Here is a 127,058-nt window from a genome sequence, read left to right on the forward strand (position 1 = left end):
GAAAATACCTTCTTTACGAGCAGACCAATAACAATATTTACCACATCGATCAAAATCTCTCCAAGTCCTATATATATCGAAAGAGATACTAACGAGTTTATGATTCGAATCGTACCATCCCATGTAACACCAAAATAGTGTTGATCGCCAGATATTATTTCTAAAGCGCCAAGTGAACCCTCTATTGTATTTAAGATATTGAACACCAAGATCATCATCTTTGGATTTGCAATGAAGGGTCAATGTGGTTGATGGATCTATACTATTATCTACATAAACATGAATGACCCTCCAGTTTGGTCTGAGACCATTTATATCATGATGGTGGTCATTTGTTGTTGATGAGATTGATTGTTCTAGCGATAATGATGATGAAGTTTCTTTCATGGAGAGTATGAGGGTTAGGGCAAAAAGAAGAAATGTGAAGCTCCAACCAAGGGTGCTAATCTTGGTTGAATTATAATTACACATTTTAATCTCAAAATGTATATGTTGAAATTTGATGTTTTAGTGATGCTATACTTGGCAAGTTGTTACTCTTATATATAGTTTTATACCCTGGGGTTGCTACAAAATCCAGTCGTTTAACAAGAATCGCTCCGATCATAGTCAAACTTTCGTTGTTATAGATTTTTTGTACTTAGAGGGTTGAATTAATGGGTTGTTTAACAGTTTGGGAGAAAAAATATGTGGGATATTGGAATCCCTTTCTAAATAAGCTATAAGATTTAGCTTGATATCTTAGAGAAGATTTAGTTCACTTTACTTTCTCTAGATTGAGTCCAGTCTTTTAATAAAAGTTTTTAAATTGAAGGGATTTCTTATTAGATGTTTCTTATTGAAAAGTCTTTTAATAAAAGTTTTTAAATTGAAGGGATTTTTTATTAGAGGTTGCTTATTGAAAAGGAAGACATGGTTTCAATAGATTACCAAGAATCTCAATATTGGGGATTGAATACTACTGTAACATGTGGACAACCAGTGACAGATCCAGAATTTTCACTTAGAGGGTGTGATTTATATATCTAAATAAATTTTTTTTTGCAAACACAGCAATTAACAAAATACTTATATTCATTAATTATATTAAGACATCAATAATTACAAACGCAATTAGACCATTGTACTCTCTTTGCATGTTACTAGCTTCGTCGTATCCTTGGCCTCGCAAGCGAGATATACATAAGTCATAGGACTTAGGGTAGATGAATTGAATTTTATTGAGTTTATGGTAGATGAATTGAAATTCGTAAGGATTTATGGTGGATGAATTGAAGTTTATAGGGTTTAGGGTAGATGAATTGAATTTTATTAGATTTATGAGAGATAAATTGAAGTTTGTAGGGGTTTATGGTAGATGAGTTGAAGTTTGTAGGGAATTAGGATAGATGAATTTTTTTTTTTTTTTTTTGAGCTTTAGGATAGATGAATTGATATGAGATTCGACCACAGAACCACGCGCGCACACGTATATATGTATAAATACTTTAAGAGAGACCTGAACTCATGACCTCGTACTCATAGTATTAAATCCAACCTTGGCCTTGACCACTAAACCAAAGCCTTTTGTGATATTCTTTATACATCATTAGCTATATGTATATATGAGTTATGAGTTTTTTCTTTTTGCCACCTACTATGTGACCAGCTTCCTTTTTGACTTTTCTGTTTTTCGTAAAATCAAAATCGGCCTCATTTTATTAACTCCGTCAGCTGATTTTAGTGATTAGCATTTCTTATAAATAATCGTATAAATTCAAAAATGACCTCCTATCAGATATCGTCTCATTCCTAAGTAATTTCAACTTTGTTAGAATCAATTTGGGGGTCAAACTGAAAATATATCTTAAAATTTTTATAGACACCGCCTCATCTCTCTCTCTCTCTCTCTCTCTCTCTCTCTCTCTCTCTCTCTCCCTCCCTCCTCCATTTCATCACTTCCAATTCATTTCTCTCGTCACCTCATCGTCTTCTTAGTGCAAATGCAATTGGACTTGTATGAACAAAAAATGTAGTCTTTCTAGATACAGACAAACCCGTTTGAAATGAAAAACAAGTTTGTATTCGAACATCATTAAAACAACAAATGTAGTATGAGGAAAAAAATGAATTGGACAAACCAAACATGAAGGACAGGACAAAGTATCTAAGGTTTTTCGAGTTTACCCTCTCGCCACCAATTGGTAATTGAGTTTACCCCCCTCAGTGATGGGTAATTGAGTTTACCCCTCGGTGATGGGTAATTGAGCTTACCCCCTTAGACTTACTGATGGAGACCATCAAGATGGGCCTCACGGCCGAACTTGTTAGAGGGCCTCATGGCCGAGCCCATTAGGGTTAGAGTTTAGGAGTTTCCATGTTTTAGTATTTCCTACTAAGTCTAGGTTTAGAAGTTTTTATGTTTGAGTATCTTTGATATTTAGGAATCCTAATTTGAGTTTATCTAGAAGTTTCTAAGTTCCTATAAAAGGAAGTCAGGTCTGTCCTTGTTATTTAGATCGGAGAATATTATCAATCGAGTTTATTATTAATCAGGTTTATCGTTTTGTTCTTTACTTTATCAGTTTATTTACGTATTTTATCAGTTTATTTACGTATTTTATCATTGTTATAATGGTGGATTCCATTACTTTTACGTTTCCGCAACAATCTACATCAGCTGGTATTCAGAGCTTGAAGAATCTGGGAACGAAAGATGAATTTTTTTCATGGATACATCTCTCCTTGAATGCTGGAATTTTTTTCCACGTTTAGGTTGGGATCCCTTTCGAGATTCAAAATAACTTTATGTTGATCGAAAATATGAAGAAAAAATTAATACCGTTTCTAAAATTCCTCTATTTGACGGTCAATATCATATAAATTTTTGGATTCAACATATGGAAGATTGGTTCATAAACCAAGATATCCATGATGAAGATAAGGTTTTTCTCATTGAACAACATATGTCCGAAAGAATCTATGAACAATTCAATGCAATGCAATGGAGACTCATTAATCAAGGGAAAAAATTCGTCGACGATTGGACTACATTGAAGATGTTTTTCTTCCTTTAGATGAATATTTTTCATATGTGGAGACAAAGATTGAATCCAGTAGGCAGTTCTCGAATGTTATTTCGGTCACCGTGTTCGATGGTATTGAAGAAGAAGTTCTTGACAAAAAGAATAAAATTTTCTCAATGACGGAGGAAAAAGAAGAACAAAGTGAATTATCCTCTTTTAGCTTGAAAAGGTCAGTTCATTCTAGTTTAGATTTGATTAAGCCATATTCGAGTTTGGTTTATAAGCAACACGAAGATGAACGTGGGAAGATCGTTCAAGTGAAGAAATTCAAGGTTGATTTTTCCATAAAGTATTATGTGGTGTTTGTGGTCTTCTTCATCAAATTAAAAGATGACGGGAGATGTTGCAATTTGTTGGAAGTTTCTTTCCTACATTTATTTTTGCAAGATTCTTTGCACTATGAGATTGAAGCTAGTGATTTCGTCCAAGTGGGTGTCCTTCAACCCCAATGTACTGTTCGCTCGAAGTGGGAATTAAGGATTGCATTGTTGAGTCTCACTTGAGGGCAAGTTCGTTCTCGGTCGGGGAGTATGATGGAGACCATCAAGATGGGCCTCACGGCCGAACTAGTTAGAGGGCCTCATGGCCGAGCCCATTAGGGTTAGAGTTTAGGAGTTTCCATGTTTTAGTATTTCCTACTAAGTCTAGGTTTAGAAGTTTTTATGTTTGAGTATCTTTGATATTTAGGAATCCTAATTTGAGTTTATCTAGAAGTTTCTAAGTTCCTATAAAAGGAAGTCAGGTATGTCCTTGTTATTCAGATCGGAGAATATTATCAATCGAGTTTATTATTAATCAGGTTTATCGTTTTGTTCTTTACTTTATCAGTTTATTTACGTATTTTATCAGTTTATTTACGTATTTTATCATTGTTATAATGGTGGATTCCATTACTTTTACGCTTCCGCAACAATCTACATCACTTACTATTATCGACGAAAACAAAAAGGTTGTGTTTGACGTACGTGAAATCATTGTGACTATCAAGAGCAATTATTCTTTAATATGATTCATCGTAGAGATTCCACCTTACTTTATTGTTTAATTTGGTCGGAAATATGATTAGTAAAGATTGATTTTAATTATATGTTATTTAATCTATGATTTTATTATCACATGCCAAACATGTCCTTAGTAGTTTTGACAAAAAATATAAATTTAAGGAGAATAAGATCAATTACCAATTACTGAAGGAGGTAAACTCAATTACCAATTAGTTTTGAGCGGATAAGCTCAAAAAACCGAAGTATCGATAACAATTTATAAGGTAACCAATACATGGACAATTTTTTTTGGGTTAATTCCGTTTTAGCCCCCGATTTGTGACCAACTGGCCGTTTTGGCCCATAATTGTGTCCGGCAGTTCGTTTTGGCCCCAAAAAATTCCTAAATGGCCCCAAAATTTTTCAACCTCCCAATTCTACCCCCATGACATTTCTGTAATTATTATATTTTTTTCTTTTTCTTTGTCCACCTCATCTAACAATTGACACATCACTCTGTCCACCTCACCCTTCTTCTCCGGCGAAAGGTTGCCGGCCGGAATAAAAAATTCCGGCCGGCCACCTTTACCAAAATATTTTTTTTTTTCATTTCTCTCTCTTCTTCATCTCCTTCTTTCTCTCTCTTCTTCATTTCTCTCTCTTCTTCATCTCTTCTTCTTCTTTCTTTACCTCTCTCTCTCTAACCCTTCTCTCTCTCACCCCTCTCTCTCTAACCCTTCTCTCTCTCACCCCTCTCTCTCTCTAACCCTTCTCTCTCTCTATAATCCGGCGAAGGGGTCCGCCCCTTCGCCGGAAACCAGACCTTCAAGGTCTGGTCAGAAACCAGACCTTCAAGGTCTGGTCGGAAACCAGACTCGGTCTGGTTTGAAACCAGACCGAGATATGGTTTGAAACCAGACCGAGATCTGGTTTCTACAACCAGATCCCGATCTGGTTTCAAACCAGACCGGGATCTGGTTGTAGAAACCAGATCTCGGTCTGGTTTCCGACCAGAGAAAGAGAGGTAAAGAAAGAAGAAGAAGAGATGAAGAAGAGATGAAGAAGAGAGAGAAATGAAAAAAAAAATATATTTTGGTAAAGGTTGCCGGCCGGAATTTATTCCGGCCGGCAACCTTTCGCCGGAGAAGAAGGGTGAGGTGGACAGAGTGATGTGTCAATTGTTAGATGAGGTGGACAAAGAAAAAGAAAAAAAAATAATTACAGAAATGCCATGGGGGTAAAATTGGGAGGTTGAAAAAATTTGGGGCCATTTAGGAATTTTTTGGGGCCAAAACGAACTGCCGGACACAATTAGGGGCCAAAACGGCCAGTTGGTCACAAATCGGGGGCTAAAACGGAATTAACCCTTTTTTTTTATATGGAAAACTATTTTCGGGTCCGGTGCGAGTCAATTATGTTTGACTTAGTTGACTTTGATTTAATAAGGGGACAACTCCATAAAGTCTTAAATACTAACAGTTACTAACTTGTGGACCATTAACAAAATAATAGTTAAAAATTGAAAACCTAAGTTGTCTTCTTCATCATCTTCTTCTTCATCTTCTTCTTCTTCCTTCTTCTTAGTCTTATTCTTATTCTTGTACCTACTAAAAGTAAACTATAGTTTCTACCACTTCCTTTTGTTTTTTTATCAAACCCTAGATGAATGAAGAAGTAAAACTCATCAATTTTCACTTCCCTTATTTTTTTAGTAAACTATAGTTTCTACCTATTCTCTTTGTTTTTTAGTGAACTATAGTTTCTACTACTTCCCTTTGTTTTTTATCAATCCCTAAATGGGTTTTAATCAAACCCTATATTGATGAGGTAAAACTCTAACTTTTTTAATTTTATTTTGTATTTTCGTTTGGGTAGTTTGAAAGAATACAAAACGATTTCAAGGCAAAAGATCGAAGTGAAGAAGAATTTCCAGAATTTCGTGGGAAATCTACGAAAATATGTTAGAATTTCGTGGCAAGTTTTCTTCTGTCTTGCCAAATTTTCGTAGGAAATCTACGAAATTGGCAAGTCGGATTTTTTTTTTTTGTACAAAAACTCAGAAATTAAGATCTCTCGTGTTTTGTCGATCTTCCACGAAGCACGAGCAACTCTACTTGTTTGTAAAAAAAACTAGGGTTTTGAAATTTTTGATTTTTAGATTTTAAAAGTTTAACGGGTTTTAGGGTTTTTAGATCTGATCTTTCTGGTTAGGAATATCCTTCAACAATTCTCTTCCCTTTGTTTGATGTCATAATCTTCTCCAAAAAAATTCTCTCTCTAGAATTTTGAGTTGATGATGAAGATGAAGTAGTAGAAGAAGACCAAACTTACTTAGGATTTATGAGAAAAGAGGGAGTTGTTAAAATAATACATCTAATTCTAAGAGGACTTGAGTGAAAATAATAGAGAGTTGTCCCCTTAGAAACTGTTGTCCATATAAAAAAATTAATTATTTTGGTTGTCCACATAAGATAGTTGTTCATATAAGAAAAATGGTTGTCCACGTATTGGCCACCATTTATAATGGGAGATTTTACAGGCAATCTCTAGTTTGGTTAAAAGCAATGTGTCATTTGGAGACAATCTCTAAATTAGAGTTTGACTTAACGGCGTCAAATCACAGGCCAGCCACCTCCCTCCGACCACCTGCATTCAAGAAATTTTTATCAACTTGCAGGTAAGGGAAGATAAGAACTTAGATATGTGAGGTTTACAGTACAACGCTGGTAAAAGTGATCTGAAAGTCATGAGTAGATTTAAGAGTTCTCTTAAAAATCAAACCAAAAGTGGGTTATCTACGTCTTCCTCATCCTCCTCCCCAGAGAGGTGGTGGATAAGTGAGCTATCTTCAACTATCAGTCCATTGATTCAACTAATGAGCTAAATACTAGAGTCTTAGCTTCTTCACAAAAGGATCCACTTTCTAAATCTGGATAGAGAAACTCTAAATTAATTATCTATATATAACTGGAGAGTGTTAGGATTTTAGAACACCAAAATTTAACAAACTCTTTGAATTCCAGACCAACAATTTTTACACGGATTATATGAGACTTGGTCCACTTGTTTTGACCAAGTCGTGGAGACAAATTACATGGCCTTTAACAACTTTACACATTGCCTATAAAATCTCCCATTTTAAGAAAAAATAACATTTAGTAGAAAATGTTCTTTTCTAAAATCTAACTCCATTTACTAGAAATGATGAATTTGATAATTAGAGTATAGGTTCTCTTCAGAAATAGTTGGAAAGATTGAAGTTCTTCAGATTTCCTTTGGGTGGAAATAGAAAATGACTTCAACGTTTCTCCCAGGGTGGAAATCAAAATAACCAAAGACAGAGGATGGTAGTAACGGCCAAAGAACCGAAATAATGTTATCACATAGAACCGAAATAATTAGTATTTTATGATTTTTTATAATAAATTGCAATGAAGTTCTATCTCGTCGTCCAAATTATGGACTTAAAGGCTCGCTCATATAATTCCACCGTTAGGAAGCCTAGATGGATACTACAACAATTTTTCCTAATAACTAATTTAAGAGAAAAGAAACAAAAAAAAAAATAATAACTAATAAAAATATATCTCTCAATAAAATATAACAATAAATTTCGTAACATTTAATTGATACAAGTGTCCGTGTCCTAGGGCACGGGATATATCTAATGAAATCTAATTCAACTAGAGGTTTTTAGCCTTTCAACAAAAAAAAAAACTAAAGGTTTTTAAAAGAGACACACCTAACATTAGTAGTAGATTCTGTTTGAGGTGGAAATGGAGGATGGGCTAGAAAGCATGAATCAATATACTCTTACCTTCACTAGACACCCATTTTCCAATTTTGAAACTCTGACAAACAAAGGTGAGAGAAAACATAAACACAAAATAGACGTGCTATTTGGCCCGAAAATGGGGTCAACTATAGCCCCAAAGTGGATGCCGACAGCTCCCGTTGGTCCGGGCGTCTTTCTTTCCTCATGCCCCGGCCCGAGGGAGCCCCATTTTCGGGCACAATAGCATTTCTGAAAGCAAAATAACTTCGCAAATTAGTGAGAGAGCAAGCTAAACATTTATAACAAATAATATATAGTTTGAGTACACATGCTCAGCTTCATCTTCTTTTTATATAAATTTCTTTCTTGTATGGGGTAAATAGCTCATCTGCTGCAAGAAGATGATATCTCTCTCTCTCTCTCTCTCTCTCTTTCTCTCTCCAATTTAAGTGAAAGATTTCTCAAAGTTCTGCTGAGCAAGATCAAAACTGAACCCTATTATCCTTTTTTTTCATTAATTGTTGTCTCTCCCCATGTAAACTAACTAACCGGCCGGGTCCTGCTTCTAAGTCCAATATCTGCGTCAGCGGGTCAGCCTTCACTTTTATATACACACAAGCAGGCAGCAGAGCATTAGTTGATATCGCCTTTTTCATACCTTCATACCCTTGAAGGTCAACAGACAAGGCGATAGACCACTTCGCATTGTGAGCTATACTGAAGCTTGACATTGTCACCACAATTAGATTCTACTTTTGGGTGCATTCTCACAAAATTTAGAGATGCATATCTTTTGATATCATCAACCCTCAGGTGAAATCTTTCCTTTTCTTGCCCTGCCTTAGATTCTCTGTTGAATGACTTGTACCTGAAACTGGTGGAGTCTTCTGGTATAAGATGGTAGTATCGAGTGTGTATATTCGAAGAGCTAAAGATGAAATTGTCGAGGTTTTTGCTGCAGCTGAGAGTGACGACCAGTACCACCATTCATTCCGCAAGTGATCCGTCTTTATCATGTCCTCAAATACTATCGTTGCTTGAATCATCTGAAGAGAACAAAAGAAACTTCATATGCAGCTTCACAAATGGTAACAAACATTTATCTGAAAATAGCTTAATGATAGTGCCTCTTGAAACTGGAATTTTTCAAAAATAGGTTAAAAAGACGAATCGAGCTTACCTCAAATATTGATTCTGCAGATTTAACAAATGCGCGCCAAGCAGACCTTTTTGAAGGATGAGATCTAGATGGTCTAAGTGCTTCTTCCGGAAGAGCAGCATCCATATCGAGCAAGTTAATCTTGAGTCTCTTTAGAATTTCAGAAACATTGCCCACCAGAGGCCTGAGTGAAGGTTCAGGGACTACACAAATTCGACTAGCCTCCAGTTCTAATGTTTTCTTGTTCATGGAAACTGGATCTTCGTTGCCAGAACATTGTGAAATCTGTACTTTGCCTTGTTTTTCCTTATCGGCAGCACCGTTAGAATATGTTCCAGATGAATCTTTTGGGTTATCAAGACCCACATTGACTTCCATCCTCTTTTGCTGTAGGGACTCAGCCTCCTCAGATGTTAGACTAATACCTATTTCAGATTCATTAATTTGAGCAGGGTCTAAAATTAGTGTTGAATCATGGATATAAGGAGACGAGAACGGGATAAGAGTCGGAATTCCATTTGAACCAATAAGTCCTATTTCCTGAACCAATTCTTTGTTCGAACTTTTTATGATGAACTTTTTGCTAATCTCCTCAAAGTTATATGGGCAAGCCATTTCCTTCTTCTGAAATTTAATCACTCTGGAGCTCATGTCTGCTTTTCCACCCTTCGACCCATTAGCCATGTTCATTTCATCAGTAGACTCCTCCTTTGAGGCTTCAGATCTTACCTTCCCCTTACCTTTTGAAAGATCCTCTGTTTCCTTGCTTTCATCATGAGATGGTATCAATGAGTTACATTTTCCTTCATTATGCCCCTCAAGCTCGGAAATGGTGCAAAACGTTTGGTGGCAAGATATACAATGGTGTCTGGAAGGCCAAACGGGTTCGAGGCATTCACACCTGTACATTTTCTCCTCCTGCACGACTTTGGACTTCTTCCCTCGCTTCTTTGAAATGACATCAGTGCCTTCTGACCCAAGGCAAAGACCATACTTCTTTTCCAGTAGAGTATAAGCTTTTGTAACAAGAGACCCAGGAGATTCACCTTTTTCCGCATTGAATAGCCTAGATGTAGCGACATGGCAATCATCGGTATCATGGTTTCCAGATAGTTGAGAGATTTGATACCTAAGTCTCTGAATCTGCCAAATGGACTCCCGTAACTCCCTTTCTTCTGGCTCATTCAGCCATCCGACAAGCTCTTGAATTTCAACATCAGAATTGTATGAAACCCATGAAGAAAATCCTAGAGAGATATCACGAGAGCCATACCCGTAACCACTGGAATACACACTCTGTGACCTTGCAGGTCTCAAATATGTCGAAGCTGAACCATCTGGTCCATCCACTTCTTTGGCTCCACTACCCTTTACTAGCTCTGGAATACTCCCATCAACTACCAACCAAGGACATTTTCCGGGCCTGCTTAAAGCCCAGTAAAGTCTGCCAGCAGCGTCTCTCCCCAAGAAATCTCTCCGATTGGACAATGTCAGAAGCTGTGATTCTAGACCAGTAATTGTTTCTTGCATCCGGGAAATCTCATTTTTGCATGAATCCATCTCAAGGCTGTAGGCTTCTTGTCCATTGGGAACTTCCAAAGTGGGCTGCACAAAGTCATTTGTTTCCATGTCATCTGTAGTTGAGAGAGCATCTCTTTCTTGCTCTTCGGTATCTAAAAGCTTCACATGTTGGCTTCTATTACCATTACAACGCTCCTCTGAAATGTTGCTTTTCATAATATTTAGACAGTTGAATTCATTTCCATCTGGAACGTCACCGAAGTGAACAAGGTTATCAGAGGGGGATGTGTAGTGGTTGTATTTATTATTCATAATCTGTCTTTGCCCGGTCCGCCTTCCATGGTTAACAATCGTAGTGGATATCCCTTCTCTTCCAGCTTCTCCAACGCCATTAAATATGCTTTCCTTAGCCAGGTGTTCTTCTTTGAACTTTAGGTTTCTCAATTCAACTGAAAGAGAACGTAACTTCTGCTGCAAATCAACCGACGTTTCGGCACATTGATCAAGATGTTCACGAATAACAGATGAGTTCAACACCTCGTCAGTAAGGAACTTCAGCAAGAAGAGTCTCTGCATGAAAGTTGAAACAGAATCAATAATAGCAAAACTTTCAAGAGACAGATCCTTATCGTGTATCTTCGTGTGTGTTTGTGAGTAGGTGGGGGGGGACGGGGGCCGCGCTTTTAACCAAGAATTTTTCATGTCTTAAGAATTATGAAACCATCCTACCAATACAAGCAGAAAACTTAATACTGATTGAAGTGGCTTACAGGCAAAAGTTATAAATTACTCGGAACTTCATTATATAACCTCTTGAATAATACATTACTGAACATACCTCCTCCAGACTGCAGTCCCAATAATCTTTTTCTTCCATGGTAGTTGCTAATTGGGTAAGTGCCTCCGAGAAAACACGAGTTCGTTCTCCCTGGAATCTCTTTCGACGTTTGTGGCTGATAACATGTCTACGTTTTGATGCATCTTGGGTCTTACCTTGCCCAGAGGTAACACACGAAGGACAATACCAGTTTCCTTCAGGAATTCTAGCAAGTGGAGGATTTAAACAGTAAGTATGATATTCAGAATCACAAGTATCACATAAAAGCACACTTTCGTCATCTTTGTCAATGCCACACAGTTTGCAGACACCATCATCCCAAGGAGCTTTAGGAATATCTTTCCCTGAAACAAACTCGTCTAATGCCTTTTTCACTGCGCTACTTAATTTTTGGGGATCAGTATGCTCCTTAACTTTCTGTATTAGAGCGAACACCTAACAATATGAAAATGATCGAAGTTAACCTACAACCCGAGTGTAGAAGGACGTTCGAGATCAAAGAGTAATTAAGCAACGGAAGAACTAACCTCCTCTTGATACAGCGATTCAAAATTCTCAGATAATTTATCAGCTGCATTTATCAGGTCAGGACGATCGCCATAAGCAATGTGTATGTTATGCCAAACCTGATAAAAGTATGCGTAAGTAAGATTGAGCAATTATAAGCATGGATTGATTTAAAAAGACAAGCACACAAATAGATAGGAACGTTATTATAGTTGGATTAGGGAATAGAAACCCCAGTGACATAGAAATGGAATGATATCCTACTAAAAGCTGAGCAGATAAAGGATCCTTGGTTCATGATATCTGTACTCGTCTACTATCTATGATACTTTACAACTTCGCTATAAAATACAGGACTTCGTGCCAGTACCTTTTATTTTGTTCCGGGCATAAAATTTTCTTACATGAATACCATGATCACCACTTCTATCTGCCAGGTTTTGTTTATAGGTCAAATTGCAAAACAAGGAAAAGCACAATGGTATGTCATTTGATTTAAGGTCGCATTTCAAGATCCGTGCTAGTTGGATAGAAAAATAATTTGAATAATAACGTGTCAATTAAAAACTGAACGGCATATAAGAAAGTTTCCTCTTTTTCTCATGCACGGAGATGATACCGTACGTAGATACGAAAGATGCATACCTCGCGAACATCTTCAAGGAAGGCTTCATGAGATCCACCATATGCTCCAACAGATAATCTCAAATCAATGGTCCTAAAATCCAATGGACGAGATACCATTGCAGGAGACCCAAGATTACCTTCATCCTCATTATGATTAGCGTTTAAAGATGTAGTCCCCAACAAATTGCAGAAAACTTTTGCTTCATCTGCAATTATAGCACGACGCAACACATAACGGCATTGCTTCATAATCACATCGGATATAGTTTTTACACTGTTTCCCTTTTTTGCCTTGTTAGGTTTCTGTTCTGAGGCTTCAGTGCGCACACGTGACAGCAAAGCAATAACAGCTTTCTGCATCCAGCAAACGTAATCAACTTCAGTTGCAGAAAGATTGCAAATAGAAATTAATCAATCATAAGAAATAAAATTTATGGCCCAAAAAATAGAAGAGCGGTCTAACTCAACCAGTTTAATACAATAAAATAGAATCAATAGCATTGCTTCAAGAATATTCTATAATATAACATGCAGAATAGATAAGATAAAATCAAATAAGGCAATTCAATTGCAGATAAAGAGAAAATTCAAAAATAAATTAAATTGGTGAGCGAGAACAGAAATGAATACTATTGGTCAACAAGAAGAGAAGTAATAACAAATCGCAATAACACCGTAAACCTGCATAACAATTTTGAATGCATGAGGTGTTGGACAGGAAGAGTAGAAAAGGCAAAAACGTGATTAGTCGTACAAAAATAGGTTTAGCTATTAGGTCATTTATTTCGCTTCCAATCTTTTACTTTTGGCTCAACCTATGCGCAAAAGACGCTAACCTAGAGCTGTATTATAAGCTAACATGACTAAACGCATGTGCAAGTTCACATAAAATGTGTACACTTTTAGTGAAGTGAGAGCGACTCTCCAACAAAGTATCCGGCGTCCAAGTCGTGGGAAAAAATCTGTATAGTTTTCATTCAACATAGAAAACCATCGCGGAAAAGGAAAATATTATTAGAAACAAAGAGTTGTCAACTCAAAAAAGGAAAGAGGTGTTTCCATAATATATGTCAATGGATCAGTTAAGAGAAGGTTATCGTACAATTCCCGCTATAGAATCCAAATTCACAAAGTATATTATCGGAACACGCATTCATGATATTTTTACCCACATCTCTGACCTTTTGCATTCTCTCCTTGTATGATGCAAATCTAAGGGGCTTCCTTAAAACTTTATAACTCGAAGTTTGCCAATTTAATATAGGTAGAATATATGCCTCAACGTTGATATTTTCTAATATGCATAGTTGAATAGAGGTAGCATGGTGCCCTAAACTTTTAAAAGATTCTTGTAATCTACACCCCCCGCAAGCCTTTTATAAACAAATACTTCTTTGTTTTCACTTTTTGTGTATGTGTGAGAGCACAAATTACAGTTAACTCAAGAGAAACATGGTAAACAGAATCTACAGTTACCGGAATGGATATGCACCATTGGCAGTTTAGAAGAAAACTCCCAAATGTTAACTTAAATGAAAAGAACAGCACCTTCGTAGGCCCAGATGCATTCCCCTTGTATACTTCCTTACTGATGGAATGTAACAAGATTTTCTTTGCCCATTCTGGTGGACCTTTATCCAAAGCATCATAGACACATTTTCTAATCCTGGTCCCTACATTTGTAGGTAGTTTTTTTACAGGTCCCAGAACTTGGGCCCACTCTGGAAGAATGTCACCATCCGTTGTGATTGTTTCCGAAGCACCAACTGCATCAGAGCCTTCATATTCCATCGACCAAACTTCATTTTCTCTATTCAAAGAACCAAATATTTGCTTTGTAGCCTCTGCAAGCAGCTGAGAATCAGACAAATTAGTGCACCTCTAGATGTTACATTTCAAGATATTACTAGATATAACAATTGATTCTCTGAAATGAGACTAGATTTCTAGAAATGGATAACTAATGAGTGGAGCAGGATAAAAGTTGTGATCTAATCTTACCAAGGCATCTGCTTCCATTCCACCCACTCCAGTTAGTGAGCCACAAAGCATCCCACCATCACCTTGTAAGCAGCGAAACACTTTTATACCCTCACGACATGTACCCTCTGAAGAATCAAGGCAACCATCCATACACAAGCAAGCTAAAATATATCTACGGGCTAACTCAGGCCATGTTAATTCATTAACCGGGAGCATGCCAATCTCCAATTTTTTAATGGGGATGGAGTTATCTGCTTCTTTCTTTCTTCCGCGCCTCGATTTTGACTCTCCTCCGTCAAAATTAGGATCTAAAAGAGCTGCAACTTTACCCCTTAGCTCACCTACTAGTACTTTAAGTAGAGAGCTATGTGCCTTGGTCAAAGCCACCCCTGTGCACCGATAGTAAGTACGGGAAGCTAGTTTAGCTTGAGCAGCTTCTTTAGCAGCAAATGTTTCTACTTCAATGAATTTGGGTATACTTTCCTCTAACACTGTCAAATCTGGTTCACCACTTGCAGACAAGTTATTGTCCGTTGCACCCTGGCCTCTTTGCAAAGCTAGGTCTCTGTCTTCCTGAATATTCTTTTCAAAATTTGTCGGCGATTTTGTACCATAAAACCAGGGATTCATAAGTTCCCCTTCAATCTCCTTAAATAATAAAGGCTCCTTCAAACCCAATATGTCATTGAAACGGCAAAATAGCTCCCACACCTAAATATGTAAAACAAAAAGGAAAGAAGAAAAAGTATAGACAATTGAACTTAGCGAAAAGGATTTCCCATATCAACGCTATAGATGAAGGCAACTAGATATCTTTTATAATTGCATGTGCATACCTGAAGAATGTCACCGATCAGCTCTGCTGGAAGATTTAAGCTCAAAGGCTTGCCTGGAGGACAACGACCTTTAATTTGAGAATTCTGAAGTGTATCCTGCTTCTTTCTCCTTTTATATCTATTAAACAACCCACCTAAAGCTTCCATTTGTCCTTCCTTACCTTTCTCTCCACTCTTTCTTTTAGCATGAAGCCGCCCATTTCCAATGGTTTCAGAAGTTGAGTAATCACTTCTCTTGGTCAAGAATTCATATTCTGAACAAGAAAGGCATCCAGGAAGCTGTTCGATGATTTCCTGCACAAATTCGATATCTAGTCCAAACCTATCCTGATTCAACCATCCCTCTAGCTCTTTACATGACATCTCAAGTTCATTATAACTACGAATCACACTAGGGATGTGCCTGGGGCCAGACGAAGTGCAAAATTTGCCCAATGAACTGACACTATTTTTGTTCTTGACATCAGCAGCATCCGAGTCTAACTTGTGGGTGCAACAGAACTTGAGACTACCGAATTGCTTGTAGGCTTCGCGGCAAGCATCAATAAGCATCTCTGAAACTTTCCGCCAGACCAAAGATGATGACCTCCCTTCAGCAAAAAACTCGCCAATAACATCCTTCAACTCTAAATTACTAGATAAGATTTCATCAGATCTTTTATTGATACGATTGCCTTGAGATGTTAAAAGATCACTAGTTTGAAGCTCAGATACTCCACTAGGTCGGCTACCCCCAAGACATGATAAAAGATCTTGTTCTGGCGGCGAGGGATCCGAAAGTAGCACCTGGATATTACTGTCCTCCGAATAATCCATGTCAGCAACAAAGGTAGCTTTACTTTCTACTTTGTCCTCAACATCAGACAGTCTAATGGATTGTCGTAATAGAACAGTTGCCGCATTAGGGATGACCGATGTGAAGCAAGGACATCTTTTGACCTTGAAGATTGGTCCAGAACTCCCTCCATCCAGTACATCACACAGAAAAAGAGATCCAGTAACCTTATCATGCCATGTAGATTTGTAACCAACAGGCCATATCTGACTGTTATTGTGGTAAGATGGTCGAGAATCAATCTTCCCCAAACAGAGAAGAAAAAGATCTTCATACTGAACAGGTAGTCCATCCTGCAATGATAACAAAAAACAAGCATGGAAGCTGAAGTAACTATATACATGCATAATGAACTCAACAACCACAATAACATCAGAAATACTAGTAAATTGACTAAAACGTATAATTACTCAACCGCCACTATAACGATAGACATTGGCATATATCAGGGGATAGAAAGAGAATGTATCTCACATTATGTTGCTGCGACTCGTAACCACCATTTCCTTCTTCAGCTGCTTCAATAACTCTGTCATTGTTCTGGAAAGTGCTGGCATAACGCTCCATAAGTTCAACATCTGAGGAGATATCTCCTCTAAGACCATTTCTTAAAGCTTCTCGGTTCTCAGTGAAATTATTGACCCCTGCACGTCTTGCAAGCTCCTTTTTTCTGAGAGACATTTGAGTACTCCTATATTTTCTTGCTCCAGAGGAACTCAAGTCTGCCTCCTCAGAACTCCTATTCATTAGAGCACGATCCACTGTCCTTTCAGGGCCTAATATGACAGGATGCGACACCGGTTCTCTTTGTACATCAAATCCAGTCCCCGGATACCACAGTGCCGGATACGTCATTGAAGCGCTAAACGGAAAGCCACTAAAATAAGTTTCACTGCAAGAGTGCATTCTACAAGTCCAAGAAGGAAAATGTAACTACTAAGCTACTTGAGCAACATACCAACAATATAATTGCAACAGTGTGTTAAAGAATGCAACAAAATAATTTGAAGGGGGTGTCTCTACAGGGGCTGACCACAGTTAATGTGAAAGTGAAACAAATCTAGCAACCTATTTCCAGCTTTATCATCAGTGTTATGTACCCCAGTGCCACTTCATTGCCATTAGAGGTTCATCAACTCTTACATTCATATATATACATATATATATATATATATATACATATATATATATATATAACTCGTTCACCATCCGGAAAGGGGAAAAGACCCGCGAGGCATTATTTCATAGAGACCTGGAATTCAATCAATTCATCTTCATTTTTCAATTGTGTATCTTCTTTAATTGGTGAAGTATAAACTTAAACTACAGACCAGTTTCATGGTTTTATACCAACCATAAATATTTCCCTTGTTGGGTATCCTCATTGTATATAGTCTAAGTTATCGCTGCGCACATTTCAATTCTACTCTCCAGTGAGCAAGTAAAACCTCATTATACAACTTTAAAAGTTGACGAAGTAAACATAATTTGAGGTACGTCTCCTAATAGTGTTCTAGAATTATTTTAGTAGACAATATATGGGCTTAGGTTTATGTTTAGGCCCTTTAGGGGATTAAAATCAATTATTCGAGGTGAGACAGGGAATGAGACAGAATCTCTTCAGGGTGAGGAATGCAGGATGTATTTTTACATCAATAACTAAGTTAAAATAAATCAAAATTAAAATGACCTCCAAGGAAGTTACAAATATAAGGTGTTTTGGGTAATGGTTGTAGCACCTGAACCCTAAATAAGCAATTTTCATATGAGGTTTCACATTTTTATATCCCATCCAACTTCTCTGACAACTCTAGAGTGAGGGAAATGAGTAGAAACTAGAAAACAAAGCAGAAAGCACAGAGACATTGAACTATATGAGTTTGAGCAAGTAGTCTAGAAACTTGGTTTCCCTAAGATGACGCAATGAGATGCCATTAGGAAAGTGATTCCTCAAAGTTTGATTTCAGGAACACCAAAGTGGGGTGCCTTGTGCCGGAAAACCGTTTTCTTAAACAGTATTCGCAGTCCTTATTGAAACCCACGAAGCCGTCTACTTGTTCACACTTTAGTATTTCACACACTATATGGTATGAATTTGCTTCAAATTAAGCGCTCAGTAGAGTGTGATCTTGTCTGCTAGTGAATATGAGTTCAGTCCTACCTAGACCCCCAGGCAGACATTAACCAATAAGTTGCCACCCCTTCTCCAAGAGATTGAGCTTTTAGGGCCAAGTAGTTTTTGCCATGATTAAATCCAAAGGGAAGGTTGGTTGGTTGTTTATCGGCATGATCCACAAGATTCAATTATGATTTATGAACACTTCTCTCTAATCGTTTGAGATTTTGGAGCAAGTGATTTGTTAACATAGCTAGAATACATTTTGCATGTAACATGCAAGTGAGATTTTTCATCAATTTTCACACCCTAATGAAACCTAATACACAAAAGAAGAAGAAGAACTAGAAAATTAGGTGAATTCATGCTTCTAAACTACATTTCCATCTTCACTGTTGATAAAGATTGTATTTAAAACATTTTAATTCAAAGGGAATCACGAATAAGCTTCAAAGCGTAATTCCACTACTAAAAAACCTATCTTTCATACGAAAACTTCGAAAAAAAACTAAAAAGGTTCGAACTTTGACTTGATAAACTGATCATTTGGGCAATTTTTGATTGTATAAACAGAAAGGAAGTTCAAAACACGAAAGCGTACCTAGAATGTTGCTGTATCTCTTCATTTTCATCACCATCAATATCACTTGGAGGTGAAGCATTGATATCCAAAAACCTAACTCCGGTTCGTTTAGGACCAGCCGAAACAAACCCTAATGCCCTTTTCTTATTCCTAACTCCATTTCCTAAACACCCAACACAAGTCCAATCTTCCAAAACAACAGCCTGACGAGACCTCAAACCAGCACAACTCAAATGAAACCATCTCTCACACCCATCACAAACCACAACCCCTCCTCTAGCTTCAACTCTACCACAAACACAAGGAACTCCATGAACATCATGGGGCAAGTCAACTTGAGCTCTAAAAGGACGACGAGTATCACCATAAATGTTCCTTACAAGTTGAAAAGAATCAAAAACAAGAGAAGGGGAAACAAGGGTTTCACTACCAGATGTTGGGGAAGAAGGGATCTCATTAAGATCAATCCCAAACAAAACTTTGGGTTCTTTCTTAGCTTCGCTTAAACTTTGGGTACTTGAAGAATCCATTAGAGAAATGAAATCAACTTCGATTTCTCTTCTTCTTTTGTTTTTCTATCTGTTCTTCTACCTCCTCGCATTTTATTTCTCTCTGATTATTTCTTCGTCGTCGGCGCTTACAAAGATTTGTTGCCAAATGTTAAAAACTAGCTTCGTAGATTAATGGGTTTTGATTAAAAAGACAAAATTTGGTTCAACCAACTCTGTAAATCAGTGACAGATTGCTAAGAGAAAGAAAGTAAAGATTGAAACTTTAGACAAGGAATAGAAAGAAGAGAGAGAAACAAGAGAAACGCCCAAAAATCAAAACCGAAACAACAAAGCTTTCTAGAGAGAGAAAGAGATATAGAGAGAGAGAGAAAGCGAAGCTGAGTTCGAATGAATCGGACTGAACAAAAACCCAACTCTTCTATTGTAGATTAGATAACCAGACTTCAACAAAAAAAAAAGATTAGATAACCAGACCCTACTTTTGAGAAATTTATGTTGCTTTTTTACCTAAACTACCCTTGGTCTTAATCAACTTTCGATTAGGTTTAATTGTAATAAATTTGGTGAGTTAGGGGTATTTGTATAATCTAGTTAAAGAAGGGTCGTGTTTTTGGTGGGGAAGCTAGGGAGCACGCTTCCTTTTCTTTTCTTGGATTATTATGATTTTTAGTATGAACCGGAACGAGTCGAATCGGTGACTCAGTTGAATCGGAGTGTTGGAAGACCTAGAAACTCTCTATCTACCTATCTCTCAAGATTCGAATTAAAGATTCCTTTTGGGTGAAACCTTATTAGACTCAAAGTTTTATAAACTTCTTCATCTCAAGAACAAGGTGAAGATTGTTGTCTAACCTAATACCTAAAGTGAATAACACATTATAAGAACCATAAGCAATTAAAAAAAAATGCATGTAGATATTAATAGTTCAAGAATATGATATTTCTTTTCGAAGTTTGATTAGTTTCGTATTTGATTAGTAAATCAATTATGTGTACGGTGTGTTAAATGATATTAATCTTGTCATTGATTGGATACAATAAGAACAATAGCGAAAATGAAAATAATCGTGTACGATAACAGGTGCGATGAGTACTTTCACCGACCGAAATGTAGATTCACAGAGTTGTACTGATTTTTCTAGATCTAGTAGTGAGTAACTTAATGGATCATCTACGGATTACGTAATGATTAAAAGAAAACTAAGATTGTAAATCGTCAATTATATATGCGAAAAATCTCAAAAGATTGAAAAGAAAAACAGAAGAACTTGAAATATTTAAGTTCGAAGAAGAAAAATACCAACCTTAAAGATCTTTCGTCTATGTAAGAATCGGATGTCCATTGTGACTGATCCCGTGAGCAGATAGAACATATACTGGTAAAAAAGATCAATGGCTCTATATATCCAGTGTTTTGAAGAAGACCTAATTCATATAAAGAATGACCTCATGAGAAAGGAATCGATGAAGAACGATTGTGGCATTAAGGGAAATTTCATCAATAGGTGATTATTTCTATAAATGAAAGTTGTTTCTCTTTGTTGAATATTACGAAGTTATTGAAACGCGTGTCTCGACAATTTCTGCGCCTAGACTAATGGTTGAGAAACGACTGCATGAAACGATATGTCAGAACTTCTACTCAATGTTTTCCTGTTTTGCTATATCTTTAATTCTCGCCTTTTTCTTTTGTTGTTGAAGATCTTTAATTCTCCCCTGGCATGCCAAAATTTTCATCCACATTTCTTTAAATTAATGATACTTCTTAATAAAATAAATAAATCCTTTAAATTTACTCTTCTAAACGAGCAATTTAAAGTTGATTGTGGATCCTCTTAAAATTTTGTTGAAATAGGATCCATTTAAGTTAAGCATACAATAATTGGAAATTAAGACATTATTTGCTTAAGGAACCTAAAATGATTACTATCCGTGTGTACGGAAAATGTAAGACTCGGGCTCACGAGTTTGAGTGATAGGTACCAAATAATACATTTTTGTTTGTTGAAAGAGGAAATAAAACTTAACAAGTAATAAAATCTTGGGAGATTTTAAAAGGCCTCCCCGTTTTTGTTAAAAGGTCTCCCCATGGTTTCGTTGACTTAGTAGAAGACCTTTGACTTAGCTTGGTTAAAGGGCCCCCTTTTTGAATGGGTCAAAAAAACCCCCCTTTAAAGGTGTATTTCACCCACATTTTCTCTCCTCCATCTCATTTTCTCTCTCTGTCACATCATTTGACCACGCCACATCATCATTTTCTCCGGCAGGGTCGCCGGCCGGCCAAATTTCCGGTCGGCGACCTTCAAATTTTTTTTTTTAATTCTCTCTCTCTCTAAAAACAAATTTTTTTTTTTAACTTTCTCTCTCTACAGATCTAGAGAGAAAGAGAGAGAGCAGATCTATGTCTGTTCACATACCTCCAATGGATCTGTTCGCAGACTTTCAATGGATCTGCTCTCTCTCTCTCTCTCTCTAGATCTGTAGAGAGAGAGAGAGTTTTAAAAAAAAAATTGAAGGTCGCCGGCCGGAAATTTGGCCGGCCGGCGACCCTGCCGGAGAAGATGATGATGTGGCATGGTCAACATCACCGGTCTTGGGTTAAGTTTGACCTAACGGCGTTAACTTTGCCGTTAGGTCAAATATTGATGAAGGAGGTGCTCTTTTGTAGAGGGGGGGCCCTATAACCAAATGGGTTATAATGAGTGGCGCTTTTAGCGGGGAGGCCTTTTAACAAAAACGGGGGGCCTTTTAAAATTTCCCTAAAACCTTTCCTTTCATCCAAAAAAAAAAGTAATAAAACCTTTCCAGATGAATATGGTGCCTTTATCAAAAGAGGATGTTTGTGCCCTAGGGTTTGGGCTTGGAGGGGAAAGGGGGCAATACAATTAAGGGAAATCTTACATGAAAATTGATATTCCCACATAGTTTCTTTTACTATAGATCATATACACACACCACTTCGTTCCCTAGTTTTGGCCACAACCGCACCTCGTGGAAATAACACGTCTGAAACCTCTCTCTATTGTATATGGAGAACATTGGTAGTGGAGGTTGAGGTGGTGGTGAAGGAGAGAGAGAGAGTGAGAGGTAGAGAGAGCAATGGTGTTGGTGGTGGAGCGAGGACTCTATGATTCCAACGACCCTCAAGATTCCGAGCAAAATTGGTGAAAGTGTGTGTATTCCTTGACTTGGTCATAGTAAACTGACCAAGTTAAATGAAAAATGTGTGTATAATGCTTTTGATGCGTGTATTTAATATTTGTAGACTTAAGTATGGTATGAAAGCTTTCAACAAAAAAAAAAGTATGGTAATGAAAGTCAATAGTGTTTGGCCTCCAAGGGTGCCAGAATGTGATAATCCTCATAAAAGGGAAACAATATTGGTATTGATGGAACTGGATGGTCAAACCAAACCCTCTAGGTTCTAATTTCCTACTGTCACATGAAAAGTTTGATTATAAGTTTTTGTTGCAAAAGTTTGATTATAAGTTGTTCACTATATCTCTCTCTCCACTCCAAATTTCATAGTGCCATATGACCATCTCAAAAAACACACCCCCATTTGAATTTTCTTTAAAGGGAGGGAGATACATACGTTTTTCGATAAAAACTTAGAGACCAAATAGCTTTATGAAGAAAACTTTCTTTTCAGTGATGGAGCTCCCAAAAATTAATTGTTCAATACTTTGTTTTTTGTTTTGGAATTGAATTGTAATGTTTATGATTACTAGATTTATTTGTTCGATTTGTTAAATGTTATCAATTTTGTAATTGACTGATAAAACAATAATAACAATAACAAAAATTAAAATAATTGTGTATGATAACAGTGACAATGAGTACTTTGTTGACTGGAGATGTATTCACAGAGTTTTATTGATTTTGTAGATGTTGAAGTAAGTGACTTAATGATTCAGTAGAGGATTATTGAGCGATACTCAAAAGTAAACTCAGATTATAAATCGTCGATACAAGCAACAAAAAAATCACGAAAGATTGAAAAAGAAAACAGAAATCCCTAAAAATATTCAAGTTCATAAAAGAAAATATACTAACCTTGTAGATCTTCCTTATATACAAGAATGGGAGGTCCATAGTGACTAATCCTCTTAGTAGATAGAACATATATGATTCAAAGAGATGAATGTGTGATTCGCTTGACTTGTATCCAATGTCTCGAAAAAGACCTAGGTCGAATAAAGAATGAACTCTGTAGAGGAATCGCCGGCAAACAATTGAGGGAAATTTCATCTATAGGTGATTCTTTCTGTAGATGAACGTTGTTTCTCTTTTTGAATACTACGAAGTTAATGAAACGCGTGTCTCGCTAATTATTACGCCCAGACTAGTGGTTGAGAAACGAATGAACGAAACAATGTCAAAAATTTTACCCAATGTTTTTTCTTTTAGCTTTATTATCAACTCCGTCCAGTATTTCAAAATTTCCGCCCAAAATCTGCTCAAGTTCTAAACTGGCACAACTTAGATTTGACTTTGGTCCATTTAATTCGTGCAAAAAACAACTAGAATCAGACTCGCGGGTTTGCTACCTAATTTAGGCGTAACCTCTTATAAAGCTCATTAGTATGGTTCTTCAACTGAGAGGTCAAGTTCAAATGTAATAGTACCACATCCTTTCGAAGAGTGTCAGGTGTATGAGCCATAGGTACAAGGTTAAACTTAGTAAGTGACAAAGGCCTTCCCGGTTGAACGTGATGGTGTTATCCTAAACAAAACTTTGTGCCCAAGGACTTGGGCGGAAAAAGGGCCAATATTATTAACTAGAAAGGCTTTGAGTCAAATTCGATGTCAATTCGCCTCTAATGGTGCTAGAATGTGGCAAAGGCTAGTACAAATTCAACATCTTGGCTATCCACACGGATCACACTATCTGCGAATCCCTTATAACTTAACCAATATATGGCACCATTAACATAAACAGATTTGCTACAAGCCTTATAATTTTAAAGTTGTCAGCTGCAATCTATCGTTGGTGAACCTTCAAGATCAAGATTTTTTACTGTATGGCATATTCGAACAACTTTGTGTTTTTTGTTAAGAAGATCGAATCCAAACTCTAACGATGAATACTTTAGATTCTCAATATTAAAACCACTGTCTATCCATTGTGTTTCTTCTTTGGTGCTAAGGTTGTAGATGAGAATTGGTTTGTCGAAATTGTCCACAAACACATCAAACCATTGACAGGTTTCATCATCATGTTGCACCGTTCAGGAGTACTTAGTGCAGTAGTAGCAGTAACACCATTACCATCTTCAAGAAAGCCAGCCACCCAAAAAGAGCAAGTGCCTATTTTTTTTCATGTGCACTACATTTAAAAACCAACACGAATGAGGATAGTTCTAGGTGTCCAAAAGCTTTCCGACTTCTATGTTTCAATCTTATAGAGAACAAGAAAATTATTGACTCCTCTTCTAACTTTGCCTGCAAAAGGTCGTCTGCCTCTCATTTTCATCTGTCTCCCCTTCGCCGAACCCTCCCCTTTGTCGGGACCCTCCATTTGCTTTTTCCAGACAGAGCAACGTTTGGTTTTCCAACTGACCTTCGTCTAGAAAACCAGAAGTTCCGCTAAAGATGCCCTCCCCATTGTCAGGACACAACTAAAAGAAGAGGAAAAAGAGTGGCGGTGGCAGCCAGAGCTAGAGGTGGTGGTGGCGACCGGAAGAGGGGTGGAAATTGAAAAAAAAGGTCGCAAGTGATCTTGGCCACCTTTGGTTGGTCCTACAGCCTTTCTGGCATCATGGTATGATTCATAGTACACTGTATGTTTCTAGTGGTAGTCGTAGCCGTGTACTTATTGCTAGTTTTGAATAATTTGAAATGACTATTATGCTCAAAGGTCGAACGAGGATAATACTCTGGGATGAGACAAGTCTGTCTCAAACAAGTTAGATTCAGAAAACAATGTAAACCAACAGAGAAATAAAACCATAGAGTTAATCTCATTGGCATTTGTTTGTAAATGTTAACTGATACATGATTGATTCCTAAGAGAGAAATGAGAAAAGAAGGGTAAACCGCTTCATTCCAGTCTTTTATGGTTTTCTTCAAAAATTACAGGCAAACATTTCTAGACAGAAAAAAGAGTTACGAACTCAAAGAGTATAACAAATAGAACCATAAGAGAAAATGTTATAAAAAATAAAGCAAAATGTCAATCTGATAGTTCATAGTTACCTATTTCTTCAAAGAAAGACCGGTCTCTACTTTCTTGATTTCGAAGATGAGCATCCTCCACATTTTCAACACGAACATTTCAGCTTCATCGTCCAAGATGGATTGTAGCAACTCTAGCATTTGAGTTGCTTGAACGTGTTCTTTTGTACTTGAGACAATATAATCAACCAAAGTAGCTTCCTCTTCTCCAAGAAACTCGGTGACTTTCTTCGAAATCCATGGTCTCATTCTCTCATGCAAGTCGTGCTGTTACGTAAATTCACAAGAAAGAGCATAAAAATGTAAACGAAATTCACAATGTCATCAGTCAAGAAAAAGGTTGGTTTTGATAAAGAAAATGTGGGGTTTAACAAAAAAGAAACTCACCTTATCGTAAACTGCCCAGTTGATTTCATAAGAGAATAACTCTTCTTTTGTCTTTGGTATCATATCAATCAACTGTTTTGCATCCAAGAGCTTCTTTGTTTCGGGTGTCTTCACTTTATTCGAACTATGCTCTCGATCCCTGTCCCTGTCATGAGTCTTCTCTCTGTTCTCATCTCTAGTATGATGACTGTCCTGATCATGACGATCTCGATCTCTAGACCTTTCACCAGATCGTCTACTTCTTTCCCTTTCTTCTTTCCTTTCCACTTCGGACCTCTCTTCTTTGGGATTAACATTAGAGATTCGTTTGGCGAATTCTGCTGCTGCTTGCAAAATTGATGGAGTTGGTGCAGAAGCAACAGGTTGGACTGCCTGTAATTCCTCAGTGGAATAATCAATGGGAACGAGAAGCCTCGCTTTTTTCTCTTTGGTAGCATCATCTTCGTCCTCGTGAAAGACAGAGGGTACAGTTGTTCGCTTTCCTGATCCAACCAAACCGAAACCTAGTTTCCGTGAAGGGGCACTGCTACTCTGCTTATTATCTGATGAAACAGTGACAGGCAGTACGGTTGACTCGTCACCACTACCGTCTCTCATTACCACATCTGTCAAAATTGGAGTTATTAAACCATCATATGATAAATAGCATTAGAATATTAGAAGGGGTAAGAATAGAAGATTAGGAAGATACCAGTATGATTATCAATTACAGATTCATTCTCGTTTGACTGTTCAATGGCGACATCTGTGGCTTCAACGTTGTCTTGCACGTCCATGGGATCGTCAATTCCACCATTGACCTGCTCTGGCGAAAGCTTGGGCTCATTTTTTTGCTGCAACTGCTCCTCAATTTCCCTTCTCCTTTGCTCCGCAATTTCTTCCTCTTCTCTTAGCCTGTCAGCCATGTCTTCTTCCTTTTCACGCTGCCTTTTCTTCCTCTTCTCCTCAACCAAACTACTTCTGCGTCTCCTTTTTCTTGAACTGTCATCATCGCTCTCGTCTTCTTGGTCAATGATTTCCCTCTTGCGCTCCCGTTCTCTTTCCTTCTCGCGCTCCCTCTCATGCTGTCGCTGATACTCTTTATCTTTCTCTCTAGATTCCCACTCCTTAACACGCTCCTTGTATAGACGCTCAGACTCTCGAATTTTCATCTCTCTGTCTCTCTCTCTTCTAACCCTTTCTCTCTCTCTTTCCCTCTCATATCTTTCTAGTTCGCGTTCCTTTTCCCGTTTCAGATCCCTTTCTCGGTCACGATCTCTGCTCTTCCTATCATGCCTTCTATTTCTGTCAGGTGAGCTAGTTTCAGCCCTATCCTGCTCACCATTGGTTTTGTTTTCGCTTGTCGTCTCGTCGTCATTCTTATCTTCTGCAACATCTGCACCACCAGGAGACTACGGTTTAGGGCAAAATTGAATAACCACTACAGAAGCGAGTTAAGATCACTTAAACTTGCATAATCAATATAAATTACTTCACTCTAGAAAGCAACAATAATCATAACGAAGCAACTGAAATTCAGTAAATACTCACCGCTTTTCACTATATCTGCGTCAGAGTCCACATCTCTCGATTTAGCTGGTACCTCAGAATTCGACTTTCCAGAACCATCAGCGGGAGTCCGCGGCGGTGGAGGGGGAAGTGGTTTAGTTTTTAACCTCTCTTCCATCATGTTTTTAAGCTTCTCTATGGCATCTCGGTCAGCTTCTCTATCTTCATCAGTAACGATACCAAAGTTTTGAGCACTGTCTTGGTTCTCGTTATCTAATGAATCGTTTGTATCTTTCTTTGACTCATCCGAAGTGGGTTCCGGAGGCGCTTTCTTCTCAACCCCAGGTGCACTCTCTGCGTCATTCTCAGTGCCTTCAATTTCACTTTCTTTGAGCTTCTCTCTTTCTTTTTTCTTTTCAACATAGCGCTCCAAGTATTCTCTTGTTGCTTGATTTACATTTAGCTGTATAAAGTATCAATCAAATTCATATCAATGAAGAAACTTCAACATTGACGTAGTAAAGTAACTAGACAACTAATTGGAAAACCAAAACAGATTAGGAAGCATCTGGACTGTTCTTCTCTTGGGAGGGTAGGAACTATCAATTTAATATATCATTTTAAAACTGAAAATAGCAGTAGAAAGAAGTGACTGGCTATGTTCATTGATTTTAGCGGGATTCTTTGTGTATCATTGTGAATTCAATAACTAATTGTAAACTATGTGGATGATTTTTACAGACACCGACCCTTCTGTAGGTTCGGGTGACAGGAGAACGTGAAAGTACACAACAAAAAGATACTATAAAATCAAAAGAGAAGGAAGCCTTAATCGAAGCATACCACTAATTCTTGCCCATCAACATTAAATTTACTCAACAGGCGTAGAGCACGAAGAACACCTTCTGCAGACTCAAATTCGCAAAAACCGAAACCTCTTGGTGTCCCGTCACTCGGATCTTGAGCGCGTTTCCAACTTTTGACAGGCCCGCACAGCTTCACAAATAGATAGAATATCAACTCAAGAGTTCTATGGACACAATATTAATATGATATTATGATGTACAATATAAATATCCTGAAGAGTGTATCATAAGATCTCAATGTAAGATAAGGCATATCTTGTATCAAAAACGATATAAGCAGGACTTTACCCGAAGAAGTGACAGCATGAAGTCATTTTCAACAGTTGAAGATATCTTTCCAACATAGACTGTTGTTTGTGGTTTCTCAGTTGGAGCAACAATAGGCATAAGCGGCCTAACAACCGGCTGGATGATTGGAGGAACTCCACGAATTCCTGGAGCAGGGGGACGAGATAATGGAGGAATCACACCTATTGTTCCTGGTGGACGTGGAGGGAATGTGGGGCGGACCATCGTTGCATAAGGAGTAGGATAACGAGACATCCCTGATAAATACAAAGAAATTCTATGCAGAACAGTTAGATACAACTTCTAAAAGCAGTAAATGGCAGTGATAGTCTTTCGATTCAAATACTTAAATACATCTCTTTACTGCATAAGAATGGAATGATGTTACCACAAAATACAAGCATAATAGAGATGAGCATCACAGGTAATGGCAACTATCAGCAGCTGTATAGACAACCTGAAGCAACATCAAGAAAATACCGTCCAACTTATAAACTATTGGTATGTAAAGTCGACTTACCGTATGTCTTGCAAAATAGGTCTTTGGAAGCCATCCAGGCAATAATTTGAAATTGAGTAGTATGGGACTAGCAATACCTCAACCACAGCAATGGGTTGGATATACAACATTATGTCCCATTATCATTACAACCTAGATATTAAGCAACACTTCTAATGCACACACACGAACAGAATAGACAGAAAATCGATAAGCTAAAAGATGTTTGAAATAGAAGTAATCACAATACCTTGGGAAAAAGGGCAATGAGCATTCACTTGCTACACATGATCTTCTGTCGTGCAAATAAAGAACCAACGTAAACCCAAAAAGGAGAATTATCTTAAGTCTAACCAACAATGCTAGCTCTGAGATTGTAATTTGTAAAACCCAACATCGAATACTAAACACTAGAAATCTTGTAAACTTCATTGTGAGATAGGTATGATTTTTGTAAGTCCACAAGATATGGCCTAATCGTGAGGGTAGTATTTTATCACGGTGTCGTATCCCAAGTTTTTATGGATTCCTCCTTTGGTACGGGGGTCGACCCTAAACCCAAATGTCTCAAAAGTGTCTAATTAAAACCAATTTTTTTCCTTTTTGACAGATTGTTTTCATAAAAAATTCAATAAAACCAAGAGAATGTATGCATACCAACATAGACGTTGAAGTAGTAGGGGATCGTTAAAGCGCAAGAAGAAGCCTCCCGACCATTTTCACCTTGATCAATCAAGACACTGTAGGAGAAAATATCTCGTCATCGATACTAAATGCATCCCTTAGCTAACCAACATGGTTTTCACATTGTCACTTGGGTATGTCCCAATCCCACTAATCCATTTATAGCTACAGGTGAGTGAGTTAATACAACTCCTAACTTCTCAATAACCTAGATTTCATTTCTAAATCTAAAAGCATATAGCTCCTAGTACTTGCCTACAAAAATGCTTTCTTTAAGATTCATAATCTAGCAGACAACCAAGATAACTTCATCTATACAAGTTTGCAAGTAAAAAAACACATAATTTTGATAAAGATAAATTGATTAATGAACTGTTAAAACAGAATGAAAACCCACCCGGTGGAGGAATCGTTCCTTGAGGAGCAGGAGGTAGCATAGTCGAATACCCATTAGACATCTGAGGATAAGGTCTCACAGTAGGAAGTCCTTGATAAATACCAGTTGGTCGTAAAGGAGAAACAGATACAGTAACCGCACCAGCTCCACTACCCACACCAGGAAGCATGATCGAAACAGGATTAACACCAGGAGGTTGAACTTGAATACTAGGGTTTTGAATGTTAGGGTTCGGAAAATTAGGGTTTTGAGTATTAAGATTTGGAATAGGTGAAAACTGTGGGATCGGCATAGACATCGGAGTCATGAGTCGAAAAGACGGAGCCGGAGGAAGAGGGATAGTTCCAGCAGGTATCGTCGTCGGCGGTAATGATTGGATCAAAGGAGGAGGAGGTGGTGGTGGAGTTAACAAAGGAGGATTTGAATTAGGGTTTTCCGTAACAACTGCAGGTGAAGAAGAACTGGAAGGCGATGAAGCAGACGCTGACGATGACGATACATGAGTAGGAGGAGGAGGAAGAGGAGTAGGCCGATCTGTTTGATTTGATTGAAGATCTTTGTTATCTGAATTAGGGTTTTCTGAGTTTGGTTCGGAAGGTACAGGAGAAGGAGAAGAAGCATCCATTGAAGATAGCCAAGAAGAAAAATTTGCCCCCTTTTTTAGTGTTTTTCAGGAAGACGATATAAATTGTGTGTTTTGTGAATTGATTTGTGCCCTAGAAAGAATTGTTGTTTCTGTTGCCGATAGATATAACTTCTCATATACTCGACGGATGCTTAAAATTACCCATGTGTTACAATCGTTGGATCATGTACTAATCGCCAAGAGATCCGTTTGATGAAATTTTATTTACTTATCCAGAAGGGAATGGCTGGCTAGTTCAACAACAAAAAAAAAGAAAAAAGAAGGGAATGGCTGGATTATCTAACCTCAAAACAAATGAAATTTTTTGCGCCCTTTGAAAAATGTCTATTATTTTTGCAAACTATTTTCAATGTGCATTTGATTTATTTGGTTAAAACCTCTAAGCGTATTCTTACTTTAACTATTATCAAACGTGTGAATTTCTTATATAGGTCGAGTTTAAATATAGGTATCTCAAAATCCCCATCTATCATCTCTTATGTAGGTCGAGTTTAAGAGTACCGCCACCGCATTGAAGTTATTCTTTGTATATATACGTAGCATAATGAAAGCGACCTAATATTTACCCAAACTTTCCAATTATCGATGACTTTTGAAATAATACAGTTGCGTAGATTTTTTACTTTTACATTATCGCTGAAAAAAAATGACGTAAAATAAGTGAAGTTGCGTTGTAGCATATCTCTAAAAAAAACTGTGGGAATGTTAAGCATGTGCAAATCACATATTACTCATTCTGCAAATTCACGGAAGAATTTTCTAAACCTCAATTTAAATCGAATACTTTAGAGTTATTGTATATATATGGGTCACAAATATGTTCTCGATGATGCGAACTGCTCACACATTGGTTGGTCTATCATGTTTCCTCAAGAAACCTTAGTTGTGTTATGCGGGATTGGTCGGACCGTCTTGACGCATCAAAAGCGGGTTAACTCATAAAGTAGACAATTATTGTCTAACACTTTCAACAAAAAAAACTATTGTCTACCAATATTTTAAGTGATCCATTATAATGAAATCAATGTGCACGAGAATTTAAGAAAATAAAATAAACTTTACGGATAAAACCGCTCATTTGTGCACGAATGCAGCATATGACATGGGTGCAACATATACGATGGTATAAAATGCAATAGTGTACATTCCCTAGTGTATAATTCTACAGTATAACATATTATCAAATCATAATTATAATTATACATATTGTAATATAGCACATCATATTAATCCTCTTATATATTGTATATACTCATGTATATAGGGATTTGACAGAGTGGCCACTTGGGACCTGGATAGGCCAGGCCTAAATAGCCTGACAGACTCAATTCCAGCGTAGTCCGCGACCATCCCAAATCATGGGGCGTCCCCATATATGACACTAGTGTTGTTATAGAATTTTATGCTATAAGCTGACGGCTAGATTAGCACTCGGTCTATCTTTCAAATAATCTATAAGCACTCATCTTTTCTAGGAAGACACCTATTGACCGTTATACACGACGCATTCAACCATCAAATAACGGATTAGAGAATATTTACGCGCCTCACTAAAGATTTTTTTTTCCTTGACTAAAATCGGTTGAAAATAACTTTTGTTGATCATTTCGTAAATTTTGAGAAGAAAATTATAAAAGAAAACACTTAAAATATGAGTCTCTATAAAGTATTTCGGTCAATGTCCGTTGATCTTGATAAAACTAATAAGTTGTCTGCACTAATAAGTTGTCTGCTTATAACATTAAGTTCGTGTGCTTTTATCCAACCCATATGTGGAAGATAAGATATCATCAACAAAATATGCATTGCTTGTGGAAAGTGTAAAACCTGAGATGTTGCCATTTCAACCCAATGATGCCCACCCTTTGATCTACATTGAATGCGCCAATTTTTAATGGAAGGTTCACATTTTACCATTCAAATACATCAGACCTTATGATTCCTTAGACAAAAAACTCACGGGATAGTTAGTGAAAACTGTAACAAATAAGAAAATTCTACCTGCCCGACCTTAAGTCTCGAAAAGGTCTGAAAATGCGAAGTGGCGAAAGCTCAGATTTCATCTTTCCTATTCTCGAATAATTTGCGGGTCATTTTCAAGAACTTTCATTGGGTCACATGGCTTACTGTAAGTTTGTAACAACCGATGCAAACAACCACAGAGAGGAAAAATAAGTTAGAAATGACTTTTTAGTAGGAACGTATTTTCCTTTAGTCCGTTCACTCTTAAGGGAGTAATTCTCTCCCTTGAACCTAACAACTGGTAGTCCGGTTGGTAGTGCATTTACTCTGTCATATAGAAGTTATAGTTCGATTTTATAAAAGTGGCGATCGTAGTCGTCTCTTAAAGTAGCCAATATGTGTAATACATGAAAGAGCTCCAACTAAGCAACAAGAACTTTCCATGGACTAGAAAAAGCAACAACAATGAAATGGAGACTTTCTTTAACCCACTCGTTCTACTTTTACCCATCTTCTTATGCTCTTTACCTAACCTATAAACCTAATTTGATTTATCCTAATGTGGCCCCTAGTTTTAACTAACTGTAAAACTTGGCCCCTAGTTGTGACCAACTATAAAATTTAACTCTCATATTTACCGACACAGTCAAATTTTCTCTTTCTCCTCTTCATACGTCTCTCCTTCATCCATCTCCCACTCTTTAATTCTCTCTCCCTCGCTTCTCCGTACCTTTCTCCTTCACCCCTCATCTCTCTATGCCTCCATATTTCATACTCATTATCTGTAATTCAAAAAAGAAATCCTCGTATACCAATTTACGTATGTCAAATTTCTTATTTGTCTTAATGCAAAAAAAAATTTCTTTTTCATCTTGATTAAAGATAAATGTGAAGAATTGTGAAGTTTGATGTTCATCTTATCTTTGTACACACAGATATATAGTTACCTAGATATATACTTATACATTATATATTTAATGTTAATTATTTTATTTGTCGTAATAATAAAATTCTTTCTAATTTTTTAACAAATTTTAACAAAAATAAGTGAAGTTTAGTCCACTTTGTTAGGTAAAACTGTTATCATAAAAAATCAAAGACCATGTTTTATGGAACTTTTTTTTTGATATTTCAAATTTTTTGATTGCAAATCCCTTCGCCCAGACATAATCTAGTTTGATGGATTTCCCTCAAACCAGAATGCATCCTGGTTTAAGGGAAATCCCTCTAATGCTTATATGGTTTGGATTAGAGTTTATCTGGTTTGGAGAGATTCGTATTCTCGAAACAGATAGAGAGGGAGAGTGGGGAAGAGAGGAAAGATAGTAGTGGGTGGTGGTGGTGGGAGGAGAGGCAGGGCCGGCCCTGACTTTTTGGTGGCCCGAAGCGAGTAAAAAAAATGTGGCCTTGTACTATATAAAAAGTTGAGGTATGTATTGCTATGCCTACGATACAATGATAGTTCGAACAAATGTTTAATTAATTTTAGTTGCCGCTTTGCAGGAAAAAAAATTAAGGGCTAGAAAATTTAAGTGACAAAAAAACTTAGATTTCCCTCGCACTCTAACCACAACTTCTCATTTTCACACCGACAAGGGTCTCCAGCATAATTTTGTTTCCACCGAACTTTAAAAGAAAAATATTAGATCGTCTTATTCCTCATCCTCTCCTCCCACCACCACCACCCACTACTATCTTTCCTCTCTTCCCCACTCTCCCTCTCTATCTGTTTCGAGAATACGAATCTCTCCAAACCAGATAAACTCTAATCCAAACCATATAAGCATTAGAGGGATTTCCCTTAAACCAGGATGCATTCTGGTTTGAGGGAAATCCATCAAACTAGATTATGTCTGGGCGAAGGGATTTGCAATCAAAAAATTTGAAATATAAAAAAAAAAGTTCCATAAAACATGGTCTTTGATTTTTATGATAACAGTTTTACCTAACAAAGTGGACTAAACTTCACTTATTTTTGTTAAAATTTGTTAAAAAATTAGAAAGAATTTTATTATTACGACAAATAAAATAATTAACATTAAATATATAATGTATAAGTATATATCTAGGTAACTATATATCTGTGTGTACAAAGATAAGATGAACATCAAACTTCACAATTCTTCACATTTATCTTTAATCAAGATGAACAAGAAATTTTTTTTGTATTAAGACAAATAAGAAATTTGACATACGTAAATTGGTATACGAGGATTTCTTTTTTGAATTACAGATAATGAGTATGAAATATGGAGGCATAGAGAGATGAGGGGTGAAGGAGAAAGGTACGGAGAAGCGAGGGAGAGAGAATTAAAGAGTGGGAGATGGATGAAGGAGAGACGTATGAAGAGGAGAAAGAGAAAATTTGACTGTGTCGGTAAATATGAGAGTTAAATTTTATAGATGGTCACAACTAGGGGCCAAGTTTTACAGTTAGTTAAAACTAGGGGCCACATTAGGATAAATCAAATTAGGTTTATAGGTTAGGTAAAGCGCACAACTTAAATGGTGGGCCCCCATGTTGGAATTTAAATTGAACCAATTGATTCTCTGATTCTCTCACCATCCGTCTTGTTACGCTGGTTGGGTTCAATTTACTGTAGGCACCACTTTTCATAAATGTTACAAGCAAAATTGTGGCCCCTAAAATTGTGTGGCCCAAAGCAAGGCTTTGCCTGCTTTGGGCTCAGGGCCGGCCCTGAGGAGAGGATGAGGAAGAAGACGATCTAATATTTTTCTTTTAAAGTTCGGTGGAAACAAAATTATGCTGGAGACCCTTGTCGGTGTGAAAATGAGAAGTTGTGGTTAGAGTGCGAGGGAAATCTAAGTTTTTTTGTCACTTAAATTTTCTAGCCCTTAATTTTTTTTCCTGCAAAGCGGCAACTAAAATTAATTAAACATTTGTTCGAACTATCATTGTATCGTAGGCATAGCAATACATACCTCAACTTTTTATATAGTACAAGGCCACATTTTTTTACTCGCTTCGGGCCACCAAAAAGTCAGGACCGGCCCTGATGAAAGATGTCTATTAGGATTTAGGCATGTCAATTTTCAATCTATGACCAATTTTGTAAGTTTGTATACAGAAAGTTTTTTTTTCGTTGAAAGTGTATATAGTTACCATTCTCATTTTGACTATTCTCATTAAACTATCCACATGTAACTTTCTTATATTGGTAGAGTTTAAATATAGGTATCCCAACATACCCCATCTATGCTCTCAACAAAAAACATACCCCATCTGTGGTTCTATTTGTGAATGAGGTAAGAACATGAGATTTAAGTTATTCCTTATATGTAATACAAACCATAATGAATGAAACCTAACATTTGATATTTCGATCCAAACTTTAATTTTCAGTTATCAATGACTTTCTTGATAATACGAAGGTCACTCATTTTATATTAGCGGTGTAAAAAATTACGGTGTAAAAGAAATTGCTATGTATAACTCATAAAGTTTAGAAATGGTTAAGCATGTACAGCTCACATATTAATCATTTCGCGACCTACTATATAATTTCTTTTAATCCCTAATTTGACTCCAAATAATTTAGAGTTACTTCATAGAAACGCTAGTCGTGTTATACAGATCTGGACTGACCGCCTGGCACGTCAAAAGCGGGTTAGTCCATGGGTCTACTGACAATCTTTCTTTTTACAACTTTTTATTACGTGTCACTAAAAAATGTACATGACACCATCAACTGTAGTTACATGTGAACTGTGTTTATTATTTCTTTATGATGTATCAATGCTGCATAATTAGTCTTGTAGTCTATCTAACAAAAAACACATTATTATATCAAAATTATGCATATCGTCATGTAACATATCATATTAATAGTTGTCATATATACACATACGCATATCCAGGAATACATACGAATTTGACAGACAAGTCTTTAGAAACCGTGGCCCAGACCAAATCGACTACGAACTCGATCGCAATCCCAGTGGGCCACCATCTCAAGTGGCGAGCAGGTTATTTCATCAGCAAATATTTGTAAATCTTGTCCAAAATGTTAATATTGAATTTTGCCTTTTGAACCCGATCTCCACGGATGGATCCACATTGAATGCCCCCATTTTTAATGGAAAGTCCAGATTTTACCATTCAAAGGCGCCAGACCGTATGATTATTCCTTGGACAAAAATAAAGTAATAAACAAACAAACTTGAGGTGATTTTTGTAACTAACCGTAACAAATTAGAAAATTATACATGGCCCGAGCTATACACCCGAAAAAGTGTCGAAAATGCAAATTCACGTGAGCCATCAGATTTCATCTTTTTTTGCATTCTATTTCGATGTTCGGGTACTTTTCGGGTTTGAGTCAGGTCATATAGCATTACAGTAACAACCAATAACCATGCAAACAGCCGCAGAGAGGAATTGGTGGGAAAATATTTTCCATTATGAGCGATCAGTATTTTCCTCCCTCATCCAATTTATCAGAGACCGAGTAACACTCCGCGTCTCACTCACTATCTTAGAGAGAGAAAGTCTGGATATGGATTCCAACTTTTAGAGAGAGAGAGAGAGAGAAACTGTTTGTCTATCCATTCTAAAGTGTGTTTGTGTGTAGAGAGAAAGAGTGAGAAATGAAATTAAGAGTGTATTTATAGTAGGCCAACTATATCAGATATACTCGAATTCATTATATCCTTAAAAGACTACAAATACTCGAATCCCATAACTCTTTCCTTTCACTCTCTCTCTCTCTCTCTCTCTCTCTCTCTCTCTCTCTCTCTCTCTTACCCTCTCTCTCAAGAATTTTAACGCTCTCTCTTTCTTCTTCATCAAGTTCTCTTCTTCTTCTTCTTGATCGAGTAAAGACTTATTAAGATGACAATCAGCATAGATTCCATTCGTAATATCGTCGGTATTATTGGTTAGTACTACTAGAAAACCCTAATTCATCTTCTTCAACCTTTTTGTCTTTTGTTATTACCGATTCAGATATCTTTTATCATTTCATCATCATAATCATCATTTAATCGATCTTTATATTATTTTTACATATTCACATAGATTTAATTCCTATATTGATTAATTATACAAAATCTTTAACTGTTCTTTGATTTTTCGATTCTGTTTTGATTTCTAATGATCATTTTTTTTGCAGGTAATGTCATTTCTTTCGGTTTATTTGCTGCTCCTGCGTATGTCTCTCTCTCTCTCTCTAATAACTTTCTCTCTCTAAAAGTTTCTCTTTCTAACCATTAACAGTTCCTCTCTATTCCTCTGTTCTTCTGCAATTTTCCTTAATCACCACTTAATTAGTTCACTAAGCACGATTTTACGTATAATGAACCGTTTTTACGCTAACCAAAAAAACAGTAATCTCATTACTAACATACGCCATGTGCGTGATACGCACACTACTCTCTTGGAAATCTTCTTACAGTTATTCCGTACTACAAATATTCCTTTCTCAAAGAGATCTGTTATTATACATATGTTTTATACTATTATCTTACGATTGGTAAATCATGTCCGTTCCATTACATTTTACTCATCTCTATGATATTGCATTGATTGTTGACTTTTTGCTTGACCAGGCCGACTTTTTACAAGATTATTAAACGAAAATCAGTGGAAGAATTTTCGCCTAATCCCTATTTGGCTACGTTACTTAATTGTTTGTTATGGGTTTATTATGGCCTTCCGATTGTTCACCCAAACAGTATTTTGGTAACCACTATCAATAGTGTGGGTGTATTTATGGAGGTCGTTTATCTCATCATCTTTATGCTTTACTGCACCAAAAAACAACGAGTAAGTATTTCTTTTCACCATTATAATATAATTTATCGAGCTTCAACTATAAATTTTGTGTTCGATTTTGATTATAACACATACCCTTAGATATTTGAATGATATAGATCCATACATTTTACATATCTTTTGAGTCTATCTGCCTAAACTTGTTAGATTTCGGTATTTCCTATATGTGATGTGATGGTATGGTGATTTAGAATCTTCGAACATAGTAATATTATTATCTTGTAACAATTGGGTTGGGATTGGACAAATCGAAGTGTAATCTTTGAGTAAATCATCGTAAACTTGTTAGGGTTGGGTATTTACTACTATGTGATGTGATGGTATGGTGATTTAGAATCTTCGGACATAGTTATATTTGAATTTGAATAGATCTCTAAAATAATTAAAATTTGATCATTTATTTTGTTCCAATTAGTTTCTTGTGAAGTCAAAAAATCTTTTTTGTTAAAAATTTCAAATATATTTTTAAGAATGTTGGAAATGGGATTTTTCTATTGTTAGCAATTTTAGGTAGATATTATGGGTTTCTTCTTAAATCCCTATATCAATCCAATTTAGGGCCGTCTTCACTCAATTGGTACAAGGCTTTACAAAATGGAACTCCTACTATCATACTAGTGTCTCCATGATTCTAAGTTAGATCTTATATCTAACCTGACTATTAAAGTGACTTGAGTCAAATTTTGAAATATTATTTATTATCTAACTCGTGGTTCTGACTTGTTTGAATAGCTTAATTGAATTGATTTTGGATGTTTTCGTGTTAGGCAATTTATATTCAAACTAGTAAAATAATTTAGATAACAGAGAAACAAAAACCACCTTACTACATAAAATGTATTTTTAAGTCATATTCCTTGTCATCGTAGATATTATTGAAAAATTTGTCATCGTGTTTGCATCGAGCATATATATGCCTATACGGCTATGCGTGTGTTCTTGGATTCATGTAATATACATTCCCTCTCTATATATATTTACTTATCAAAGCTGTAAATTAACATTTCAGGGGTATGTGCTTAAAGTAGTTGCAGTTGAAGTAATATTCTATGGACTAGTAATTGGTCTTACTCTAGGCCTCTTACACACAACAGAGAAGAGAACTTTGGTGGTTGGAATTCTCTGCCTCATCTTCAACATTTGCATGTATGCCATGCCTCTTGACGTTGTGGTATGTTTACTTTTTTTTTTCCCCCAAAACTATAGTATTTTTTCTTTCCTATTTCAAACTCGGACCCGTGAATACATGACGATTGACCTTGTTTTACACTCTGGGCTTCGTGTGTGGTCTCTCTACCCCCAGTACCAAATGGACAACAAAAACTTGGGATTTTTTACGATCATTTTCCCTTCCATATGCAGTATAAAGTAACAATCTTGAGTATGATTTTGCAGAGATTGGTTATAAGAACAAAGAGCGTTGAGTATATGCCCTTTTATCTTTTACTCGCAAACTTCCTCAATGGTGGGACTTGGTTGACATTTGCTTTGCTCCGTTTTGACCTCTTCATCACGGTAAATTCTCACAAACTGCATTGAATTTTAGGATATTTATATCAGAACCAATAACAGTACTAGTACGAATTCACAATATTTTTTTAATGTGTTTGTAGATAAGTAATGGTTCGGGAGCCGTTCTTGGTGCAATTCAGTTGTTAGTGTACGGAATATACTACAAAACCACACCGAAGAAAACAAATGTGAAGCCAAACACCGATGTGGAGCTTCAATCAACTGTCTAAACATGAAAATTGAACACACCAATCCAGTCTCATAAATTTTCTTCATTTAGATATAGAACGTTTTGTTCCAGACTTCTTTACTTGTTCTTTTTACTGAGTTCTTTTGTTAGTTTGAACAGAGAATGTTTTGTTAGTTGTAATAGTTTGTTTAGTAGAAGGGGTTTTTGAATCCAAATACCTTTTATATCAAGACTTGTAGTATAAGTTCGAGAACTTAATCCATGTGGAAAGGTTTTTGGGTTTGATTCTAGTGATTGGTGAGTGTTAATGACAGGTGGTGATGACCTGATGAGCGTGCTTGCTGATGTGGTGATGACATGGCAATATTATTAAGGTGGTGGTTGTGGTGTTGAAGTGATAATGTAAATTGGTAGTGATCCAATTCCAAGGAATAATAACAGAGAATTGGTTGTGGCAAAATGTTCAAGCTAAGACAAACCAAACAAATTTGGCTTGATTTAGTGTGATGTGATATTCTCAAGAAAAAAAAAAAGACTCTTTTTGATCAATTCTGCCCATCCGCTCGTCTTCCAGTTATCACGTATATGGATTTAGAGCTTGGTGGTACTTGGTAATAAATTGACTATTAGGATTAGGTACCCATAGGTCATTTGATAAAAAAACAATATGGGGGTTATTTGTTTTGAATTTGGGCAAAGCCTGCTGGGCTGATCCAACCAAACGTTTTTTTTTTAATCTTTTCCAGACACTTGTAAGTATTCGTAACGAATTCTGATTTATGCACATGTAAGCAAGAAAGTTTTAAAGGTATCCTCTGTAAGTGTTAAAGACGTCTCATTCCTTCACAAACTCCACCTCGTACGAGTCCACTGAATTCACAAGAGACCATTTGGTACGCACCCACCGAGATTCAGTCCAATAGCTTATTTTTTGTGAAATCGGTGGACTCGCACTGAATTCACTAGAGGGCCATTTTAAAAAGAATGGGGACCTATGAAACTTTCCTTCTAATTTATTAATTTTAGTTTGATTCTATCTTCTTTTTTCATCTTTCCCTTAATTGAATTTCGTGTATGTTTTTTTGTTTAAATTTGTCTCGGTTAGTTTATGTCTGACTCAATTGAATTCAAAATCCACTTAAGCCACCATCCAGATAGGTCAAACAGAAAATAACAAACATTCTGATATCCTATCCGAGTCAGATATCTACTATTATGTAGTAATTTTTACGTAATTGTTGAAACACCTTCATTATTACGTAATGTGGCAGATACATCACTACTGGCCTCTATTACTGCCACCAACATCCCTTCTACGGGTAAGTGACAACCTTCCAATTTGGGTTTTAGTATAGGAATAGCACTTTTTAGCAAAGGCAGTGCATTAGATAGGGAGAGCACTCTTTTTAGAATAGGGAGGGATAAATATTTTTTTCAAGAATATTTCAAATTTATACTTTGGTCCCTCCCATCAAACTATTTTCAAAATTCAGGAAAAAATTCAGAAAAATCACATAAACACTCTCTCACGGACATAGCGTATGTTAGTAATGGTATTACTGTTTTTTGGTTAGCGTAGAAAAAAAATGCAAAAGAAAAGAGGAATACAAAGGAACTACTTTTAGAGAGAGAAAGTTAGAGTAGTGTGCGTATCACGGACATGGCGTATGTTAGTAATGGTATTACTGTTTTTTAGAGAGAAAGTTAGAGAGAGATTGTCATCTTAATAAGTCTTTACTCGATTGAGAAGAAGAAACCAGAAGAGAACTTGATGACGAAGACATAGCGTTAAAATTGGGTGTTAGAAATAGAGAGAGAGAATGAAAGGAAATATTATGGGATTCGAGTATTTGAAGTCATCATTAAGTACCACAAATTAATTACATTTCCTCCAATTTTTTTTTTCAAAATCACTATTACAGCCCCATACAAAATATGTCTTGACATTTAATATATTCTATCTATTAAAAATGCCATTAACCTAAACTTTCTTTCAATCGTGTGGATTTACCAATTTCTCCTTCAATTTCTAAATGCAGGCTCATGCATCTTAAATACAGTTGTCCGACCTTGTTTGATGTGGATACCCCGAGAAATTAAATCCTCTAAAAACCCCCACCTGGGTATTATCCTGTTTTCCAGCGATAAAGTCGATAACGATGGGGAAGAAATTAACGACCTCTATCAAAAATCTTAACGACCTCTACGACCTTCGCCGGAGTAATTTTAGAGAGAGAGAGAGAGAGGAAGAGAGAAAAAAAAAAGTTTTTTTTTTTTAGTTTGAAGGTCGCCGGCCGGAAATTTGGCCGGCCGGCGACCTCTGCCGGAGAAGGTGATGAGGTGGCGTAACAGATGATGTGGCGCGACATGGCAGAGAGAAAAAAAGAGATGGAGGAGAGAGAGTGACGGAAAGTTAAAGTTAACGGAAAAGGGGGCCATATGGGTATTTCTCGTAAAGTAGGGGGCCATGCGGGAAGCTGGTCACAAAGTTGGGGACCGTTAGGTAAATAACCCTTAATATAATAATGATGGACATATTTAGTAGGACTTGTGGAGATATTTGTTAAGATTGATGAAATTAATTTTGGAGAATATTAAATGTACTTATCCATAAGAATTTTAATCAAAGTGATTTTATTAACTTTAAGTCTTCAATTAGTACTATATATAATATACTCAGTGTCTCACTCACTATACTCCCAAGTTTTAGAAAAAGAAACTGTCTGTCTATCCCATTACTAACATACGCCATAATGAATCGTTTTTACGCTAACCAAAAAAGGGTTGTGATTAACTAACACACCCCATGTGCGTGATACGCACATCTTGTTACCGTTATCCCGTAAAATATTCTCTTCTCGGTTCGATTACATTTTATGCATCTCCAATATATTGCATTGATTGTTGCTTTTTTGCTTGACCAGTTTACAAGATTATTAAGAGAAAAACAGTGGAAGAATTTTCGCCAAATCCGCATTTGACTACGTTAGTTAATTGTTTGTTATGGGTTTATTATGGCCTTCCGGTTGTTCACCCAAACAGTATTTTGGTCACCACTATCAATAGTGTGGGTGTATTTCTGGAGGTCGTTTATCTCATCATCTTTATGTATTACTGCAGCAAGAAACAACGAGTAAGTATTTTTTGTCACTGTTGGACAAAAAAAAGTATTTTTTTATCACCATTATAATATAATTTATCGAGCTTCAACTAAAAATTTTGCTTGTGATTTCGATTTATAGATTTTTAAATGATATAGATAGGAACATTTTACATATCTTGTGAAGATTGGGACGAGATTGGACAGATCGAAGTGTAACTTTTGAGTCTATATGCCTAAACTTGTTAGATATCGGTATTTAATATATGTTATGTGATGTATAGATGAAAAAATATAGATAATGAGATAATGATTTACGTGGTTCGGCTAAGCCTACTCCACGGGAGAAGAAGAGAGCTCGCATTTCTCATTCATGGAATCTTGGAGGTGAGGTTACATCAGTTTTATAGATCAATACAGGAAACTAATTTAAGCAACACAATAGAGATATCATATCTTGCCTAAATTGTTATACTCAAATCTAAGACTATGAAGGAAATAAGTATATACTTCATATATCTTTCAAATCTTCTTCACCAACACTCCCCCCCAAGTTGGTGCGAATGTGTCAATAGAGCCCAACTTGAACAAAATCTCTTGAAACTTTTTAGCCGGCAGTCCTTTTGTGAAGATATCTGCTAGTTGCTGATCAGTACGAACAAAGGGAGTGCATATATTATTAGCCTTTATGTTGTCTCGGACAAAGTGGCAGTCCACTTCAATGTGCTTCGTTCTTTCGTGGAATACCGGATTCGAGGCTATATGCATAGCAGCTTCGTTATCACAAAACATCTTGGTGGGTTGAGATGAAGCAAAACCTAATTCTTCTAACAAGGCTCTAAGCCATATAATCTCGAAAGTAGTTGATGCGATGACACTATATTCTGCTTCTGCACTAGATCGAGCAACGACATTTTATTTCTTACTCTTCCATGTAACCATATTACCTCCAACAAAAGTGCAATAACCTGTTGTTGATTTTCGATCAACTGGACAACCAGCCCAATTAGCATCAGACTATGCTGAAATGGAGTGTCCAAAATCATCATCATTCTTGCGCATCAATATTCCTCTTCCTGGTGATCCTTTTAGATACTGCAAGATCCTCGTTGCTGCATCCATATGATTAGACTTTGGAGAATGCATAAAGCGACTTATTAAACTCACTGCATAAGATATGTCAGGTCGAGTAATGGTAAGATAAATTAATTTACCAACTAACCTTTGAAATTGACTAATATCTAATAGTAATTCACCTTTCTCGTCAATCTTACCACCACTTTCAATTGGAGTATCAACTGGTTTTACTCTCATTTTTCCTGTCTCTCTTAATAAGTCCAAAACATACTTTCTCTAATTCAGAAAAATCCCCTTTTTTGAGTAAGCAACTTCAATACCCAGAAAATATTTTAATATCCCTAAGTCTTTGATAACAAACCTCTTGTGAAGTATATCTTTAAGTTTTTCGATCTCATGTTGATCGTCACCAGTAATGACAAGATCATCAACATACACCAACACAATAGTAATTCCAGAGTTACCTTTTTTATAAATAAAGATGGATCAGCTGAGCTTCTTTTCAACCCACCCTTCATAAGAACTGAACTCAACTTAGTATACCATGCACGAAGCGACTGTTTAAGACCATATATCGCCTTTTTTAATTTACATACTAGATTAATGTTGCTTTCTTGAGGATGACCAGGCGGTATACTCATGTAAACTTCTTTTTCAAGATTACCGTGTAGGAATGCATCTTTCACATCCATCTGAAATAACTTCCAATCTTTGTTAGCGGCAAGAGACATAAGAACTCTAAAGGTGTTCATCTTGGCAACTGGAGCAAAAGTTTCTTTGTAATCTTCTCCATATGTTTGAGTAAATCTCTTAGCAACCAACCTCGCTTTATGTCGTTCTATACTTCCATCACTTTTGTATTTAGTTTTATATACCCACGGACAACCAACAGTTATTTTTCCGTGTAGTAACTTTACTAGTTCCCATGTTTTGTTTTCATCAAAAGCTTGCAACTATTCTTTCATTACTTTCATCCAAATTGGGTTGGATCAAGCTTCTGTAAAAAATTTTGGCTCTTGATCACTCGATATTGCACTTAAAAAGGCAAAATGTGAAGGGGCAACATTATCATAAGTCAAATGGGCCTCCAAAAGGTAAGCAACCGCATGGTATGTGAATAAATCTTTCATTTTTCTGAAGGTCTTGTCTCTCTACCAGACCTTCTTAGTATTGAAACTGCTTCACTTTGAGGAGGTATCATTTGTTCTGCTATCCTATCACTGGGATCATTATTTGTCGGAGTTGGTATTGGTTGATTTGTTGATTCAACACGTTCAACATCATTGTTAGAGGATTCATTATCAATAGTAGGAAGTGGCATAGAATTGTTATCTCTGGCAGGAAGTGGCACCATGTCTGCCATATACTCCTCCTGGGACCGATTCCCAGATTCAGATTGAAAATAAGCATGATCTTCATCAAATAAAACATCCCGGGAAATCATAAGCTTTTTTGTTGTTAGATTATAACATACATACCCCTTTTTAGTTGAAGAATATCCAAAGAAAATACATTTACTTGATCGAGCATCAAATTTGTCACGATTTTGTGTTTGTTGGTGAACATAACACACTCACCCGCATACCCGAAGATGAGAGATATCAGGTTTATGCCCTTTTAGAACTTCTAATGGAGATTTAAAATTAAGGATTCGAGTAGGAAGTCTATTGATCAAATACGTAGCAGTTAACATACTATGAGACCAATACCTTTTTGGAACGTTCATTTGCATCATGAGGGCACGAGCAGTTTCCAGCACATGTCTATTTTTTGCGTTGTGAAACACCATTTTGTTGCAGTGTGCCAACACAACTCGTTTGATGCATAATACCCTGATTGCGGAGATAGTAAGGAAGTAAACCTTTGACATATTCTGTACCATTGTCACATCTAAAATATTTAATTTTAGCATCAAATTGATTTTTCACCATGCAATAAAAATCTACGAAAACAGAATACACATCACTCTTAGATTTCAGTAGAAACAACCACGTTGCTCGAGACCAATCATCAATAAATAACACAAAATATCTATAACCTCATATGAATCAACTGGAGCAGGACCCCATAAGTCTGAATGAACTAACTCAAAAGGCATAGTAGTTTTAGATGTAGAAATATTAAATGGTAAACGAGTTTGCTTAGAGAACTGACAAACATCACAGATACTGGACTCTATTGAAGAAGTAGGAAAAATATGAGATAAAATACGACTAGAGGAATGCCAAAGACGCTTATGGAGAATGGAAGTTGGCACAAGATTTGTTGTATGACACGCCTTATTCTGAGGACTGAACAAGTATAAGCCATTTGAGTAGACTCCTTTACCAATCATCAAATTCGTCTTTCGATCCTGAAAGATGACGAAAGTAGGTGTAAAAATAACATTACAATTTAAAGAATTTGTGATCTTTCCGACTGATAGAAGTTGAACAGGAAATGATGGAATTACAAGTGTCTCAGAGGGAGAGCAATTTGAGAAAAAATAAACTTTCCCACTTCCTGAAACAGGGGCTGTGCTTCCATTAGCCACAACAACATTATGCATATTTTAGGGACGTTAGCCATGTGGTCGGTAGCTCCAGAATCAACAATCTATAGATCCTTTTTAACAAAAGTCCCAATATTTTAGGGAGTTTTGGTCAAATTTCTTTTTTTACTTTCTCCTTCTGTTTTTTGTGAAATAAGAAAAGAATTGCTATTGTTTTCTTTCTTTTCTTTTATTTATTTTTTTCTATTTTTGCTTGAAATAAAAAAGAAAGAGTTGTTGGTGATGCTTTCTTGGATTGGTCCAATTTATATGTATGTAATGAAAATAATTAAGAAGCTTGTTTGGTTCATGTAACTCTATTCATCTTTCTTGGGTTGACTTAGGTTGAAGTTGGGACGGATCTCAAGTTGGGTTCACAATATATAGTTTTTTTTTTGTTAAAGAGGGTTCACAATAGTGGTACTCCAAAAATAGTTTGACCCTAAAATTATATTAATAAAAGCATCTAGATGATGGTTGGCTCTATAGGAGTAAAATTTCATAGATAGTGTATTTTCAGAAAATAATTGTGTAGAAAAGGAAATATAATAGAGACATAAGTATATAAACTAAAGTAAGATGAATAGAACATACAATCTTATTGCATCTACAAACAGTTTCCTGTACACCCAAACAGCTACACTCAAAACATACAATACACTGTCATCCACTAATACCCATTGGTGCCCTCCTCCTGAAGGATTCCTCAAAGTAAATTATGATGTTTTTTGGGATAAAGATTCACTTCAAACTTATATAGCTATTGTCATCACTGATTCTATAGGTACCGAACTTGTAAGAGAATCAACCCTCCTCAGTAGCAGATCAGTAGACGAGGGAGAAGGCAAAGCTTGTTTACATGGGGTCAGATGGGCTAAAGATCATGGAATCAAGAAAGTTATTTTTGAAGGGGATTCAGCTAATGTTTGCAACTTTTTGAATGGGAAAAAGAACTTATCCCACTGGACTTCTAGGCATTGTCTCCATGAAATTAGAAGCTTTGTCTTTTATTTTGATAATATTAACTTTGTATATATTAATAGGAAGTTCAACAGTCAAGCTCATAATCTTACTGTTAACTCTAGGAAAACCAAAACTTGCTCCTCTGCTTGTTTTCCTAACTGCTTGATACCCATTGTAACATCCATGAACAGGTTTTAACTTCTTATCAATAGATGTTATTTTGTCTCAAAAAAAAGATGAATAGAGCATATTTGAAGAAAATAAAATGCTCTAGTTTTGGACTAAACTCCAGCTGTTTGAGTGTGAAAATCACCAAAAAAAAATGAAAAATTATGATTGCTAAATTTGTAAAAGGATCAAATTTACTACCTAACAAAATGGTGTACCAAGTGTCAAGTGGTACTAGTTTCCCACATAGGGCATGTTATTCATCACGAGTCATCCAAAACTCGAAAAATTATTAATTCTTCCTATTTCCAACCAAAACACAAACATAAAACCCATACGAAACTATATTTGTTACAAGCGGAAAAAATCATAATTTCACGGAAATTCCTTAAATTTTAGAGCTTAATTAGAAAATTCCACTATACAAGAAGCCTACCAATGCATTAGAAGTTTAGAACATAATTGACACATGAAACAGTAAATTTTCATGTACAAGAATCTAAGTAATCATATCCCGATGCCTTTGAACATACTAAGGAAATGTCTATTCCAATAACATAACGTCTATCACTTACAAATTTCACCATAATAAGGACCCATAGTCAATAGTACTATATAGTTTAAAATACTCTTGTTTTATTTTTTTCAATTATCTGAGTCTAATTTGTAAGATTCGTAAACATTGATGTACTACAAACAAAGAGAGCAAAAAACAACGCAAGTTTAAACAAAAGATCATCTTCCTCAACTTTAACTACATCAAAAGAAATCTCGTTTCATTTTCTTATTCGGATTATAATGATTTTACATCAAATACTATAATAATGAGATACCCATATGTCTTTGGTTGCAAAAAAAAAAAGAAAAAAGAAACGAAAAAAAGAGATACCCCATGGTTGCCAACAAAGTGTAACATTAGGTCCCACACTTTTTTGCACTTTTGTTCACTCAAAAAACCTACCAATACTCCCAAAAAGACCCTACCTTCTCTCTCTCTCTCTCTCTCTCTCTAAAACTTTTCGAGTATTACTCTCTCTCTCTCTCTAGAATTTGGTATTTCTCTCATCCGGTATCAGTGAGAGAGAGAGAGAGAGAGTCGAAGCTTTAGCCTTCTTCCGTGTTATTTGGGCATGGAGAAGGAGAATATTAGTAAACCACTAGAGTTAGAATGGAAGACGATCCTCTCTCGTAAAGACGGTGGTGGTCCTCCGCCGGAACTGGTGGTGGTGACGAGCGGCAAGAACAAATCAGAACAACCACCACCGCTACCACCAGTTCTTACTCTAAAAGATGACCTAAATCAAATGTCTGATCAAATTATTAGTAGTACGATATCTAGGTTAAAAAGTAAGATTGTTTCACTCTCCCCAAAATTGCCTGATAATGGAGCTAAGTTGAGGGAGAGTCTAAAGCTTCATCTTGAAGAACAAGAGCGACGAATTCTCCTCAAATCTCAAAAGGTTTATTTCTCTCTCTCTCTCTATAAGTTTTCCTCTTCTTCCCCTTTATTTGGGTTATTTTTCTATTAGGTTTGTTATTTCTAGCTCTGGTTTGTTGCATGCATTATACATGATTAGTTCATCAATGTACTTAGCTTAATAATTGCTTGCATTTCCTTTGATTATGATACATTTTATTACATTTGATCAAAACCCATTTCAAAAATTCATGTACAGTGTAGATGTTGGTTGATTACAGTAGCTTTGATTAAGACTTGGGGCAAATTTTGGTGTTTAAGTTTGTGAAATTGAAGAAATAGCATGAATGATTCATGATTTTAAGATTAATGGTGATACAAAAGGGGAATTGTGGAGATAGAGGAAACACGATGTCAATGTACTTACATCTACTCATCGAAGAAAAATGTAGTTTTTGTTTTCTTTACGGAATTGGTGAAGTGGGTTTTTCTCCTCACATTCATTCGGAATGATATAACTTCTTAATGTTTTTGTTGTAACTTCTCAATCCGGTTCATTTCAATGTTAAATTATCGCTCTTTTTTCGTATCAGTTTGTCATTTGTTCTTGTATAGTATGACTTGTTTGTCCTTCTCAGAGTGCTGATGAGGGTGAGAAGGCAATGCTACCTCAGAGACAACATTCTTCAGGTAAGATATTTCATCGTTTAGCTTTGGATTCTTATACTTCCATCTTTATGATATATTCTTTGATGAGACTTGGGTACAAGGAATGAAATTTCGGTAGGTATGGAAATAGAAATGTTTCGGTTACTTGGGCCGAAATATTTCAAAATTTAATTCCTTGATCAGACATTGTTAAGAGATAGAATTAAATTTCAGTTTGGGTCGAAATTTCGGTGGGCATGGAAATGGAAATATTTCGGTCATATCAGCGAAATATTTTGAAACTTAACTCCTTGCTTTGGTACACTTGTAGGAATTTTTAGTTTGATTTCGATTTTTTTCCTGTTATATGCTACTCCGAGTTCTGATGATTAATAAGTTGGCAGGTCTAGAAAATGGCTTCAAGTCAGAGACTGCATCATCTCAGGCCCAACCACAATCCTTATTTGCCTGTATTTTATCTAAAAAACTAGATGAAAAGGTATGAAAATTGTAAATTTGTAACTGCTTGATGCACCCACTATTTTTTTTCCGTCACCATAGTTTCTAAATTATGAGGAATAAAAGTGCTTCAATATTCCATCATCAGGCAGATTGTAGCTCTCTTCGTACTAAAAAAGCATTTGGCAAGGAGCTTTACTCAGGAAATGGTGAACCAGATACGTTAAACAAGCTCAGAGAGGAGACAAGAGTGCTGTCAAGAAAATCATCTTTCAAATGCTCTAGCAGTGACATTGTCGACAGAGACAAAGATATGCCGTCTACTGGGAACCAAAATCTAAAGAGAATTTCGTCTTTTTATTTATATTCTCCTCAAGACAATGGAAACTTGTCAACTCAATGCTCAAAGAGGTACTTTTTGCTATTCTTCGTTTATTTAAAGTTGTGTGACTGAGTATTGTTGAGATACCATATATGTAGAGAGTCTGCAGGTATTGCCGAACTCCAATACACTGTTTAATACTTTAACTGCTTATGATGCAAACATACGCTTGTGTAGTTAGTTGTATGTTGCTTACCGTTTCCAAAAAAAGTTATATGTTGCTTAAGTTGTGTCAAGTAAAAAACACTGCTGGTTTTGTAAATTGTAATAATATATTAAATCCATTCAGAGTTTGATCTTACTTAACCTAGAAAACGTTCCAGAAAGGCAGGTCCACTGTTGAATTTTTAGTATTCAGTAACTGGTGATCAAAATAATGGGTGAAGTTCAGCTAATTCTGGGGCTATTTATTATTCATGGTCCGAAGAAACACGGCATCTGAACACTATGACTTTTAAGTCCGTAAATTTTATATCATACATTAATGTTGAAGCAAGTGATTCGAAGAATTTTATCAAGAAACAGATAAGAAGATAGGGTTCCTAGTTCTTTTTTGTCTTGTTAGGAAAACAATACTAGGATCCATGATTTGATCGTATACCATGGAAGAGAAGACAATTATAGGTTATCAGGTTTTCAAAGGGGAGGCAAATGATTGTGTACGTACTTAAACAGTGCATAAAATGGTTTACAAGGGCGACACTTCTTTCCCTTCACCTTTTTGAGGATTCAGCTTCTTGGAAGGGGATATCATAATTCTTTTTGAAAAGGTTAACAGTAACTATATTAAGAGTGAGGAAAACAGAAAGGCAGATATGGTCATACAACCATTACAATCTCATCAAGAGATTGAATCACTTATCCACTATCCCTACGGACCCCGCCTGAATGCAAACACTTCATTCAACAAGAAAATTGTAATTTGTGGGGATGTCTTAGAATATAATGCGCTTGGCGAGTAGAGAATTAAACTAATTGAATTATATAGTCTGAGGGCTTCAAACTTCGTAGTGACGTTGCAATTCGATAACGTTTAAGCTTCAGATTGAGGATGTGAATTTTTGAATTGCTTTTCTGGTAGGATCAAATGGATCCAAGGTGTGGAACAGATAGGTTGGATGGCGGAGAGCTCGCCAATCCTGGTTAATCGGGACAATCTATTACTAGATTGTCCATCCATAACTGGATTGACAATCTCATATCCTACATTACGCAATTCACGTATATCTCAGATTGTGCCAATGGATGAACTGGGTGTTTTGCAGCACATATTTCTTTCCACTAAGGTATTAAATTTAGGTTTCCGGATAAACTTAGGTCCTTATGGAGAATGATTTATTTGTGGAAATAATTAGAAATCCATGGAAAGTAAATAATGGAAGTTTTTGTTAGAGAGTTAGCATACAATAAAAGAAGCAAAAAAGAGAATGGCGCTATGTTGTTAACTTTTAAGTTTTAATAATATTTGGCTCCATAAAATTGAAAATATGTTGTCATTTGTTTTAGTAACAAAACTAATAACAACATATCAACATCATAAAGATAAATTAAAATCAACACTCTTGTATTCAATAAGGTGAGTACTTTATTCCATAAGATCAAGCCAGCCAATGTTTTTATTACACTTCCTTAGTTTTTTTATAAAAATTACGGTTATAATAATTGTTTGTCGAAATGAACGACAACTGCCACATGTGACATTATATGTTAATGTCTTGGTCATTTCAACCAAAAATGCCGAATTTTATACTGTGCCCTTCTTTATTGATGAATTCGTTGGCATCTAGTTGGTTATGTGTCATAAAATGCCAATTCTTGTGGCACGTTGATGCAAGTTCTGGTTGAAGTATCACGGTATATATAAATCACATAGTTGTTACTGAAGTATCAGGATACATAATAAACCACAATACTTGTTATGGTCTCAATGTGTAATTGGCAGCTATTAACAATTGCAGATATCTTTCCAGTTCTGAAGACCTCAAGACTTTGTGGTTCTCCATAGTATCTTAGCAAAATTTGAAATGAATTTGGTGGAAAAGCCAAAAGTCTATCTGATACTAAAATAAGAACTCTTCGGAGCTCAATTTCTTCACTGTCAGGAATTATTTTTTGCCTTCCGGATATACCGAAAGATACGATGATTTGGCACTGTCTTAGTAGTTAATTTGTCATAAAAGTTATTACAACAATGATCAGATATATTTAAGCTTTAAAGAAATAGATTTTCTTCTTCTTCTTACGTTCCTTTTTTATCATTTCAAACAATAAATTAGTAGTACAACCTTTTGCCAGGACGAAGGTTTCCGAAGGCCAAGCTTTAAATGATTCAAGAAGTAGGAAGGTAAGTGCTTTGGTTTTAATCCCAATTATCAAAAGAAGACCTTATTGCATGCAGATCTTTAAGTATTTTGTCTGATTCTCGTTGCCTTTGCTAGCATTACCGAAGGTTATCAGGGCTGAAAAGGGGGCTTTTGGAGGTTAAGATTATTAGGGCGAGGCAGGACAGTGGGGTTACCGCATTATATGGATTTTTGCAATTATATATGGTCATTCAAATATTACACGTTAAACTAGTATATTTGAAATTGTAGTTATTTAGATGAGCTTTTTAGAGCTGGGGTAGAGCACTTGACAACATTCTAGTCAGTGCTTACTCTCTTTGGGCGTAATAGCCGCTGCTCCGTATGGAATGATATGAATATATTGGAAAGGGGTAATACTGGGTGAACGAGCTTCATTTTATTTCCACCCTTCCATATGGAGAAGCACCTTTTGCTCTGAGAGGCTTTGGATAGTCACAATTATTGATAGTCTGCTTTTGTGTATTATCTGGTCCTAGTTGCCTACAGTTGATTATCTTGGTCCTAGTGTTTGCATAGCACTATCCCGGGTTTCCAGTTTTTTGACACTGAATAAAGCTGAGAGGGCATGGCAGGAATGCTTCAATATTCGCTATGTGGCTATGCAGTTTAAGGGGTTACTCATTCTGAATTTAGCTAATTTGATATGCTTGGCACTTAACTCCATAGTCGCCTACTGTTTTTTTGAACAAGTTGAATTAGTATATGTGAAAGAATATACAAGAGAGACCCACTTGATTTGAATGAGAACCAAGAGGGAAACAAACAGATTCAGCATATGCAAGCCTACAAAGAATGCAAAACTACTATGTAGCTATTATGGCCTCTGAAGATCAAATTCTAGTTACTCATGGCAATGATATCAAATTTATATCATCAACGTTGTACTACCTGTTGTTCAATTAGATGTACGGTTATACCCTTAGCTTTAGAAGGAACCCTATATTTATAATGAGAAGTGGCTACTTTATCAAATTTTGTACTCAGTTCTTGCCTGAATTCCATAATACGGCATATTTAGAGCCTTGCATAATGGTTCTTACTTAAAGTCTTAGATAGGGTTCTGAATCTATTGATATTCCTGTGTCGTCCACTCATCCCCATTACGTAATAGTGTGTACTTAGCCACATTGTGGTGTTGCAGTTCAGGAGTTCTAAAATGTTTGTTTCTTAAAATAATATTTGTACATGAGACACTCCTGACCAGCAACCCATATGTCGATTTGTTTTTATTTTTTAGATGTTGAAAAGTTCATTTATCATTATTCTATCTTTCTCCATTTTGTTGGAAGTCGATAGAGAATCTGTCATAACCTTTCTAACTGAACCTCAGTCTGTTTTTAGTGTCCCTTATATATTCATTTCAATTTCCTTAGATTGTCTTCATCGACTGAGTCGATGATGCTGTGAAACAGGGAGAAACTGTAGTTCTTGTGGATGAAGAAGATTGTCACCCTACAGATACTACTGAGCAAGAGGGCAATCCCCTTGAGAGGTGAATGTTTCGGTTTTATTTTCCCACTTGTCGGGTGGTTTTAAAGCTGTTTCTGATGTCATACATGCACCCGTTGTTTTTGCAGTATGGAAGCTAAATTCTATTATCCATCGAGGTAAAGTTTGCTCTTTAGTTTGAAGACAACATAAAGTACTACTCTCTTAATGTACAATGTCTCGCCCTTTACATGCGTAGCGTTATGCTTATATACTGGCTTATTATTGCAGGGATGATCCTGAGTCCGTCGAACTTTGTTATTCAGACATCGAATGCCTTGCTCCTGAAGCTTTTCTCTCATCAACTATTATGAACTTTTATATTAGGTAAGTTTTCGAAAGTTGGCTCAATCTCCTAGTGTTGTTTCTCTCATTTCCCTTCATTTAAAGTACTCTTATCTAAACTTTAAAGGTTGGGAAATCTCGAAATGTGGAAGTTGAAGTTTAAAACTTAATTCTTGTCCCTGTAATCAATCACCTGATTAGGTCTAAGACGGATAACCTCATCTGGTTATAAAAAAGGTTGCCCTAGATAAGAGTTACCAACCAAAGAAAAACAAACATATAATTAGAGCTCTTTTGTAGCTCAAGTTAAAGCTCCCGCTGATGAGAAAGGGAAGAAATGGAATTAGAATTGGTTAGCACTTACTGATCTAGAATTCTTCCATTATTTGTGCAACTACTTGGACGGCCAGTTCCTGTGGTTCCTGCTGATTGAGTTTCTTATCTGTCGAGCAAATCATACACATAGATTTTGCTCTCTGGTTTCTTTCTTCCTCGAATTCTTTTAGGAGTGCTACTGGACAAATAATTACGTCCTAATAACTTGTGATCCTGTATGATAGACATCTGCAGCAACCTGTTCAAGCAACTGGTAAATCAAGAGTGGATTATCATTGCTTCAACACATATTTTTACGGAAAGCTCAAGGAAGCAGTTACATACAAGGTATAATACTATTAGTATTTATAGTTTTTACCTAATTATACTATTTCTCCAATATTATGCTTCTCGATCATGGAAAATCGACGTAGAAAGCTATAGAACTTGGTAATGAATTGGTGAGACTAATGTGTGCTACTAACCACTGAAACAGCTATCCTGATGACAACTTCTGTCACTGAAACATGTTGGAGTTATGAGTTCGTAGGATTGTACTGTTTCTCTTGTAAGCAAAGTAAAGCAAGAATACAAGAACAGCACGGCCTAATTTCTTTGGTGCCGTTTGCTACTATGTATAGTCTTAAACAAATAGATGACGAGTGAAGAACACATCATCCTTCAAGTCATTCTTCTATTGTTTACCTATACTCTTCGGTCCTGGTCGGCTAGTCCTATATAGCGTGTATAGGGTACAACTCATCTCTTGTTATATTTTGTAGAGAAGTGACAAGGATGCTGTTTTTGCCAAGTTTAGGAGGTGGTGGAGAGGTGTTAACATCTTTGAGAAGGCTTACATACTTTTGCCAATACATGACAGGTGAGTTGGTTTGAACTAACTCTTATGTTTATGAACCTCATCCTTAAGCAGATTCTTGTAGGCAATAATGAAATAAAAGCAAAAAAAGCAAATGCAAGTGTACATCCATTCAGGACTTGGTTTCATGGAAATACACTAAAAGAATCTGATAGAAAATCTTGAAGTTCTGAAAAGAATATATTTCTTTCATGTCTCTGCTGCTAGACCAAACTAGTGTTTGTATTTCACGATTTCCGTGATCCTACATTCGTACTGTTACTTTCTGTGGGAAAATTTGATTCAAACCTTTAAAACCTCTTCTAAATTCTAACTAAATTAAAAATTTCCAGGTTCAGGCTTGTGAAATAGTTGGTTGGAATCACAGTTAATGATTATTTTTTTTTAAATTTTCGTTATCTCTCGCAGTCTCACTTGACTTATCGCAAACTGACTTCTGGTGTTTCATTAAATCAGCCTTCATTGGAGCTTGGTGATTATTTGCATACCAGCCAAGGAAGATGAATCAGGGCCAATTATACTCCATTTAGATTCATTGGGATTTCATGATAGTCGCCAAATCTTTCAAAATGTTAGAAGGTGAGACAAATGAAGTCCTAATGAAACCACTTATAATATAACTTGTTTTTGTTCGTTTTAATTGAACTTTATGCCTAGTTGACTAACTGATTTTGCTGCTAATAAATATTCCTTCGATACCGCTAACCAGATTAACACCCATTTGTTTGACTGTATTCGCAATCTTTACACTGTTCTTGTGCTACAAGATTAAACTTTGATTTCTAAAATGGTGTGTAATTGGTGTTCTCTAGCTTCTTGAAAGACGAGTGGAGCTACTTAAATCAGGAGGCTGTTCAACTAGACCTTCCTATTGCAGATAGAATATGGAAACACCTTCCTCGAAGAATTGATGAGAAAATAATAAGTGTAAGCTCTTCTATATGTGCCTTGATTTTGATTTTTTTCTTTAGGCATATTATGCTCGTACACCTTTTGAGCACCCAACTATTCCTCCTAGTTTTCTGTTGTATCGTCGATTGTCTAATACTTAAGTATCATGCCTTCATGTTGTCCTTATCAGGTTCCTCAGCAGAAAAATGACTTCGACTGTGGCATTTTTGTACTGTTCTTCACGAAGCGTTTCATCAAGGAAGCCCCTGAACGACTCAAGAAAAGGGATCTAGCCATGGTATGGTGTTACGATTTCTACTCCGTCAATTTGTTACATATACCTTGTTTGACACCATTTAGTTTTTCAGTTCGGCAGGCAGTGGTTCAAACCCGAGGAAGCTTCCGGATTAAGAGAGACAATACGAAAATTACTTACCCAAGAATTTCAAAAATCTAAAACAAAAACTGAAAGCCGAAATCTGTCTCCTTCATCTTCCAGTCACGAGGACTCTGACTCTGACTCTGACAAATGGTCTCTGCAACCTAGGGCTACTGAAACTGAAAAGATGGATTTATCACCCACAGCTTCGGGTGGCAATTTTCTAATGAATGATTGATGCGAAAAAAAGCAGAAGAATGTGCATTTTGTGAATATCACAAGTCCTTCACGGTTCATATCAAATCTTCTTGTCAGATGTAGATGACCAGTGTAAACAAAATTAAGGATGTGGTAGCTTCAATCATATAGAAATCTCGAAAGAAAAAAAATAAAGAGGATTGACTGAATGACTGGGAACATGATTCACATAAGTGTGAAAAATAGGTCAGAACTACAAAATTTTGAAATTGTGCAGTATGAGTTCTTTTTTGAATCAGTTTTGTATTCAGAGCTGAAGCTTGTGTGCTCTGTGAATTAGAACTCAAAGTGACAAAGGGGGAATTTTGTTCCCCTCTAGACTCAATGCAAAGATATAACTTGAATAAAAAATTTCTTCTGGACTTGATGTTGTTGGTTTCAGGGTTTTGTCCGTATATGTGGTCATCATTGAAGGATGCGGCCTCAATCTCACGATAAGGGTCAAGCATGCTCGAGAATTGGATCGGTTCTGCATCTTGTTCTGGTGTTGATTTTTTTTTTTAATATTAAGTGCAATGGTCATTACAAAGGTATTGATACATCGATATGATGTGATACGCACGATAACCGCCGAATTACTACTGGATTAAAGTCCAACAAAACTAAAACCAGAACAAGATGGACTAACCGCTGACCCAGTTGGCTAGAGACGACCGTTTACAACTGTTAGTTTGTGACCGAAATGCTAATGTCGGTACTGTTTCAGTGACCCTTAAGCTAAATTTACCTTTTAATCATTGGAACATGGGCGTCTTAAAGGAAATTGGTGAAAGATGTATGGGTTTCAGGAGTGTACACATTTCGATGGAGAACTTGTCAGATTTGAGAACTTGTGAGACGTAAAGCGAAGCCTAGTCCTAAACTAACTCTTCCACCATAGTTAACGCCGCGAAAGACACGAACCTTGACCGACGAACCCGTCAGTAGAGACTTATGGACATCGACGACCTACCGTTGGTAGAAAGACAAGTTGTGTTAACATAGATCACTCCAATGGATCTACTACTTAACATAGGCCCCTTCAGTGTATCAAGGAAATAGTCGTCAAAACTCGCCCGATGAGATTCTTAGAGGGAAACTCTATCAAACGCTCGCTAAGAATATTAAATCCATGTCATATTTGTGAAAATATTATAGAAAGTCTCGAGAGCTCCACAATAAGAAATACGGGTGCCATGAGAACAAAGAGAAAGTGATCTAGAGAATTTGTAGGGAAAAAAAATCTCACATTTCGAGACACTAGAACAACAATTTTCGCATCGGAAAGGCGCACATGAATTGCAAAATAAAGCATGTTCCCTCTACGATCGACATATTGAATTCGATGAACATTTATGTTTTTGAATTACATTGTAGTTTTGCTAGATTGATCAATATATTTTTATCTTGACACTCCAATTTACTTCTGAAATAGTTGGTGTTAGGGTCAATGTAAAGTACCGACATTAGCATTTAAGTCCAAACTAACGGTTGTTAACAACCGTCTCTAGTCAACTGGGTCAACGGTACTTTTCTTTGACCCTATAACGGTAACTCTTGACCCAAATGATCGGTACTTTTCTTTGACCCTAACACTAAATATTCCTTATTTATATCCAAGTTCAATATTCCTGGATTCACACTTCCATAGGATCGAACTTGGGACTCCGCATTGGGGAGTATATGCACTTATATGGTTTTTACTTCCTTTTCAATCTTAGGTCATTCACTTATATTTGAGCAACAAAAAGAAGATGCATGAAGATAAGATGCATAAATGTAATCATTCAAAAATTTCTCTAACCATTCCATCATAATAATCCATGTAGAATAAGCAAATATCATACGAATGGAGTTGGTTGGAAATTCAAAGTCAAAACGAACTACCTAACTAGAAAAAGAAAAGCTATACATCCTATTCAAGAGAAAAGACGATAAAGATGATGCGGAGCTTTCGCTCTCCTTCTGTATTACTCACAAAACCCACCATCCATATCTTTTCTTTTTCAATACAATAGACGCCTGCAATTTCCTAACCTCTATCACCCGAGTATCCCCACGTTACTCAGATCTACATAGTAAAATAACTGAGCATTTCAAGGACCTCGAGTCTTGCGGAGGAAGCATAAACATCCTTCTTGCTGATCAGGAGGAATCATACCTCCACCTCTCGATGTGTCGATTGCCTCCAACAGTCTTACCACCTCGTCCATCTCTGGTCGTTTATCAGGGCTTGCATCCCAACATCGCTTCATTACGTTTGCTAGAGAGCTTGGACAACACCTTGGTATCTCTGGTCTCAGATTCTGCAGTTTTAGTTTTACTCAGAGTCCTACTCAATGAATTGATGGCATAGTCTGTGACTTTGATTTTAAATCATTAAGATTTAAAAAATCAGTTGATAGAAGCAAATGGTCAAGATGTCACATCAACTTTTAAGTCAAACCCCCTGAGGAAGAGTTTATGGCAAAGAAGCATTTCTCGACACATACCTGGCGGACAACAGCTGATGTCACTTCCGAAAAGCTGAGATCGGAGTACGGCATTTCACAGCAATATATCTCCCAGAGGCAGATACCAAAACTGTAAACATCACATTTCCTGTTATAGGGATTCCCGTTGAGAACCTATAAGGAATCAGTAAATTACAAATGAGCAAATGATTTATAAGGTCAAAAGAAACTTCAACAATGCTTGGAGAAAGCCAATTAACTCATGTCATCGTCGATCACAAGAAGCGGTTACTCTTCATTGAAAATAAAACAAATCCTGCTCAAGAGGGGAAGTTTACAAAATACTCACCTCAGGAGCCATATAACCAAGGGTCCCAGTTTCGCCTGTCATATCATTAGGGTTTGAAGCTTCAACACGAGCAACCCCAAAGTCCGCTATTTTAAGCGTTCGCGACTTATCCAGAAGCATGTTTTCTGTTTTCACATCTCTGTGAACAATTTTCTGAGAATGAAGGTAACTCAACCTGAAAAGTTGACAAACTCTCGAGAATAAATAGTAGGTCCAAAATTATTCTTACCCAAGCTAAATTATTTCAAAATTTGGTAAAAATGAAAAACAAAAGTAGTCAATGAAATTGAAAAACTAAGAGAAGTTGTAGAAGAGTACAACCCCCTGGCGAGATCTAAGGCCAGTTGGTGGACAACTTTGAAAGGCAACTTTCGTCTCCGGTTCTTTATGAGGTAAGATTTAAGCGCACCTCCAGGAAGATATTCAAGCACGACACAACAAATATTACTTGGCACGCCAATTTGACCACTATTGGTCTGTATGTTCAGTTCTGCATGTCCCATCTTAGCCCCTATGAACTGTAAAATGGGTATAGACATGCCTTAGTAAACAGTTTACCTAAAATAGGTGAAGGCAAGAGATTTGAGCTTTAGATACTAATACAACAAAGAAAACGATAGTATCAAATCCATGGATATTAGAGGTTATAAACTTATACGTGTAAGTCATAGAAATATGCTACAAGATTACGTAAAATGGATGCTCCAAAGATATCAAATAGAGCTTTAGAGCCATGGCAGAGCCACGATGAAATCTTTGACAACATAGTCCTCAAATAGATTTGGCACTGGTTCACGTAAGCAAACAATGGAACAAAACCGTGCACCCGTTGGACTAGGGTCCGGGTGTCAAAGGCACTGAAAATATCGATAACTGCAAAGCCCTGAGGTATTACACCCATTAACCACAAACAAGAATTTTCCTTCGATAAATTCCATCAAGAGTGAATTAAGCGATAATTCTTCAATTCTACTGACTTGCTTTTTGTTATATGAATCTATAAAGAACATTTCATATTCAACAAACAAGTAATTATCCCTTATTAAGTTGTTCTTAAACCTTAATTTTCCAACAAGTCCTAAAATATTCTTCGGTTCCGACCTAAAAGATGTTCAAAAAGAAAAACCAGGAAAACAAACAAAGAAGATGGTTACCTTAGTAACATTAGGATGATCAAGCTTATGCCATACAGCAACTTCTTGAGAAAAAGCAGTCCTAAGCGATGCAAGTTCAGCTTCTGTTCTCTGACCTTCTTCTCCCCAGTCAAGTAGTTTAACTGAAAACCAGTTGAACTAAACCACTTAATGGAAGAAACAAAAGTAAAGGGAAGTAGTGATTTAGAAACAAGAGTTTGAAATCGAAAAAACATAACGTAAACGAAACGAAGAAACAAAAACAAAGATCACATGAAAGTTAAAGCAAAAAAAGAAACCCAAATCCCCAATGTCACGCAAAAATACGCCTAGCCACAAGAACCAACCGAATCCCGTGAATCAAATCGTGTTCTTATCAATCACAAGAACCACATATTATTGCTCAAGTAAACCTTCTCCTAGACAGAACTAGTTAATGAAGCAACAAAACCACATAATTTTTTCGGGTTAGCGCAGATGTATATACATATATGGCAATCAAAACCCTAATATCCTAACTGTTATTCCTTTAAATGCTACTAATATTAAGGGAAGATGAACAAACAACCATTAATGTCAACAAGCAAAATAGGAAATAGAGGACTAAATTAAGTTCAATCTAATACCCAAAACTATACATAGGCAGATAAAGGGTAAAACCCTAGATTTACAATAAACAAAATAATCAAAATCATGAAAAACATAGATTAAAGTAAATCAAAGATTAGGGTTTGTTATACCTGCAACATCTTGACCATCATCATAAACACCTCTATGAACAGTACCAAAAGTTCCTCTAGCAAGAACAGTTTTAATAACAAGTTTACTAGTATCAATTTCCCATTCTTCTCTAGTAATAATCTCTTTTTGTTTACCCTCATTCTCTCTTTTCTTCTCCATAGTCCATACACGACTTAAATGTCTTTCTAATTCATCTAAACTTTTCAAATCAATTTGATCTGCCCTAACAAACCCATCTCCTCCTCCTGATTCCTTCATCTCTCTCTCTCTCTCTAATTAACAATCTAGTATCTGGGTTTTCTCTTTCTCACTCTTAGAAATAGAGGAAACAAGATCAATTGGGATAACTATTAAATACCCAATTTGATTCTTATTCTTATAAAAGGGATAAAAGGGTATTTGCTATTTCTAGTAGTAGAAGCAGAAAGCAAGGATTCTTCTTATTCTCTCTCTATCTATTCCTCTATCTTCGGCAGATAAGGACGTCTGTTTCTCTGACCCACTTCTCTCTCTTTCTCTCTCTAAAAACTATAACTCCTTACCCCTCTTTTTTCTCCGAGTTGCTGTTGTGTTGTAATTTTCTCTCACTAGAATTTCTCTCTCAGTAGAAGAAGAAGGCGATTGTAGAGAGAGAAAGTGGTGTTGATGTAGGAAACATGTGGAGATTAGAGAGATGGTTGTTTGTTCCTTAGAAGACGAGTTTTAAGCTGTACTATTAATTTGTACGACATCACATTGATGATTGCCATGAGTTCTTTTGTATACGTGTCAATCATCCAACGGTCAGGATATTGGATAAAGTTGTGTTTGATTCAACTTATGAAAAGGAAAAAAGAAATCCGTAGGGATTTGCCAAAATCACGCCGAGGGATTTTCTGGTTCTTTTTGGAAATTATCAAATCCTATAAAACATGATAAAAGTATATCATTAAGATTCTTTTTTTTTGTTGAACAATATCATTAAGATTCTTAGCATAAGAGATTATATGATTGTGGAAGGGGAATATTAAAGGTCACCACCTCCTAAGAGCATCTCCAATGCAAAACTCAATCTTAAAAATTCGGAGTGCCACGTAAGATTTTCTGAGTTTTTCTTAAAAAATCATCTCCAATGCAAAACTCAACTAAGATCTCAAAGATGATGTGTCGAGAGTGGAATATAGATATCTCAAGAGGACACTCTATTTTCAGAGTGTCCTCTTGAGATATCTCTAATTGTCCAACTCATCAATATTTAAATTTCAACCAATAGAAATCAAGTCTTCGTATATTTCCAAAATAACTAATTATATTTTTACAAAAATAACCATGACACGTAAGTAAAATAGAAGAGTTTAGAGTGTTGCATTGGAAGACATATAAGAATTGAGGATCTCTATTTTCGACACCTATGAGTGAGAATCTCAATTTGAACTTGACAAATAGGACGAATGAAGATTTTTTTGAGTTTTGCATTGGAGATGCTCTAAGTGTGAAAGGCATCTCCTCCCGTTACAAGTTCTCTTTTTAACCTTCTTTTAACACTTAGTTTGGGGTACGCTAAAAAATCTCTTAAATCTCTTTTGAGCATGTAACATTTTTTCTTGGTTGCCAGACTATTACTGCAGATCTTTGGTTCAAAAATCTTATTTTCTTTTCTACTCGTCCCACCACCACCACTACTACTATCATCTCCTTGTGTCCTCTTTCTCCCTCTCCCGTGACCCCTGTCAGTCTCTCTCCTCTCATTGTCTCTCTTTGAATAAAATGAACGACCGTAACGGATGTCAGCTCAATCCGAAGGGTATCATGCGGAAGCTTTACAAAATTATTATGAAGCTACGAGACTCGAAATTGATCCCTATGATCGAAGTTATATGCTCTATAACATAGGCCTTATCCACACAAGCAACGGAGAACATATGAAAGTTTTGGAATATTATTTTCGAACACTAGAACGAAACCCATTCTTACCACAAGCAAGATAGGCAGTTACTCCCTTGGTATTATGTTATTAAAATGTTCAGGCGAAACTCTCCCGAAAGTGATCCCTGATAGTTCTTGGTGTTAATCTCACATTTGGTCACAGTAGGGGATTGTGACTACTTTTTAAGTGAGAGGAAAATATCAACTTTTTAAGGTAGCTTTTAAGATGAGATATGCCCAATATACTCTGGCACACGCAAGGCCCATGGACCACACAAATGATGACATATTGACATTCCAAGTTTCTCAAGTTTTCCAGATTCCATCAAGGAGAGAGAGAGAGAGAGAGTTTTCGAGGTACAATGTGTGGAGACAAAGATTGTTGGTGTAGCCTCACGATTTCATTATTCAATTTTTAATGTTAAAATATCATACCTGGAATAGAGAAAAGAGTTCTAATAGCAACGACAAATCGATTATCCATGAAACATTGTACAATAAGATCAAATGTTAAGTAAAACTACGAAACTAATCTCTAATTTATATTACAGGGATCTACTTTCACACTTCACATCTAAGAGTGAAACATTTACAAAGTTTGAGAGTTCATAGACATCTATTTGTGCTTGTTTATGTGGGCTTTATCTTCAGGGTGTGGGTTTCAATTCAATTTTGTTCATAAGAAACCCAAAGTTGTTCGAATGTAGGATATAGACAAAGATCTTGTTGTTGAAGGTCGACGAACTAAAGCCATCGGCTTGCTTGTGAGGTCTTAACTATAGGTAACAATTCATAGAGAAAGATTGAAGATGTTGAATTTTGTACTAGTATTTGGTGTTGGAAGTAAGAAGTTTAGAGCAATTTCACTACTTCCATATCTCAAAAGTTGTGCAAGAACTTACAAGTAAAAGTATGTGGTACTATTGAACTAGTGATTCAAAAGTTACAAAATTATAGGAATTGAAAAGTTTTCGTGCAAACTGATTTTTTAAAAGATGTGGTTCTGAAAACTAGAAATGGGTACTTGAATATACACCTTTTTGTCCGATTGGTTAAGGAGACAAGAAAACTCAGTCACAAGGATGAGTTTCTAACCTTCGACGTTTCTTCTTCTCTGGTGTATCATGAACTTGTTTTTTGATTCCATAAGTTTTTAGCTGGAAGTTTTCAAAGGCCTCAGAAATCACTTCAACCTGTAAAATAGTTTCCGTAAATAACGGATTTTTTTTCGCAATACAAGTCCATGAACTAATGGAAGCATTATCAAGAAAGACAGTCGAGAGAATTCGTCAACTTACAAGTTCAGGCTTTTTAGAGTAAACCCTCACTATCATATCTTGACAAGATGCAGGTAGTAAGTGACTTATACGATCTTCTTCAATGGTGAATTTCTTATCACTCTCAAAATCCTGGAAAATTAAATTAGTAAGATGATGAGAACTGGAAATTTGGAAACTTAGTTCTCATTTTTGTCATAAGTAGTCCTGATCTAAAACGAATCACCAAAGTCAACTAAATCTCAGTGAGATAAGAATGTCCTTACCTGAAAAAACTTGATGCTGGAGGATAAATGTGGGTAAAGGAAAAGGAAGGAAAGTCAGTATTCGAACTTATAGAAGAAAGCCTATATGTTTCATTAACCATCAGAAAGATTTGTGATACCTTTCAAGAGGATTATGTTTTCCACGAGTCAAATCAATCTTGACATTGCTAATAGCTACATCTTCTTCCTTAAGTTGGACTCCACTAGCTCTCTGTAAGCACAATCCATAAAGACTATCAGTGAAACTACACAGTTCTTAGAGTAGGATTTATCATTGGTCGGCTAGTGTTTATTCTAGTATATCATCTGAGTAAGGTTCATGATAACTTAACCTTGAATTATATGGGTATTCAAGGTAAGGAAATTTAATACGAACTAATCTAAATTGTATATTAAGATAAGTTCCTTCGCCGTTAATGCATTTCAATTACGGGTTATACTATAAGTCAGATTCAAATGTAAGAATGAGCAAAACAGTATCTATATCTACAGATTTGATAAAAGAAAAAAGAATAGTCTTCGGAAAACCTGGGAGCAGATAATATCTCGAGCTGTTACTTCTTTGAAGTGCTCCAGCTTTTCCTTTGGGACAGCATATTCATTACAAAACTGCCATAGAAAAATCAATGAACATTTATCCACTTTAGACACAAATCTCAACAGCCACCATAAGTAAACCATAAAAGCTTTGCCTTTCTAATATATATATATATATATATATATATAATATGTGCATATGTAACGGTGTAGCCAAAACCTCATTATTCTCACTGTGCATTTTGAATAAAATACCTAAGGAATTTCAATTGGTGAGCTTTTTAAAGCATGAGATGCTTAGATGTTCTTAATTTTTACCTAGCTTTTCTGATTGACAAATGACGATATCAAATGAACCTTCCATCGTCTTTAAGAATCACTCGGAGGAATTTATCTACTAGAATATCTACCATTACTGATAATTAGCAAATATTGATACCTGATATAAGTCTCTTCTGCGAATACGCAAGACCAAGTCCCTTGCTGCTTTAAGATCAGTATCTGGAGCTGACTCGATAGCTTTTAGTATAGTATCATCCAACTGCATTGACATCAAGGTGCAAATGAATACACTATACACATGGTATCCAAAAATTAGATATTAGATCGATAAGAAGTATCTCGAAACTCAAAACCTTCCAATATTCTGCTGGATCATCTACTTGAGCAGCAATATTAAAATAACTGTGTGCTAGTAACATAGCATCCACGAACATCAGCTCTATTGCCTGAAAAAAAAAAGGTACAATATGCTCAAACTTTTCTACTAGACATCAAAAAGATAGAGAGAAAAAGCTTCAGTATTATTAAAAGAATCACAGTGAACTCAATACAACAGAAAAAGAGATGATATGTGCAACATACCTTTACTTTTGCATGGGTGTAGACTGTGCGATGAAGATCAGCACGAGTCAAAAACAACTTGTTCACAGTAAGATCTGGCCACATCTTTCAAATATAATCAGAGAAGAAATATTGAAATTGGCAACAAGTTCGATTTGAGCCGCCAGTGTGATACTTACAATCTTTCGCACGATAGCATATTTCGTCACCCATTACACGCATGCTTTCCATTAATCTGTGGGTGACAAAGAAATGGCAATTTAAATTTTACATAAAGCATTCAAGTAAGGAATGACTACATAGCATGCAAAATGCGGCAGGAACAAGAACAAGCTTTTCACATGACAAATGTTGCTATTCCACGATTTCTTAATTTGCAAGTTTAGTGACTCAGGACAACTCAATAATGATCATAAATCCCACTGAAAGTGAAATAAGACTTTGATGTACTGCGAGGCCTTAAGTGTGAAAGTGTGAGCGTCTGTTGGGGTTACGGCAACCAAATGATTAGGTCCCCTATCTTGTTAAGCGAGTTTCTAATAGGACGAAGGGTAACTTGCTCATAGTGCAAGTTTATCTAGTTTCAAGTTAAATACCGATTAGCTGTCTAGCAGTCTAAGCCTGATAGAGGCTTTAGGGGGGCTGGCAGAGTACTACTAAATCACACTTACTTTGTTTCGGACACCTTTTTTCATCTTTGCCTTCATTTATTTACTTCGAAAGTGGTAATATTCATCTCTGCTTTCATACTAGTTTACTTTTTACCTTGTCGTGAACTCGTGATCTAGTTGAGAATTCTAGTTTTACTATATCAGTTTTAGTTCATTGAAAGCTTTTGCATGTACCACATTACTTTTTTTTGCTTCAAATGATACAGCATAAAGAAAATGATTATCGTGCTCTTTACTGAGATCTAACAACCGCTCCTGTGTATTTGTGGGGTTCAGGGGTAAAAAATGACTTATTACAACACTATGAGCACACCTTTTCCTGACAAGGTTGCTAATGGATAAATATTCTCATAATGCAGAAGTAATCAATTAGCTCTTATATATTTCAAAAGTAGAAATATTGTGATACTATCCTATATTCATATCTACGTTATATGAAGAAATGCTTGTCAATCTGATGGAGTCTCAATACTTAAAACCAGACTACTGCTACTTCTTACCTTTGAAATTGAAAACTGCAGCCTAAGCCACAAGCTCGGCAATCACGAACAATGTAATCAAACCTACAAATTGTTGACAAAAGAATGTCATTTTTGGTTTATTTGAGATCAGAAAATGTAAGGTTCATAACATGGAATCCAGACTAAGGAAAATGAAGTGTTGCACATGCTAATCCTTTCAGAGTATAACTTACTTGTCCACATCAATCCCATTGCGTCCATTTGCTACAATATCATACAAGAAACGCTTATCTCTTCCGCTCTAAATTGCAAATATAGATGAAAGGTTAATATCAAATACAATGCTCATGAGAAGAATGTCCAATGTAAGTGAAGTATTGGGAACACATAAGTACTATAAAAGAGAAACTGAACAGTTTGACCAACATGAGTAACTTATGCCAACAAAACTGTGATGGCTTACTTGTTGCGGAGCTTTGTGGGAGCTAGCAAGGATCATTTCCTGTCAAAAAGTGAGAAAGATATCAGGAGAAATATAGGCATATATATGTAATTAGTTTACTACTTAATTCTTTCACAGCATAGAAAGAAAATATCTAAAAAGTGTACGAATGAAAGAAAGAGATTGAATGAAGGCAAACTCGAAACGCCAAAATGATGATGGACCAATTCACAACAACTCAGAACGTACTCTCCAATAAAGAAACTTAGATGTTCACATAATTAACTTAAAAAAGAAAATACACATGTGAAGTAACATAATTGGAATAGCAATGACAAAGGAATCTCGAACAGAAAACATTGGGCTAGATATGTAAACAATGAGAACTGCATAAGAATGTTACATTTTGACAAAAAGGTGAATTAAACATTGCTGATCCAAAAAACACTTGACTTTTTAGAGGATTTGTTGAGATAAATAAGCAGACCACTAACAAGATAGCAAATCCTATGGAAAAATAATCAAACCAGATTGGTCTACCTGTTTCTTTGAATGAAAATATGGCTTAGTATTATCAGACAACAGGCAAATTCTAAACCTTGACCCAATAAATTGCTCCACAAGATTCAACAAACTTGTAAGAACTAATAAATACTAAAAGTAATCCTTGCATTATTGGGATAATAGAGAACGTGGTCTAAAAGCTTAGCGCATTTTTATCAAATAAATATGATGCAACTGATTTGCTAAGCAGATTTTGAGATATAAGAATACTTTATTCTCATATTCATGGAACGGCTCATGAGTAACAGAAAACCAACTTCATAAGCCAGCACAAATGTTGCCCCAAACATGCACACATGGGTCTATATGATCCAATGTTGATAATTGCATGAACATACAGAACTTAACACATTCTTTAAGCAATCAAAGCAGAAACAAGAAACGTCTTGAATCATTAGCAACAGAAGGTCATCCATGGACAATAGCTAACCTTAGCTCTTTTAATGCTTTCAGGATTAATGTCAATGCAATGCTCATCAACGATGTAATCAACCATTCTAACAGACATTTCCTCATGTGACCTGAAAAAGTGGAACTCAAAAAAATTAAGGATGCAGATAAATCTTGTAATTAACTTGTGAGAATGAGATGGGTAGCAAACTTTTTGGAAGTATACAAGTGTTTGTCACAATCAAAGGACCTTTTTTTTTCTTCCATCTTATTGAAACACGATAAGGTCTATAAGGATTGTGGCGAACATCTTAGAAACTTCTGTCATATTTATGGTTAGTCATTTGTAATCTTTTTATGTATATAAATGAAAAACAACTTCTGCGGAAAGGATAAAATCACCATGGGGATCCCTTATTTATTAGAGGAACAAAATCGCGCTCAAATGTGTGGCTGAAAGGCCCATGGCCTATATCATGCAGTAGTCCTAGAAAAATAGAATCATCTTAGAAAAGAAAACATAAGGAATGAGGTTAAAACCAACTAAATAGAAAATGAAACTACTTACCTGCAAGCTTGACTGTTTGTATATCAAAATTATCAATACCAAGCTCTGAGCCCTAAGAAGATGAGACATGTTTGAATTAATATTCCCAAGGATTCGTCTATTTTACAGAGCAAACAAGTGATTGGTAAGAGAAGGAAAAACAGTTACTTGGTACATGTGAAGCTTCTCCACAGCTTCACCCGCTAGCCAGTAGACACCTAATGAATGTTCAAACCGAGAGTGTACTGCCCCTGGATAAACCATGTGCGCTAGACCTGAAAGAATGTGCATCCATTACTTCAGATTCATATCCCATCGAATTGCATCAGTAAGCCAGACCTCATTAACCCTCTTTTGTTTATGCAATTTGTCATGATAAAGGATGTAGCCTATTTACACTAATCAAGTGTACTTCACAAAAGTACACTATATCAAATCAACAGTCTCATAAAGGTCAATTTCCATGTAGCAGCCACATAAAATTTCATCCCTCAAAACGATTATTGGGTATGTCCATTTAAGCGTACTTCATAAAAGTATTCTTTTGGCATTTAACACCTTCCCCAAAAAGTTTCAATTGGCACGAGACAGTCACAGTGTGATACTGTGGTAATAAAAATATGAGTAAATTTATTCAGATGCAATCAGTCATAAGCATATTGGCCCATCTAACTCACCGAGTTGCTTCAGATCCCGCAGTCTGCACTTGGAAAGATAATATAACGTTAATCGGTAATAGCCCCAGTAAAAAGGATAAACACGGCGAAAGAAACAAAACCCTGTGACAGTTAGCTAAAACATTTACCTCTGGAACTGCTCAGTGTCTATGAACTTCAAAAACAGCTACAATCATCCACAAACGAGTAACCAAAATTAGTTCTACGACTATCTGCGAAAATTTCTCTAGACAAACAAACCATACTTCCGTGTATTGCACAAACATAAGCGGAATAACACCAAATCTTTATCTAACATAACTACATTCATTAATATCACGCATAAAACCCTAATCAATACTGTTTATTTAGTCAATTTGACCTGTTTAGCCAAACTCTATGAGAAAAATTTGAGAAGGAACACAAATCCACTTAACAAGTCATCCAACATAATCAATTATAAAACCATAATTAATTAAGAGATCAAATCCCAAAATCTATGAAAACATGATCGTGAAATAAATTCATCCTTTATTTTAACCTAGAAATAAGAGATCCTTTACAATATTTTTAGAGAATTAATCGTAATTATACTAACATTACTACCTGCTATTAAATATTCATATCATAAATTATAAGATCTAAAATCTATACATCTTAATTTCCACCTCCATTTCCGTGTTATGCCAAATAAATGCAAGAAATTAGTAATCAATCCTTATTACATAATATCTATTTAAACTTCAAACTGACAGATTCCGGTTAATCGCATTAATAAATTCTCAAAATAACAGTAGAAAAACGAACAAAGACTGAATCAAGAAATCAATCTTCTACAAATTGAACAAGAAGATAAGAAAGTAAAACAGCAACAAGACAACTAAAGAGTGATTCAGTAATATCAAACAGAAAATGAAAACAAATCATTAATACTAATTTGGAGAATCGAATCGAATTGAAAGATTAAAGAGAGATAATGAAATTTGATACCGGATCAAGATGAATGTTGCCGTGAACGTTATCATGAACTAATTTGGAGAATCGTCGGTCTCTGGAAGTAGAAGAACCTAATTTCTGTGATAAAGGAAGCTGGTCATTATAACAAGCTCCCATACTTTTTTCAAATCTCAAATTGAACGAACTCAGAAGAAGAAGAAGAAAGATAAGAAAGGAAGACGAATGAATTTCTTCTACTAAAACCTAAATCACTTCGAGGCTATATATAGAGAGAGAGAGAGGTTGAGGGAAATCGAAGTGATTGTGAGTGAGAGCGGTTACTGTTTTAGAGAGAGAAAGTAGAGATAGAGAGAGAGAACGGCTGAGGGAGGGAAAATGAAGTGATGCCGCCAAAGGATGAACCAGGAAAGCGGGAGATTGTCTTGTTTATCTTTTTAGACGTTCGTTTTATTTATGGCTTTGAAACCATGGTTAAGACAAAATTAGGGAGGAGAGCAGATAAGGGCTAATTTCAATTTGGTCCCAATTTGTGATCAAATAGAAAATTTAGCTTCTATATTTATTCAGCATTTTGATTTGATACTTCAACATTATGATTATGTTAATCAAATTCGAAGGTTGACTGTGATTTTTTTTTTTTTTTATACTTCTTCATTCAAAAGCAATTTATCTGTTATTTCTCTATTTCCTCTCGTCCAAAAAAGTCGTCCACAGTTAGTTGACTGATTATCTGTCGACGATCTTCAACTCAAAATAAATAAATAAAAGAAATGAAGGAGATGCTGGTTATAGGAGGGAGAAGAGAGAAAGGAAAAGAAAAAGAGTGAGACTGAATTTTTTTCGTTGAAAGAGGGGCACCGGACCTTCTGCCAATGACTTTTTTCCGACGAAAAGAATAATAGAAGAAAGATTGAGAAATCATTTCAAATTTAATCAACAAATGCAAATATCTTTGAAAACCAAAGTCTCAGTTGATGTGACGCTTCAGGCCTTAGCAGTTGTCGATATTGTCCTCCCTTTGCCCAATACCACGCACAGGTAGTACGAGGGCTCGTTCTTGGCCAGGACTCTAGGAATCCCCCCAAGAAGCCTCGATATTTACTAAGCGCCAGCGTACACCTATAGCTTAGATTCTGGCACTCTCGTGAGCGATGTGGGACTATTACAATCCCCCCACCCTCGTGAGTGATGTGATATCAGAGCCGAGGACGGCTCTTCGCTGAGGGCGTCGATACTTTGTCGTGGGGTTGTAAAATGAGAATCAAATTCATATATACTGAAATTTTAGCTTGATTACTTATTTTCTTGTTGTCCAGTGACAGGTTTGATTCTGCCTATAAATCAATTGATGTAGTTAGGCCGCTCCTTTATGATCTCATCAAAGATGTAATGGCTCAACCCATAAGGTGTTGAAGTCCAATTTAGTCCATTACAAAAGCTCTTTAAGTTTCCAAACTTACTGTTATCTGGTAGAAGGAGGAAACCCAAACCAGAAGCCATTTTCCTTTCTGCACTTCCACTTTGGGGATTCATATATAATTACTCTAATATAAAGTAATTTCAATGACAGATCACATTAAACATGTCAGAAATTTAGACCATATTATACACCCAAACTTTGTAATTCTGAAATCTCCATATATAAATCTAAACTGGTTCCGATAAAAAAAGGATATTACAACAAACCATGATAAGAAAAGAAATAACTATAACAAAGAGAATATTCGATACGGAGTTGTGTTATTCTAATTGTCATTAGAACCGATGCCAGTGCGATGACAAAGAAACTTAAGTATCTAGTAAAGCACCAGATGGATTTTGCTTCAAAATCCTCAAAGCTCTCGATTCAACATGGATTTTTAGTGAACAGATTTGGCTCCCATTAGTGTGCTTTAAGAGGATGTCGATCAACTGATGAGTGGCTCCAGTCCAGAGTGACGAGCTCAAAAAAATTAGTCCCTGCAAATTGGATAATAACGAGAATTAGTCATGATGCAAATTTCTTACAGTATCATACAAATCATGTTAGACAAAATTATGGAAACAACCCATGGAAATGCATAGTTTACGCTAAAGCGAAAACAATGGAAATACAGGGTTTGCCCACAAACAACACAGAATACATAGTTTAGGCTAAACCGCTTACAGCAATCGAAACGCAAAAAAATCGCATGAAAATAGCTTTTGGTATCTATCCTATTCCGGGATTACTACCGTCCCATAACTTGGTTTAGCAGGCACTACTATTAATGGTTTATAATTTTTGTTTCTTATTTGATAAAAAAGAGGCTCTTGATTCTCATCCATTTCTGAACCTCGACCTTCATATACTGATTATCTTTCTTTTCTACCAGAAACTCATAGTGAAATCTCTCGACCTTAAGGGTGGGTGTCGTGTGTATATGTTACTTGGACATTGCAATAGTTATCTACTTACCTATCTAACTTGATTCAACAATTTATCAGATAGGAAGTGATGATCAAACTAAAACCCATATTTGGATTGGAAAGTGAGAAGTCGCTACCCATGTAAGGTAACATGAATACAATGCTTATTTACCCCGATTATGGCCTTATAATCAAGTTTCTTGTTTGTTCAAATCACACCTAACCATTATTAAAGCATTTTGGCAAGTCAAGCTGCACTATGGGTCCTAGGTAACTATGAAGCATTACTTATGTTCAATAAAATCACCTTAAGATTGTTCGACAAATCAGCATATAAAATATTTGAGAGACTTAAGAGAAGTATGAACGTAGAATGCATTAAAAAGTAAATAAATAAGTGATTAAGTTAGAGTTCCTTACCAATACTTAATCATTCCGTCCCAGCCACAGGTAGCCACTTTACTCGTTTCCAACGGGTGCCACTCACAACCGATACAGACACCATCATGACATTTCAGGGTTCGAGAAACTTTGCAATTTTTCCAATTCCAGAACCAACACTTACCCTCACCGTCACCCGACATTACGTATTGTCCGTCAGGAGAAAAATTGACTTGACAAGCATAACCTGCCACAATGTGACCTGCAAATCTCTTCTTCTTGTTTAGTTGAAACCTCTCTCTTGTACTGTAAATAAGAATCTGATTATCCAAACTTTGAGCGGCAAGCCAATTCGAATTCGGGTGCAGTGAAATTGCTGGCATTGAGTGCATATGAGGCTCACTTATATACTTGATAACAACAGGTATTCCGAATTCCCATACACGAAGAGACTTATCATCACTAGATGTAACAAATCTTCGGTTATTATCAACAAATGTGATAGTATTCACTGCCCCTAAATGCTGATCATACTCTTGTGTTATCTCTCCTGAATTTATATCCCATTGAACAATCTTCTTATCACTCATTCCAGCAAGTAATATGTTTTGTTTATCGTCGTCTGGATTGAGTTTAACCACATAAGGAATCTTCCCAGTCGAAAACGTCGAAATCACTTGCCCAGTCTCAGTATCCCAGTACTTAATGTTTTTATCATAACCAGCACTCAAAAACTTAGTTCCATCATTAGAAAACGATATATCACGAACGGCTTTTCCATGTCCCATATAAGTTCTCATACATTTCCCTGAATTAAAAACATCCCAAATCTTTACCTTAGAATCCATTCCAGCTGATAATAACAAATGCCCTTGTTTAGGAAAGAATCGAATTGCTGAAACACCTTTTGTATGACCACTCCAAGTATGAACCCATCTTTTCGGCATATAACATTGATCGTTTTTCGCCTTTGCATCTTTGGGCGGAGCAATCCATGACCTACCCTGATAATCTTTCTCTTCTTTACCATGAAATGTAGTCTTATCAACCACAGCTTCACCTTTATCCCCACTTCCTCCTTTCTCTTTCTCTGCTTTCTTAACTGCATATTCTTCGGCATACTTCTTCTGTTCTTCAGTAAGTTCAGTTGGTAACCCTTCTTTTTTCCCAGCCCAAGGACTCTTCCTATTCTTCTTCAACCATTCTTCTGAAGCTGGATTATCAACTAATGACATATCTATATCACTACCCAAATCATCATTCTCTTTCAATTCAATCTTCTTCTCAAGTTTCCTCTTTTTCTGTTCATGTTGAGGGATATTATAAACTGAAGCTCCATCAGTTTTCTGAAACGATTCAACATCACCGACAACATTGTTACCAGAAGAAGCTGATGGATCAGCAGCATACCCACTTTTCTGAAACGTATTATATTGTTCATCGAATACAAATGAATCAATTGCTGCATCTTCTACAAACCCTAATTTGTGATTTCGTAAACCTTGAGCTATTCCATCTTTAGCGTAAGGATGAGCAGGACCATAGATCGGAGCCCATAGTTGATCATAAGTTGGATTGAAAGCTACGACGTGTTGTACTGGATCGATGGGTTTGTTTAGGGTTCGATTAACATCGGCGAACGTTAGGGCAAGCATGGTATCGTCGACTTTAGGAGCTGAGGTTTTTGAAGGGAGAGAAATTCTTGGTGGAGATGAATCTGGTGATGATTCTGAATTAGGGTTTTGTTCTTCTTCACCGTCGCTTTTCTCTTTGTAGCTCTGTAAGAGATCCATAGTTGATTTCGAGAGAGTAAATTTTTAGTTGCAGAGTGAGGTTTTGAGAGGGAAGAATTAGAAACCCTAGATTTTTAAAGACGATTGGGTTAAAAAGTTAAATTCAATTTCAGGTTAATCTAATTCGGTTCGGATTCATACTCTAGAAGCCTCGCGTTCCGGTTCTGGGCTTATAATCCGAATTTCCTTCTATTTAGGAAAATGATCTAGCCACCGAAAAATCCACCAAGACTGATAGGAAAACCTGAATGAACCGTCCAGATTGATTCCTTAACTTTTCGCCTTCGAGAAAATCCAAGCCGTTGATTTTGGGTTTCTTCCTAAATCTGTCCGAGATTTTGGTGCTTGTATCACTGTTGTTTTCTTTTGTTGGAGTCGAATATTGTTTCAGGAGAGTCTAAAATTCAAGTGCATGATATCTGATCTGGAGGTCATAATAATGACTTTGTCGCGTAATGGTCAAGCGTCTAAACAAAACTATGTTTCGGCTTCCAAACCTCAAGCCTAGAGATTGGCCCTAGACCTTTTCGGAGTTCAGAATGTTTGACAAATAAAATTCTACATACATGATTTTACATTAGTTACGGACTCACGGCCTTTACATTAGAAAACTATGGAAAGTTTCACGTTACAAGCTTGAGCTCAAGGACAAAATGTTATCTTTTATGTCTTCTAAGTTCTACTTGATAGACCAGGGTTCCAATTTTACCCTTATCAATCATGGATAAAAATGGCCTCCTTGTGTTTTATTATTGGTTCCAATTCTGTCTAGGTAAAGTGGTTCTATTTAGTACTCATAACCAATCACACCTTTATACATCCTAGTCATCCACACCCACAATCACAACCACACATATAAAAGAGACCAACTCTACTAAAACAGAACTGGATTAACTTCCACAACAATGGTGGTTATGACTTCCACCACTTCATCTTCTCTTCTCTCTTCCAAATCCAACCACAACCCACACTTGAAAATCACTTCAAACCTCTGTTACTTTTCCACTACCACATCAAAACCCACTTCAATCTCTCTCTTACATTTTCACCATATCTATAAAGACCCCAATAATTGTTGTAGAAGAAATGGGACTACCAATAATGGAGTCTTATCTGTTAAATCTTATATGGAAACACCCAGTTCTCTTCCTGGGTTTGTTAACAAAGTTATTGGTTCTCTTCCTGTTATTGGTTTACTAGCTAGGATTTTTATTGATGAAGGAGGTGTTGGTGATGATATTGTTGATTTTGCTGAATTTAGAAGAAGGGTAGGAAAGAAATGTACTGTTATGGATTCTAGGGCTTTTTATGAGTTCCAAGATCGTCGCGGAAAGGTAATTCAGATTTTGGGATTTCTTTTAGTTTCTTGTTTGCTTTAAGAACAAAAATTGGTCCAATTCTTATCTATTGTTTGTTTGTGAACTTAGTTAATGGAATTTCTTATGTGTATAAATTTATTACTATATCGGTGAAGTTTGAGCTTCATGTCTTATTGCATCTAAACAATGTTTGCTGAGGAATTCTATTTTACAATATGATCTAAACATTCTTATTGAAATCTTAAAACTCAATGATAAGTGCTAAAATTAAGCTCTACCAAGTAAATTTAGGTTTGTGGGTATCCAACTCAAAACCGACTGACTATTAGTTGAGAAGACCTAGACATTATATTATTGATTATGAGATTATCCTTTGTCCATTAGGGACTAGTCTCACACGCCCCCTCACATATGGCGTTATATTGAGCTTAACATGTGTCTTTTTGTTGGGTGATGTGGAGCATTGCGTCCCTTGGGCCTATACTGTAGAACTAGCTTTGACACCGTGTTAAGTTTGTGGACATCTAAGTCAAAACAATTGGCTACGAGTGAAGATGCCATTATTGGTTAATGTCCACGATTGGCTACGAGTGAAGATGAAATTATTGGTTAATGTCCACGCAGGACTATTCTCACATGCCACCGTGCATTTTGATTAAGCTTTTGACTTAAATCTTTGTGGTGCCTTACTGGATTATTGCATTTTTGGGTAGGCTGGGGAACCATTATATGTCCTACTATGCTGTTGGTTAGCTGCGGTTGGTGCTGGTCTTTTGAAGACTGAGGAAATTCTTGAGGGAGTTGCCAGACTTAGCCTTTCTAACGACATTGAATTTGAAGAGGAAACCTTTGTTGCCATCATGAATGAAGCAAGAGAGGTTTGTGAGTTCAGAGTTTTATACCAGTTTTTTAATACGTAGAATATTTAGATTGTGATATCTAGTCCAGCATTTGAGAATTTATATCGGAACACCTTTTAATTGCAGAGACGGTCAAAACAGAAGGTGACAGTTCAAACTATACCCATGGAGGCCCGGGCCGAGAAAGCTCTTGAAGCTATCTACGTTTGTTGCTTTAGTAGAGACCCCATTGAAGAAGAGGATGAACGGTTACTTCGTGTCATTCTTAATGCGGTTTTTCCTTCCGTTGGGCATACCGAAATAGATAGAATTGTTAGAGAAAAGGCAAAGAAAGTTGCCGAAGGTGGGGATGAACTCAATTATCAAGAGCCAAAGGCTATAACGAAAGAAGCCGTAAAGCTACAAATGAAGGACCTTGAATTCCTTCAACAAAATAACGAAAACTAAAAAGCAGGTTTTCTTTTCTTGCTGTAACTTGTAAGTAAAACCCTTCTTCGGAGTTGGTTATTAGGGAAAAGACGTATGAGGTTATAGCTTTTGCTTACCATTTTGTCATTTTATTTCCGTGTTAATCACTAGCTCATCAATAAAATCTATTGCCCTTCAAATCAGTTTTTATCTTTATCTCACAAGTCTATGGGGGAAGTAACATAATCGGCATTATGTTTAAATTTAGGAGTTCTTCTAAGCAAAACGAAACAATGGGTATAAAGAAAACAAGTGACCGAAATTTAAAAAGAAGATAATGATTGTCGTACTTGGAATACAAGCTGATCTGATCTTTGTTTATTTAATAAGAAATTGTATAAAAATCTTATACATTGACGTATACTAAGGAGAGGCAATACAAAAACGAAGAACAAACAATAACAAAACCAAACACAATGGTCAAACAAACGATTATACGATCTCAATTCTATTCAAATTTTTTCAGGATTCTTCACTTTGATCCGTAACTTTCTAGTCACTTGTGCTGCTTTAGGGTGAAGAGGCTTCTTATTAGAATCATACTGGTTTACTTCTACCCAATTGATAACTTTGATCATAAGAGACTGAGGAACTTTCTGAACATCATTAATAGTACTACTTCCTTTTAAGGGTTTCTTCAAACCAGTTTCCAAAGCTTCTTCTAAAAAGTTCATAAACCATTTTCCAGCTTCTTTTTCGATCTGTTTACCTAATATGATTGTATTGCTGAAGCTGCTTATAACTACTGGTTTTCGATTCTCATCGTTCTCAGAGTGGCTTGAATAAGGTTCCTTTGGAGTTGGTATTGCTACTACCCCTTTCTTCTCGGAATTCTTCAAAATCACATTCGATTTTAGTTGCTTCAGGATGTTCGTCTTAGCATCATTCTTCTCCGGGTTGGCCGACACTGATTTACACAATGACAATCTTCTCTTTGATGTGTTTGCTTCTGAGTGCCGGTGGTTTTGATCAATCGAGTTATGCATTATTTCATGTAGAATCGAAGATTCCTCTTCAGATTTCTTCTTCGCATTTTCTCGTTTTTCAGAATCCGATTTCTGAATCGTTGCCGTAGCTGCTTGAATAGACTCCATATCACTTACTGCTTGCACAATATGGGAATGAAAATCCAAGAACTGATCAAAACACGAAGATGGAGCATCTGGTCTAGCATTATTGCTCAAGTCCGAAAACATCCTGCAAGTAATATAACCAAGTTAAGATAATGCATTATCATCTTCATCAAAGTAAAACGAAATTTTGTTGTTTATTCGTTGAAATTAAAACATCCGAAAAGAGAAACCCATACTTGAGTGCTCGAACTACAGTTTCAGTGGCTGAGGCATCTCTTAGTGCTTGTAATGCAATTTTTTGAGTTTCATCTCTTTGTAGTACTGCTTCCTGTGTAAATATAGAAGCTTAAAAGTTAAAACTACTGAATATGAACAGTAATCATATCGAACTATGAAGATTGGGATCTAAAATGCTAAAATTACCTTTCCAAGGGTACTTAGTTTTCCAGGCAAGGACATTGGAAAACTGATGCTTTTCTTCGAGGTTGTTGGATTACTGAACTGAGACTCCTGTTTCGAGTTCGCTAAATTTGGTGCATCCCCTGCAAAATTGATCGAGGTTCCTATTCGGGTACTTCTTAATCTCGGTGGCGGAGTGGTACACTTCTTCTCCTGCAAAACCCAGTTTATAGAATTGACTAAAGGCGATTCGTGTATACAATTCAACCTCGGTAATTACTTCGAACAACTAATAATTACTCCATTAAAATACTGAATTCTGCAAAAAGAAGAATGTACCTACACTTTGGTTGAAGGGACTTCTCGGGATTCTTGGTTCTCGTTCGCAAACGCTCTGGCTCCTAGGAAGCTTCGATGTGGATGAAGGAGCAATACAACTTTTCCTCACCATTATAGGGCTTTCTCCTCTTGAATTCGCCATCTTCGAAAGAAGTCCACCGCTTACAGATGATCTAAAAGAAAGACTAGACTTTCCATCTCTCATCATTCTTCCTTTGCTTAATGGAGAATTGGGGAAATGAATCCCAACTTTCCCCGAACTTGTTCTATCTTTTATAGGTGTAGTTGGATCGAAAACTAAAGGAATTGGTTTCACAACCATTGGAGAAGAAGAAACATGATCTTCCCCATTATTAACAGCTCCCCAAGAACCTCTTCTATGAGAAGAAAGTTTTTGTTTTTCTCCTTTATCTCTTAAACCCATTAAAGGTTCAGGGGTACCCATTAATGGGTGTCGACCAGGAACTGGTTTAGTCCCTTTGATGATTGGAACAGGTGATCCTGGTTCTAATCTATCAACATATATGAACTGCCCAAGTTGAATTTTGTTACTAAGAACAAGATCATCTTGTTCAAAAGGAAGACTAGCATAAATTGAATGAGAAGAATCAGATACTTTTATATAAAACCCATGTTTAGGCCATAGATTCTTTTCATCAAGATCAGCTGGAACAATATCAGTTACCTGTAATAATGAATTTCTATGTTCACTAGTTGCTTTAAGTCCTGTGTTCATTCCATTAAGAAGCTTCACTAGAATTCCTGGAGCTAATGCCGCCATTACTCTTACCAAATTCAAGAAAACCCAGAAGAGAGGTTCTTCTTTATCTTCTTTGCTGTAAAAAATTATAAAGAATTTTCCTCAACCCAAGTTGATGAATTTGAAAAATCAAGAAAGGGTAGATGCCAAAACTCGGATTTAGGTTGCAGAAACCCTAAGTTCTTGATTTCTTGAGAGAGGAAATAAGAGAGAGAAGGGTAGAGAGAGAAAGACCTGATTGTGGTGTGAAGATTTGATTGTTGATGGAGGGTTTTACGTGAGAGTGCCGTTAATTGTAACGGTAACTAAAATTCTTCTATATGAGAACGTTGAGAAAGAGAGAAGGAATTTAAAATTTGGGATTTCTGAAAAGCTATGACAACGGTCACATTTCTTAGTACTTTTACATTAATGGCAAACATGTCCTTCGTCTAAAAATCATCCCTGAAATTTTTTAAGACCAAGTGAATTTTTTCATGTTCAAGTTTAATGGTTTGTTATGGATGGTGGGACACCATAGTAAATGGAATCTCTCAAATACGCTTCTTTTATTCACCAAGATTTGTACAATAGTCATGAAAGAATCAAAGTTCAGAAAATTCCGAATGAAACCAAGACGTCAAGTATTAATGAGCTTGTCGAGTGACTCTTAACCAATATTGTTGGTTCTCAACTTGTCGGAACGTTTGTGACAGGATTAATACTTTTTTTTTATTCGTAGTTGAGTTTTAAAAGAATTCGAAGAAATACCAAAATATTTAGTGATTTTTTGCCCTTGGAATGATTATGGATTTTTTTTTGTGTGATTTGGTTGAGTAGGGCTTCATGAAGTTGTTGTTGGTGTTCATTTTGTTTCTAATAATGTATTGAAGTACCTTATGCTTGAAGATTTGATATGGTAATGACTCAAAAATGTGAAATGGAAGCATTTTGTTTTGGTGAAATAAATATATGGTTGGGTACTTGGGTGGTTCTCATGGCCCAACAGATAAAAAAAATACATTTTTGTCGTGTCATTTCGAACTAAAACTTCAAAATCTTCGGCTGAAGGACCCAAGTTTTCTACTTCAGCCGTCTACCATGACACAATTTCTGCTGAAATCAGAGTGGAACTGCAAAACATAAGTTCCATAAATGAGAATTCAAGGATAACATCGCCAACAATTTAGAAATGAAAATTTGAGAAAATTAATATCGTGCTCAAGTTGAAGAAAACTTTGATAATGTATATTTGACTGGAATGGGAACCATAAAATTGTGAAGATTAAACAAATAGCTACTGATCACAAAATTGAATCCTCTAGTTTTGAGCTTTCGTTGTTTGAAGTTGGAAGTAAATTAGTCGAGATGACAGACGAACAACAGAGATGATGTTCTCCTGATTATCTGGTTGACGATGTCTTCTACTTCAGGTCTTTAAGTTCACTGGCCATGTTATAGTGGTGTTGCAAACTCTGTTACACAGAAGAAAACAACGTCACGTCCCAATATTATATTTTCGGTTCATGAATTCCGTAGTAAACAGCAGCTAATTCATCATATTTAGACAACCAAAATAAAATGGCAAAGAACACTGGGTGTATTTCATATAACATATTTGGAGTCTAGAAAATGATAACACTTCATAGTTCGTTTGAAGACAAGGTATAGTAGAAAACGATTAAAGAACGAGCAAAATCGAAAACCACCTGAAAATATTTGCTAGCAGAGAGAAAGATGCTTATCGACACTAGTCAACCTACGTAATACTCATGGGACCCCCATTCCCTGTCAAAAGTATAGGAAGAGAACAAATGAAATGATGATCTAGATGTTGCCAGTCTTGAGTGAACTTCTGTTCGGTCTAGAGCTAATGATGCAAAATATATACCATAACCAGTTTATGGTGTTCTGTATGATTTGATTGAGCTCAACTATTATTAGTGATGTTTGTAGGATTCCTAAATGGTCCGTATGGAAAATTTCAAAAGACTGGTCACCTTTGAAATGGACTGTAAGCAATAATTTCAGTTGGATGTATAATGATATGGAGGCAGTATAAAATTTAATGCAGAACAAAGCCACAAACATCAAGAAGGAGCAATATACATATGAGAATAGTTGAAGATATAAGATTGCCAGACAAAAACTTATCGATCTGGTATAATCATAATGATGTCAAGTAAGAACTAGAATTGGCGTTTTCTCTAATTGTTAAAAAAGGGTTTGTTATTTATCAAGGGCTACATAAAATCTGATCCAAAAGGAACTTGCTTAACTCCCCAGGCCTTCAGGAAAAAAGGTGTTTCTCTTCATGCTTCAGGCGATCTGGCTAATTCTATATACTGCTAGGCCCATCTCCTATTCGAGGCCGGGAAGCATCTTCCCACAAGCCCACCCAACCTTCCTTTTACTCTTCTGTTTGGCTTTAACAGTGTGCCACCTAGAAGCTCTACTCATACTCAAAAGGCGCTAGGCCGCTACTTCAATTGAAACGCAAACACCCCAAGAAGAATGAGGGTCACGGGAAAGGTGAATTCGGCATGGGTAGCGCGACTCATCCGTCGTTAGGGGTAGGCCCTTGACACGTGCCTTCGGGAGGCCCAAAGGCCCCTACTGCAGGTACGCAATGAGAAGGCGGGCGAGTCTGCGTCTTTAGCCTGGATTCTAAGTAAGAGGCGTCCAGTGATAATCCGGCATAAATTAGCCCTGTGCCACTAGCTTTCAACCAAGCACAATGACTAGTTGTGTGACTCAATGGTTCCTTTTGTACTAGGTCCCACTACTATTGTGTCATTGTCATCAGTAGGGAAAAGCAAACCGTCTCACAACGATCTAAACCCGGCTCGTGTTTCCTATTTCTAGTTGAACAGTCCAACACTTGGTTAATTGTGCTTTGTAATGAGGAAGAGTCGACATCGAAGGATCAAAAACTCTCTCTCTCTCTCTCTCTCTCTCTCTCTCTCTCTCTCTCTCTATGTATATATATATATATATATATAGATATTACACCGAAGTGTGTGACGACTGATACATTACATCGTACTTGCACACAAGATAAAATTCTAAATTTCTAAAACAAAACCATAAAGGATTATCACATAATTTTTCGCCAAAGGAACAACAGAATGATTATCTGTTTGAAGTTGGCATGGAAGAATTTGCGAACTTAACCACAAATATATGAATGAAGAAATATAGAAAGAAACAAGGTACCCACCTTCCGAAAGCCAGCCCCAGTTCCCAGCTTTTAAAGAGAGCTTCGATGTGAGCAATGCCGAAGCAGTAGCACTATGCAAAGGCATCAAAGATTGAGTACAACCCAACTCCACAGGAATCCTACATAATTAGCAGCATGATAACATCAATTACCCTCATAAACTAATAGATGATCTGATAAACAATTACTTCACGATCCGGAAAGTGCTTATTCCACTTCAAGATCTAAAAAAATGATTTTTTGCTCACGAGAAGTCTTACTCTGGAGCATAAAACTCATACACAAATTTCAAAGAAATCATTGGAAATGCTTAAACCAACATGAACTATGATTCCACTCTCAGACTTTCCTAACAAACTATGTAATGCTAGATCCACAACCATAACTACAAAACCCTAACTATGTAAATCTCTCTTTACAGATATGAAAACTAATATCAAATTTAAAAAGGGGTTTCATGATTTACCTTGTTTTTACACAATTAATAGCTAAATCAAATAATTACCCAACAATAAGCAAAAAAAATTCAAACTTTCTTATGGGTATATAAAGATCAACATTTTCATGATCAAGAATAAACAAAAAGAATAGGTACCTTGAGGTGAAAGGAGATTTAAATGAAGAAAAACGAGAGGAAGAAGTTGGCTTAGTAGAAGCAAATCCACCCAACTTAACTCCTTCACTGGAACCAAAGGATGGTGTTTTACTGCTGCATCTGTTCAGAAATGAAGTTTTAGCGGATGAAGAAGATGAGCTTAGGAAAGCTCGTCTAGCATAGTTAGCAGCCATTGTTTTCTCCCTTCACTTCGCCATAAACCCTAGAATTTGCAGAAAGGAGGAGATGACCTAGGCTTTAGACGCAAGCCCTTTAACTTTCGGCCCACCTCTACTATGTCGTCGGATATCTGAGTCGATTAGGTTTTTTTTTTTTTGTTGTTAAAGAGAGTCCATTAGGTTAAAGGACACAATTTTTTTTAATTGTCAGCGTGCTTCGATCTTTTGATCTCGAGTAGGGGTGTCAACGGATCGGTTCCGGTTCGGGTATTTAACTATCCAGAACCGGAACCTATAAATTGTAACGGTTTCGGTTCTTGACGGTTCCGGTACCGATACTTTAATCAAAGGATCCAGAACCGGAACCTTTAAAATTTTTGGGTACTCATCGGGTATCGGGTACTCATTGGGTATTCACAAGAGTATATCAAATATTTCTTAAAGTAGAAGAATTTGCATGAATCTAGTGAAAAAAATATCATAAACGACATAAATCCTTAAATAAGCAAATATCCCGGGTACAATAGTTGATGAGTATAAGAGATTAGAGATTAGGGGAATCAAGAAAGAAGAAATGAACTTTTATGTTATATTAACTCACTCATCTTTGTGTTGTATAAATTAGCTTTCAACCAAGGAAAAGAGGATTTGAGAAATTTCACAACTTGGTGAATTGGTGAGAAAAACCCTGACGTACAAGAATTTTATATAATCGAGGGTAGTTTTTTGTATTATCTCGGGTACCCATTACCCGTCGGGTACCCGGCGGATATATATACCCGATAAGGACCCGCCTCCTAATCGGGTCCTATCGGGTATACCCATTTAAGACCCGATTTCTTTAATGGATCTAAAACCTATACCCAGAACTTACCCATTAAGACTCGGGGTCGATACGGTTCTCGGATAAACGGGTACCCATTGCCACCCCTAATCTCGAGGGTGGAAGAATAAACCTCTTACTATTAATTGTCTTTAACCCCTCGTCTTCACTTTCACCACCACCACCACCACCTAGCAAACTACAATACTCATGTAATGGCAATAAATTAGTTGATTTTTTTTTACATGGATGGTGTTAATATATGTTATATGTTATTGGTGTAGTTGCAGTCAACAATCGGATAAAAAAAAGTCCAAAAGAGAAACTCAAGCATTTCGACACAAGTCAATTTAGATCATGACAAATCCATAACATTGATTCGATTTTGGTTTTTTGTTGTTAGGGTCTATTTCATTTGTTGGTTTCCTAAATTGTGGAGATTTATATGCACTCACATTGTTCTTAAGGATGCATATAACAAAAATGATTAGCTTCAAAAAGAAAAAAAATGGTCCATCACTCTTTGGTGTAGCGGTTGGACACCCCCTCTTAAGCCCATGAGATCGTGGGATCGAATTTCGGTATAAGCAGTTTGCCATCAAGATATCTCATGTAATTTAGGCAATATATAGTAAATAATATAATAAATTTGTCGGGTTTTAGCCCTATTTCATTATGGTTTAAATTAGGTGGTTATCGTGCTCATCACATCTTTATGATGTATCAATGCCTTGTAACGACTAACGTAGATCGTAGTCGATTTCTCAAAAACAAAAATGATGTGTGCCCATGAAATTTTTCTTAGTTCTTGGGCTGCTTCTACAATGCTACTGGACTAATAGGAAATTTTGTAGGCGTCCCTTGTGTGCCTATAAGGTGGACCCAAGTGAAATGGTGCCAATATTGGACCGGCCCAGTCTTCCGGGTCAACAAATTAGGGAGCTCGGCTATCTAACTCAAATAATAGAGCACTCCAAAAGGGGCTCAGACTTGATTTTAAGGAAAACAAAAGACAAGAAAAAATAGTTTCCGGCGAAGGGTCTCCTTCGCCGGATCTTCCTCTATTAGCTTTACTATTTCTTTTCTTTCTCCTTTTTAGTTTCTTCCCCTTTTATTCGGCTAAATCGACCGACGATCCATAACCTTATTCCAGTATTTTGTGTTCACAAAGTTTGATCCTAATCACTTTTGACTCACGAAGTTTGAAGGTTTTACTGTATCTTGTTTTGAACAACGGTTTTCTTTATCTTCTTCCTTTCGCTGTTTGTGTTGGGAAGTTGATTTGCAGGTTGATAAAGATCTAATGGAGTCAAACATTTTTCATTCTTTCGGAGAAGAAGTGGCGACTATAGATCTATCGCTGTCCTTCGTGATGGAAATTGGATTAGATCTTGACCGGAAAATGAACAGTTGTTGGTGGTTTAGAGAACAGTCATGGCGGATCTATGAATTAGCAGATTCTCTTGGTGGTTCGATTTGATGATTCTGTGTTTGTGGGAACAAATTTGGTTTCCATTGCAATCGTTTGGTCTAATTAGGCATAATCAAGTGCTTCCCGAAGAGGCCAAAAGGAATTTTGGAAGAAATTATCTATATTTAGTACTATTATATTGGAGGTTCTTCTATGATGGTGGCGGCTTTTCGGAGATGACGGTGGCTTTTCCGGTTATGACGGCAGTTTTCCGGCAATGGTGACAGTTTTCCGGCGACAAAAGCGGTTTTCCGGCGAATTTAACGGGGATGTTTGATTAGTATTTTCTTTTTTGTATTATCAGTTGTTTTGTTGACCTTTAGGGTCTTTTCATTTGTGATCTTTAGGATCCTTTTATTTTTTTTCTATCTTTCTTCGTCAGAGTCTAGTCTAATTTCTTTCTTATTCACGAAGTACTTTGCATTTAAAGGTATGCAACTCTCATGAAGTTGGAAGAGAGAAATAACAATTTCATCCATGTAAACAAATGTGATTTTATATCACTTATGAATGGAAATCGATTCCCGTGGCTTCAAAAAAAAAAAAAAATAGTCATAGTTTAGGGCCTAATTGGAATACAGGAAGAAAAAGGCTTTAAAATTTGATGTATTTCAAATTATCACATATCAGAAGCCCTTCAAAAGAGTAGTGCTAGATTTACAGATATGACAAGATCTCTACATTTGCAAACTTATGTGTAAAGAAGGAACCATGTCGTTGTTTTTACGAATCTCAAAACTTAATCCTCAAATCGTTCTACTGGCCTTTTCAACAACCAAAAAAAATCTTTCTACAAGTCCCATATCGGATTGTGTCCCATCACATTGCAGTGGCATGTACGTTAAGAATGTATGTCGTGTCATAAATCATCATTTACATCAGATGATATTTATAAATCGTAAACATTGAATACGTGTGTAACTATAATGAAACTGCTTTAAAAACCGTTAGAGATTAACTCGAGACAAACTATTACAGAGAATTGTAGACGAGTTGTAAAAACTACTCCGTATGTTATGGTACCCAGTCCCAGGATCGTAAAACAAACTTAACCCTAAACAAACTATAAAAATGAAAACCCTGAATCGACACAAAGATTGGGTTCAGTTTATGTCCTTGTAAACGATGTACTCATAATTTCGCCACCTTCACTTTGTACTTTAGAGGATTATAAGAACATGAAGGTCCAAGTTCATCCTCTTCATTGGAAAAACAACACAAACAATCTCAAGATTCCCAATACAATGCCATCTTGTTACTACTTTTTCTCTTTCTCTCTAACAATATTCTTACATATCTTGGTAGGACCAAATTTGTGCTTCTCTGAACAACACTTCAATGACACTTTTATGATTCTCTTTTTTGAATGGGCAAATAAAGAACAATTTGGATCAGAAAAATAATGCATCAAAGAAGATTTCAACTGAAACCCTCAATTATTTAACCAGTTACTTTTCTTTTACATTCATGAATATATAGAAGTAGAAAATAAAGATTCCAATCTTCCATATTTATGAGCTTTTACTTGTTTTTTTCACCATAAACGAGTGAAAGATAAGGATGTGTTTGGCAGCTTCTCTTTCTGTGTGCAAATAGTTTGGTTCTAAACACACAAGCTAGTTTCTCACTTCTTTGTTTCTCTATCTATAGAATCAATTTCATAGAACTAGTGGAAATGAACACATCTTAGAGAAGAAATGCTGAACCCACTTGGATCTAAACTACAATTTAGATCAAGTCTCACCGAAATTGATTTTTTTTTTTATGTGCCATATGCGCTTCAACGAGATGGGTCTAGGAGTGAGAAACAAATCGTTCAGGTACCGATTGGTAGTAGGTTAGTCAACGTGTCGACTCGGATAGCAAACTCTAGGATTATTGGGTGGGTTGGGTCGGGTAAAAACTAAAATTAGTTGTTCATTAGTATCATTACCCTCACATGATTACCAAATTTGGCAGGCTAAAGGACTATTAGGTTATTAGGTCAAATCATTTACCATATGTTAATCAAGGGTATCTTTGGAAGAATAATAAACCAAAGAAATAGGTCAAATGTAAAATTTCATAGAGAAACAACATCTTCCAAAACCAACTGGGGCTAATTAATTTGCCAAACCTACAAATAGGTAAGACTCTTCGGCCTATCATTCGGGCAGATTTATTCTGCAAGCCCTAGGCAAGGCACTAAGGTGATAAGGGTTAGACTCTGAATTCGGTTCGTGTCCAGTAGCCAAGTGACCTTTCGTGGGGTGGGCCTGAGTCGGGTTTCAAATGTCCACGAGCACTATGGACGGGGCATTTCGAACTAGGTTTTACACCGACAACTTATTTTCGGCCCCTCAGAAATTAAATGCGACATCAAAGACTCCATCCACCATCAGAATAATTGAACTAATTTCAGACAAATCGTGATGAATCATGAGAAGATATTAAAGATGTCCTATTGCTAGCTCCACCACCGGATGTTTTCTCATCTAGGCACCTGCTTTCTCATATAGTACTTCTGGCCCCTACCTTCTTATCACATTTGAGTAATTGATTATTATTGAGATATACAACTCTCTTTCTTTTTCAAATAACAAAAAAATCGATTTCAACAAAAAAAAAAACGTACAATTTGATATGAAATTCGATATCTGGTCTATATACCTTTATAACCTTAAAAAAGAAAGAATATTTCTGTGGAGCCTCACTCCACGAGTCTTTTCTTCGTTATTTATGTGGTTTTCTTTTGTGGTAATTTAATTTCTCTGTCTACGACTAGTCGAAAGAAATTATAATAGAAATTGTGTTTGTAGTGGAAATATTAAATGTCTTCGCATTTTTATGTCACACCACAACACGGATTGTTGGGAGGATAAATATAAAACCCAAAATTTGGAAAACAATAGGAAATTAGGTCCAAACATGAATAATATTGTAAAAGAAAAAAAAAACCATTTTGTAAAAGTACATTTTCCCCCGAAATGAATTTTTCTGTCAAAATCAACGTTCTGAACAAATCTCAGTTTGCTCTCAACAATTTTGTAAATTTCTAAACAAATTCGTTTTTGTTCAAAAATTGTTTTGCAAATATGTTTCGCAGTTGTCTTTTGCATTTGACAAACACAAATTGACACTAACATTTGGCTAAAACATTTTTCGATTTGTCTTATGAAGAAAGAAATGGTTTCTGCATTTTTTGTTTTGCTTTCGACAGAAATATTTAGACTAAAGAATTTTTTGATCTGTCTTTTACAAAAATTAAAATGGTATGCGTATTTGACATACCAATTAACGGACAAATAATATTTTAGCTAATGTTTTATATACGTTGTTCGCAACATAATTATATACGTTGTTTTATGTTGTTCACAACATAATTATATATGTTGTCAACATTTTATAACAAATCAGGACAACTCTTGTCAACATTTTATAACACGTTAGGACATTATTACACATGTTGTCAATATTTTATAACAACACAATTATATATGTTGTGAACAATTTATAACAACATATTTATATATTTTGTCAACATATAAAGGTAAAAATGGAATTATGAAAAAAATTTGATTGTCTTGTTAACAACATAATTATGTGTTAAAAAAATTGTATTTTTTTAGTGGTTTTCTTCTTATGAAAATAATTGTTTTTTTAGTGGTTTTCTTCTTATTAGGGTTTAGATTTTAGGTTTTTGATGCATTATTTCTTCTTTTATTAGTGACTGCATTTGTATAGTATTTTTTGTTGCTCTAATATATAGTTTTGAGATAATTAAATGTTAGTTTTGGTAGGGGACGACGGTTTATTTTTATTTTTTTTCTTTTTTGAGAAATCGACTACGATCTACGTTAGTCGTTACAAGGCGTTGATACATCGAGACGATGTGATAAGCACAATAACTGCCGAAATACTACTGAGCCTAGAGCCTGACGAATTAAATGGCCTATAACCTGACGAATGAAATGACCTAAAGCCTACATAAACTACTTTATTTATACCCAAGTTCAATATTCCTGGATTTGCACTTCCATGGGATCGAACCTGGGACCTATGCATTACAGAGTATATGCACTGACCATCTAGACTACTAATGGTTGGCGGGACGACGGTTAATTAATAAGGAGAGCCTTACCTTTGGATTTAATTTTGCAAGTGAGGTGAGATAGTGTAAAGACCACTGAACAGATAATTTAGTTATTTGGGCATCTTTTCATTTAAACTTTTCTTTAATATTTATTTAAAGTTGGAAATAACTATATTATAAAAGAAACCTTTCTAAATTTTTTGTTATTGAAAGAGAAACCTTTCTAAATTGATGTATAGTATCCTTGAATTAAATTATCTATTGTTATTGGGTGAATGAGTATCTCTCTTTACATTCAACTTAAAACATGACCCATTTCCTTTCATCATAAGCACTTAAAATGTCTTTTTTTTTTGTAGGCTCCATTGTGAAGGACATAACCATAATTGTATTATTTGAAAAACTTACATGAAATCAGAAGCTTTATAAAAGATATATTCATCTAGCAGGATAATCATTTACAAATAGTAATTAACAGTTCACTAGTTTCACAAATATTAATCTAAAACATCCATCATTATCCCGAGATCTTAGTTTTTTTTGTCAATCCCAATTCTTCTTTCACTATAAATTACGTTAAAGAGAGAATTTTTTGTGAACCGACTTTAGTTTGAGCTGTCAAATGTTAAATTTTGTTTGGGATTGAGATATTATTATTCTTAAAGTCATAATATTTGTTTTTAAATAATAAGTACTTAGTTATTGAAAATCCATGGAATAATTTTTCCTTTCCATTTTTGGGTTGAAGAATATTTGAAGTTTCTACATATTTCATTATACAAAGTTACAAACTCTAATAGGAGTCACCTCTTACCAAGGCTGACGTCTTTCAAAATGGTCCATTCTCACAGTCTCACTCTTCAAACAGACCCCTCAACATCTTTGTAGCAAACCCTAATAGGTCCAAAAACCACATGCTACTTTTATTCTCTTTATTTTTCCTCTGGTTAAAAAGCTTAGTAAGCATTATGAGACCGATATGCATACATTACTGTTTATGTTTCTCACTTTTTGTTTTGGTGAAATAGTTTATGTTTCTCACTTGATGCATATAATTTAATAGGTATAATCAGGTGAAGTTTATCCGAACTATTCAAAATTTTGTTATGCCTTGTCATTCTATTATTTTTTTTTGTTGAAAGTGTCTTGTCATCGTATAGAAATTTGTAGTCAGATTAACGACAATTATAACTTTGTTTGAAACATAACAATTATGACTTTGTTTGAAACATTTGACTTATTCTTCTTAGGCATTTCACTATGAGGATATGATGTTCTCTCACTCAACTCTCACAATCATTAATTTTGATGTCAAAATTATTCATCATTTGTATACTTTTTTTAAAGGAATAAAAAATAATAGGATTCTGCCATTAATAATGATATGAAGAATGGTAGGTATGATTTGTATGATTGAGATGAAATGTCGGTCATGGAAAATTAACAATTTATTTGTTAGGAGTTTTATGCCAAAGTAACAAGTGCTAGTATAATTACATGCACGCCCGCCCGCCCCTTTATTTGGAAAGGGCAAAATTCGCTGCGATCTAACAAGACTATCAGGAGTCATAGGCTAATTGCTTTGTTCTTTCTAAGAAAATGGTTGAATTATACCCGTCTATGTCTGATTCTAACAAGAATTTCAAGCAACTAACCTCTGTCGTCAAGCCTCGTTGTCCGACAATAATCACTATTCAAATTAATCATCTAACATTTAAATCACTTATTTTGATATAATACTCTGTGTAAAAGATCAAATTTTAATCTCTAGCCTAGATTAATCAATTCTTATAAATTTCTCCAACACAACACATTATTTTATAACTAGGAACTGTTAATTTGTTTTTTGTTCATGTTGTTCTTCGACACATGTGGTTGCTCATTGATAGACTGCTTATGCGATTTGTATAGTTTTTTCAGACTAATTGTGTTGATGGCACCTAAACTTCTAAACTACAATACTGGTAATAGCACAAACACTAACTAAAGTGTTATCTCTATTTTTATTCGATACAGACACTTTAACCGATCACGTGACAATAATGAATATTGTCTTAAAGTTGTGAGGTACACTCGATCCCAACCCAAAATAAATTGTGTGAAGAGTTGGTAAAATGGTACTTGGGCAACATAAATGCAATTTAGGGGACTAAATTAGTCAAAAGCAAAATTGACATTATTGTCTATTTTAGGTAAAGGGATTAATAATGGTCTTAACTTTAGGATAAGAATTTTCTCATTTGGTTTTAGTTTCCTCGAGATTAGTCTCGGGAAACATAACACGATCATCGTAAATCACAAACGTTGACGGTGATGACCGCTGGTCAATCAATCCGTTTGAATGTAGGGAATCTATAGTACACTAGTTAATAAGATAGTACCGTACTCCTACCAATACTATGACACATTAAATACGACATTATGACGTATATCTAACCCTGACACCCAATAGGGGTTTTCCTATCCAACCCACCATAAGCATACATTTTTTTTATAGGTCACCACCAAATAAGATCACATATTTAGCCATAAGAAAATTGTAACGGGGACATTTGAATATTGAACAAGTAAAATCGAGTATAGCTTTTTCAGATATAGTAAGATTTTGAACTTAGGTTTTTCACAAAGACCTAAAAGGTCGTGTTCTGTTTTTTGGATTTGTTTGTTATTATGTTAGGGTAAAATTATAATTAATGAGAAGACTTAGACATGTTAAAATTAGAAAGAAAATTATGACTTATTTTGTCTTTGGTTTTCATTACAAAAGAATTTAATTTATTTTTAGTTTGAAATAAAATTGACTAAGACAAGTTGGACTTCTCAAGTCTAACACAAAATGTTTGAAATGTGCCTATGAATGAATTTGAACATGTACTAATAGATTTGAACATGTAATAGGATTCGAAATGTAATTTAGAGAAAAAATGTACCTAAAACGTGTAATAGATATTATGTTTATCTACATGCCTTATACATGACCTATTTCAACCTATTCCCTTTGTATGTGAGTAATAAAATGCGATCGAACAAATAGTTCGTGCTATGCGTGATAAGTTTACATACATTATACATGACCCAATAGGACGGAATTGCTTTTCTTGTTTCCTACTAAATTATTGTCTTAAAGGTGAACACCATAATCAAATCATTCACTAATAAAATAGTAATCAAATTTACCTCTATTATCTCTTTCTCTCTCATTTTGCTTCTCTATTTAAATCCCCAAAATCCACTATCATTTTCATCTTCAAAAGAAAAACAAAGGAAGAGAAGAGAAATCTCTTCATCTCTTCAATGTCAATGATGACTACACAATTCAATCTCAAACTTTTTCTTCTCTCTTTTCTTCTATCTTCCTCTTTCATCAATGTAAGTCTCTCTCTCTCTCTACTCTGTTTTTTACTCTCTCTAAATTTTTACTAATGTAGTTTTTCTCTCTACTTTTTTTTATCAATGCAGGTCTCACTCGCCGGAGAAAACAAAAACTCAGGTCATGAGAAAAACCCATTTACGGCTAAAGCTTCTGTGATTCGTTACTGGAATCGACAAATTTCCAACAATCTACCCAAACCCATTTTTCTAATCTCAAAAGCTTCCCCATTATCAGCTACCGATTCGGCTTTCTTCACCAAACTCGTTCAACAAAATAACTTATCAACTCACCTTCCTTCATTCTGTTCATCAGCAAACCTAGTTTGCTTCACCGATCCAAAACCCAGTTTAGAAAAACACACTAAAGATGTTAACTTTGCTGTTTATAACGAAAGAAATTTCACAAATTATGGAACCGGTGGACTCGGTGGTGAAAACTCGTTCAAGAACTACTCAGATGATCAGAACGTAGCAGCTGACTCGTTTAGACGATACAGTCGTAACTCAGTTGGTAATAAAGATAAATTCAACAATTACCAACCAGATGGAAATGTGGGTGATTCAGATTTCAAAACTTATGGGAAAGGTACAACCGGTGGATCGTCCGAGTTCAAACAGTACACACCAAACAAAAACGTTCCTAATACCCGATTCACAAGTTATGGATCGGATTCCGGTGGCCGGGAACACGAATTCGTTAGTTATTCTGCTGATGGTAATGCCGGACAACAAACTTTCACTAGTTATAGTAAAACTGGTAATGGAATTGATAACACCTTTACTAGTTACTCTAATAACACTAATGTGGCTGGGTCAAGTTTTTCTGGTTATGGCGAGTCAGGTAACGGAGGGAACGATTCATTTACTTCTTATGCTTTTAATTCGAATAATGTTGGAAACGATTTTAGTACTTATGCTGATAGAGAAAATGCGGGCACTGAGAGTTTTAGTAGTTATAGAGATCAAGCTAATGTGGGTGACGATACTTTTACGTCTTACGCTAAGAAATCTAATGCTGCTAATGTTAAATTTTCGAATTATGGTAACTCTGCTAATGTTGGGTCAGATAGTTTTAGCGGGTACGGTAAAAAGGGTACGGGTAGTCCGTCAATCGGGTTTAAAACCTATGGTCTTAATAATACTTTCAAAGACTATCAAAACAAGAGAGCTATTTCATTTGCTCAATACAGAAAGCCAAGTGCAGTTACAGATTCACTTGGGTCAAGTCATAATGGCAAGGTTGTGAATAGATGGGTTGAACCGGGTAAATTCTTCAGAGAAGCGATGTTGAAAGAAGGAAATGTGATGCCTATGCCAGATATTAAAGATAAGATGCCAAAGAGGTCGTTTTTACCTCGGTCAATTTCATCAAAGTTACCGTTTTCGTCGAGTAAGATATCAGATATGAAACAAATATTCCACGCCAGTGAAAACTCGTCAATGGATAATATGTTGAAGAGTACGATCCAAGAGTGTGAGAGAGTGCCGAGCATGGGTGAGACCAAGAAATGTGTACCGTCGATGGAAGATATGATTGATTTCGCTGTTTCAGTGTTAGGTCATAATGTTGTAGTGCGAAGTACTGAATCAACCAAAGGGTCAAAACAAGATGTGATGATAGGAAAAGTCAAGGGAATCAACGGTGGGAAAGTGACTAAGTCAGTATCATGTCACCAGAGTTTGTTTCCATACTTGGTGTATTATTGTCATTCTGTGCCTAAAGTGAGAGTATATGAAGCTGACATATTGGATGCCAAGACTAGAGAGAAGATCAACCATGGAACTGCTATTTGCCATGTGGACACATCTTCATGGGGTGCCACTCATGGAGCATTTATAGCCCTAGGATCAAGTCCAGGTAAGATCGAGGTATGCCATTGGATCTTTGAGAATGATATGACTTGGGCCACTGCTGATTAATTTATCAAACCTAATTAAGGAAGATTTGGTTTTATTAAGTTATCATTAGCATTTTAGAAGTCATGTTTTGTAATAAATTATGCGATTACCCTAATTAGTGTGTTATTTTATGTTAAGTGTGATTATGTGGGTTGAAGGTTGAAGACATTAGAGAGAAAATTGACAAAAATGCGTGGTGAAAAAGAAGAAAGTGTGAAAGTTGTTAATGAAATGATTCATTGTGTTATGTAATGTTTGGTTAATTAGCATTTTCCCCTTCCCACAACCTTGACATTTCTTTTGATGCGAATTCCGTGCGAGAAGTAAGAGAAAATCACCCAACTTAAATGAATCCCTACAAATAATTCTCAACAAACAAAAAGAACCTAGAAGTAAAACCACATACATTCAACATAGTTTGGTAAAGAAAAATACAAATTAACCTTGGATCTGATAACTTCCCAAAGATAACTTACCTTAGCCACTCACCTAATCGGCTAATCCAATCGTCCCCTAGTACTCTAACACTAAATAGTTTGTTTATTTGATACATTAGAAGCCCTAATCTTTAATGAATCTTATCCCAAAAAGGGCCTACTAATTTGTATGTATAAATATAGTTCACAAACATAGGCCACATTCAATTATTCAACATGGAAAATGAAAGATGGGTGGTCCAGTTTGGTCTATCCCTTTTCAAGTTTTTGAGTGTTTTCATTCTCCTTTTTTGTATATATACCAACTTTGATTTATAGTGCTTTCACACTGGCACACTCAAGACATTTTGTTTATTGCCCTTCTTTTAAAAAGAAAAAGTCACACAATGAGATTTTGCTTTTGTCCCCAACAATAATTTTTTTTTGTCGGAGATGATAATAAAAAACCTCGTTCATGTGTTATATCTCTTACAGATTACGCGGAATTATTTGAAGGGTAAATTGTTGTCTATGTGAACCTGTAAAAGAGATGTATAATTTTGATTTGTTTCACACAAACATAATGTAATGTAGTTGATTGATTACATAAGAGAAGGCTAATCTTCTTGTCGTCGAAGCTCAAGTTGTAATTCACTGCCAAAAATCAGACTGTCCACTGAAAATGGTCCCAAAATATTGTATTAGTATAAGAAAAATGGTATTTATTAGTAAAATAGGAAAGCTAATATCACATACTTAATGTACATTATAAACTGGATCTTTTGTAGACGTAAAATATAAAAATAGAAATTGTAACCTAAACGTAGAACAAATTGGTGTATATTAGTAAATCATAGACAACATACAACCTTTTTGTCCGTACGTAAAATCCTCTCACATTGGAACACCGTAATAAATTCCTGTAGGTTCGACCCACACATCCGACCCTAGAGGAGTCCTGGAGGAGTCTTGTCACATGTGACTTTCTTTCTCTCCACTTGACCACTTGCTCCACCATTTAAATTTGGAAAGGACCAACAACAACAATAAATTGTCATCTTGAAAGATAAAATATTAGATGATCTCTTCATCCTCATTGACAAGAATAATGGACAAACACCAATTCAAGCTCAAGCTTTTTCTTTTCTTTCTTCTACTCTCTTCTACTACAAATGTGAGTAACTTATTACTCAAATTAACTCTATTTTCTTACTTTTCATATGTTTATTGATTCAATACTTTTCTCTCTCTCAACTTTTTAGTATGTCAGGGCTAACGAAAATCCAACCGATATCTGAAGTTTATTGTGAATTTCTTTTATTTATCCTAATATCTTCGGATTTTGGCTGGACTTTATTGAACTTTTTTGGGCAGAATAACGTTGTTGAAAAACTGAAAACGAGTGTCATTGATTGACGCAGGTCTCACTTGCGAAAGGAAACGAAAAGTTGGGTCATACTATAAACCCATTTACAGCGAAAGCCGCTGTGATTCGTTACTGGAACCGACAAATTCCTAACGATCTCCCCAAACCGTTTTTTCTTCTCTCAAAAGCTTCCCCATTATCAGCTGCCGATTCAGCCTTCTTCAACCAACTCGCTCAACAAAACAACCTCTCAACTTACCTCCCTTCATTTTGTTCGTCAGCAAACCTGGTTTGCTTCCCCGATCCAAAACCCAGTTTGGAAAAACACACCAAAGATGTTAACTTTGCTTCTTACTCACTAAGAAACTTTACTAATTATGGATCGGGTCAACTCGGTAGTGAAAACTCGTTCAAGAACTACTCAATTGATGAAAACGTAGCAGCTGACTCGTTTAGACGATACAGTCCTGACTCAGTGAGAAACAAAGATAAATTCAACATTTACCAACCAGATGGAAACCAAGGCGATTCAGATTTCAAAACCTATGGGGAAAACACAACAACCAGTTCATCCGAGTTTAAGAATTACGATCGAGATAAAAACGGACCTCATCTCCGATTCACGAGTTATGGGTCGGATTCAAGAGCCCGAAAAAACGAATTCTTAACCTACTCTAATAATACCAACTCAGGACATCAATCTTTCACTAGTTACAATAAAAACAGTAAAGTGGGTGATGATACCTTCGTTAGCTACTCTAACAGCACTAACGTTGTTGGTTCTAGTTTCTCTAGTTATGCCGAGTCAGGTAAATCGGTGAACGATTCATTCACTTCTTATGCTTTCAAATCAAATGTTGTTCAGAATACTTTCGACAATTATGCAAATAATGGCAATGGTGCTACCGAAAGTTTTAATAGTTACAGAGATCAAGCAAATGTCGGTGACGACACTTTTCAATCTTACGCGGAGAAGTCTAATTCTGCAGATTTAAAATTTACTAGTTATGGGAAACCAATGATTCTGGGCCCAACTGACTTTGTTTACGGTAGAGACGGTACAGATTCTTTTGTTGGATATGGTAAATCCGGAATCGGTTCTCTTTCAGTCGGATTTAAAGAATACGGTAATAATACAATTTTTAAGGAGTACCAGAACAAGAGAGCAGTTTCATTTTCACAGTACAAAAATCCAACGGCCGATGCTCATTCACTTGGCTTAACTCATAATGACAAGGTTGTAACTAGATGGGTAGAACCGGGTAAATTTTTTAGAGAGGCGATGTTGAAAGAAGGAAATGTGATGCCTATGCCCGATATTAAAGACAAGATGCCAAAGAGATCATTTTTACCCCGGTCAATTTCATCAAAATTACCATTATCCTCGAGTCAGATATTAGTTCCGAAACAAATATTTAACGCCATCGAAAATTCTGCATTGGAGAGTATTTTGAAGGATACAATTGAAGAGTGTGAGAGAGCACCCAGCATGGGTGAGACCAAGAAGTGTGTGTCGTCGATGGAAGATATGATTGATTTCGCTATTGAGGTGTTGGGTCATGATGTTGTGGTGAGAAGTACTGAATCAGTCAAAGGGTCAAAACAGGATGTGATGATAGGAAAAGTCAAAGGAATCAATGGTGGAAAAGTGACTAAATCAGTATCATGTCATCAGAGTTTGTTTCCATACTTGGTGTATTATTGTCATTCAGTGCCTAAAGTGAGAGTATATGAAGCTGATATATTGGATGCCAAGACTAGTGAGAAAATTAACCATGGAACTGCCATTTGTCATCTGGACACGTCAGCATGGAGTCCTAGTCATGGAGCATTTGTGGCCCTAGGATCAAGTCCGGGTAAGATTGAGGTGTGCCATTGGATTTTCGAGAATGATATGACTTGGGCCACTGCTGATTAGTTTGTTGGACCCGTAAATAAAGCGGGAATCTACTGTAATGCAATTAATTTATGAAAAGTGATAGTCTGCCCTACTCAATTTTAAGTAATAATATTTAAGTAACTTTTTAAGTTTTAGAGTGTTGCATTAGAAATATGTTTTGATTCAAAGGTCTCAATAGTGTCATTTAGGTAAGAATTTTTTTTTTTGATACGGTTTTACTAGAGAAGTAATTACTAAATAGGTACAACAATGCAGATTATACGAATAAATTACAAATAAATACAACTCATATTGAGGTTTTAAAAAAATCCTTATACTTTCTTGAGATATGTGTTGAAAAACGTAGCAATGACCATTATCAATACCCCATTATGATGGATCTATCCAACCCATGAATTTGGATGGTGTACCAACCAAATACTGTACATGATACCATGACTCTGTCCACTGCCATTGCCTGTCAACTTTCTTCCGGACCCTTTTAATTTGTGATAAAGGCATATGAAAAATGTAGTTTAGATAAGCTACATTTATATATTTGGTTTACATTATAAATGGGTCTTTATGGAAGTGATATGAATGAACTGGGAATCTTAAATTGACATTGTCGTATCACTAAATTAAGACGGATTTCATCAAAGTACCCGTGAAAATTGAAATGTAACATATTAACTTAGGTCCTTAACAAAAAGAAAAAAGACTTAGGTCGGTACATAAGATCCTCGCACATTGAAAGACCGTTACAGATTCTTGTGGGTTCAACCCGCACATCTGACCCTAGGAGAGTCTTGTCATATTGTATCTGCATTCTTGTCATATTCTCATATTACTGACTTTCTTTCTCTCCACTAGACCACTTGCTCTACCATTTAAATTTTGGAACGACCAACAAACAACAATAAATTGTCATCTTGAGAGATAGAATATTAGATTATCTCTCCATCCTCATTGACAAAAATGGATAAACACTCGGAGCTCAAGATGTTCTTTTTCTTTCTTCTACTCTCTTCTACCACAAATGTGAGTAACTAAAGATCAAAATGAACTTAGTTTTCTTACTTTCATACAGTTTGTTTTAGTATTTTTCCGTCTTCACCTTTAGTATGTTAGTGCCCGAAAAAGCGAACAAAATTCCGACCAAATTCTGAAGTAGAACGTTGGGTTTCGCCACCAAATTATGTCTTACTTTTGGGGGAAATCTAACAGTCTACTTTCCATTTTGGTTAGATTTTAGAGAATTTTTCCGGTAGACTACCATGTTGAATATCTGCAAACCAAATGTCATTGTTGCAGGTCTCATTTGCCCGAGGAAACGAAAAGTCGGGTCATGCTGAAAACCCGTTTACAGCAAAAGCTGCTGTGATTCGATACTGGAATCGACAAATTTCTAACGATCTCCCCAAACCGTTTTTTATTCTCTCAAAAGCTTCCCCATTATCCGCTACCGATTCAGCTTTCTTCACCCAACTCGTTCAACAAAATAACCTCTCAGCTCACCTTCCTTCATTTTGTTCATCAGCAAACCTGTTTTGCTTCACTGATCCGAAACCCAGCTTAGAAAAACACACTAAAGATGTTAACTTTGCTTCTTACTCTCTAAGAAACTTTACTAATTATGGATCGGGTCAACTCGGTAGTGAGAACTCGTTCAAGAACTACTCAATTGATGAAAACGTAGCAGCTGACTCGTTCAGACGTTACAGTCCTGACTCAGTGAGTAACAAAGATAAATTTAACAATTACCAACCAGATGGAAACCAAGGCGATTCAGATTTCAAAACCTATGGAAAAAACACAACAGACAGTTCATCCGAGTTCAAGAATTACGATCGAGATAAAAACGGACCCCATCTCCTATTCACGAGTTATGGGTCGGACTCAAGAGACAGAAAAAACGGATTCTTAACCTACTCTAATATTACCAACTCAGGACATCAATCTTTCACTAGTTACAATAAAAACACTAACGTGGGTGATGATACCTTCGTCAGCTACTCTAACAGCACTAACGTTGTTGGTTCTAGTTTTTCTAGTTACGGTGAGTCAGGTAAATCAGTGAACGATTCATTCACTTCTTATGCTTTCAAATCTAATGTTGTTGAGAACAATTTCAAGAACTACGCAAATAACAGTAACGATGCTACCGAAAGTTTTAATAGTTACAGAGATCAAGCGAACATCGGCGACGATACTTTTCAATCCTACGCTGAGAAATCTAATACTGCAGATTTGAAATTTACTAATTATGGAAAACCAATTATTCTGGGTCCAGGTACCTTTACCTACGGTACGCATGTAGATGGTTCTGATTCTTTTGTTAAATATGGTAAAGTTGGAACCCATTCTCCTTCAATCGGATTTAAAGAATACCTTTCTAATACCACTTTTAAAGAGTACCAAAACAAGAAAGCAATTTCGTTTTCACAGTACAAAAAGCCGAAGGTCGGTACCGCTTCACATACTTCAACTCATGATGGCAAGGTTGCGAATAAGTGGGTTGAGCCAGGTAAATTCTTTAGAGAAGCTATGTTGAATGAAGGTATTGTGATGCCAATGCCTGATATCAGAGACAAGATGCCAAAAAGGTCGTTCTTACCCAGGTTTATTTCATCGAAATTACCATTTAGTTCTAATAATATATCAAATCTGAAACAAATATTTCACGCCACCAAAAACTCTGCTTTGGAGTGTATTTTGAAGAGTACGATTCAAGAGTGTGAGAGAGCACCGAGCATGGGTGAGACCAAGAAGTGTGTGTTGTCCGTGGAAGATATGATTGATTTCGCGGTTTCGGTATTGGGTCATAACATTGTGGTGAGAAGTACTGAGTCAGTCAAAGGGTCAAACCAAGATGTGATGATGGGAAAAGTCAAAGGAATCAATGGCGGAAAAGTGACTAAATCAGTATCATGTCATCAGAGTTTGTTTCCGTACTTGGTGTATTATTGTCATTCAGTCCCTAAAGTGAGAGTATATGAAGCTGATATATTGGATGCAAAGACTAGAGAGAAGATCAACCATGGCACTGCTATTTGTCATCTGGACACGTCAGCATGGAGTGCTAGTCATGGAGCATTTATAGCCCTAGGATCAAGTCCTGGTAAAACTGAGGTGTGTCATTGGATCTTCGAGAATGATATGACTTGGGCCACTGCTGATTAGTCTGTTGGATTCATAAATATAACTTGAGTTTACTGTAATGCTATTAAAGTTTGTAATGAATTAAAGTTTTTTACCCATCATACTAACTTAATCCCAATAGTTATCCCCTTTATCTAGAGAAGTCTCAAACGGTAGAGATAAAAAAACTCTTTTGTTCGTTCGCATTTGAGATAGTTAACATATTACTGGAAAACACAATAAGGTGAAAGTAAAGAGATAGTAAACAATGAAGTTGAAATCAAATTGTCGAATTGTTTAAAAGGAGGTCCTAGACAGTATTCAAATTTAAAATCATAAAATACGTTCGGTTCATATTTAAGTTACCATACTGAAGGGCAAGCCTTCGTTTGAGAGTTATATTGCAAATAAAATTATTTATACTGACACCTGAATAACCATATCTAAACACCTAAGGTCAACCATTTCTCAAAATGCCTAATTGACATTACTGCAAATCAAAGGGCAGAAAACAATAGATTACCGTCTTTTCGGAGACAATAGGGATAATTTGTTTTTTTATGCTTATCAACATCATGATTTTGTTACCCAACTTTCTTTTTCTTTATTTGTTTGACCGAACTCCCCACTTGCTTGCTCGATGGGATTCTCTTTTTATGATTTGCTTTCATTGTAATTGCAGATAATATTTTAGGTTTTTGCTCGATTGAATTCACAAAATTAAATTCTAAGAACAAAAGAAAAAGGTTATTGACCACAAGTATTGTAATCTACTTGAGCAATGCACGTATAGACATAATACTTCACATAATCAAGAATACTTCGAATTTGAATTGAAACAACTCCACCTTGGTTTATTCTTCATAAAAGTAAACTTGAATAAGAGTTGAATCTAATCACAACGCAAATTCATAAAAAAGATCTCAAGTTCAAAATTTTATCAAATTTTTTAAGAGTAAACTTTCGTGAAGAACTTCCAAGCTACCAAAACATGTTCATGTTTCTTTTTCAATCTCATTCCTTTTTCTTTTTGTCTCTCGGGCTTTATATCAGATACATCACATACAAATTACTACAAATCAAATAGTTTTCTTGAAAATTGAATCAGATTCTCCCAAGTTATTCAATGATTCAAAGATTGCTTGAATTGTTGGCATAAATAATTCCAATTTATTCTTCATGTTAGTGGTAATTTCTAAAACAAATTCTTCAACCTAACTTGGAATCTTCTAATGATAGATAAGTTTAAGAAGTTATTACCTCTAGTAGAAGGTTCAGTATTCCAACCTCGATTGCGACGATATGAAAAAATCGATAACCAAAAGAAGCAAAATTCACATCAATATTAATGAAATTGAAATTACAGAAACTTCAAATTGTAGGCAGGTCGGTGGCTACTTAATTGGAATTGGCATTGATTTGGAGTCGGTGGATGCACATGGTCGGTGAATTGAGTTTCCGTTCAATTCTCACCGGCTTATAATATTATAAAAAGGAGGTTAAGTAAGTGCTTTGTATCATCACGAGAACAACTCAACAACAACTCTTCTTTAGAGAGAGCTAGAGTGTGAGCAAGTGAGAGAGAAATTTTGTTCATAGTTTTGAGCGGTGTTTAATTTCTCGGTCGTCGAAGATCTAGTATAGAAGGTTAATTTCTATACGATACCATCTTGAGACGAGCTTGCGGGTTGTGTGAGTCGTCTTCACCTATCCTTCAAATAAAAATTTCTTGTTCGCCCGAGGACGTAGGCTTTAAAGCCGAACCTCGTTAAATTCTGTTCGCATATTTGATTTTGGCTTAATTTTTCGATTACTCTTCATAATCGGATCAATTTTTAGGATAGGTTCGATAGCTTCCGCGACTTTTAATACTAACACCTTTAGATGACCATCTGTTTTGGATAATAATTTAATGAGAGGTAAATTGCGGATAATCGATTTAATAGAGGAGGTAAAATTTGGATAATAGATTTAACAAGAGGGTATTTGGACCATATAGATTCATCACTTTGTTTACTTTCTTGTATTGGTGGGTGAACTAATATATTTTTTTTTAAGGTAGGTAACGGATCGAAAGGCCAATAATTTAGAGAAAACTTAACCAACAATGGGATTTTCTTTGGACTTGTCCCAGTCAGCACAAAACTTTGTGTTTTGTCGTGTAGATCCCGAGATACGGTTGTGGTGCCATTGTTTAATTGGGTGAAGCATCGCACCACGAGCAAAATCAACGGTATAACTGGTCTGGTATCTCGCATGGTTAAAAGTAATCGAATTAAACATGTTTTTTCAGATGTAATAACTATTGTTCTTTGCGTGTCAAGGTTTAAGATAGAGCTCTCACAACATGGGTCAAGACAGTACTGTAATCCATCAGTATTAAATCTTTAGATGTCCCTTGAACAAATCCAACAAATAGCTTGGTTAAACATTAACCTGTGTAAGAGCAGTCAGGGCGGAAGCCCGAAACAAGATTTAAGAATGTGACCTACGCTCGTTTAACAAGAAAAATATTTGTATATCGGAATTCTTTGCACATAATGTGAGGTTCAAACATGAAACTTGTGTTCATAACAGTCTAAATCGAATGATCTGATTGAGTTACTCGAAAATTAATTTGGCTTCTGGAAAAGCCCTCGTTGGTCCATGGTCAACCTTACAATCAAGTGGTTCAGTGAGTTTAGAACTCGCAAGTCAGTAGCTGATTTAGCTCTTTTTTTTAATCGAAAAATAGTATTACAAAATGATTATCTGAGAAAAATGCCCAAATAAATTTCAGTCTTTTTTTGTGGTGGTGATTGCGTTAGTTGTGATATAACGGTGATTGTGGCGATGGAGGTTTTGGATGGTGGTGGTTGTGGTGTTGAAGTTTATTAATGGTGGTGGTCGTAGTTTTGAGGTGGTGGTGGCGGTGCTACTAGTAGAGATTTTGTAATTGTGAGGGTGGTAGTGTGGGTACAAAGGTGGAGGTTTAGTAACCATCATGGTAGTAGTAGTAGTGGTTGTGGTGATGCATTGGTGGTGGTGGAGGTAGTGCTAGAGATCTAATAATGGTGGGTGTGGAGGTAGAATGTGGAAGTTTAGTAATCGTAGTAGAAGTGTCAAGTAAAATAATAAAGGGAAATTTTAAAAGGCACCCCCGTTTTTGTTAAAAGGCCTCCCCGCTAAAAGCGCCCCTCATTATAACCCATTTGGTTATAGGGCCCTCTCTACAAAAGAGCACCTCCTTCATCAATATTTGACCTAACAGCAAAGTTAACGCCGTTAGGTCAAACTTAACCCAAGACCGGTCATGTTGACCACGCCACATCATCATCTTCTCGACAGGGTCGCCGGCCGGCCAAACTTCCGGCCGGCGACCTTCAAAATTTTTTTTTTTTTTTTATTCTCTCTCTTCTCTCTCAAAAAACAAATTTTTTTTTTTTTAAACTCTCTCTCTCTCTACAGATCTAGAGAGAGAGAGAGCAGATCTTTGGATCTGCGAACAGACCCTTTGAAGGTCTGTTCGCAGACCCTTTGGATCTGCGAACAGACCCTTTGGATCTGCGAACAGACCCTTTTGATCTGCGAACAGACCCTTTTGAAGGTCTGTTCGCAGATCCAAAGATCTGCTCTCTCTCTCTCTAGATCTGTAGAGAGAGAGAGAGTTTAAAAAATTTTTTTTTTTTTGTTTTTAGAGAGAGAGAGAGAAGAGAGAATAAAAAAAAATAAATAAATTTGAAGGTCGCCGGCCGGAAGTTTGGCCGGCCGGCGACCTTGCCGGAGAAGATGATGATGTGGCGTGGTCAAATGATGTGGGTGAAATACACCTTTAAAGGGGGTTTTTTTCACCCGTTCAAAGAGGGGGCCCTTTAACCAAGCTAAGTCAAAGGTTTTTTACTAAGTCAACAAAACCATGGGGAGGCCTTTTAACAAAAACGGGGAGGCCTTTTAAAATCTCCCAATAATAAATTATGGTGTTACTGTCTATCATGTTTTCTACTAATTGAGCTGTAATTATCTACCTGTAACTTTCTTGTAAGGCCTTTCGACCCTGAAGGCCCAAAACGAAGCTTTGTTCGGTTGCCCTCAAGACTGCTCCTGTTTAAAGCAAGACTCAATTTAAAAAACTTTATGTGTCACCTATAATACTTTAACTTTTAGAAGAATATTTTTTATAATGTAAAATTTAGATTGGATGTTAAGATGCTGTAGGAATTCCTCAACAAAAAAAAGATGTTGCAGGAATAGACTCTCGAAAGTCATCTTGAGGTCTCAATGTCCACTCAATGTTAAGAAGAAAACTATTTATTCAAGAAACAACATTTAAGTAACTTTAAACAACAGATATTTTAGCTGAATTTAGGTAGTATTATGTTTGTGAATAGATTTTCATATCTAAAGTAAACAAAAATAATAATTGATGAAAATTAGTGACAAAAATTATCACGTAAATTTTTAAGCTATAAAAACTAAGTGAGACTACAACAAAAAATGATACTATTCTCGACCTATATCCCGACTGAATCCCGATCGGGGTATTTGGACGGGCAAGATCTAGTGAGAGAAAGGCAAACACTTTCTCTCACTAGATCTGAACCGACCAAGTATCCCGACCGAATCAAGTACCCCGACCGGAATATTAGCGGGGCATAGTATCAGTGATCAAGACTACAATTTTAACAAAAAAAAAAAAATCAAGACTATGCAAACACAAGGGTTTCTCCTCCATTAAGAACACCTAGCTAGTGTAATAAGTCACAGGTTCGAATCCCAGAGAAGGTGGAATCTTTGGTTATTTAAATTGGGAATATGTAGGTATTAATAAAGTTGTTGGACTTCAGGCCATTGTCTTTGTTGGGCTATAGACCCGGTGTTGTTAATGTTTGAGTGGGCAGTTTATCGAGCTCATCACATCTATGATGTATCAAATGCCAAATATCACGACGTACGTAGATCGTAGTCGTCTTCCAAAAGAAACAAAAACACAAAAAAGAACATAATATATTTGAACATTACCTCTTCCGAAATCTTCATCAAAAAAAAAAAAAAAATTACCTCTTCCGACTGATTAGTGTAAAATCAGCAGTTACTAGTAGAGAAGTGTAAAAGCGCATCCTGATGGTGTTCTTCCTGTCTTAACATTATTGCGTCCCCTATATTCTTGAAAATAGTTAAAACGTCCCTTCTCCAAACCAGCACTCTTCCTTGTTGGTAATAAAATAGGCACCTACCGTTTGACTTATAATGGATGGACTCTAGTCGATTTCGTTGTAACCCTATCATCATTACTGAATACAACTCAAATCGGTAGACTAAAATTGAATTTTGTTACAAATTTCGGCTCAAATTCAACGATCTTTTAACTCCAGAACATTGAAGTTAAATTCAGTGGACGTTGTGCCGAATTTTATAGCAAAATTACAATTTGAGTCTACCTATTTCAACTCAAAACATTGAAGTTGAATTCGGTGGAATGCAGATTATACAAATGACTTAGAGATAACTACATCTCATATTGAGGTTTAGAAACAAATGCTTGGACTTTCTTGAGGTATGTATTGAAAAACATAGCATGACTATCATCCAATATCAATGTAGTTTAGATAAGCTACATTGCTATATTTGGCTTACATTATAAATGGGTCTTTATGGAAGTGATATGAATGAAGTAGTAGTCTAATTAATATTGGCGCTTTCGTACCACTAAATTAAGATGGTTTTCATCATAGGTTGTATACTAGTGGCCATGGACGACATATTAACTTAGGTCGGTACATAAAATCTTCTCACATTGAAAGACTGTAACAGATTCATATAGGTTCAACCCGCACGTCTGACCCTAGGAGAGTCTAGTCACATGTGACATTGTATGTGCACTCTTTTTTGTTCCCTTCTTGTTAGATATTAGTGAATTTCTTTCTCTCCACTACACCACTTGCTCTACCAATTAAATTTCGAAAAGACCAACAACACCAATAAATTGTCATCTTGAAAGATAGATTAGATTATCTCTCCATCTTCATTCACAAGAATAATGGATAAACACTTCAAGCTCAAGATCTTCTTTTTCTCTCTTCTACTCTCTTCTACCACAAATGTGAGTAACTAAAGATTCAAATGAACTCTATTTTCTTGCTTTCATAAATTTTATTTTAGTATTTTTCTGTCTTACACCTTTTAGTATGTTAGTGCTCGAAAAAGTGAACAGCAGTCTGACCAAATTTTGAAGTAGACCGTTGGGTTTCGCCATCAAATTATGTCTTAATTTTGGGGGAAACCTAACTGTCTACATTGGATTTTGGTCGAATTTTAGTGAACTTTTCCGGTAGACTATCCTTGTTGACAATCTCTAAAACAAATGCAGTTGTTGCAGGTCTCATTTGCTGAAGGAAACGAAAAATTGGGTCATGCTGAAAACCCATTTACAGCAAAAGCCGCTGTGATTCGATACTGGAACCGACAGATTTCTAACCATCTCCCCAAGCCCTTTTTTCTTCTCTCAAAAGCTTCCCCATTATCCGCTACGGATTCAGCCTTCTTCACCCAACTCGCTCAACAGAAAAACCTCTCAACTCACCTCCCTTCTTTTTGTTTATCTGCAAACCTGGTTTGCTTCACCGATCCAAAACCCAGCTTAGAAGCACACATTAAAGATGTTAACTTTGCTTCTTACTCACTAAGAAACTTTACTAATTATGGATCAGGTCAACTCGGTAATGGAAACTCGTTCAAGAACTACTCAATTGATGAAAACGTAGCAGCTGACTCGTTCAGACGATACAGTCCTGACTCAGTGAGTAACAAAGATAAATTTAACAATTACCAACCAGATGGAAACACAGGCGATTCAGATTTCAAAACCTATGGAAAAAACACAACCGACAGTTCATCCGAGTTCAAGAATTACGATCCAGATAAAAACGGACCTCATCTCCGATTCACGAGTTATGGGTCCGATTCAAGAGGTGGTAAAAACGGATTCTTAACCTACTCTAATAATACCAACGTAGGACATCAATCTTTCACTAGTTACAATAAAAACAGTAAAGTGGGCGACGATACCTTCGTTAGCTACTCTAACGGCACTAACGTTGTTGGTTCTAGTTTTTCTAGTTACGGTGAGTCGGGTAAATCAGTGAACGATTCGTTCACTTTTTATGGTTTCAAATCGAATGCCGTTGAGAACACTTTCAACAATTATGCAAATAACGGCAATGGTGCTACAGAAAAATTTAATAGTTACAGAGATCAAGCAAACGTTGATGACGATACTTTTCAGTCCTACGCTGAGAAATCTAATTCTGCAGATGTGAAATTTTCGAACTACGGGAAACCAATTATTGTGGGACCAAATGACTTTGTTATAGGTAGAAATGGTTCAGATACTTTTGTTGGATATGGTAAATCTGGAACAGGTTCTCCTTCAGTCGGATTTAAAGACTACGGTAATAATACAAGTTTTAAAGAGTACCAAAACAAGAAAGCAATTTCATTTTCACAGTACAAAAGTCCACCCGCCAATGCCGATTCACTTAGTGCAACTCATAATGACAACGTTGTAAATAGATGGGTTGAACCGGGTAAATTCTTTAGAGAAGGGATGTTGAAAGAAGGAAATGTGATGCCTATGCCCGACATTAAAGACAAGATGCCAATAAGGTCGTTTTTACCCAGATCTATTTCATCAAAATTATCGTTTTCGTCAAGTCAGATATCAGATCTGAAACAAATATTTCACGCCACTGAGGATTCACCGATGGAGAGTATTTTGAAGAATACAATCCAAGAGTGCGAGAGTGCACCGAGCATGGGCGAGACCAAGAAGTGTGTGTCGTCCATGGAAGACATGATTGATTTTGCAGTTTTGGTGTTGGGTCATAACATTGTGGTGAGGAGTACTGAATCAACCAAAGGGTCAAAACAAGATGTGGTGATAGGAAAAGTGAAAGGAATCAATGGTGGAAAAGTGACTAAATCAGTATCATGTCATCAGAGTTTGTTTCCGTACTTGGTGTATTATTGTCATTCAGTCCCTAAAGTGAGAGTATATGAAGCTGATATATTGGATGCCAAGACAAGAGAGAAGATCAACCATGGAACTGCCATTTGTCACTTGGACACGTCAGCATGGAGTGCTAGTCATGGAGCCTTTGTGGCCCTAGCATCAAGTCCTGGCAAGACTGAGGTGTGCCATTGGATTTTCGAGAATGATATGACTTGGGCCACTGCTGATTAGTTTGTTGGACCCATAAATAAAGGGCGAGTTTACTGTAATGCTATTTATTTATGAAAAGTGGTGCTATTGTTAAATTGGGTGAAGTATCAACGGTATAACTGGTTAAACGTAATCGAGTTACGCAGTGACTTGAATGCTAGTTGTTGGCAACTTTTCTTTTAGTATTTTTCACACCATAGGTTTCAAACTTGATGGACCGACTGCCTACACCCTTTTGACCATACCCAGTAAAACTATCTGATCCAACATTAACGACTTCCCGTAGTTTTGGAATTTCACTTCTGCTGAATTTGAATTCTTACCGTATGATTGGAAAGTATCGTCAGCCACGTTAGCTTGTTCATGGTAACTGTTAAATGATTCAGTTCCAGCATTTCCACCATCTCCATAACTATTGAAATTGTTTTGAGGGTTATTTGTATCAAAAGCATAAGAAATGAATGAATCGTTCACTAAGTTACCTGACTCACCATAACTCGTAAAGCCTGACTCAATAACATTCCATTCTCTTCCATAACTTGAGAAATCGTTTTTGATTCCATTTCCTCTCTTCCTATAACTCGTAAACGATTCAACCCCATGATTTGCTTCATGAGAATAAGTCGAGAACGATTGATCTCTACCGTTTCCCTCTGACTCATAACTTGTGGATCGGAAATTTGGGACGTTTTAACTCGCTGCATAGTTATTAATATCGCCCGATCCATCGGTTGTATGAGCACCGTAAGTGTTGAAACTTGAATCGCCGACATTTATATCAGGTTGGTAAGTGTTGAATTTATCGTCATGACCTACTGAGTCACGGCTATATCGTCGGAACGAGTCAGAAGCGATGTTTGCATTTTCTGAGTAGTTCTTGAACGAGTCAAGTCCACCGAGTTGACTCGTTCCGTAATTAGTGAAGTTTCTTTGACTATAAGAAGCAAAGTTAACATCTTTATTGTGTTTTTCTAAACTGGGTATTGGATCGGAGAAACAAACTAGGTTTGCAGATGAACAGAAAGAAGAAAGGTGAGTTGATAGGTTATATTGTTGAACGAGTTTAGTGAAAAATTGCGGATTCAAAAGCGGTTAATGGGGAAGCTTTTGAGATTAGAAACATGGGTTTTAGGAAATTGTTGGAGATATATTGTCATTTTCGGACGTATCTACTTCTAGAGGACTCTTTCTGGTTCTTCTTGTGAGTAGTTGTGACTCGATTGGGTGGTTCAACGACTTCGACTATGGAGGAACTGAGTTGAGTGCTTTAAGTTGCTTTCGACAGATGATATATAAACCTGAAGTACCGTTTTCTAGTTACGAAAAAACGGAGCCTGCTGCTAGGATCTTGAGTATTCCATCAAGTTCCTTTACGAAGGTAAACACTATTTGTATGCTAATTTACGACTAGAGTTGCTTCATTTGAGTTCCCACATCTTTTCCCAAAAGGCACATAATATAATATAAATTGAAAATACTGGTCGGTTTGAGAAATTCATGTGTATTTTCCATACTTTTCATGAAATTAACCTAAAAAATTGTGGTTACTCTAGGTCCTGAATAGAATATGTTTTTCTGAAACCGAATATTCAATAGTATATTTTAGTAACTGCAAGTTAAATATTTGGTTTGTGTATCCGATACTGTCCTCCAGGTCTGTGTGATCTGTCGGATTCCCCCAAGTTATTTAATAGTTACTTGGGACTTGGCTCGATCGATCTTGTTCTTTTTCTTTGTTTTTTTTCTTTTTTTAGTTCATTCGCTTTTTACATATAAGAAATATTACATTCATGTCAGCATATGTATTATATTTATATATCCAAAAGAATTGGCCAAGTGAATCCCTAGCAGAAGTACTTAGATTTGAGCCAGTCGTCCCTCCGACCCTCCACAATAGCATCGACAAGTATCAGTTTTCATGGATCTTTATCTAGAAAGAGACCTCAATCTGTAACAAAACTTTTAACGTAGTTTCCAAGCTTGAATTGTCCTAATACATGTTACCATCGTCATTGTGCAGGACACCAACCCCAAATAATGTATTTTAACAGGAAGAAAATGCTGCAAAAACTTTACGACTTACAGGCAAATTATAAACCATTCAATCCAATTGTCGAAAAGCCCCATACAAAATTCTACTCCCAAAATTGAAAAAACAAGAGATAACCATGATATACGGTAACTATATACTACTACTACCTAATCTAGATTTGTGAAGTTTAAGTACGTTTTCCTCATATGAGGTAAAACAACCATTATATACGGTAATATATACTACTTAGTAAACCTAATCTAAATTTGAGTATGCTTCCGCCATATGAGGTAAAACTTCTTCATACGGCACAATAAAGGATTTTATGAACCGAAACTCGTTCATCTTAAACGATGATGTTACCTTCTGCTTGATTGTTGTACCATTTGAACTTAAAGTGCTTAAGACATCCCATCTAGGTCTCAATGTCTTCTCCAAACTAAAGGTTAATATTACGGGGCACTTTATGATTTCTTGACGATGAAGTTTCACTTCTTCATTTAAAAACTGAAGCTTAGCCCTTATATTTTCTTCCGAAAGAGTAAACAATATAGGCTGCTTTCTAAATATAAGTTTTACGTCGTTGTCCGCCCATCCTACATCTTTGAAGACGTCAACTTTCTTTAACCAAGTGGTATCCTTTAACCCAGTTATAGTTATAACTGCAGTGCAAAACTTAAAGCTAACCGGATTAAAACCCAATTTCTTCACGTCTTCAACAATTGATTTAAATCTAGTTTGTTTTTCCATTAGCGACCTAGGGTTCTTGACGAATAATTTGGTAATATGTTTCATAGGAACCTCAAATTGGATCAATGTATCAATATTAGGCTTCATCTTTGACACTATATCAACTTGAAAGAGCCACGCTGATCTTGTTAAAGCAGTACATTATTAGAGTTCTCATGAAGAAGACAGCTGCACCAAGTCTCATTCAACATCATCACACTGGATCAGACACAAGTATAGGTGGTTTAGTTAGTTGAAGTCGGACCAAACTTGTTTGTCTTTGATGTATTAGATAACAATCACTATTTGGTTGTTATTGGTAGTTACTTTCTGTTAGAAAGTTTGTTATGAGTTTGTTACTCATCTTTTCTCTCTATTTAAACTCATGTAATTCTTTCATTTAGATTTAATGAGAATGAGTTCAACTATGGTATCAGAGCTATGATCCATCATTTCTCTCTCTAAAATTTCTTCTATCCTCTTTCTATCTTCTTCTTCTTCTTCCTCTGATCTTATTCTCTTTCTCTCTCTAAGCGAATTTTCATACTTCAATCTTCATACTTCAATCTTCATACTTCAATCTTCATGCTTCAATCTTCATACTTCAATCTTCATACTTCAATCTCCAATTATGGATCATCCTCGAATCACGTCTTTAGCAATTACTTCTATGAGTAATATCATACCAATCAAGCTTCAAAGTGACAATTATCTCACCTGGAGATCTTTATTTCTTCCAATTCTCAAGAAATATAAAGTTTTGGATCTGATCGATGGCTCTCGACCTCAACCAGATCAATATCTTGATAGTGAAAGAAGGCAATTAAATCCAGCCTATACTGAATGGCTTGAAGAAGATCAAACTTTATTGATTTGGATTAATTCAACCTTATCTGAATCTGTAATTCCATATGTTGTTGGCAATACTTCATCTCTAGAATTATGGCGAAACTTGGAGGATTCTTTTGCATCTGCATCTACTGCTCATATTTTTCAACTTCAAGAAAATTTAAGAGATCTGAAGAAAGAAAATGATAAGATGCCTGATTTTCTCACTAAAGTGAAAAGAATCTCTGATTCTTTAGCTGCTGCTGGAAGTCCAGCTTCAAGTGCAAAATTAGTGGTAAGTATTTTAAGAGCCTTACCATCTGATTATGATTCGTTTTCAGCTGCTATTAGATTGAGAAAACCACCAGTTACAATCACAGAATTACAAAATTTGTTGATTAGTGAAGAAATTACTATCTCTGAAAGACAAAAGAGATCACTCAACAATATTAATCAAGTCCTGTTCACAAACCCTCCTCCTTATAATCGATATGCTCAAGGAAGATCAACTAATGCTAATTCTTCGAATTCTAATGGGAATAGATATAAAGGTGTGAGAAATTTCAATAATAACTCTTCAAATGGAAGAAATTTCTCATCTTCCTCAAATCAATATCAGAATAAGCCTAATCAAGGTCCAAGAAACAATAATGGAGATCGTCCTACATGTCAAATTTGTCATAAGATTGGACACACAGCAGCTGAATGTTATCATCGAATCAATTTTGCCTATCAAGGTCGTAATCCACCAAATAATATTGCTGCCATGCTTGCATCAGCTTACATATCTCATCATCCGATGCAAAAGACGAAAGAAAATCATACGAAGGCCTAATTCTATTTTTCGCACTTATGGTTAACACAGTATGATTTAAGGAAATGACCTTTGCTAATTTTGAAGTACCAAGTCCTAACTCATTAAAAAAATCAAGTTTCGGCTTTAATATTGTATTAGCATCGTATGTGAGAAGTAATGGTCGTTTGGCCATAAGACCTGAAATTTGGGATTGTGTAAAACCATAATCCTTAAATAAATTGATTACAGATATGATGTTCTCTTTTGATTTGAGTTTAAGCTTCAATGCTATGATACCAGCATCCTTTGGTAATATACCACATTTATTCTCAAGAAAATCAACAGTAACATAACTGCTGGAATCGGAGGATGTAATAAATCTTGAATTAAAGAATTTACGTTTAGTGATCTTCCATGAACTTTCTAAATTGATCTTGTTGATGACTTTGTACGTTATTATTCTATTTGTATTATTTTTAGTTTCGTCTCTATTTTGATAGTATTGGCGTAGAGCCGTTCATTGTTCATAAGAATGAGAAATTTGTAATAAAATATTTTTTATCATCTTTATATAGTTTTTTCCGTGCCGGAGGCACAGGCTATACCTAGTCTATATCACAAAACACAATGTTTTCTGCTGAATATGACAAACCAAAACACAAATCTGACCGTCTGTTACGTTTTTGCATAAATCTTAGCCATCAGATGTATTACCTACCTCAAAAAAACAGAATTTGCTCACCCACTACATGCAAAAAGAAAAACTATTTTACTAAACCTTAGCCGTCCGTTTAGGCTAGGCACGATCATATCCTTTAGATGGTCTAGCCTTTAACTTGAAATCTCCACGTTAGATACTGCCCCTTTCCCTTCTTCTCCTTCATACCTTCAAGTCTTTCATTTCCTTTCATCTTATCCTTCAATTCTATTAAAACAAATCAATAACTCTCCATTACTCCTAAAATAAATGCAAGGAGTAGTTATTGGTGCACCCATAAGTTTGAGTATCTTACCTCTTGTAATATACTAGGCATGACCCGTGCCTTCGGCACGGACTAACAATATTGTAAAGCACTTTGTGCATCACAATATCGTGGAGGAAGAAAATAATTTACGATCTTTTAAAGTCATTTGGTCCATGTTAGGTACTTCTTACTCCAAAGAGTTTGCAAACCGTTGTAATTCCCTATTTACATGTTGAATGTTAACAACCCTAGTTGGTCCAAACACACCATATTCTTATTCTTTTTTAGCAAGTAGAAAGAGCTAACCAAGAATCAAAAAAAAAAACCCCAGTTGATCCAAACACACCATAGACGTAATAAATTTCAAAAAAAAAAGAATCAAGAATATGAAAGAATTTGAATCCTTAACTTTGTTTTTATGAAAAATTTGGATCCTTTCTAAATTACGTCTATTAGCTCAAAATATTGTCATCACTTTTTCAACAGTATTATATATGTCAACGAGTATGTAATCAAATTTTTACAATTTTTCCGAAGTTTTGATCCAAGGTCGCCAATTTTTTTAGTTCATCATCAATCTGTAAATTTTATACTTTGTTCGTAAAAAGATAAATCCAATTAGAAAAAGCAGAATAAACTAAGAACTCAATCTTAGTTTATTCCTTAATTCATATCGATACCAAATTTTTCTTATTTCATCACAAGTTACAAAATGAGTTTAGCAATGTATGATACGTGAAACATATAAATAGATAATGAATACAATTATACTTCCCATCCATATAACCATCTTCTAGATAAAGAAAGAAAAAGAGGTCACAACAAAGCTTAGAGAAAAATACCAATAATTTCATGAGAGTGCGTGGTAAAAATGTAGAGATAAAGAAAATTCAATTTATGAAAATTTATGGTTGGGTGTTGTCAAGCTAACGAATGTTATCCCAAGTACCTAAAAGGTTTAAGCTCTAACTTCACTTCGATAAGCTACTGCAATAGTGCAATCCGTAGTGCATAATAGAAAAATAAAATTTCCATACCACCCTAATCTGATAATGAATATTAACTCTTTGTAATCAACATTAGCTTCCTGCACAAGCAAAATATGTTAAGTAGAGTAATATAATAGAAAATATAGTCATAGATTAATTATATTCTTTAAATATAACATACCTTCGAAAATTGGTATATCGAACAATTGACTATGGTATTAATGTCATCATGGGCAATAGGGAAAATTAAGTGATGACTAAGCAAAGAGAGGAAAACTCACACCACAAATGAAAGGAAAGCAAAATTGATTCATTATTTTAATGAAACACAAATAGTAGAGACATATATGGAATAAAACATATTAGCGATAAAAATAATATGAACATTAAGTGTTGCTTGTGTTACCCACGACTCCATTTTGACGTATTTAGACCTGTAAGCGGGTTCGAATAATAGATAGGTTTTCTGGTCTTAACATTGACACTGATGATAGTGAACTTTCAATTGCATGGTGTGCAATAGACCTTCACGTATGACATGCTAACACCTTCCGCGCTTACAACGGGGGCACACATAGAGTTTATAAACAGAGATTGGTGTTGGGCTTTTGTTAGGGAGTGTTGTTACAAGTGCATCACATGAAACCAAGATTGTCGGTGATATGCCACTGTTGGGTATGTCTACAAAGATCAAATTTATACCTTCTTAACTCAGTTTTTAAGTTTTATTGAAGGTAATTTTGCTCATACCAATTAATACTTAACTTTCTAATAAATTTACAAAAATTGGGCGTACTGATAGAAATTTAGTAATTCTTAGCTCTCTAGGATTGGTCTTTAAAATAAATTTATAAAGTAGGGAACTCTGTTTTTGGGAGATTTCTTTGAATGAGTGGCTTGTCTGGTCCTAATTTGATGATCATAGATTTTTAATATTCAGAGTTGGGGTTGAAATTTTGGGATGCAAGTACTGATGGGCATTGATGATCAATTATATATACTTCATTAATGATCATAACTTCTATTTTATGACTTTCACGAGTAAGGGAAACCATCACATAAGTGGCAACAGTTAAGAGGTCTAACCTAGCATCAGTGTATTACATATAATCCATGAGTAGTTACACAATTTTCAGTCAAGTCAATCATTGTAGTTGCTAATATGAGGAAGGACACAAGATTAGGAAGAAGACGCAATTTCATTTGAATTATTGAAAATTGTTCTATATAGTTAAGGAAAGTGAATCAAGTAGCAACAAACGCAGGAAGATAGATACAGTGGTAAATTGTTAGATATAAAATTACTTCACTTGGACATTCTAGCGAACACTTTCTTAGCAGTGAATCACTTTCTCTTAAAATATTTTATTAACTGACTACAATTGAAATTGAGAAAAGAAAAAGAGGAATAGTTTACCTTGGAGAAGACAATCCAATTACCAGCACAGAAAACCTAAAAAACATAATAATATGAAGAATTAGCAGGCAATATAAAATCTTCAGAACTATTGAAGAATAATTGGAGAACTATAAGCACAAAAATTAAATGATTTAAAGGAATATATAATTTTTCATTTTCTGTAACAGTAGTCATTGCTGGGGTAAATTATGGGAAATTATAGGTTTCAGGAGGCTAAATTGAATTGCATATTAAAACATGTAACTGTTTTGAAGAGAGAAATACATCTAAATGAAGAAGAAAAATGAAGTAAGGAGGAAGAAAACTAAAAAATGTAGAATGTTGAAAGGTTGTAATGGAAGTTGAATGATACTAAATATTGAAAGTCTTTTGAAGTAACAGTTATGATTAATGGAGGAAGAGGGAAATAGGAAAAGAAGACCAATGATAATAGTAGCTGAAAGGGTTGTTCTTCAAGCGCCCCTTGATATTGGTTTAACGACCCAAACAAAAGTAATTTGAGTGTAGGTGTAATTTGAGTGTAGGTGTATTTGTCCAAGTAAGCATTGGGTTTGTCTCAATAAGCATGAGAATTCATTTATTTTATCCCAGTCAACAGCATTTATTTTGTCCTAGTCAGCTTGAAACTTCCCTGTTTTGTTATATAGATATTGTAAAGTTTTTATGATTTCTTGAAAGATATCAGAAAATCCCTCCCCTTCTTATTAATTTATATTGTATTTGTTTCAGTTAATTTTTGGTTTCTAGATGAAATATTGTTCATTTGAACGTATTTGTTGATTTGACTTTATTTTGTTTGATGGTTTAAGTGCAGATTGTAGTACTAGAAGTTTTGATGTTCAGAGATTTACCAAGATGGTATGTTAGTACTTGTTTGATTGGATCTTTTAGGATTAGGGTTTTTTTTTGTTATTGTTTTCTAATGTGGTTAAATAAAGTCTAATTTTTTTGCTAATGTCTTGATTTGTTATAGCTTCCTCTTTCGTTACTAAAGACTGCCCAAGGGCATCCTATGGTAAGAGTTTTTTGGTTCATACTCATTTGGATTTGTTTATGCGCAGGCTTCTATATTTTAGTCTTATACTGTTTGTGTTGCAGTCGATGGAGCTGAAGAATGGTGAAACCTATAATGGGCATCTGGTGAATTGTGTTACTTGGATGAACATTCATCTACGTGAAGTTATCTGCAGGTCGAAAGTAATTTTGCTACTCAACCCTTTCTTTTCTCTAAGTTGTAATTAAGTTTTCTTGAAGTTGATTGAAAGTTTTGTGTATAAATTGATTTGAAAATCCGTAACTATATGATAGTTATCTCTCTCGAAGTGCTTTCTTGGACGAAATAAATAGTTTATTTAGTAAACATATGTGTTGTGGTTTTGGTTTCATAATCATGGAAGTTATTGCTCACTATGTAAATCATAGAAAAAAATAATAATATACTGAAAAAATTTGTTGGGGCTCGTTTGGCAGATAGGGTTATATCGATTACTTATTTACTTGTATATTTTTACGATGATGTATAACCTATTATCATATTAGCATATTTTTTAGGAGATGTAATATAAATGGATCAAAATATGCTCCTTTTGATTTTTTGATTTGCTTGTAAATAATTCTGCCTTAGAAGTGAATTAACGTTTTAGACTAGTCTGACTCAAACACTCGTAGAAAAATCGTGTTTATATATTGTTCTTTGCCGAATTACATAGAGAGAAAACACACAAAAAATGTCCAAATGAGATCTCTAAAACATTTTAACGAAACCCCTGTTGAAATTTAAGAAAAGATAACAACTATAACATAAGAGATCTAACACCATATACTCAAACTAACCATCCTTCAATCACAATCTTCATTCAACTTAACCACTAACATTGTTGTTGTTCTTTTCATTAACAAAGAAAAACACATTAAAAAACACTAGATAATAGCTATAAATACATACCAATTGATTACTTCAAATTTCTTCACAAAAGGATCTTCTCCAAAGAAAGTCGTAGTTCTTTCTCTCTCTAAGCTTACTCAAGTAGTAGACATAAGGAACTCTACTACCTCTTTTTAATTAATTCAAAGAGCCTTTTTCCTTCTTTACCCCTTCTAGTTTGATAAAACTATTTACTCAAACCTAGGGGTGGCAATTTGGTCCGAACCGGCGGGTTTTTTTCCCAAACCCGCCCCTAATGGGATGGGTTTTACCGCCCCGTTAATTAAACGGTTCGGGTTTGGTATGAAGTTAAAAAATTAATCGGGTTCGGGGCGGATTTGGTATTAGATAGTAAACTCTGCCTCGAACCGATTAGTACGTTATATATTAAATATATGTTTTATTTAAAGTTATGTTTCTAAAACTTTAATCTTATATTATCAATTTAATTATTTTATGTTTTATATTATTCAAGTAGTTGTAGTGTTTATGATTGATAAACTCAAAGTCTTATAAAATTTTGTTAACAATTGTTATGTTACTTCAAACTAAAATAACTTTTGTGAAACAAAATACTTTGAACCCGACCCGACTCGTTTTATATTAAACGGGGCGGGGCGGGGCGGTAATGGTTTAGCAATTTTTAATTGGGACGGTTATGGTAATTGAATATCCACCCCGATTAATTATTGGGACGGTTATGGTAAAACCCGTTTACTAACGGGACGGAGTTGGGAAGGGGATGAACCGTCCCAAACCCGCCCCGTTGAGTCAACCCCACATTTCATATTAGGCCCAAACCCAAATTTGGTTTAAAAGCCACTTTCAACAACCCACCATACGAAAAAGAAAGAATTTCATCCTCTTAATGGTCCAATCAGACTTGCCTTTATACCAGAGATCCCACTGTCATTTTTTAGAACAATATTAACTAAACCATAAAATGATGAGGAATTATCTTGATTCAGATATAGCATTACCACTTTCATCGAAGATGTAGAATTCCCACTCACCTGTTTTAAGTACTACTCCAGTTCCATATACGAGGCAATAAACAACAAATATATCTTTTCATTCTAAATATTAACATTCCAAGTTGCTAAACAAACAAGAAGAAGTGAAGTTAACAAATTCTACTTTCTTCTTATATCAAGTTAAGTTTCAAACATAGACTGCAAACTCTGACTATCACTAACATAAAATCTCAAGTTTTTAGAGAGAGAGAGAGAGAGAGAGAGAGGGTTCCGACAATCAAGGGCGGAGCCAGAATTTTGTTCTAGACAGGGTTAACTTAAATAAAATTTGCATATGAATTTGTACGTAAATACTATCAATGCTTGTAATAGATAATTTTTTTTTATTCAATTACAATTTCTTCGTATGTCTAATAATTTTTTGTTTCTACTAATAGACATGTTTAGGATTTGAGAAGCGAAAAAAACATTTATCACATTTGAGATAAAACAAAAATAGTAGGACATAAACTCTTTTGTCTAACTAAATAAATGAAACAATATATGTATATGCTAAACATTTTAAGCTAGTTGTCTACAAAAAGGAAATCTTTCAACAAACGGGATCCTCCCTTTTGCCACAACGACCGAGGCAAAAGATAGAAGTGAAAAAAGACTAAGAGGGGAGAGAAACGTGAAAAAGAGGGAAGTGAAGAAAGACGAAGAGCAAGAGAGAATGATGAAGAATATGAGGAAGAAAGATGAAGTATATAAGTAAGAAAGATGAAGTGAAACATTCAAAACTAATGAAAGGAAAACAAAACAATTAAAATATAACAAAAAAAAAAGTGCAAAAAGTAAATGGCCAAAAAGAAGTCTAGACAAAATTGAGTGTCAAAACGACAGTTGGTTACGAATTAAGACTAAAATCATGACTTCCTTATATCCTGGGTTAGTCCTCAAACAGATACGCCCCTGCCGGCGATTAAAGGGAGATAGAGAGAGTTCTGATAATTAGATAGAAAGAGAGACGACGTGGGGGAGCGAAGTGATGAAATGAGGTGTACTTAATCATTTTTAAGTTTTTTCGGGTTAATTCCTTTTTTGCCCTAACGGTATTTCTTGAAAGAGTTGGGATTTTTTTGCCATAAGAGACCAAAACGAATGTCGAACACTTATAGGAGTCAGAACGGTGAGTTGGTCACAATTTGGGAGCTAAAGAGAATTAATCCTTGCATTTATCAATGAACCATTACAAGATAAAAACATACACAATGTAATTTACAGAGGGTTGGACTTAGGGTCCAAAATCATTTTTTTTTTGTTAAAGAGTGCTTAATATTAATTAAACTAAATCACTATTACAATACTGTTTAATTAAAAAGAAAGAAACATTCTTCCAAATCTGGTGCTTGTTCTTCTTTCGAGCCCATTTAGCCAGCTTGTCTGCTTGAGAGTTTGATTTCCTATTGGCATAAATGAAGATGGTGTTGTCGAATTTTTTTCTTATATCTCGTATTTTGTTGATATGCATTTTGGATTGCCACTGGATCTTGTGCCTTTTATCCTGAAGATGCTTGATAAGGTTGCAATTATCGCTTTCAATGATAATGTATTTGTATTCATTATCTTTCGCCTAAGTCATACCTCTGAGAATGGCAATCGCTTCACTCTCTTCACTATTTCTAGCTCTAGTGTAGTCCGCTGCAGCTTCTATGAATTTTGGGTCCAAAATCATTAGGTCAATAAGTTTAGAGCTACAAAATAACTTGAATGGTATTTGAACAGTAATTGAAATCGGCGGCTTCTCAAAGGTTCTGTCCTCTCGGACTAACCAGTAAGAGTCCTTGTCACGTTATGAAGCATCATTGAACATACATATACTATGATTTGAAGCCTTGTTATAAAGCTTCATAATTTATGAATCCTTATACTTGATGATGTTAGAAAGTGACTTCCCGTAAATTCTCCTTGTCACTTTTGAGTTATTGTTCCTCATTGTCGTAGTTGAGGAGAGCCGGATACTTGCAAAGACACTAGGAAGCTGAAGTCAGTTCCGTGTTATGTGTTGAAAGTCAATAAGAATTCAAAGGTTAAAGGTTGAGTTCCTTTTATGAAAACCCAAGTCATTTATAGACTTGTCTGGTGGTGATGAATCACCATCTAAAGGAGGTCATGTGGCATGACCGTTAATAAAATATTTCTAATCATAGAAGATATGATCGTTTCTCAGGATCAGTAAACAGGTGACTGACGTTATATGGCCTTCCGGGCAATAGATATTTCTCTCATGCGGAGCAGCGCTCTGTCAAGCATACTTTTGTAAACCTCCCATTCCAAGCCTCGAGTTGCAGAGTTGGTTGGATTCACCTCTCTACTGGCCTTTAAGTCATGACAGAGTTCAAGGTGCCTAGGAGTCTCGTGACGATCTCTCATGTCAGGGATCATGTGCAGAGATCCTTCGGGCCACTTATATTTTTGTCAAAAATCTCGCTCGTGCGTATGTAGGAATCGGGCACGTGCCGCCCAAGTCAATGGGTCGACTTATTGATCGGTCAAGACTGACCAATATTTGGCTTAACAATACCCATTATCAATTTTTTTTGATGAAGATTTACACCATGTTACGAAGAATCATAACTATGAACTATGATTTTTTTTATACAGTTGAGATAAATTTTGAGGAAATATGCTAGAGAAAATTTGTTTGAAGCAATAATTAACAGATTGATCTCAATAGATTTCATAAAAGATATATGATGAAAACGACGATGAAATGAGCTTCATGATCAGACAAATTGATTTTATGTGATAACTAAATCTTCAATAATATCTACAAAAAAAACTACTCCGGATATTTAATAATAAAAATTCGGATTATCAGAACTAAGAAATCTAGTGACAATAAGACTTAGAAAGTATGTTCCAGTACGTTGGAGAATAAACAAAATACAACGGTTATAGAGAATAAACAAACCATTTCAGAAGCGTTTTGGTAAAAAAAAGTGAATAAAGTTAAGGCTGTTTGGGTTTGATAACGGCTTCGGCAAAGAGTGAGATTTTATTGTCATTTTACCAGAGCTTACAAAGAAGAGGGGTGTTTCACCGTCCTCACGACCGTGGACCTTCTGTTGGATTGTCTTTTGAAGTCCTTAAAGCATCTCCAATTCAAAACTCTAAAAAATCTCTATTCATCCTATGTGTCAAGTTTCAATTGAGATTCTTACTCCTCTGTAGCGAAAGTATTCCTCAATTTTTGTGTCTCCAATGCAAAACTTTAGACTTATCTTGATTACTTATGTGTCATAGTTATTTTTGTAAATAAATAATTAGTTATTTAGAAAATATAGAAGACTCGTTTTTTGTTGGTTGAAAATCTAATATTTATGAGTCGGACAATTAAAGATATCTCAAGAGGACACTCTAGAAATAGAGTGTCCTCTTGAGATGTCTCTATTCCACCCTCGACACGTCATCTTAGAAATCCAAATAGAGTGTTGCATTGGAGAGAGTTTTTAAGAAAAAATTCTAAAAAGCATACGTGGCACTCAAAGTTCTAAGATTGAGTGTTGCATAGGAGATGCTTAGTCCCCCAGGCAATACCAATTTTAGTTGCAACATCATAGTGACAAATCAATTAGACTGGATATAAGTTACCATCTCTTCACAAAATATATAAAAAGTCAACCATTAAAATCAGATTGTAGCCTGCAAATTCTACCAAATGATTCTATATGCATTCATGAATCACCGGTATACAAATGAACTTTCAAATTAAATAATCGTCTTTTTACCATGTGCTTTAAAGACAAATAATAAGTCACTAACTATTTCTATTTCAAAAGGTTAAAAGTCAACTCTCCTCGCTGTAGAGATTTTTAGGATTGTTATCTTAATAACGGATAAAGATTACTATACCTTAACATATATTCTTAGAGCACATACTAGGAAATCTTATTAAATATTTGCGAGATTTACCTCCCAATCTCCCATTATATATCTCTGTCTTGTAGTGGTTTAAATATGGAA

The 127,058-nt window shown here is 35.8% G+C and overlaps 15 protein-coding genes and 2 pseudogenes across 24 annotated transcripts; 8 read left to right on the forward strand and 9 right to left on the reverse strand.

Annotated features, from left to right (window-relative positions):
* Nucleotides 1–8,100: 8,100 nt before the first annotated feature.
* MBD9 (methyl-CPG-binding domain 9) lies at nucleotides 8,101–19,817 on the reverse strand. 2 transcript variants are annotated; one of them, XM_086632208.1, is made up of 10 exons: nucleotides 18,847–19,817; nucleotides 16,604–16,991; nucleotides 15,295–16,422; nucleotides 14,477–15,169; nucleotides 14,024–14,329; nucleotides 12,494–12,829; nucleotides 11,869–11,967; nucleotides 11,342–11,776; nucleotides 9,004–11,073; nucleotides 8,101–8,869 (listed from the first exon to the last, which is right to left on the reverse strand). In XM_086632208.1, the coding sequence occupies exons 1-10, from the start codon at nucleotides 19,356–19,358 to the stop codon at nucleotides 8,633–8,635; spliced, it is 6,204 nt and encodes a 2,067-aa protein (XP_086488334.1). In that variant the 5' UTR covers nucleotides 19,359–19,817; the 3' UTR covers nucleotides 8,101–8,632. The 2 variants fall into 2 exon arrangements, with proteins under 2 accessions (XP_086488334.1, XP_086488333.1); XM_086632207.1 differs by having other exon boundaries at nucleotides 16,604–17,036; nucleotides 18,847–19,770.
* A 5,463-nt stretch (nucleotides 19,818–25,280) lies between these two features.
* LOC147542813 (splicing factor PWI domain-containing protein / RNA recognition motif (RRM)-containing protein) lies at nucleotides 25,281–31,404 on the reverse strand. 4 transcript variants are annotated; one of them, XM_086635204.1, is made up of 8 exons: nucleotides 30,127–31,404; nucleotides 28,547–28,803; nucleotides 28,236–28,388; nucleotides 27,435–27,855; nucleotides 26,596–27,279; nucleotides 25,905–26,509; nucleotides 25,539–25,784; nucleotides 25,281–25,431 (listed from the first exon to the last, which is right to left on the reverse strand). In XM_086635204.1, exons 1-7 carry the CDS (start codon nucleotides 30,749–30,751, stop codon nucleotides 25,539–25,541), a joined length of 2,991 nt encoding a protein of 996 aa, XP_086491330.1. In that variant the 5' UTR covers nucleotides 30,752–31,404; the 3' UTR covers nucleotides 25,281–25,431. The 4 variants fall into 4 exon arrangements, with proteins under 4 accessions (XP_086491330.1, XP_086491329.1, XP_086491331.1 ...); XM_086635203.1 differs by having other exon boundaries at nucleotides 25,281–25,784; nucleotides 30,127–30,998; nucleotides 31,044–31,186; XM_086635205.1 differs by lacking the exon at nucleotides 30,127–31,404 and adding exons at nucleotides 29,296–29,597; nucleotides 29,703–29,773 and having other exon boundaries at nucleotides 25,281–25,784; nucleotides 28,547–28,823.
* A 5,782-nt stretch (nucleotides 31,405–37,186) lies between these two features.
* LOC147542814 (bidirectional sugar transporter SWEET6a-like) lies at nucleotides 37,187–40,515 on the forward strand. Its single transcript, XM_086635207.1, has 6 exons — nucleotides 37,187–37,632; nucleotides 37,867–37,903; nucleotides 38,303–38,519; nucleotides 39,538–39,699; nucleotides 39,924–40,043; nucleotides 40,142–40,515. Exons 1-6 carry the CDS (start codon nucleotides 37,587–37,589, stop codon nucleotides 40,268–40,270), a joined length of 711 nt encoding a protein of 236 aa, XP_086491333.1. The 5' UTR covers nucleotides 37,187–37,586; the 3' UTR covers nucleotides 40,271–40,515.
* Nucleotides 40,516–47,516: 7,001 nt separating this feature from the next.
* LOC147542815 (uncharacterized) lies at nucleotides 47,517–48,004 on the forward strand. The gene is made up of 2 exons (XM_086635339.1): nucleotides 47,517–47,861; nucleotides 47,981–48,004. Exons 1-2 carry the CDS (start codon nucleotides 47,517–47,519, stop codon nucleotides 48,002–48,004), a joined length of 369 nt encoding a protein of 122 aa, XP_086491465.1.
* Nucleotides 48,005–49,002: 998 nt separating this feature from the next.
* Nucleotides 49,003–58,197, forward strand: ULP1D (UB-like protease 1D). 2 transcript variants are annotated; one of them, XM_086634226.1, is made up of 14 exons: nucleotides 49,003–49,528; nucleotides 50,124–50,175; nucleotides 50,538–50,632; nucleotides 50,741–51,003; nucleotides 53,270–53,318; nucleotides 54,753–54,832; nucleotides 54,918–54,947; nucleotides 55,060–55,155; nucleotides 55,674–55,776; nucleotides 56,211–56,308; nucleotides 56,762–56,884; nucleotides 57,118–57,232; nucleotides 57,387–57,494; nucleotides 57,565–58,197. In XM_086634226.1, the coding sequence occupies exons 1-14, from the start codon at nucleotides 49,199–49,201 to the stop codon at nucleotides 57,811–57,813; spliced, it is 1,791 nt and encodes a 596-aa protein (XP_086490352.1). In that variant the 5' UTR covers nucleotides 49,003–49,198; the 3' UTR covers nucleotides 57,814–58,197. The 2 variants fall into 2 exon arrangements, with proteins under 2 accessions (XP_086490352.1, XP_086490353.1); XM_086634227.1 differs by having other exon boundaries at nucleotides 49,080–49,755; nucleotides 49,883–50,175.
* A 1,385-nt stretch (nucleotides 58,198–59,582) lies between these two features.
* LOC147542817 (serine/threonine-protein kinase 54-like) lies at nucleotides 59,583–63,511 on the reverse strand. The gene is made up of 6 exons (XM_086633264.1): nucleotides 62,488–63,511; nucleotides 61,769–61,890; nucleotides 60,936–61,132; nucleotides 60,615–60,789; nucleotides 60,305–60,439; nucleotides 59,583–60,118 (listed from the first exon to the last, which is right to left on the reverse strand). The coding sequence occupies exons 1-6, from the start codon at nucleotides 62,744–62,746 to the stop codon at nucleotides 59,909–59,911; spliced, it is 1,098 nt and encodes a 365-aa protein (XP_086489390.1). The 5' UTR covers nucleotides 62,747–63,511; the 3' UTR covers nucleotides 59,583–59,908.
* A 1,733-nt stretch (nucleotides 63,512–65,244) lies between these two features.
* On the reverse strand, nucleotides 65,245–72,488 carry LOC147542818 (uncharacterized). Of its 3 annotated transcripts, XM_086633266.1 has the most exons (19): nucleotides 72,038–72,448; nucleotides 71,197–71,234; nucleotides 71,069–71,091; nucleotides 70,560–70,666; nucleotides 70,413–70,464; nucleotides 70,247–70,331; nucleotides 69,885–69,975; nucleotides 68,912–68,950; nucleotides 68,682–68,749; nucleotides 68,488–68,550; nucleotides 67,496–67,551; nucleotides 67,338–67,411; nucleotides 67,109–67,201; nucleotides 66,913–67,014; nucleotides 66,465–66,545; nucleotides 66,056–66,147; nucleotides 65,937–65,952; nucleotides 65,692–65,802; nucleotides 65,245–65,586 (listed from the first exon to the last, which is right to left on the reverse strand). In XM_086633266.1, exons 1-19 carry the CDS (start codon nucleotides 72,158–72,160, stop codon nucleotides 65,464–65,466), a joined length of 1,437 nt encoding a protein of 478 aa, XP_086489392.1. In that variant the 5' UTR covers nucleotides 72,161–72,448; the 3' UTR covers nucleotides 65,245–65,463. The 3 variants fall into 3 exon arrangements, with proteins under 3 accessions (XP_086489392.1, XP_086489391.1, XP_086489393.1); XM_086633265.1 differs by lacking the exon at nucleotides 65,937–65,952 and having other exon boundaries at nucleotides 65,692–65,833; nucleotides 72,038–72,488; XM_086633267.1 differs by lacking the exon at nucleotides 65,937–65,952 and having other exon boundaries at nucleotides 65,692–65,833; nucleotides 71,069–71,096.
* A 1,133-nt stretch (nucleotides 72,489–73,621) lies between these two features.
* Nucleotides 73,622–76,938, reverse strand: LOC147542819 (Transducin/WD40 repeat-like superfamily protein). The gene is made up of 2 exons (XM_086636215.1): nucleotides 74,813–76,938; nucleotides 73,622–73,963 (listed from the first exon to the last, which is right to left on the reverse strand). The coding sequence occupies exons 1-2, from the start codon at nucleotides 76,564–76,566 to the stop codon at nucleotides 73,957–73,959; spliced, it is 1,761 nt and encodes a 586-aa protein (XP_086492341.1). The 5' UTR covers nucleotides 76,567–76,938; the 3' UTR covers nucleotides 73,622–73,956.
* A 270-nt stretch (nucleotides 76,939–77,208) lies between these two features.
* On the forward strand, nucleotides 77,209–79,356 carry PDE329 (calcium homeostasis regulator). The gene is made up of 3 exons (XM_086634826.1): nucleotides 77,209–77,900; nucleotides 78,599–78,763; nucleotides 78,872–79,356. Exons 1-3 carry the CDS (start codon nucleotides 77,472–77,474, stop codon nucleotides 79,190–79,192), a joined length of 915 nt encoding a protein of 304 aa, XP_086490952.1. The 5' UTR covers nucleotides 77,209–77,471; the 3' UTR covers nucleotides 79,193–79,356.
* Nucleotides 79,357–79,503: 147 nt separating this feature from the next.
* On the reverse strand, nucleotides 79,504–82,246 carry LOC147542821 (dicer-like protein (DUF936)). The gene is made up of 4 exons (XM_086634825.1): nucleotides 81,029–82,246; nucleotides 80,710–80,898; nucleotides 80,523–80,614; nucleotides 79,504–80,410 (listed from the first exon to the last, which is right to left on the reverse strand). Exons 1-4 carry the CDS (start codon nucleotides 81,803–81,805, stop codon nucleotides 79,666–79,668), a joined length of 1,803 nt encoding a protein of 600 aa, XP_086490951.1. The 5' UTR covers nucleotides 81,806–82,246; the 3' UTR covers nucleotides 79,504–79,665.
* Nucleotides 82,247–82,891: 645 nt separating this feature from the next.
* On the reverse strand, nucleotides 82,892–86,812 carry LOC147542822 (uncharacterized). Of its 2 annotated transcripts, none has more exons than XM_086637031.1 (4): nucleotides 86,686–86,812; nucleotides 85,579–85,979; nucleotides 84,984–85,102; nucleotides 82,892–83,238 (listed from the first exon to the last, which is right to left on the reverse strand). In XM_086637031.1, the coding sequence occupies exons 2-4, from the start codon at nucleotides 85,770–85,772 to the stop codon at nucleotides 83,219–83,221; spliced, it is 333 nt and encodes a 110-aa protein (XP_086493157.1). In that variant the 5' UTR covers nucleotides 85,773–85,979; nucleotides 86,686–86,812; the 3' UTR covers nucleotides 82,892–83,218. The 2 variants fall into 2 exon arrangements, with proteins under 2 accessions (XP_086493157.1, XP_086493156.1); XM_086637030.1 differs by lacking the exon at nucleotides 86,686–86,812 and adding an exon at nucleotides 83,473–83,551 and having other exon boundaries at nucleotides 85,579–85,976.
* Nucleotides 86,813–95,402: 8,590 nt separating this feature from the next.
* On the forward strand, nucleotides 95,403–97,641 carry LOC147542823 (polygalacturonase non-catalytic subunit AroGP3-like). The gene is made up of 2 exons (XM_086638125.1): nucleotides 95,403–95,492; nucleotides 95,583–97,641. The coding sequence occupies exons 1-2, from the start codon at nucleotides 95,418–95,420 to the stop codon at nucleotides 97,413–97,415; spliced, it is 1,908 nt and encodes a 635-aa protein (XP_086494251.1). The 5' UTR covers nucleotides 95,403–95,417; the 3' UTR covers nucleotides 97,416–97,641.
* Nucleotides 97,642–98,656: 1,015 nt separating this feature from the next.
* On the forward strand, nucleotides 98,657–101,204 carry LOC147542824 (polygalacturonase 1 beta-like protein 2). Its single transcript, XM_086638124.1, has 2 exons — nucleotides 98,657–98,984; nucleotides 99,232–101,204. The coding sequence occupies exons 1-2, from the start codon at nucleotides 98,889–98,891 to the stop codon at nucleotides 101,092–101,094; spliced, it is 1,959 nt and encodes a 652-aa protein (XP_086494250.1). The 5' UTR covers nucleotides 98,657–98,888; the 3' UTR covers nucleotides 101,095–101,204.
* A 794-nt stretch (nucleotides 101,205–101,998) lies between these two features.
* On the forward strand, nucleotides 101,999–104,238 carry LOC147542825 (polygalacturonase 1 beta-like protein 2 pseudogene; annotated as a pseudogene).
* A 5,603-nt stretch (nucleotides 104,239–109,841) lies between these two features.
* LOC147542826 (polygalacturonase non-catalytic subunit AroGP3-like) lies at nucleotides 109,842–112,575 on the forward strand. Of its 2 annotated transcripts, none has more exons than XM_086638127.1 (2): nucleotides 109,842–110,275; nucleotides 110,552–112,575. In XM_086638127.1, the coding sequence occupies exons 1-2, from the start codon at nucleotides 110,213–110,215 to the stop codon at nucleotides 112,412–112,414; spliced, it is 1,926 nt and encodes a 641-aa protein (XP_086494253.1). In that variant the 5' UTR covers nucleotides 109,842–110,212; the 3' UTR covers nucleotides 112,415–112,575. The 2 variants fall into 2 exon arrangements, with proteins under 2 accessions (XP_086494253.1, XP_086494252.1); XM_086638126.1 differs by having other exon boundaries at nucleotides 110,064–110,275; nucleotides 110,543–112,575.
* LOC147542827 (uncharacterized) lies at nucleotides 112,551–113,534 on the reverse strand (annotated as a pseudogene).
* A 1,146-nt stretch (nucleotides 113,535–114,680) lies between these two features.
* Nucleotides 114,681–117,689, reverse strand: LOC147542828 (transcription termination factor MTERF8, chloroplastic-like). Its single transcript, XM_086635340.1, has 3 exons — nucleotides 117,637–117,689; nucleotides 116,767–117,131; nucleotides 114,681–115,294 (listed from the first exon to the last, which is right to left on the reverse strand). Exons 1-3 carry the CDS (start codon nucleotides 117,687–117,689, stop codon nucleotides 114,681–114,683), a joined length of 1,032 nt encoding a protein of 343 aa, XP_086491466.1.
* Nucleotides 117,690–127,058: the final 9,369 nt, after the last annotated feature.

Source organism: Eschscholzia californica, unplaced genomic scaffold (genome assembly GCF_041429995.1).
Source record: "Eschscholzia californica isolate CP2 unplaced genomic scaffold, dmEscCali1.0.p SCAF_4, whole genome shotgun sequence".
In the NCBI taxonomy this organism is placed as follows: Eukaryota; Viridiplantae; Streptophyta; class Magnoliopsida; order Ranunculales; family Papaveraceae; genus Eschscholzia; species Eschscholzia californica.

Coding starts and splice junctions, on each gene's coding strand:
- LOC147542813 (XM_086635204.1), bottom strand. CDS start 30,751: ATGGATGCTTCTTCTCCTTCTCCTGTACCTTCCGAACCAAACTCAGAA. Junction 28,804..30,126: donor AGGAACGATTCCTCCACCGG/GTGGGTTTTCAT, acceptor TGTATTTATCAG/GGATGTCTCGTTATCCTACT. Junction 26,510..26,595: donor TGTAATTGATAATCATACTG/GTATCTTCCTAA, acceptor CAATTTTGACAG/ATGTGGTAATGAGAGACGGT.
- LOC147542821 (XM_086634825.1), bottom strand. CDS start 81,805: ATGGCGGCATTAGCTCCAGGAATTCTAGTGAAGCTTCTTAATGGAATG. Junction 80,615..80,709: donor AACTAAGTACCCTTGGAAAG/GTAATTTTAGCA, acceptor ATATTTACACAG/GAAGCAGTACTACAAAGAGA. Junction 80,411..80,522: donor ACTGTAGTTCGAGCACTCAA/GTATGGGTTTCT, acceptor TATTACTTGCAG/GATGTTTTCGGACTTGAGCA.
- LOC147542814 (XM_086635207.1), top strand. CDS start 37,587: ATGACAATCAGCATAGATTCCATTCGTAATATCGTCGGTATTATTG. Junction 37,633..37,866: donor TAATATCGTCGGTATTATTG/GTTAGTACTACT, acceptor TTTTTTTTGCAG/GTAATGTCATTTCTTTCGGT. Junction 40,044..40,141: donor GTTTTGACCTCTTCATCACG/GTAAATTCTCAC, acceptor ATGTGTTTGTAG/ATAAGTAATGGTTCGGGAGC.
- LOC147542824 (XM_086638124.1), top strand. CDS start 98,889: ATGATCTCTTCATCCTCATTGACAAGAATAATGGACAAACACCAATTC. Junction 98,985..99,231: donor TACTCTCTTCTACTACAAAT/GTGAGTAACTTA, acceptor TGATTGACGCAG/GTCTCACTTGCGAAAGGAAA.
- PDE329 (XM_086634826.1), top strand. CDS start 77,472: ATGGTGGTTATGACTTCCACCACTTCATCTTCTCTTCTCTCTTCCAAA. Junction 77,901..78,598: donor TCCAAGATCGTCGCGGAAAG/GTAATTCAGATT, acceptor ATTTTTGGGTAG/GCTGGGGAACCATTATATGT. Junction 78,764..78,871: donor TCATGAATGAAGCAAGAGAG/GTTTGTGAGTTC, acceptor TTTTAATTGCAG/AGACGGTCAAAACAGAAGGT.
- ULP1D (XM_086634226.1), top strand. CDS start 49,199: ATGGAGAAGGAGAATATTAGTAAACCACTAGAGTTAGAATGGAAGACG. Junction 54,833..54,917: donor GAGGGCAATCCCCTTGAGAG/GTGAATGTTTCG, acceptor TTGTTTTTGCAG/TATGGAAGCTAAATTCTATT. Junction 55,777..56,210: donor AGGAAGCAGTTACATACAAG/GTATAATACTAT, acceptor TATATTTTGTAG/AGAAGTGACAAGGATGCTGT.
- LOC147542818 (XM_086633265.1), bottom strand. CDS start 72,160: ATGGGAGCTTGTTATAATGACCAGCTTCCTTTATCACAGAAATTAGGT. Junction 71,092..71,196: donor GACACTGAGCAGTTCCAGAG/GTAAATGTTTTA, acceptor TTCCAAGTGCAG/ACTGCGGGATCTGAAGCAAC. Junction 70,667..71,068: donor GCGGGATCTGAAGCAACTCG/GTGAGTTAGATG, acceptor ACATTCTTTCAG/GTCTAGCGCACATGGTTTAT.
- MBD9 (XM_086632207.1), bottom strand. CDS start 19,358: ATGGATTCTTCAAGTACCCAAAGTTTAAGCGAAGCTAAGAAAGAACCC. Junction 17,037..18,846: donor GAGATACAGCAACATTCTAG/GTACGCTTTCGT, acceptor TTGGACTTGTAG/AATGCACTCTTGCAGTGAAA. Junction 11,074..11,341: donor GGGACTGCAGTCTGGAGGAG/GTATGTTCAGTA, acceptor ACTTTCATGCAG/AGACTCTTCTTGCTGAAGTT.
- LOC147542822 (XM_086637030.1), bottom strand. CDS start 85,772: ATGGCTGCTAACTATGCTAGACGAGCTTTCCTAAGCTCATCTTCTTCA. Junction 85,103..85,578: donor AAATCTCCTTTCACCTCAAG/GTACCTATTCTT, acceptor CTAATTATGTAG/GATTCCTGTGGAGTTGGGTT. Junction 83,552..84,983: donor CTGGGGCTGGCTTTCGGAAG/GTGGGTACCTTG, acceptor TACTTTTGACAG/GGAATGGGGGTCCCATGAGT.
- LOC147542817 (XM_086633264.1), bottom strand. CDS start 62,746: ATGAAGGAATCAGGAGGAGGAGATGGGTTTGTTAGGGCAGATCAAATT. Junction 61,133..61,768: donor ATCATCCTAATGTTACTAAG/GTAACCATCTTC, acceptor CCCATTTTACAG/TTCATAGGGGCTAAGATGGG. Junction 60,790..60,935: donor GCCTTAGATCTCGCCAGGGG/GTTGTACTCTTC, acceptor TCAACTTTTCAG/GTTGAGTTACCTTCATTCTC.
- LOC147542828 (XM_086635340.1), bottom strand. CDS start 117,689: ATGAAAGGAAATGAAAGACTTGAAGGTATGAAGGAGAAGAAGGGAAAG. Junction 117,132..117,636: donor GAGAAGAAGGGAAAGGGGCA/GTATCTAACGTG, acceptor CGATTCCAGCAG/TTATGTTACTGTTGATTTTC. Junction 115,295..116,766: donor TGCATCGGATGATGAGATAT/GTAAGCTGATGC, acceptor TAACAAGATCAG/CGTGGCTCTTTCAAGTTGAT.
- LOC147542819 (XM_086636215.1), bottom strand. CDS start 76,566: ATGGATCTCTTACAGAGCTACAAAGAGAAAAGCGACGGTGAAGAAGAA.
- LOC147542823 (XM_086638125.1), top strand. CDS start 95,418: ATGTCAATGATGACTACACAATTCAATCTCAAACTTTTTCTTCTCTCT. Junction 95,493..95,582: donor TATCTTCCTCTTTCATCAAT/GTAAGTCTCTCT, acceptor TTATCAATGCAG/GTCTCACTCGCCGGAGAAAA.
- LOC147542826 (XM_086638126.1), top strand. CDS start 110,213: ATGGATAAACACTTCAAGCTCAAGATCTTCTTTTTCTCTCTTCTACTC. Junction 110,276..110,542: donor TACTCTCTTCTACCACAAAT/GTGAGTAACTAA, acceptor AAACAAATGCAG/TTGTTGCAGGTCTCATTTGC.
- LOC147542815 (XM_086635339.1), top strand. CDS start 47,517: ATGAATAGAACATACAATCTTATTGCATCTACAAACAGTTTCCTGTAC. Junction 47,862..47,980: donor TTGAAGGGGATTCAGCTAAT/GTTTGCAACTTT, acceptor ATATATTAATAG/GAAGTTCAACAGTCAAGCTC.